Raw genomic sequence first — 133,528 nt, 5'->3', positions numbered from 1 at the left:
GACCAAACACTAGCACCACGGGTGGATCCGGGGCAGGGAGAGGGCAGGAACGGGAACATTGCTTAGAGAAAGATTCGACTAGAATCCAGTGAATTGTGCTCAGTTCTCTTTACTTCCTACAACCGAGTACATGGGTCACAGGGTGGAGGGTGCAACGGGACAAGGAACACGCCCCTCCGTGCCCCCAACACACCCCTGCACACAGGATGGTGGTGTCTGCAGCATCACAGGTCATGCAGGGCACGGGGAAGGGGAGGTTCACACACACATAGATGCCCACAGCGGTACCAGACAGAGAACACCCCTGAATATACACAGCTGTACATGGGGAACACCCACGTCCCCCCCCCCTACCCTCTCCCCTGTCTTGCCATCCCCTGGGCAGGGGAACTGTATTGCTTTGAGAGAGCCACCCTGGGGGCTGCTCTGCCAGGCACCCTCCCCTCCCACCCACCCCCGTTTTGGCACATCTGCAAGACACACGGCAGTGAGGGTGGGCACCTTCCCTCCCAGGCTTCTGCGGCTTGGAGTTGGGGGAGGGGGCAGGAGACTTCATCTTCCATCTTTCCCCTAGCCCTTCCCAAACCCAGGCCAAACCCAATCCAGCCAGGACCCACCCCCATCCCCACACACACATACAAAGCTGAGCTATCCAGGAATACAAGCAGAACAAGGAGATTGTCCGGGATGGGAGCGGAGGCAGTGGGGAAAGACTGGAAGCAGAGACCCCACCCTGGCATGGGGTAAGACTGGCACAACAGCTACTTTAGTGCAATTGGAGGGGGTGCCCAGAGTGAGGATGGAGACAGGAGGGAAGGCTCTCCCCATTTTCCCGGGATAGTCAGGCTCCCAGACTCCCCAGGGAAAGAGCCTAGCAGGAGTGAGCAAGGGCTGACCCTCTGGTCACCCGCAATCCTCTGCCCTCCCAAATGCAGTGAGTGTCCCCCTCACACCTACATGGGCAACAGCAGCCTCAGAGTCAGTACCTTCAAGTAAATCAAAGAGCAGACCCTCCCCACCCCAGCTCCCTCCCATCTCTGGGATTTGGTCGCTTCTCTAGGGGTTGGGTCAGGAGGAGGGAGTCCCCAAGTCAGACCCTTCCCTCTACCTCCCTCTTCCCAGACCACTGGGCTTGGTCCTCAAAGATTCCTTACCTCCGCCCTTGCCCATCCTGGGTCAAGACCGCGGAGGGCCGGAGCCACCACAATCAGAGGGGAAGGGACTGCTTTGCTCCTTATCCCTCCTTCTTAAAAGGTAGGGGTTCAAACTCGGAGGGACGGGGCCCCACACTGGTTGGCCCTGGGAGCAGGGTTCCTGGGCTAGGGTCTGTAAGGCTATTTTCCTTTGCGGTGGGAAGGGGAAGCGGGGGATGAACATCGGGTGTGTGGACAGAGTGAGAAATGGCTGAGAGGGAAGGAGGAAGGGGCCTCCCCACTGGAGCAGAGTTGCTGGGTTCAATTCCATGAAGAGACACTCATGTGCGTAAGATAGAGTGTGCCCACTCCCCGCCCCGCTGGCCTGGCCCCAACCCACCTCTCAGGACCCCTTCCAAGACCGCGGAGAAAGTTTAGGGGTACAGTTGTAGAACCGTTCGCTCTGGCCCCACCCATCCCACCACCAGCCTCTTCTCCCCTTCTAGGTCCAGGGAGTGAGAAGGTGCTCAGGTGGGCAGACAGCGGTGGAAACAGTATTGAGTTTTCCTTTGGTTACATATTGAAGGCAAAGGTGAGCTGGACTTACAGTCAAAACGGATAGGGGTGAGAAAGGAAGAGGGGCCATGGCTGGGGTCGGAGAGGGAGGCAGACCCTCCTCAGCCCCTCCACCCCAAGGAACACACGCCTACCGTGGGGTGGCAGTCCCTCAGTCTCATCTCTCCCACCCCCCACAGCACCAAACAAAAGAAGCCCCCTCCCCCGGGGCTGCTCCCCATCCCAACCTGGGCTGTACATTCAGTGGTTTTCAGCAGTCCTATGGCTCAGGGGGCCACGGGTGGGGGAGGCGGCCCATCAGTCTCAGCTGGACAGTGGCAGTGACCCAGGTCTGTTGGTCCATCCTGGGACCCACAGTTTGTGCCATTTGTTTCTCTGAAGGGTAGTACACAGTCCTACCAAAGCCACCGCCCAATCAGAAACACCCCCCAAAAAATCAGAAACTAAAAGCTGGCTCTTCTCATGTCACCCTCTGATTCAATGTCTGTCTCCTATGTAGCCCTCGCTCCATCTCCTTTGCTGGGACCTGGGGCTGCTCCCAGGGTCCTCACTTAAAATAGGCCTTTTCACAAAAGTGCTTATTACTTGAAGCAAGTGCTTTAGAGCTGCGGTGGGGAGAGGGAGAGGGAAGGAGGGAGGGTGGAAGGAAGGAGACACTTCCTCCCCTCCCCTACCCCCATAAGATTGGGGGGGCATTCTGCCTGTTTTACTTCTCCACACCCGTTTAAGTCAAAGAGGTTTTTTTTTAAAAAAAAAAAATCTTAACATTAAAATAAATATGCAGTGGCCATGAGAATGGTCAAAATGCTTCAAAAAACACTAGAGGCTGGGAGTCAGGGGTAGGGTGCGGGATTTCCTTTGGCATAAGGAGAGGAGGCTGCTCACCCTCCGGGCCTCCTCACTGCCGCATGAGGAGGCGCAGAGGACTCCCCGCCACCTTCCCAGCACTGCTGACCGTGTGCCGAGGGCGGCAGGGAGCACACAGCCACCAGAAATCTCATCTAGCAGAACACAACGGGGCTCCTAACGAACGCTCGGATTCTTCCTGTCATCGCTAAGCATTGATAAAGGAGAACACGACTGACACCCCAAGTCACTCCTGGATGACCTGTCTCCCTGCTCCCCGGGCCCCCCACCACCTAATTCCCAGCACCAAAATGAGAGGGAGGGGGCAGAATGGGAAGAGCTTAGGAGAGAGAACTGAAGTGACGGAGCGAGCTTTGCAGAACCAGCAGGGCGGGGGCGGGGGCGGGGGCGGCAGCCCTTAAGAGAGGTCACATTGATTGTCGTACAGGGGAGGACGGGACGGGGTATGAAGGAAGATGGGCAAGAGGGGCATTGCAAGGCCCTTTGGCTTTGAAAACAAAAATAAAAACAAAAAGCTGCACAATCCTTCTCACCAATAATGGTCATTTGGAAGCCTTGAAATGGTTCAGGATCTGAGGGTTGGGGGACTAAGACACAGAAAGATGGGTGATAAAAGGGACCGAAGATAAAATAAGGACTTGGACAGACACCCCAGGCTTCGGGGAACCAGCATGAGGTATGGTTAAGGGGACCTGTGGGGAGGGAGGGATGCCTGGGATGGCCCCTCTCCCCTCAGCCCACCCTTGGCAAAGGTGGCAAGACATTCAGGGCACACAACTGAAAAATGGGTAAGACTGAATAAAGCAAGCTTGAGTCGGGGAAGGAGGCTGAGAGGTCTCCAGGTGGAGACCTTGTACTGTGTAAACGAAGCCTGTCCAGTTCTCAGGGACAATACTGATGGCAGCCAAACTGGGCCAGGATGCACTGTGTGGGTGGAGGGGCAGGACCTCGATTCAAGTTCTGTGTCTTGGCCCCTGGCTGAGGTATTGAGTGTGAGGAAGGGACACTGGGAGTGGGTCCAACTATGCAAAGGCTCACTTGGGAGATGGATGGCCAGGGCATCTCAAGGGACCAGGGCCAGATTCAATGCTACATTTAGAGAGGAAACTGCCCCCTCCTCACTCAGACCCAGTTTGGCTTCCAGGCTGCGCCTTCTAGGAATCTTATCAGTGCAGGCCCCGGCTCAATCCCATCCCTCCCCTGCTGCAAAGGCAGGGGACCAAGCCTCAGCATCCGCCTGTAAATCCCTCCACCAGAGCTTCCTCACACAGGAGGGAGGCCTGCTTCCTGAAATCATGGCCAAGGTCCCCAGTCTGCCCCGCCCCTCCCACCATCTTTGGCTTCAGATCAGGGGTGACTAGGGCGGTGGGCACTCTTGGACATGACAGAAGGTGGAAGCAGAGAGGGTGCAGAGAGGAACTCTGGGATTAGGGGGCACAGGAGGAAGAACATAGTCCCTCCCTCCACACACATGCAAGCACATGCCTGAAACACGGAGGACATACTAGGGCTGTGGTTTTGAAATGGGCAGGAAATTAATTTGTTTCTTCTCCTAAAGGATAAAATGCTTACTTAAAAATTCATGACAAGCCTCAAAGTTCAGGGAGAAGAGGGCCAGGGAGGGAACAACCACAGGCTCTGCTCTCCCAAAAGTTAAAAGAAAGAAGCAAGGTTAAAGTGCGTGGTTAGGGGGCCAGGCCAGAAGTGGGGGGGCAGGAGGGGCAGGCTGTGGGGGCGGAACCAGCCCTTGATTTGCATATGAGGAGCCAGGGGAGAGTGCAGGATTGGGGCCCAGGTACAGTAGTTGCTGCTTCAAGTGTTTTGCATTTGAACTTTAGGGGTGATAGGGTACAGAGAGGGGAAAAAGCTCCAGGCCCCAGTGCTAAATACCCTCCCCCCTCGTCCTCTAGCTGCCCCTGAAGGGGGAGGGGACACCCCCAGAGTGCTCACACAGTACCGGAAATTAAGGCTTCTCACTGCTGCGGGGATGGAGGGGCCGGCGGAGCAGGGAGGCAGTGATGGGTATGGAAGGGGCAGGGTCTGCCTGGCAGTAGTGGCAGGGGAAGGGGACACGGAGGAGAATCAGAGGGAAGAGTGTGGGGAGCTGGCAGCAGAAAGGGGGAACTGAGAGATGAAGTCAAAGAGAGGAAGAGCCAGGCATTTAGCAATCATTTTGGGACACTTGGCAGAAGGGGTTGCCCTGGGGGTACCAGGGGCCTGGGTTACTCCCTGTCGGTCCCAGACCCCTGCCAGGCCAGGATGGTGTGGCAAAGGGGTGAGCAGCTGCTCCCCAGTGCTTCCTTCCCTCTCTGCCCCACCACCCAGTCGTGTTCTCCTTTAAAGTGCCCTAAATGTTTAGACTTTTTCTAAATAAATAGAATAAGATATCAAGCCACCGGCAGGGGAAGGGACACTGGAGGGGGCTACTCAGAGTAGCAGCCATCTAACCCAATGGCGCCGTGCCGCTCCTGGCTGTAGGGGCAGGAGGCCCCGTGGGGCAGGGCGCCACAGCCACCCACCGTCTTGGCGGCTGCGATGCCGCAGTTCTTGAGCAGGCTGAAGCTAAAAGGACTAACGGCGTCCTTGGGTGGGAAAGGCTTCATGGTGGAAAGGATCAAGGCCAGGCAGTCTGCCACGTCTTTGTTGGGGGCGCAGGCCAGTGCTGGGGTGTGACCTGCAGGGCCAAGGGGGAGAACTGAGGCACGAGGTCCAGTATCCCGGGTTCCCACCCAGCCTCATGGGCCCTGAGCTTTCTTGTCAGTAGTGGGGATCCAAGGCAGGCAAGCACCAGCATGGCCAGAACTCAAGGATGGTGAGGTTCGAGGGAGGCTGACAGGCAAACTCTGGGTGTGGGATAAAGGGTGGAGCATGGGATGTAAGGGAGGTCTCCCTGACCCTGCAGGCTGCACTTAGTTCCATCAGACTCCCCTCTGAGACTAAGTACTGGCATTGGGTCCCTGTTCTCAAGAGTTCCCATGGGAAGAAAATCTTATGTATAGCAAGGTTAAGAAGTCACCTCCTGAAGGATGTCCCTGACCCCAAACCCGGGAGAGGCGGGGGGCTCCGGACCCCACCCACCTTCTTCATCCACAGCCAGCACTGTGGCCCCACGACTCAGCAGGGCCTGCACCACAGAAGCTAGGCCATTCCGGGCAGCAATGTGGAGTGGCCTTGGAAGAAAGGAAACAAAAAAGAGGCACTCAACCTCAGCAGGAGGCCAAGCTGCCCTGCGGCCCTGTGCGGGTGGCAAGGGCGCTGCATGAATGCTGGGAGCTCCAGAGAGCCCGGGGTGTGGCTGCTTTCTGCACCCACCTGCCTCCCCCAGCCAGGAGCCCCCTTCCCTGGGCACTCACATCTGCAGCGCACTGTTGGTAGCATTGATAAGGCCAAGGTCTTGGGTTTCTGCCAGGATCATGAGGGCACATTTCTCATGGCCCTGAGGGAGAGGAAGAGATTGGAGACCGTGAGGTGGCATACAGGGTAGGGTGGCAAGCCAACAAAGAGCTGTCCCACCAGTCACATAAGCCAGACAACCCTGACTTCCACTCTAGTCCTTCCTGCAACCCTCAACCACCTTCCAGCAGCCCCCGCACTCCAGGTGGTACCTTGCTACAAGCCAGGTGGAGGGCAGTGTTCTTGTTCTCGTCCAGCACAGTCAGGTCTGCCTTCCCTCGATACAGCAGAAATTCTGCCCAAGAAACAGGACAGAGGGATTGATGATGCCCTCTGGAGCAGCCACGACCCCACACTTTACTCTCCTATCTGGGAGTGCTTCACATCCCACCCTCAGAGGGCGAGACATCCAAAGGCAGCCTCCTGCGTCCTGAAACCGAGCCCCTGCCAGCCCCAAGGGCAGGGTGGCCCCTCCTGCTGACACCCGGGAAGCCTCTCCCGCAGCCAGCCGCTACACACCCACAGCAGCGGTCTGCCCGTTCTCAGCCGCCGTCATGAGCGCAGTGCGGCCAGTGTGGTCAGTGGCGTTCACCTCGGCTTGGTGCTGCAGCAGCATCCGGAGCCCAGAGACATTGTCCGCGAAGGCAGCGGCGTGAAGGGGGGTCCTGGGGGATCAGGGTGAAGTGAAATGGGGACGGCTCTTCCACCCAGGCAGAAGGAAAAATTGGGGGGAGGCTCAGACTTCTCTCCAAGCCCCCCATTACTCACCGTCCTTTGGCGTCTCGGCTGTTCACAATCTTGGCACCCAAAGCTCCCAGCAGCATCTCTGTAGTGCTGTCCTGGTTATTAATTCTGGGGGAGAGGGAGGATGGGTCATCAGGTGGGGCAAGGGAGATGGACTTCCTGCTCTAATCCCAGGCACAGCACTCTAAAGAATGGACTTACACTGCACAGTGCAAAGGAGTGAAGGGGTTTCCCTCCAGGTATGAGAATGGGCTGTGTTCAAGTAACAACTCCAGACAATCTTCATGTCCTGGCGCAGGGAGGCAAGCATGGTGATGGGAAGAAACAGCAAGGTCTCTCCACCAGTCCTGTCCTGCCCAACCTCCTTTCCACTTCCAGGCCTCCTCCCACAACCCACCTTTGTTCTCTATGCCCACATATATCTCTAAGGCTGCCAACAGCCCCACCCATACCAGTGTAGGAGGCCCAGTGCATGGGCGAGTATCCGCTATAATCCACTCCAGCATCCAGGGGGTCTGTGGAAAGGGCAGCCTGGAGTAGGGTCCGCAGTACTGCAGTATGGCCACAGGCTGAGGCCAGGTGAATGGGTGTGCGGCCCTTAAAGTCTCGACACAGTACAAACGCATCGTGGTCCAGCAGGGCAGCCAGGCAGTCCTCACAGCCAGTCACTGCCTGCAGGGGATGTGGGGATGGGAAGGGGTGAGGAGCCACTCCCTTTTGATTAGCCTGGGGCTAGGGGGCTGGCCCAGGAGGAAGACCATTCTAGGGCTCCAATCCTTGTCTCTACAACAACTCTAGTGTTAGGAATCAATCTCTTCTGCCTTGTTTGACTCTGCCAACAGTCAGGTCAGTCAGAGTAAATCCTGGAACTCCAAAGCAAAAAATAAAGAGCAAGGAGACTGAGGAACTAATGAATCTTTTGGGAAAGTCAGGCAGGCCTGTGGTCCTACCTACTCAGGAGGCTGAGGCAGAAGGATAGCTTCAGCCTAGGAGTTCATGACTAGCCTCCAAGCCAGGCATGGTGGCACACAACTGCTATCTCAGTACTTAGGAGGCTGAGACAGGAGGATCACAGGTTCAAGAACAACCTTATCAACCTCACAAGGCTCTCTGCAACTTAGTGAGACCCTGTTTCAAAATAAAAAAATAAAATAGGGCTAGGGGTATATCTCAGAGGTAGAATGCCCCTAGGTTCAATTCCTAGCACCACAACAACAAAAAACTAGCCTCTGTAACATACGGAGACATTTTTTTTTTTTTTTTTTTTTTTGGTACTAGTGGTTGAACCCAGAGACATTCTACCTCCAAGCTATACCCTAGCCCTATTTTTTTTTTTTAAATAGAGTCTCACAGCCGGGCATGGTGGCACACGCTTGTAATCCTTGTACTTGGAAGCTAAGATAGTTAATGATCCTTATTTTGACCCTGTTTCAAAATAAGAATCAAACAGGGGTGAGTGTATATCTCAGAGGTAGAATGTTCCTGGGTTCAATGCCCAGAAACAAACACACACACACACACACACACACACACACACACACACACACACACGAAATAGTCTACGTTGCTGAGGGACCAGCTTTGAGGCTGGCCTCAAACCTGTGATCTTCCTGTTTCAGCCCTATGTACTGAGATGATAGGTTTGAGTCACCACAACTGGCTTCTATCTTAAGAAAGAGGCTGGGTGTGGTGGCTGTACTCCTGTATTTGGAAGGCTGAGACAGGAGAATTGCAGGTTTGAGGCCAGCCTCAGCAACTTAGTGAGACCCTGTTTCAAAACAAAAAATAATAAAAGGGCTGGGTATAGCTTGGAGGTATAATGGCCATGGATTCAATCCCCAGTACCACAAAAATAAATAAAATAAAATAAAAAATAGCCAGGCGTGGTGGCGCATACTTGTAATGCGAGCATTCCAGAGGCTGAGACCAGAGGATCCTGGTTTGAGGACAGTCTCAGCTACTTAGGCCCTTCGCAACTTAGCGAGACCCTGTTTCAAAATAAAGAATAAAAAATAGGGCAGGGGGTGTAGCTCAGAGATCAAATGCCCCTGGGTTCCATCCCCAGACCCGCGAAAATTAAATTAAATTAAATTAAAAAGTCTATGGGTAGCCAGGCGTGGTGGCACATGTTTGTAATCCCAGCATTTGGGAGACAGAGACCAGAGGATCGCGGTTCATGGACAGCCCTTTGCAACTTAGTGAGACCCTGTTTCAAAATAAAGAATTAAAAAAAATTGGGCAGGAGGGTGTAGCTCGGAGGTTGAATGCCTCTGGGTTCCATCCCCAGACCCACACACACAAAAAAATAAAAATAAAAAAAGTCTATGGGTAAGCCAGGTATGGTGGTGCACACTTGTAATCCCAGTACTCGAGAGCCTGAGATAGGAGGATTGCAGGTTCGCAGCCAGCATTAGCTACTTAGTGAGGCCCTCTACAACTTAGTGAGACCCTGTTTCAAAATTTTAAAAAATGGGGTTGGGGATGTAGCTTGGTGGTAGAATGTCCCTGGGTTCAATCCCCAGTACTATGGAGAGAGAAAAAAAAAAAAAAAAGGTCTGGGGTGTAGTATAGAGGTAGAATGCCCTGGGTTTAATACCCAGTACCAAAAAAAAAAAAAAAAAAGAAGAAAAGAAAGAAGAAAAAAACCCTGTAGGAGGAGGCAGCTTTGGGACAGGTGATCACAGAGGTCTGGGTGGTAGCATCACTATCAGATAGCACACGGGTATCCGGGAGGTGAGCATGGGACTGCAGGTGATAACAAAGCAGGGTAGTCAGGGAAATCAGTGGAGGATATCAGGTACTCATGCTGGAGCAAACACAGAAAGGCCAGAGAGACACCAAGCACAAAGCCCCTGGCCTGCCTGCTGGACTCTGCTGCCTGTTGTGGTGGTTCCTGTGCTCTCACGCAGAGGCCTGTCTGTGAGCCATCCACTGGGAGCCCACTCACCCCACGGTGGAGGGCAGTGCGGCCCCGGAGGTCAGCAGCATCAGCTGTGGATCCTTTCTCTAGCAGCAGATGTACACAGTCCACGTGGCCATTCATGATAGCCAGCATTAGTGGGGTTCTGCAGAGAGGACAGGAGAAAGGGTGAGGGTCCAGCAATGACAGGACAACCAGCCCCCCAACCCCGGCCACACTCACTGTCCATAGGCATCCATGACATCTGTGATGTCAGCTCGTTCCCCACTGTCAATCAGCAAGTGCAGGGAGTCAGTGTGGCCAGAGGCAGCTAGGAGAAAAGGGAGCCCGGGTCAGCACAGCGTCAGAAGGGGAGGCTACTAAGTCAGGCATGAAGGCCTCACAGGCTGAAGTTACAGGAAGGCCTGCACCAGGGAAAAATCTTTGGGGTATGAAGCTATACACTGGGCTTTATGGTTTCCATCCTGCTTGCCCTACCAGCTCCCAGCCCTCACTCCATCCACAAAGGATGTGGCATGGCTAGGGGAGGGCAGCAACCGGCAGCGGGCACTAACCAGCAGCGTGGAGGGGTGTCCACTTGCGCTTGCGCTCCTTGATGAGGGCAGAGGCACCGTGGGCTGTAAGCACCTCCACACACTCAGTGGAGCCTCGCTCGGTGGCCAGGAAGAGTGCTGTCCGGCCCTTGTGGTCCCTTACGTCCAGATTCACCAGCGTCTCAGCCAGTGTCTTCAGGGCTTCACAGTGACCGTTGTAGGCCTGGGGTGGTGTAATCAATGGGTACAGCTGGGTATATTCCTGTCCCTGCTCTGCCATCAAGGCCTCCGGGGAGGAGGTCCAGGCATTAGTCTTCCCCTCAAGCCTTTTTTTTTTTTTGGTACTGGGGATGAAACCCAGGAGCATTCTACTTCCAAGCTATACTCCCAGCCCTATTTTTTATTCTTTATTTTGAAACAGGGTCTCACTGAGTTGCAAAGGGCCTAAGTAGACTGCAAACCGTGATTCTCCTGTCTCAGCCTCCTAAATGCTGGGATTACAAGCATGTACCACCACGCCCAGCTTTCTTTCTTTTCTTTGGGAGGTGGTGGTTCTGGGGATTGAACACAGGAACATTTTACCTCTGAGCTACACCCCCATCCCTATTTTATTCTTACTTTGAAACAGATCTCACTAGGTTGACAAGAGTCTCACTACTTGCTAAGGCTGTCCTTGAACCTGCCATCGTCCTGTCTCAGCCTCCCAAGTACTCCCGGGCCCTCAGGCCTCTTTCCGGCCCATTTCCCCTCCAGACAACCACCTGCCTACAAAGCCCTACAAGAAGGCAGAAACAGAGACAGGGTCATGAGTACTACCACCCTTGTGTGTACCTGGGAGCAGGAGGGGACAAGGAAGATGAGAAAAGACAAAAAGACATGGGACTCACAGCTAAGTGCAAAGGGCTGACTGGAATGGTGCTCTCCACATCCTCCAAGCAGTTAAAGGACATTTCTAAGAGCTGCAATGGACAGGAAAGCAGGGGCTGAGATTCTGCAGCTCCCAAGAGACTTCCACCTGCCCCACACACAGCCTCTAAGCTTCTGGACCTGCAGACCACATCTGATTCAATTGCCCTTTGGTTTCAGAACCACAAACCCAAAGTCAGACGATGGCCCTGGCCTAGCCTCCCCTCCTCTCCCTCCCGAGCCTGGGCCCCACATACCAGCTCAAGGTTCTGTCTGTTGCCGTAGGCGGCTGCATAGTGCACAGCTGTGTAGCCCTGCCTGTCCCGCAGGGAGGGGTCGGCACCATTATCCAGTAAGAACTCCAGACAGCTAGAGAGCCAGGGATAGACTGTAAGGCAGGGACAGGCCCAGCCAGGAGGCTACAATTCTGGGAGGGACAGAGGAGAGGGGCAAGGGAGACGCCAACCATCTTCTGTTCTAGGTAGGCTAAGTCTCAAACCCCAGCTCCAGACCCAATCCCTTCATGAGTCAGCCCTGGACCACTAACTTCAGTGCCCTTTTTTCTGGACTCTCTCCTGAGAACTGGGCATGCTGCTCAGCCACCAGCCTGCAGCCAGTTGACATGCTAGCCAACTCAGGAGCCCTTCCCAGAAGGACAGCTCCTCCTAGTCCATCAGAAATAATCCAACTCCCTGCACACTGCCCCAGTTCTTTTCCTGTGAGTCCTTAACTCCCTGGTTAGTTGCCTCCCCCAAGGGTACTCCCTTGGTTCCCTTTTTTTTTTGTGTGTGTGGTACTGGAAAATTAACTCAGAGGCATTTCACCACTCAGCTACACTCCAAGCACTATTTTCCATTTTAAATTTTATTTATTTATTTTATTTTTGTGGTACTGGAGATGGAACCCAGGGGCATTCTACCTCCGAGCTACACCTCCAGCCCTATTTTTTAATTCTTTATTTTGAAATAGGGTCTAACTGAGTTGCAAAGGCCCTCACTAAATAGGAGATGAGGCTGTCCACAAACTGCAATCCTCCTGTCTCAACCTCCCAAATGCTGGGATTACAATATGTGCCACCACGCCCAACTTTATTTCTTATTTTGAAACTGGGTCTTACTAAGTTGAGGAAATTCTCACTAAGTAGCTGAGACTGTCCACAAACCTGCGATCCTCCAGTCTCAGCTTCTCAAGTACTGGGATTACAAATGTGCTCCACCACGCCTGGCTGGAATAAATATTTTGTGTGTGGTATGGAGAATTGAACCCAGGGCCTAGTGCTTTACCACTGAGCTATGTCCCAGAGCTGAAGTAATTCATCTTTTATCTGTAATAGTGTCTGGGGCTGTAGCTCAGTGGGGCTGTAGCTCAGTGGCAAAAACCTTGTCTAGAGCCTTGCATGGTGATGCACATCTGTAATCCCAGTACTTGGGAGGCCAAGGCAGGAAGATCACAGGTTCCTGGTCAGCCTCGGCAATTTTGTGAGACTCTATTTAAAAATAAAGAATAAGGGAGGCTGAGACAGGAGGGATCAGCTACTTAGTGAGGCCCTCTGCAACTGTTTCAAAAATAAAATAAACACTGGGTGTTGAACAGATTGTAATCCCAGCATGAGGATTGTGGTTTGCAGACAGCCTCAGCTACTTGGCAAGGCAATTCGGCAATGTGCAACTCAGTGAGACCTTGTTTCAAAAATGAAAAGCCTACCCCAGTATGGTAGCACACGCTGGTAATCCCAGCATTTGGGAAGCTGAGATGGGAGAATCATAGTTTGTGGACAGCCTCAGCTACTTCTTGAGGCTCTCTGCAACTCACTGACAACCTGTTTATTAATAAAGAATAAAAAAATAGGGCTGGGGTACAGCTTGGAGGTAGAATGCCCCAGAGTTCCACTCCCAGTACTGCAAATAAATAAATAAATAAATAAATAAATAAATAAATAAATAAATGGCCTAAAAAATAGGGCTGGGGGTGTAGCTCGGAAGTACAATGCCCCTGGGTTCCACCCAGTACTGCAAAAATAAAATAAAATAAAATAAATAAATAAATAATTTTTTTTGGTGGTACTGGGGTTCCTGGAAGCCCTTCTACGGCCGGGCTACACTCCCAGACCTATTTTATATTTTTTAATTTGGAAACAGAGTCTCTAAAGCCAGCGAGGCTGGCTCTGAACCAGCGCGATCGTCCTGTCTCAGCGTCCCAAGCGCGGGGATTACAAGCGTGTGCCACCACGCCCTGCTAAATAGTTCTCAGTGTTTCCTGTAATGTTCTCAGTGTCTCCTAAATAGCCGGGCGTGGTGGCACACGCTTGTAATCCCCGTGCCTGGGAGGCAGAGACAGGAGGATCGCGCAGGTTCGAAGCCAGCCACGCTGGCTTACGAGACCCTGTTTCAAAATATAAAAAAATAGGTCTGGGAGTGTAGCTCCGAGGTAGATGGGCTTCCAGGAACCTCAATACCACCACCAAAAAAAAAAAAAAGTAAAATAAAGAATAAAAATAGGTCTGGAGGTGTAGCTCAGAGGTAGAATGCCCCTGGGTTCAATCCCCAGAACAACAAAAAACAAAACAAAAACTAGTAAGTAAATGTTCAATTAAAGTTTGTAAGCCAGGTGTGGCAGTGCATGCTCATAATCCTAATACTTGGTAGGCTGAGACAGAAGGATCTCAAGTTCAAAATCAGCCTCAGCAATTTAATGAAACCTTTTCAAAATAAATAGCCGGGCATGATGGCACACGCTTGTAATCCCAGCATTCAGGAGGCTGAGACCAGAGGATCGCGGTTTGAGGACAGCCTCAGCTACTTAGTGAGCCCCTCTGCAACTCAGTGAGACCCAGTTTCAAAATAAAGAATAAAAAAATAGACACTGAGCATGGTGGCGCACGCTTGTAATCCCTGCGCTTGGGGGGGGGGGGACGACAGGAAGATCGCAAAGGTTCAAAGCCAGCCACGCTGGCTAAAGAGACTCTGTTTCCAAAAATAAAAAAGTATAAAATAGATCTGGGAGTGTAGCCCAGAGGTAGAAGGGCTTCAAGGAACCCCAGTACCACCCCCCCAAAAAAAGAATAAAAATAGGGCAGGGGGTGTAGTTTGGAGTTCAAATGCCCCTGGGTTCCATCTCCAGACCCGCAAATAAACAAATAAATAAGCCAAGTGTGGTTACACACACCTGTAATCCCATTGTAATCCCAGTATTTTGGAGGCTGAGAAAGGAGAATCACAGGTTCCCAGTTAGACTCAAGCAACTTAGTGAGACCTTGTTTCAAAGTAAAATATAAAAAGAACTGGAGGTGTAGCTCAGAGGTAGAATGTTCCTGAGTTCAATCTCCAGTACAGTACCAATAAATAAATAAATAAATATAAAAAAGACTGGGACTACAGCTCAGTGGTAGAATGCCCTGGGATTTATCCTCAATACCAAGAAAAAAAAACTCATAGAATAAGCAAGTGGTTTTCTGTCTTTAGTTTTTCCAATCTTCTCAAGAAGTCCCTCCATGCTTTTGGGGAGGAGCTAGTCCCACGTTTTTTTCTTCACCCATACCCAGTGTCTGATGGGAGGTGGCAGGGGCAGCCTGATGGTGGAGGATGGGAGTGGGAGGCCCAGGGTTGGCACCATGGAGGAGAGCACATCCCAGGGGTCCTCCTGCTACTCACAAGAAGGCCTCCTTTCTGCGGGACTCCTTCAGTGGCTCGTCCTCTTCAGCATCATGGCTGGAAGCAGTGTGGGGTTCCGCTCTGGGGAAGATAGAGTGAGGACGGGGGACGGCTCGGGATGTGGGGGAGTGTTGAGAAGGACCAAAGCAGGAGCCTCACCTCCGGTAAGTGTCGGAAGCAGCGGCGTAGTGGAGGGGGGAGCAGCCTTTGCAGTCAGCCTCGTTGACACCTGCCCCAGCAGTCACCAGTGTCACAGCACACTGGTAGCTGCCATTGGCAGCTGCATAGTGCAGTGGGGTCCTGGGGGACAGGTGAAGGAGGGTGGGTGAAGGAGCCAGGGACAATCCAAATGCAACCAGATGTTCAGTCCAAAGCCACTTTGCAATGTTCTCAGTGTCTCCATCCCCCACCATTTTTCTCTAATCAACATTCCCTATGTGTATACCCCTTAACTTGCCTTCCAAATTTGTCTCTCCTCCTCAGGTCAGCTCCACTGCTCAACAGCAAATTAAGACATTCAACATTCCTAAGAGGAAGATGAGGGAAAAGAGAGCCTCTAGGAGCTGCCACAGGCCCAGGGAGAGGCTCAGAGGATGGAGCCCAATAGCTCTTGCCGGAGTGATTGCTCTCACTGTGAGCGGGGCCCAGACCCTTCCCCACTCCTTTCTCAGCACCTGGGGGAAAGAGAACGCACCCTCCAGAAGCAGCAGCATGAAGACAGGTGCGGCCAAGGTTGTCAGGTGTATTGATGTCAAACCCAGCTGAAAGCACGTGCTCGTTGCTGAGTGAAGACACAATGCTGTACAGCTGACCTGGAGGGGGGCAGAACAACCGCGGATCGCATCCAAGAGCCCTGGGGATGCCGACTGCCCCAGCCCCTGGCACACCCCAGCCCTGCACACACCTGAGGAAAGAAGCTTCCGGCAACAGTCAGAGAATCCAAAGAGAACAGCTAAGTGCAGGGGGAACATGTCATGGATGCCGCGCCTGAGGAGAAATTGAAAGGCTCAGTCCTTGGGTCAAGGTGGGGCCAGTTACAGACTGTGTGTGTGTGTGTGTGTGTGTGTGTGTGTGTGTGTGTGTGTTGGGTCAAGGTGGGGCCAGTTACAGACTGTGTGTGTGTGTGTGTGTGTGTGTGTGTGTGTGTCTGCGGATGGAACCCAGGGCCTTTTGTATGCTAGGCAAGTGCTTTATCACTGAGCTATACCTCTAGCCCTTTTTATTATTTTTTTTTTCTTTTGAGACAAGGTCTCGCTAAGTTACCCAGGCTGGCCTTAAACTGCAATCCTTCTGCCTCAGCCTCCCAAGTAACTGGGGATACAGACATGTGCCACTGTGCCCAGCTCAGAGACCTCTTTTCTGTGACCACTACCATCCCAGAAGTCAGAGTAGGCCGTTCCCCAAGCTCCTTCGACAAGTAGCTTTGTGCACTCATGTCTGATAAGAGCAACACAAACAGGTATGCGGTGGGCAGGAAGTGGGGTCGGGGCCCTGACTCACCGGGCAGTGTCTGCTCCATTGGTCATGAGGGTGCTGATGAGCAGCTCGTGTCCATAGCGAGCAGCCACGTGCAGTGGAGTGTTCCCAAATTTGTCAGCACAATCAATCTCGCTACCTGAGATGGAGATGCAAACACAAACTCAGGCCGACCTCCGGCTTAAGGCCACTCGGTCCAGCTGGTCACCACTGGAGTGCTTATTGTGCCTGAGGCCAGGCTAAGTGTTGTACATGTGTTATTTAGTTTGCAAGCCTTCGAGACTGAGCAGGGCAAAATTCCAAGTACCTATCCTGACAGGAAGGGGCAGAGGAAGAAGGAAGGCAGGGGTTTCTAGAGATGATTTCCTTGTAGGAGCAAGAGAAAAAGAACACAAAGTCTCCCCGTCCGTACCATTCTGGATGAGGATCTGGGAGCGTGTGAAACGGCCGTGGATGGCAGCCATGTGCAGAGGACTTTTCCCTTCTTTGCTCTATGGAAACACACCAGGCTAATTTCAGTACAAAACACAGAGAATGACCTGTTCCCCACTGCAAATGACACACCTCTGAAGATGGAAGGGTCACCTGGGGATCTTCCCAGCCCACATTCTTCCGAGTCCCTGGCAAGGTTTCATCACCCCAGGAGACAAAGACAATTCCCCTGGAAGCTACCCAGATATGGCTGGGATCCACTAGCTTCTTCTCCCCACTGGCCTAAGCCTCATCCCTTCAGGCACCTGGTAGTTGACATCAGCTCCGTTGTTAACCAACAGCTCCAGGCAGAGGGCGCCATTGGTGGAGACTGCAGCCACATGCAGCGGCGTGAAGCCCTTGTCATTCGGCTGATTGACATTGGCTCCTGCATTCACCAGCTCAATAGCCACAGCATCCTGGCCCAGGTAGCAGGCGATGTGCAAAGCTGTGTTTCCAAAAGCGTTGGGCTCGTCAATCTGGATTTCCAGGAGTGAGGGGAAGGAATGTATCAGTTTAAACAAAGCGGAAGTGGCACACATAGCCTAGAGTCCCAGAGACCCAACTGCCTCAGCCACCTTGGGTTTCTGGCTCAGAAGAATGAGGGCACAGCCGGGAATGGTGGCGCACACTTGTGATCCCAGCATTCGGGAGGCTGAGACAGGATCGTTGTTTGAGGACAGTCTCAGCTACTACTCAGGCCCTTTGCAACTCAGTGAAGATTGTTTCAAAATAAAGAATAAAAAGTAGGACTGGGGAGACAGGAGTGGTGGCGCACGCTTGTAATCCCAGCACTTGGGAGGCTGAGAGAGGAGGATCCCACAGGTTCAAGCCAGCCTCAGCTACTTAGTAAGGCTCTCAGCAATTTAGTGAGACCCTGTTTCCAAATAAAGCATAAAAAATAGGTCTGGGAGTATAGCCCATAGGTAGAAAAGCCCCTGGGTCCCACCCCCAGTACCACAAAAAAAAAAAAAAAAAAAAAAAGTAGGACTGGAGATGTAGCTTGGAGGTGCAATGTCCCTGGGTTCCATCCCCAGTACCACCAAAAAAAAAAAAAAAAAAAAAAAAAAATGAGGGTACACGATTACATAAGTTTTACTCGAACCCTTTCACTGCATCCTCCCAGATTCCCCCAAACCACACCAACAATCCCAGCACTTTCCTTTCTCTGTAATAGACTCCAGCCTTCAAGTCCCTACCCTGAGTCCCCTGCCACGCGCTCAGCACCCTGACCTCAGCCCCCATCCGGAGCAGGTACTTCACCACTTCAATCTGGCCACTGGCTGCGGCTGTGTGGAGCAGCCCATAGCCCTTGCGGTCCTTACAGCCGAGGTCTGCTCCACGTGCCACCAACAGTTTCAGGACCTCCAGATGCCCTGGGAAAAGGGAGAACACTCTCAAGGAGGTGGAGAGTGAGCCCTAAGGCCCTGAGCTCCTCCTTCCAAAGGCTACAACCCCATATCCCTGCCCTAGGAATCCTAATGATTGAATTCCTGCTTTCCTTGTGTATTCTTTCTCACCCAGAAAAGCTGCCCAGTGTAGAGGCTGCCGCTCCTTTTTGTCACAGACATTCAGGCTGGCTCCCTTGTTGAGGAGCAGGTTCACCGTCTATATCAGGATATAAAAGACACAGAGCCAAGTTCATGCCCTCAACCTACTAAGGGCAGAGGCCTCCCATCTCCTGAAAAGGTGGAGGTAGCCTTTTTTATTTACTTATTTAGTTATTTTTTACAATGCTGGGGATGGCAGCCTAAAACCTTTATAAGGAGAACAATATCACAAATAAAGAGACACCCAAAGGTTGGGAAGTTCAAGGGAAACGTGACAGTGAGTTTGAGGGAGTCTCTTCACATGCTCTGGTGGTTCTCAAAGTCTTATGTTATCAGCCAGGCGTGGTGGCGCACATTTGTAATCCCAGTACTTGGGAGGCTGAGACAGGAGGATCGCACAGGTTTGAAGCCAGCCTCAGCTACTTAGTGAGGTTCTCGGCAACTTAGTGAGACCCTGTTTCCAAATAAAATATAAAAATAGGTCAGGGGTGTAGCCCGGAGCTAGAGGCCCCTGGGTTCCATCCCCAGGACCACACACACACACACAAAAAGTCTTATTTGTCTTTAAAAATGTGTTGAAAGACCTGGACTCCCTCTCCACAAAGAGGGACATAGGTAAACATTTTCCATGCAACTTCAAAGGACTTATCAATCTCCTGATGTCCAAGTTTAAATCTAAGGGTTGGGAGTACAGCTCAGTGGTAGAACACTTGCCTAGATGTAAAAGGGCCAGGGTTCAAGTCTCAGTACCAAAAAAATGAAAAGAAAGAAAAATGTATTTTAATTTAGTGCGACCATTCATTTGGTACTCAAGCCGAGATGTTTATATAACCATCCGGGCTGCTTTTTCCCAGGCCTGATGGCCAGAAACAGGGAAAAGTGAGTAGAGAGGTATGGAAAGGGAAGGGTAACCTATGCAGGAGTGGTCCTCACCTCGAGATGCCCACTGTGCACTGCGTGGTGCAGAGCACTGCGCCCACTCCTGTCGGCCACATTGAGACTGCTCAAAAGGGGTGCCAGAGCCTCAGCACACTTGGTGGCACGGTTGGCAGCAGCCACATGCAGTGGGGTCTGCCACAGCTTGTCCCGGGCATTCACATCTGCTGAATGTGCCAGCAGCAACCCCAGCACCTTCTGCAGAGGAGCAGGGAACAAAAGAGAAGGTAGGGGGGAGCAGAAAGTTAAACAAGAGGAAGTAGAAGGAAGACCAGGTCAGCATGGCACATATGGCCCATCCCTCAGCACAGGCGTATCTCATTTGCCTCTCCATATCTACTTCCCATCTGGATCACTTTACAGCTTAAATTTTTCTTTGCAGAGGAAAATATGGGTCCCTTCTTCTTTAGATTAAAATTCCCAACCCCTGAAAAACCTTCAGTCATACATCCCCAAGCATATCTACACACACAGATCTACAGCCCAATCCCCTGACTACTTCCAGGAAAAAGCAATGTTCTTGCAACGCCAGTGGCCCAAATGCCCACGTCACCATTCCATAAGTATCAAAATCATCCCCATACCTCAGTGAGCAAACGACACCGGTTCCTCTCCAAAACCTTAAAACCTACGCTAAAATGCCCCTCCTAGTCACACCCCTTCATTCCCATTGGTCTCTGCCCGGGTGGCCAGAGCCAGGGAAGTGATGAGGATCCAAAGGAGGGGTCTCCTTTTCCTTTCTTCAGGGTTGATGGAACTAGAGGACAGGGCCCCACCAATGAAGTATGTTCTGCAGTCAACTTTCATGCCTCTTGAGGGGCAGAAATGCAAGAGATCACTACCACTACCCCCCACCCCCATCACAAGGAAAGAAATCTCAGCGCCCAAGGGGGATCGGACTCAAGGTGGCCCCCCAGGGAGGGATGAGTCATTCAGGCCTGGCAGCAGGGCCCCCGCAGTCTGCCAGCCCAGTGTTAAGCTCTTCCTGACGTCACATCAGCTGGCAGCACTCAGCCCCCCCCCCCCCTGCAGCCAGTTCTAGGGGTAGGAGGGAGGAGCCAAGATCTGGTCTCCTCCCTACCTGGCATAAAGAGCTATAGGGCAGAGAACTGAGGTTCTCCAAACCTTAAGCTCCACCTCTGGTCAACTCATTCTTTCTGGAAGGGTGAAAGAAACGGGGAAGTCCATACCTCATTTCGGGAGGCAGCAGCACGATGAAGAGGGGTCAGCCACAGTGTGTCCTTAGCGTTGACATTAGCACCTGTGGGGATATAATTTCCTATTTTGATGGGAAGGGAAGAGGGGAAGGGAAGGAAACCAGTAATCAGGCTAGAGATCCTGGATGGAACTGGAGCCTCGCCTGGACCAAGCACCAAAGATCAATCTTTGGACATGAGAAGAGACTCCTCCCCTCTGCTCCCCTCTCTAGGTGCCACGCCTTCCGGCTCCCCACTTTCACCTGACATCAGTAGCAACTGGAGGATGGGGACATCGCCTACGTAGGCAGCAGCATGCAGTGGGGTTCGCCTCTCTTGGTCCTGGAAAGGCAGAAAAGACGAAAGCCTGTGAGGAACTACCCAGGACCTCGGCTCAAGTCTCCAGAGCTACAGGCCCTTTTCCACAGTCTCTTCCTGCAGCATCCTAAATCCCAGTACAGAGTCAAAGGCGAGCACCTTGGGAGGGCGGAGTCAGGGCTACTGCCCGAGAACACCCCCACCCTCTCTTTCCAGAAGGGGTGGGGGCGCTGCAGACCCCAGTGATTCGGAAGAGAGAACTCCGTTCCTGGGCATCCCCATCCCCACCGGTCGGTGCTCCAAGCCTGACCTGCTCTCTGACCCCAATGCAGAGCTGGCTCTCACTCCGGGTGGGAGAGCTGCGGCCTCATCCGAGCAGAAGCGACCCGGAGCCGCCCGGCCGGTGGGGAGGGGTCCAGAACACCGGAGGTCGGGTTCCGTGCTCGCCATCCTCCCTGCTCAACTCACCAGCACATTGATGTTCTCCTTCTGCGAGAGGAGGGAACGCACTTCCTCCACATCTCGGCTAAAGATGGCCTGGACCAAGGGCGGCTGCAGGGAGAACCGGCATTCAGGCAGCGGGCCGGAGCCGGAGCGGAACCGGGGGTGGGGGAGCGCGCAGGCTGGAGGGGGGCGTCGCTGAAGGGCTCGGCCCCGGGGGTCCCGGCTGCAGCGGAGGCCCGCGGAGCCTCCGCCGGTCGCCAGGCCCCCAAGGACACCGGCGCGGCGGAGGGGAGCGCGGCGTGGGGCGGGGCGGGAGCAGCGGGAGCCCCGGGCTCGGGCCCAGCCTAGGCCGCACATCCCCGGGCTCGCGTGGCGGCGGCGCCCGGCTGGAAGGAGGCAGCGGGGGAGGGCAGGAGGGCTGACCTGGTCCGTGATGCTGAGGATCCCCATGGCCCGGCCCGGGCTCCGTCCGCATCGAGCTCCGGCGGCGGCGGCGGCGGCTCCACCGGGGACACGGGGCGGCCCAGGCGGCGGCTGCGGCGGCGGCTGCGGGGAGAGCGCGGCCCCGCCTACCGGGGGGCGGGCGAGCGGGAGCCCGCAGCGCTCTCTGGCGGCGGGCGGCGGCCGGGCCGCGGGCGCTCTGCGCGGGCTGCCGGGCCCGCTCCCGCCCGGCCGCAGCCCAAGACCGAGGCGCAGACGCGGCCCCGGCGCCCGAGGGCCGCCAGCCGGGCCCCGCGGCCGGCGACCGCACCCGCCACCGAGCCGGCCGAGCCGACCCCACGGCTGCGCGCCCACACCCCGGGTCCGCACAGACTAGGGCGAGCCGGGGATGGCGGCCGCGGGGTCAAATATGGCAGTAGCCCCAGGGGGAGGGTCAGAGTGCATCTCCACTGCGGGAGACAGGGGTTTAGGTAGCAAGGAAATAATAGCAGAAGTGCGCAAACTGCAGAAAATCCCAAGAAAAATTCTGGTGCTGCAGAAGAGGCTAGAGCGCGGGCGGGGGAGGCCCGGGCCGGCGGAGGCCACGCCTCCCCGCCGCCCGCCGCCCGCCGCCCGCCGCCCGCGGCCAGGTGAAGCTCAGCCGCGACCACGTTTCAAAAGACCCAACGGTTACGCCCCAAACCCGCGGGAGGGCGCCCCCCACCGGAGGAAGAGGCAGCCAATCAGGGAGCTGCGGGCGGCGGTCCCTGCCCCGAAAGGAGGGAGGGGAGCGGAGATTGAGCCGCCGGTGCCCCTGATGAAAGATGACGCCGGCTCCTGTTCAGAGCTTAGCAACTAAACACGGCGAAGGGAACACATTTGGGAAAAAGTGTAGCATGTTGGCCCCCTGTCGAGGCATAGATATAAAAGCCTTCCCTTGCCGGACCTGGTGACGTGTAATCCCAATACTTCTGAGGCTGGGAGAGGGGATGGCCGGTTCGCGGCCAGCCTCAGCCACTTAGAGGCCGTCCAAGCAAAATAAAGAATAGAAAATAGGGAGCCGGGCGTGGTGGCTCACGCTTGTAATCCCAGCATTTGGGAGGCTGAGACAGGAGGGTTGTGCAGGTTCGAACCAGCCTCAGCTATTTAGTGAGGCCCTTTGCAACTCAGACCCTGTTTCTTTCTTTCTTTTTTTTTTTTTTTTTTTTTTGGTGGTACTAGGGGTGGAACCCAGAGGCTTTCTACCTTCGGGCTATACTCCCAGACCTTTATTTTATTTTATTTTATTTTATAACAGGGTCTCGCTAAGTTGCCGAAAGCCTCACTAAGTAGCCGAGGCTGGCTTCGAGCCTGCGCGATCCTCCTGTCTCAGCCTCCCAAGCGCAGGGATTACAAGCATGCGCCACCACGCCCGGCTCAGATCCTGTTTCAAAATAAAAAGTGAGAGCCGGGCGTGGTGGCTCACACTTGCAATCCCAGCATTCGGGAGGCTGAGACTGGAGGATGGCGGTTTCTGGACAGCCTCAGCTACTTAGTGAGGCCCTCTGCAGCTCAGTGAGACCCTGTTTCAAAATAAAGAATTAAAAAAATAGGGCAGGGGGTGTAGCTTGGAGGTAGAATGTCCCTGGGTTCCATCCCCAGTACCGCATAAAAAAAAAAAAAAAAATAGAAATAGGGCTAATAGTATAGCTCAGAGGTAGAATGTCCCTGGATTCAATTCCCATTAACACACACACACACACACACACACACACACACACACACACACACTAATAATAATAATAATAATAATAAAATAAAAATACTCCTTTGCCTTCAATATCTTGATTCCTGATAGAAAGATACTCAAAACTGGTAAAAAAAATACAGAAAATAGGTCTGGGAGTGTAGCCCAGAGGTAGAAGGGCTTCCAGGAACCCCAGTACCACCAAAAAAAATAAATAAATAAATTTAAAAAAAATTAAAAATAGGGCTGGAAGCCGAGCATGGCGGCACATGCTTGTAATCCCAGCATTTGGGAGGCTGAGACAGGAGGATTGCAGTTCGGGGACAGCCTCAGCTACTTAGTGCGGCCCTCTGTAACTTAGTGCGACCTTATTTCAAAATAAATAATAAAAAATACGGCAGGGAGCCGGGTGTGGTGGCGCACACTTGTAATCCCTGCGCTTGGAAGGCTGAGACAGGAGGATCACGCAGGTTCGAAGCCAGCCTCAGCTACTTAGTGAGGCTCTCAGCAACTTAGTGAGACCCTGTTTCTAAATAAAATATTAAAAAGGTCTGGGAGTATAGCCTGGAGGTAGAAAGCCTCTGGATTCCACCCCCAGTACCACACATACACACACACACAAAATACGGCAGGGGGGTGCAGCTCCAAGGTCGAATGCTCCTGAGTTCCATCCCCAGACCTGCAAAAAATAAAATAATATAATATAATATAATATAATATAATAAATAGGGCTGTAGATGTTGCTCAGAGGTAGAATGCCCCCGGGTTCTATCCTTAGTACCGAAAAAAAAAAAAAGATAAAAAGAATAAAAGAATAAAATAGGACTAGAGGTGTAGTTTGGGCTCAATCCCCAGTAACACACACACATACAACAAATAAATAAATAAATAAGAAAATAAAAAAGAAAGAGAAAGAAGAAAACTGAAGAGAGCTGGGGATGAGATGGACGAATATGGGTGTTGGGATATATCTACTTGGCAATTGGGTATGATGGACCTTCCAGGAAGGGCTAAGCTGGGATACTGCCCGGAGGAGGGGAGGAGGGAACTGCATGGTCTCAGCTGCTCAAAATAGCTCTTGGTAACCTGAAGAATTGGAGTCAGGGGTTGATCTGGGGTCACATGCCTGGGTCTGGCACAGGGGTGGAGGTGAACCAAAGAGACGTTGCCAGCCTGGCTCTCTGGGTAGCTGAAAGTAAAAGGGCTAGCAGCAGTATTATTGTATTATTATCATTATTATTATCATTATTTTGTGTGTGTGTGTGAGTGTGTTTTACTGAGAATGGAACCCAGAGGCATTCTACCTCCCAGCTACACCCTAGTGAGGCCCTCCACAACTCAGTGAGACCCTGTTTCAAAAATAAAGAATAGAAGCCGGCCATGGTGGCACACGCTTGTAATCCCCATGCTTGGGAGGCTGAGACAGGAGGATCGCCTCACTAAGTAGCTGAGGCTGTCCGCGAACCACGATCCTCCAGTCTCAGCCTCCTGAATGTTGGGATTACAAGCGCGCATGTGCCACCACTCCCGGTTTATTCTTTTTTTTTTTTTTTTTTTTTTTTTTGGTACTGGGGTTCCTGGAAGCCCTTCTACCTCCAGGCTACACTCCCACACTTATATATTTTTATTTGGAAACAGGTTCTCTTAAGCCAGCACGGCTGGCTTTGAACCTGCGCACTCCTCCTGTCTCAGCCTCCCAAATGCTGGGATTAAAAGCATGGGCCAACACACCCAGCTGGTCTTTTATTTTATTTATTTATTTATTTATTTATTTATTTATTTATTTATTATGCGTGTGGGGGGGTACTGGGGTGGAACCCAGGGCCTTTTCTACCTCTGGGCTATACTCCAGACCTATTTATTATTTATTTTAATTAATTTATTGTTATTATTTTTATTTTTTTATGTTTTGGTGGTACTGGGGTTCCTGGAAACCCTTCTACCTCCGGGCTACACTCCCAGACCCATTAATATTTTTTATTTGGAAACAGGGTCTCTTAAGCCAGCGAGCTGGCTTCAAACCAGCGCAATCCTCCTGTCTCCGCCTCCCAAGCAGGGGGATTACAAGCGTGCGCCACCATGCCCGCCCTATTTATTCTTTATTTTGAAACAGGGTCTCACTAAGTTGCTGAGAGCCTCACTCAGTAGCTGAGATTGGCTTCAAACTTGTGCGATCATCCTGTCTCAGCCTCCTAAGCACTGGAATTACAAGTGTGTGCCACCACTCCTGGTTTAGTCTTTTTATTTATTTTTATTTTTTATTTTATATATTTATTTGTGTGTGTGTGTGTGTGTGTGTGTGTGTGTGTGTGTGTGTGTGTTACTGGGATGAAACCCAGAGGCTTTCTACCTTTGGGCTATACACCCAGACCTATTTTATATTTTATTTGTAAACAGGGTATCACTAAATTGCTGAGAGCCTCACTAAGTAGCTGAGGCTGGCTTCAAGCCTGAGCAATCCTCCTATCTCAGCCTTCCAAGTACTGGGATTACAAGCATGTACCACCATACCCCGTGTCTTTTTATTTTGAAACAAGGTCTCACTGAGTTGAGAAGGACCTTGCTAAGTAGCTGAGGCTGTCATCAAACTGTAATCCTACGGTTTTAGCCTCCTGAATGCTGGGATTACATATGTGCATCACCATGCCTAGCGTGTCTTTCTTTCTTTCTTTCTTTCTTTCTTTCTTTCTTTCTTTCTTTCTTTCTTTCTTTCTTTCTTTATTGTACTGGGGGTGGAACCCAGGGGCAATTTTACCTTGAAGCTACATCTCTAGCCCTATATTTTATTCTTTTGTGTGTGTGTGTGGTACTGGGGATGGGTCCAGGGGCATTATACCTCTGAGCTATACCCCCAGGCCTATTTTCTACTATTTATTTATTTATTTGGGTGGTATTAGGTGGAACCCAGGGGCTTTCTACCTCTGGGCTATACCCCCAGACCTATTTTTTTATATTTTATTTGGAAACAGGGTCTCACTAAGTTTCTGAGAGCCTCACTAAGTAGCTGAGACTGGCCTCGAACCTGTGCGATCCTCCTGTCTCAACCTCCCAAGTGTGGGGATTACAAGCGTGTGCCACCACGCCCGGCTTTTTTTATTTTTGAAACCAGGTCTCACTGAGTTGCAGAGGGCCTTAATAAGTAGCTGAGGCTGTCCCTGAACCGCAATCCTCAGGTCTTAGCCCACAAAGGTTGGGATTACAAGCTTGTGCCACCACGCCTGGCCTACTATTTTCTATTTTTTATATGCTTTTATTGGTGCATTCTAGTTTCACATCATAATATAAACCATGTTGACAGTGACATACATGCACACCAGGAGGTATATTTTTGAGTCAGTACATTGATGTGGAATGGAAGAGACATGGTAGTAAATTGGTTGTTTCTAGTACAGGGAACAAACTAGGAAATATTTAAATGGCAGCAATTAGCTAATCTAATTAATAGGGAGATAGTAAGAAAATTGGTTTGGCAGGCCTATTGCACCATGGGGATTCTGTAGCAGTTGACTGGGTGAAGGCAGAGTGTTAATGAGGTCACAGTTCAGCCATGTATCCCAGTTAATTTCTGTCCTTTACACAACCAGATCCTTATTTCTTGCTCTAAGCAGTTGCGTCACACTTACCAGCCTTCAGATGGAGGAGGTGGAGCTGCACAGGAGAATGAGGGTGGAAAGAGCAAATTTGTCCTTCAAGGTCATATGCCCATCTGAGGACAGCTCCAGATGATCATCTTTGGACTGAACTATGGTAATGGTGGGGAGGAGCAGGCTCTGGAGTGCTGGGGAGAAAAGATATTAGTAAAAGAAATTAGATTGTTAAAAAAAAAAAGAAATTAGCCGGGCGTGGTGGCGCACGCTTGGAATCCCCACACTTGGGGGGGCGGAGACAGGAGGATCACGCAGGTTCGAAGCCAGTCTCACTGGCTTAAGAGACCCTGTTTCTAAATAAAAAAGTATAAAAATAGGTCTGGGAGTAAAGCCCGGAGGTAGAAGGGCTTCCAGGAACCCCAGTACCACCAAAAAAGAAGAAGGAGAAGGAGAAGGAGAAGGAGAAGGAGAAGAAGAAGAAGAAGAAGAAGAAGAAGAAGAAGAAGAAGAAGAAGAAGAAGAAGAAGGAAAAAGAAATTAGATTGTGCCTATGTAATCCCAGCAACTTGGGATATATACTAAGGCAGAAAGTTTGAAAATTTGAGGCTAGGCTGGGCAATTTAAAGAAATCCTGTCTCAAAATAAAGAGTTGGATGTGATGACGCGCCCCTATAATCCCAGTAAGTGGAAGGCTGAGACAAGAGGATCCTGGATTCAAGGACAACCTCAGCAAGTAGTGAGACTCTCATCAACCTGGCGATATACTGTTTAAAAATGGAAATAAAATAGGGCAGCCATGTGTGGTGGCACACGCTTGTAATCCCAGCATTTGGGAGGCTGAGACCGGAGGATTGTGGTTGTGGTTCATGGACAGCCTCAGCTACTTAGCGAGGCCCTTCGGAACAAAGTGAGACCCTGTTTCAAAATAAAGAATAAGCCGGGCGTGGTGGCGCACGCTTGTAATCCCAGCATTCGGGAGGCTGAGACCTGGAGGATCGCGGTTCGCGGACAACCTCAGCTACTTAGTGAGGCCCTCTGCAACTCAGTGAGACCCGGTTTCAAAATAAAGAATAAAAAATAGGGCAGGGGGTGTAGCCCGGAGGTCAAATGCCCCTGGGTTCCATCCCCAGACCCGCAAAAAAAAAAAACCAAAACAAAACAAAAAAATAAATAAAAATAAAGAATAAAAAATAGGGCCGGGTGTGGTGGCGCACACTTGTAGTTCGAAGCCAGCCTCAGCTGGCTTAAGAGACTCTGTTTCCAAATAAAATATAAAAATAGCTCTGGGAGTGTAGAAGGTCCCTGGGCTCCACCTCCAGTACCACCACCAAAAAAAAAAAAAAAAAAAAAAAAAAAAAAAAAAAAAAAAAAAAATAGGGCTGGGGGTGTAGCTCAGAGGTAGAATGCCCCTGGGTCCCATCCCCAGGACCTAAAAAAAAAAAGAAAAAGAAAAGAAAAGAAAAGAAAAGAAAAGAAAGAAAGAAAGAAAGAAAAGGAAAAAGAAAAGAAAAGAAAAGAAAAAAGAAATAAAATAATGGCTGAGGGTGTAGCTCAGAGGTAGAATACCTCTGGGTTCAGTACCCAATATCACACACACACACACACACACACACACACACACACACACACACACACACACCGTGAGGAAAGGTGGAAATACTTATTAGATCAATACTTTTTTTTATTTTTTAATGCTGGGAATTGAAGCAAGGGTTTTATACATGCTAAACAGGGGTTCTACCAATGAGCTGTAGCCCTAGTCCAAAAATTTTATGTTTTACTATCTTTGTGTGTGATACTAGGGATTGAACCCATTGTTCAATTCCTAGTTACACCTACAGCCTGATTTAATTTTATGTGGTGCTGGGGATTGAATCCAGGAAAATTCTACCTCCAAGCTACATCCCCAGCCCTATTTTTTTGTTGTTGTTGTGGTTTTTTTTTTTTTTTTTTTTTTTTTTGCGGTACTAGGGATGGAACCCAGGGGCATTCTACCTCTGAGCTACACCTCCTATTTTTATTGTTTTTGAGGGTCTGGGGATGGAACCCTGCTCTATTTTTTAATTATTAATTTAGAATCAGGGTCTCAATAAATTACAGAGCTCCTCACTAAGTATCTGAGGCTGTCCGTGAACTGTGATCCTCTGGTCTCAGCCTCCCGAATGCTGGAGTACGAGTATGTGCCACCATGCCTGGCAATTCTTTATTTTTATATTTATTTACTTACTTATTTATTTATTTATTTATTTATTTATTTATTTTGCGGGTCTGGGGATGGAACACAGGGAAATTCGACCTCTGAGCTATACCCCCCTGCCCTATTTTTTATTCTTTATTTTGAAACAGGGTCTCACTAAATTGAGGAGGGCCTCACTAAGTAGCTGAGGCTGCTCCTGTCTCAGCCTCCCAAATGCTGGTATTACAAGTGTGAGCCACCACGCCCAGCTTCTGGCTATTCTTTATTTTGAAATAGGGTCTCACTAAGTTGCAGAGGGCCTCACTAAGTAGCTAAGGCTTTCAGTGAACCACGACCCTTCCGTTTCAGCCTCTTGAATGCTGGGATTACAAGCGTGCGCCTCTACACCTGGCTGAGAATCCGAGGTTTGAGGCCAGCTTCAGCAATTATTTATCTAGATCCTGTTCTAGAAATAAAAAATAAAGCCAGGTATGGTGGCACATGCCTGGAATGCCAGTTATTGGGAAGCTGAGACAGGAGGATCTCAGGTTCAAGGCTAATCTCAAGAATTTAGGGAGATCCCTTTTCAAAATAAAAAAAATAAAAAGGGCTGGTGGTGGTGTAGCTCAGAGGTAGAATATCCCTGGGTTCAATCCCCAGTACCAAAAAATAAAATAAAAAATAGGTCTGTGTCATATTGCATGCCTGTGATCTCTGTATTGAGAGGCTGAGATAAGAGGATCAATACAGGCCTCAACAATTTAGCAAGATTCTCAGCAGCCTAACATGACTATGATTGATTGATTGATTGATGGAACTGGGGGTGGAACCCATGGGTTTTTCTACCTCCGGGCTATACTCCCAGACTTGTTTTATATTTTATTTGGAAATAGAGTCTCACTGAGTTGCTGAGAGCCTCACTAAGTAAGTAGCTGAGGCTGGCTTCGAACCTGTGCAGTCCTCCTGTCTCAGCCTCCCATGTACTGTACTGGATTTACAAGTGTGCGCCACCATATTCAGCTTGCACGACTATGTTTTAAAATAAAAACAAGGCCGGGAGTGGTGGCGCAGGTTTATAATCCCAGGCTTGGGAGGCGATGACAGGAAGATTGTGCAGGCTCGAAGCCAGCCTCTCTGGCTTAAGAGACTGTTTCCAAATAAAAAAAATATAAAAACAGGTCTGGGAGTGTAGCCCGGAGGCAGAAGGGTTCCATCCCCAGTACCACCACCAAAACAAAACAAAACAAACAAACAAACAAAAAACAAGATGGGTGTGGGCGCAAACCTGTGATTCCAGTATTTTGGAAGCTGAGACAGGAGGTTCCAGGACAGTCTCAGCAAGTAGTGAGACTCATCAACCTAGGGAGACCCTGTTTCAAAATAAAAATAAAAGCCAGGTGTAGTGGACAGGCTTGTAATACCAGTACTTGGGAGGCTGAGACATGAGGATTGCAAGTTCAAGGCCAGCCTCAGCAACTTTCTTTTATTGGAGATGGAACCCAGGGAATTTGTACCGCTGAGCTATACTCCCTTTTTTGCTGGTCTGGGGCTGGAACACAGAGGCATTTGACCTCCGGGCTACACCCCCTGCCCAATTGTTTATTCTTTATTTTGAAACAGGGTCTCACTGAGTTGCAAAGGGCCTCACTATGTAGCTGAGGCTGTCCGCGAACCGTGATCTCAGCCTCCCGAATGCTGGGATTACAAGCGTGCGCCACCACGCCCAGCTAGCATTTTAAATTTTTTTTTTTTTTTTTTTTTTTTTTTTTGCGGGTCTTGGGATGGAACCCAGGGGCATTTGACCTCCGGGCTACACCCCCTGCCCTATTTTTTTATTCTTTACTTTGAAACCTGGTCTCACTGAGTTGCAGAGGGCCTCACTAAGTAGCTGAGGCTGTCCGCGAACCGCGATCCTCCAGGTCTCAGCCTCCCAAATGCTGGGATTACAAGCGTGCGCCACCACGCCCGGCTCTCTTTTTCTTTTTTGATGGTACTGGGGTTCCTGGAAGCCCTTCTTCCTCCGGGCTACACTCCCAGACCTATTTTTTTTAAAAATATTTTTATTTGGAAACAGGGTCTCCTAAGCCAGCGCGCGCGCGATCCTCTTGTCTCCGCCGCCTCCCAAGCGTGGGGATTACAAGCGGGCTCGGTTTAGCATTTTTAATTTGTGTGTGTGTGTGTGTGTGTGTGTGTGTGTGTGTGTGTGTGGTACTGGGGGTGGAAACCAGGAGCTTTTTTACTTCCGGGCTATACTCCTATTTTATATTTTATTTGGAAACAGGGTCTCACTAAGTTGCTGAGAGCCTCACTCAGTAGCTGAGGCTGGCTTCGAGCCTGCGCGATCCTCCTGTCTCAGCCTCCCAAGCGCGGGGATTACAAGCGTGCGCCACCACGCCCGGTTTAGCATTTTTAATTTTTAAAACAGGGTCTCACTGAGTTGCTGAGGCTGGGCCGTCACCGCCTCCCAAACGGTGTGATTACAAGTGTGCGCCACCACGCCCCGCTAGCCTCAGCAACTTTGGAGACTATTTCTTTTTCTTTCTTTTTTTTCGGAATTGGAGGTAGAACCCAGGGCCATTCTACTCCCGAGCTACACCCCCAGCCCTATTTTTTCTTTTAAAACAAGGACTCACTAAGTTGCAGAGGGCCTCACAAAGTAGCTGAGGCTGGCCTCGAACCTGTGATCCTCCGGTTTAAGCCTCCCAAGTACTGAGATTACAAGTCGGCTGCGAGGCCCTATTTAGGGCTGGGGGAATAGCTCAGAGGTAGTATGGCCATGATTCAATCCCTAATTCCTAAAAACAGAAAACAACGACGTAAAAGCACAGCAGCAGGCACCGTGGAGGCCAGAAGGGCGAAGAGAGCTTCTAGCAGAAAGGCAGAATACGATAAAGGAGGTGTCGGGGCGTCGGGAGGCACCGCTGCGGACTCGCCCGGCGTCGCGAGGAGCCTGCGCGGGCGGCCGGTGCCCCCCGCGACCTCCCCAGAGCAGCTGGCGGCGCCCTCCTTCCTCGCCAGGCTGTCAAACTACAGCTCCCGGCAGGCCGCGCGCGCGGGCTCCCGCCCGGGCCTGGCCCGCGTGACGTGAGGGGACCGCCAGCCGCGAGCGCCGCCTCAGTCCTCGCCAGCCCGCGGCCCGAGCGGCAGCCAGGCGGGAGGAGCGGGCGTCCGGCGCCAGCCCGCGCTCCGAGCCCTCGCCGCGCCGCCGCCTCCTCCGCGAGGTCGCCGCCGGCCTCCAGCCCCGAGCGCCGCGGGCGCGCGCATGGCCTCGGCGGGCGCGCGCATGGCCTCGGCGGGCGCGCGGCGGCTCCCGGCAGGGGCGCGCGCGGGGGTCCAGCGCGGCTGCAGCCTCGCGCTCCGCCGGGGCGCGCGCCCGGCCCCGCCCCCAGGCCCCCCGCGACCGCCGCGGCCCAGGAGGTGAGCGAGGGGCTCCCGCGCGCCCACGTCTGCGGCGGAGGGTGGCCGGCGCTGGGCTGCGGGCGCGGCGGGGCTGTGGAGCTTGCAGAGCTCTGCAGGATGCTTTAGCCACTTAGACGCGAGGGAGACTCTCGGGGTGGGTGCCCCACTTCTCGGCCCGTGCAGTGCATGACGGGCCTGGCGGGGCCCCGTGGGCTGTGATGCCGCCTGAGATTTTGCTTTCGGCGGTAGCGAAGCTCCAAAGGCTACTGGCGCTTCGCGGGCATCCCTCATTTTCCCGACCACACCCACGGTCCTGTCCTCAGCCGCCCTCGACCTTTCGCACTCGTGACTGCTTGGCCACTGAGCCCGGCGAGCTGCAGCAGGTGCTGGGGAAAACGCTGTCTGGACGACCTTCCTCTGAGATGCGCCTCTTTCCCCCTTCACCTAGAAATGGCTGAAGCCTACAAAAAAGATCGGTGACGCTGCCTCTCCCTTTCCTTTTGGCCCTAGGTTTCTGATCTCCTGCAGCCTCTTCCTGCCCCGGGCTGCCCATGTCTTGGCGACTGAGACTGGCTTACCTCCCAGTCGTTCCTTCATGGGCTTTGCTTCCCCCTTCACCAACAAGCGAAAGGCCTATTCAGAGCGTAGAATCATGGGGTGAGCATCCTCAAGCCTACATCTCTCCAACTCCTTCCCCTCTGAACAAATAACCATGTCCGGGTATCAGTGGTGGGCAAGATTCGTCCCTGGCCATCCCCCTCCACAGCTGTATTACCTATTCTTTATCTCTCCTGCCAGCTTTCCAATCTCAGTTTCTCTCCCTAGTTGCTGTGCTTGTGCATTAATTAAAACGAGCCTAGTGTGGCACTATAGGATAGACATATATCAAGATAATGGTACTATTTCTCAGGTGACTTTTTAATGTATTCTGAGGATAAATGCTAACTTACTGAGTACTTGCTACATGCTAGCAGCTATTAGGTATTTTAAATACGTCTTCTCAATCCTCCTAACAAACTTATGAAGTATTATTACCTTCAATTTATAGTTGAGAAAATGTGGAGACACAGGTCATTTACTTAGGACCACACTATTAGAAAATTGTAGAACTGAGATCTGACCCTGTGAAAGTGACAACCTCTCATACCCAAATAGTCCCTGTTGAGATCACAGAAAGGTCCCTGTTGAGATCACACAAATTGCAAAACACAAAGTAACGTTAACATCATGGGGATTTGCATGTTTGCTTTTGGGAAGTCACTCATCCAGGCTTACTTGGAATCTCTAGTTCCTGAAAGTGGTTAGTGGGCAAAAGTACGAGTCCAAGGCCAATGGCAAGGAGAAACCTTACGCAGCTGGCAATTTCTTGGCCTGTGATTCTTCTTCCCCTAGGTACTCAATGCAGGAGATGTTTGAGGTGGTGTCCAATGTCCAGGAGTATCGAGAGTTTGTGCCCTGGTGTAAGAAGTCTCAGGTGGTATCCAGCCGCAAGGGTCACCTGAAGGCCCAGTTGGAGGTTGGCTTTCCACCTGTCATGGAACGTTATACCTCTGCAGTTTCCATGGTTAAACCTCATATGGTCAAGGTGAGGCCTATCTGGGAGAGATCGACTGGGGAATAATTTCTTCCTAATGTTCCTTAGTATTTTCACACTTTAGGACTATTTTGGCTGCTTTTTTTTTTTTTTTTTTTGATACTGGGGATTGAACCCCAGGACATTCTACCTCTGAGCTACATCCCCAGCCCTATTTTACTATTTATTTATTTATTTATTTAAATTTTGCTGGTCTGGGGATGGAACCTAGGGGCATTTGACCTCTGAGCCACACCCCCTGCCCTATTTTTATTCTTTATTTTGAAACAGGGTCTCACTGAGTTGCAAAGAGCCTCACTAAGTACCTGAGGCTGGCCGCGAACTGCAATCCTCCTGTCTCAGACTCCCAAATGCTGGGATTACAAGCGTGCATCACCACCCCAGGCTCCTTCTTATTTATTAACTAATCTATTTATTTTTTTGGTGGTACAGGGGATTAAATCAAGAGACATTCGACCTCCAAGCTACACCCTTAGTCTGTTTTTTTTGAACCTGTGATCCTCTTGTCTCAGCCTCCTAAGAACTGGGATTACAGGCCTCAGACCATCATGCTTAGCTCCTAGTAAGATTTTAAGAGATTTTTTTTTTTTTTTTTTGGTGGTACTGGGGGTGGAACCCAGAGGCTTTCTACCTCTGGGCTATACTCCCAGACCTATTTTATATTTTATTTGGAAACAGGGTCTCACTAAGTTGCTGAGAGCCTCATTAAGTAGCTGAGGCTGGCTTCAAATCTGCAATCCCGTCTCAGCCTCCCAAGCGCGGGAATTACAAGTGTGTGCCCCCACGCCCAGCTCCTGTTAAGATTTTTATTATTATTTATTTATTTATTTATTTATTTATTTATTTATTTATTTATTTATTTATTTTTGGTGGTACTGGGGTTCCCGGATGCCCTTCTACCTCCAGGCTACACTCCCAGACCTATTTTTATATATTTTTTTGGAAAACAGGGTCTCTTAAGCCAGCGTGGCTGGCTTTGAACCTGCACGATCCTCCTGTCTCCGCCTCCCAAGCAAGGGGATTACAAGTGTGCGCCACCACACCTGGCCTCCTAATAAGATTTTTAAAGGAAGAAAGTTTCTTTTTTTGGGGAGGAGGGGGAGAGCTCATAATTAAACCCAGGGGGTTCTACCTCTGAGCTACATCCCTCTAGCCCCCTTTTATTATTTATTTATTTATTTTCTTTTTTGGGTCTGGGGATGGAACCCAGGGGCATTCGACCTCTGAGCGACAGCCCCTGCCCTATTTTTTATTCTTTATTTTGAAACCGGGTCTCACTGAGTTGCAGAGGGCTTCACTAAGTAGCTGAGGCTGTCTGAGAACCGTGATCCTCCGGCCTCAGCCTCCCAAATGCTGGGATTATAAGCGTGCGCCACCACGCCCAGCTTTTATTTATTTTCAGTACTGGGGATGGAACTTAGGGGCATTCTACCTCTGAGCTGATCCTCCAGCCCTATTTGGAAATAGTCTCACTAGGTTGCCAAGAGAGCCTTGCTAAATTGGTACAGGCTGGCTTTGAACCTGTGATTCCCCTGTCTCAGCCTCCCAAATAGTAGGATTACAGGCACATGCCACCACACCCAGTCTTAATTTTGAAACAGGGTCTCACCAAGTTTTGGAGGCTTGCTGCGAACCTGCAATCCTCCTGTCTCAGTCTCCCAAGTACTGGGATTAAAATCATGTACCACCACTGCCCAGCTCTTAATTTTTTATTTTGAAACAGCGTCTAAGTTACTTACTAAGAATCTCCCTAAATTGTGGAGATTGGTCCTGAACCTGCAATTCCTTTTCTCAGCCTCCCCAAATACTGGCATTACAGGCATGTGTGCCACTATGCCTAGAAAATTTTGGCCTTCTTTATAATGATTATCTCTATATGTCAAATATTTTTATTGGTGGTGGTGGTATTGGAGATTATATCTGGGAGTGTTCTATCACTGGAATACACCCCCAACTCTTTTTTTTTTTTTTTTTGCGGTACTGGGTACAGGGCATTCTACCTTCCAAGCTACACCCTCAGTCCTATTTGTTATTCTTTGTTTAGTTATCTTTTTTTTTTTTTTTTTGTGGTACTGGGGATGGAACCTAGAGGCTTTATACCTCCAGGCTATACTCCCAGACCTATTTTATATTTTCATTTTGAAGCAGGGTCTCACTTTTTATTTTGAAACAGGGTTTCACTGATTGCAAACGGCTTAAGTAGCTGAGGCTGGCCATTAACCATGATCCTCCTGTCTCAGCCTCCCAAATGCTGGGATTACAAGCATGTGCCACCACGCCCAGAGGATCACGGTTCACGGACAGCCTCAGCTACTACTTAGTGAGGCCCTCTGCCACTCAGTGATACTGTTTCAAAATAAAGAATAAAAATTGGGCAGGGGGTATAGCTCAGAGGTCAAATGCCCCTGGGTTCCATCCCCAGACCCACAATAAATAAATAAATAAGAAATAAGTAAAATAAAATAAAAATAAAAACAGGGTGTGAGTTGCTGAAGCTGGCTGCAAACCTGTTTCTCCTTATCTCTGCCTCAGAAGTTCTGGGATTACAAGCGTGTACCCCCACGTCCAACTTTTCTTTTTTTTGCGGCACTGGTGTTTGAACTCAGGGGCAGCCTTACTTATTTGGAAATAGGGTCTCACTAAATTGCTGAGAGTCTAAGTTGCTGAGGCTGACTCTGAACCTGCAATCCTGTCTCAGTCTCCCAAGTATTGTAATTTCTTTTTGCCTCCTATATGGTGAAACGTCATTTTAACTAGCTGACTGTCCTACTCTAGGCTGTTTGTACGGATGGCAAACTCTTCAACCACTTAGAGACTATCTGGCGGTTCAGCCCCGGCCTTCCTGCCTACCCTCGAACTTGCACTGTGGACTTTTCGGTGAGTCAGTAGTCTTTGTGGCACAGATCTAGGACTAAGTGTGAGGGTATAATTTCACAAGTCAATGATAATTTCCATGGATCTTAGTTTGTATAAAACTTGAAAAAATCTAATAACTACAGGGGCTGGGGGAGGCACCAAAGGACTGTACCCTTGCATTTGTCCAGGGGCAATCCAACATGGTCTTGAAGAATTTGTCTCTTCCTATTCCCAGATTTCCTTTGAATTTCGTTCTCTGCTGCACTCCCAGCTGGCCAGCATGTTTTTTGATGAGGTTGTCAAACAGAATGTTGCTGCCTTCGAGCGCCGGGCAGCCACCAAGTTTGGTCCAGAAACAGCCATCCCTCGTGAACTGATGTTCCATGAGGTGCACCACACGTGAGGCAAGATTGTTCCCTAGCCTCTCCTCCACTCCCCGTTTATTCCCATTTCTCTTATTTATTTGATCGGGCTCTTGCTCTAGTTTGAGAGGAGTCTCTGTTCCTAACACCGTTCCCCTCAATTTCCCAGAAATTGGGCTTTTGAGAAAAGGCAGGGGAGCATGGAAATAAGGCATGCCTAGGAAAAGAAGCTTATCCTGAAGCTCTGGATGCCTGCAGTCTTTTTACACTCAACTAGAACCAGTGCCCTATCAGGGCACTTTAGATCTGACCAGGGGAAGACGACAATTTCTTGAAGACAAAATAGTTGAACTTTTCTTCTGGCATCTAAGTACTGGTTGGTAAATAACTTTTGCTTGCCTGAGACTCCTCAGGAGAAGACAATCTGTCCCCAGCATACAATCCATATTGCCTCAGTTTAAGAATATTTCTATGCTGCCTGGCGAGTAGAATGAGTTGTTGTCTCACCATCAGTGCCACAGGGCCAAGGAGAGAAAGAAAGCACTAAACAAAGTTGTCTTTGTACCTTAATTCTTCCACTTGGCCTGAGTTTTTATAAAATTTCAATAAATTGTGACAGTGTGAATTCACTTTTTGTATTTTTCCCCCCAGGGAAATAATGTAGTTATAGAAGAATAGAAAAAAAAAATTAAAAAAAAATCATTTTCCTTTCCTGTGGGAATAAAGGTATAAGGAGGCCTCTTGGACACAGTGTCCCTGCTAACTATAGTAGCACATTCTACATGCCAGGACCCACCCCCTTACCTATTTATAGCTTTCCCCCCCAGAAGGTCAGTTGCAGTGGTAGTGTCAGGACAGAGCCATCTGGTCTCAGACCTCCCATTATATCTGATGCCCTAAGGACCACTCACCACTTGTTATTTCACAGCCTCCTTAAGGAAAGCTGCAAAGAGGCGGCGGCACCGCCAACATACCGGAGTCCTCCAGCAGTGTCCTAGCACATTTGTCCTCTATTGGGTTCGTCCCTTTCACCCAGTGGGCTAGCCCACTTCTTGGATTAGTTACATAAGAACTCATGAGTTGTAAGGTCTCAGCTACAGTCTGTGAGTGTTCTCCATTACAGAAAAATGAGGAAGGATGGGGCCAAAGGTGAAGGACTTTCTAACCTTGAGGAAAGACAAATCTTTGGAAGTCTCACAGGGAGCCTTTCCTCTGAATGCATACAACTAAGGAAGGAAGTTGGCAAAAGATGCGTCAGATGTGCTTAAAGATAAAGGGATGCACAAAATCATTTATAATCTGCTAAGTCCAGGATCTTGCTAGTGATATTCCTTACCAGATAATATTCTTCTAGGCCTTATTTAATAGCAGGCTCAAACACTGTTAATAAAAACATTTATTTTTTATTTTATACAGAACAACCTGAAGTTGACTTGACAGTTACCCGGAGGTTTACAGTGTGTCCATCTCAACAGTGTGGTTCTGGGGTTTGGGGGTCCACACAAACACAGGCAGGAGTTCTGAGGGAAGAAGGGGGGCACAGCAGGAGTGTATCTCAATCCTTTCTCAAAGAAAAGGCAGTAAAGCATTCTGAGTCACTGAAAACCTGTGCAAACAGGGCTTTTAAAACAAACACTGTATTGTGAGTTCTTGGGGATAAGTCAAGAAAAAGACACTGATAAATAAAGGAACATTTTCGTGTGGCAGGGGATAAGGGGAAAGGGGAAGGCATTTTATTTCTCTCTTAAATGCCCCCGGCCCTAGGACCTGATATTTCAAAGAAGATCATTTCCAATCTTAAATAATAATTTCTGTTCTGAAAGAAATGCTGGTACCTGCAGGACCAGATCATGAAGGAACTGGTCATTCCTGAGCCCCTGTTCTAGAGGGTAGTGGCTTATGTTCTGTGGAAGTAGAAAGCTTAGTTCACATTGAGCACTGATAAAGCCAAATGACTGGGAAAGACCACAGATCAGACAGACCCTCCAAAAGAGGTCTACAGTAGAGACCAACAGGGGAAGGTCCAAAGTATCCTCAGCTTGAGGCACAGCAGGTATAGTCTGGAAGGAGGAGGTATTACAGTGGGAAACAGAACACTCCCAGACCTTAATTTAAATGGAATAATTTGAAAAAGAAATACTGGGTGCCAATCACAACAAATGCCATGCCTTTATGGTTACCTGGTTGCATAAAAAAAATTGCCAAAGCATGTCCAGCTATCCAATACTTTTTGTTGGGAGGTGTATGTGCATAGGTGAGGGGCATGGTACAGCTGACAATCCAACATGATTCCTATGGAAACAGAAGGGCAGAGTCCTGATTCTCTGCAACCTGCTTTGACCTGGGGAAAAGGAGCCAGATTTCACTCTAGAGACGGCAGGGGCCAAACCTAACCCATACTACATGCACGAGTCCTGGTTATCCTACAGCTGACGGGCAACTCATACCAGGCAGGAGAAGGGAGCTACTTATAGAAGAAGGGGTCACTTTCCATCTTTTAAAGTCTTAATTTATATTTTAACTTCAAACATTTTCAGTGCCTCAGATACAATTTAATCTTAAGCCTTTAAAGGCCCCCTGAAACAAAACAAAAATATACTTTTAAGCCTCCTCATCTTCTGGTAGTCAGTTTTCCCCCAGTCTCTAGTTTTACCCTGACTTAGAGTCCACAAACTTCATCAGACCATCTGTGCTCATGGACTTGGGTCTTTCTAGAGGGAAGCCTAAGGCTCGGCTCCAGATGAGCTGTGCCAGCACACCCAGTGCCCGAGACACCCCGAACAGGACCGTGTAGTAATTCATCTCCGTCATGCCGTAGTACTGTAAGGGAAAAGAGAAAATGGCTTTGTTAAAGGCCCAGAGGCAATAGCACATACAATTTCAAGATGATAGGAATCTGCCGGGTGTGGCAGCACACGCTTGTAATCCCAGCATTTGGGAGGCTGAGACAGGAGGATCACAGTTTGAAGACCCTCAGCTACTTAGTGAGGCCCTCTGCAACTTAGTGAAACCCTGTTGCAAAATCAAAAATGGGGCAGGGGGTGCAGTTCGGAGGTCGAATGCCCCTGAGTTACATCCCTAGAACTGCAAAAAATAAAAACAAAAACTATTTTGTTTATTTTAACAATAAAAATAATAGTTTCCCATTGAGATGTATGACTATAATGCACCAATAAAAATTTATTAAAAAAATAATAAACCAGGCATGGTGGCACATGCTTGTAATCCCCATGCTTGGGAGGTGGAGACAGGAATTGCGCAGGTTCAAAGCCAGTCTCACTGGCTTAAGAGACCCTGTTTCCAAATAAAAATATAAAAGATGACAGGCATCTTAGAAGTTAATTTCTCCCTTTTCTCCAAAGACTTAGTCCAGCCAGCTATTTATTTTTTTATTTACTTATTTTTTTGGTACTGGGGATGGAGCCTTTTCTATCTCTGGGCTATACTCCCAAACCTATTTTACACTTTATTTGGAAACAGGGTCTCACTAAGTTGCTAAGAGCCTCACTAAGTAGCTGAGGCTGGCTTTGAACCTATACAATCCTCTTGTCTTGGCCTCCCAAGCACTGGGATTATAAGCGTGTACCACCACGCCCAGCAGTCCAGTCAACTTTAAATAGAAATGACACTGGGAAAAGTATATCAACTGGCGTGGTTTTGCATGCTTGTAATCCAAGCTTTTGGTAGGCCGAGACAGAAGGATCGTTGGTTTGGAGACAGTCTCAGCTACTGTGAGGCCCTCTGCAACTTAGCAAGATCCTGTTTCAAAATAAAGAATAAAAAAATAGGGCCTTGCTGGGCGTGGTGGTGGTGGTGCACGCTTGTAATCCCTGTATTTGGGAGGCTGAAACAGGAGGATCACAGTTCCCGGCCAGTCTCAGCTACTACTTAGTGAGGGCCTCTGTAATTCAGTCAAACCATGTTTCAAAATAAAGAATAAAATACAGGACTGGAGATACAGCTTGGAGGTAGAATGCCCTGGGTTCCATTTCCAGTACAAAAAAAAAAAAAAAAAAAAAAAAAAAGGCCATGGGGTAGCTCAGAGGTAGAATGCCCTTGAGTTACATCCTCAGTAACCACACACACACAAAGTTAGGTCACTATCTGGGAGTGATGGTGCATGCTTGCAACTGGGATTCTTCTAAAGCAAGCCCAGTCTCCACCCTTTCCCTAGGCAACTTCATCAAAAAGCTTAGTGAAGAGCTGGGCATGGTGGTGTATGCTTGTAATCCCAGCATTCTGGAGGCTGAGACAGGAGGATTGTGGTTCTCGGACAGTCTCAGCTACTTAGGCCCTCCACAACTCAGTGAGACCCTGTTTCAAAACAAAGAATAAAAAACAGGGCTGGGGGGTGTAGCTCAGAGGTAGAATACCCCTGGGTTCCATCCTCAGTACCCCCCCACCAAAAAAAAGGCTCAGTGAGAGAGGAGGTATCAACTGCTCTAATCAGGGAGCTGATTTTGTACACTGAATAGGAGAATGTGGTAGAAATGAGAGGGAAGCAGGAAAGGAAGGACTCACCTGGAGTAGCACACCACTGTGAGCATCTACATTGGGCCAAGGATTCTTGGCCTTGCCTTGCTCTAAGAGGATATTGGGCACAATCTTGTACAGCTGAGCAACCAGCTTGAACATGGGGTCATTAGGCAGGTGTTTGAGAGCAAACTCTCGCTGACAGGAATATCGTGGATCAGTCTTCCTTAGTACTGCATGGCCATAGCCTGGGACAACCTGTAAAAGGTGAATAAAAAAAGACAATTGATTTTCTCAGGTAGAATTTTTTTCCCCTCTTTTTTGGCACTGGGGGTGGAACCCAGGGGCCTCCCACCTCTGGGCTATACTCTCAGATCTAGTTTATACTTTATTTGGAAGCAGAGTCTCACTAAGTTGCTGAGAGCCTCACTAAGTAGCTGAGGCTGGTTTCGAACCTGTGCGATCCTCCTGTCTCAGCCTCCCAAGCGCAGGGATTACAAGTATGCGCCACCATGCCCGGCCTCCAGCCCTATATCTTTAATTCTTACTATTATTATTATTTTTTTTTGGCAGGACTGAGGATGGAACCCAGGGGCATTCGACCTCCGAGCTACACCCCCTGCCCTATTTTTTATTCTTTAATTTGAAACAGGATCTCACTAAGTTGCGAAGGGCTTAAGTAGCTGAGGTTCATGGACAGCCTCAGCCCTAGTGAGGCCCTCTGCAACTCAGTGAGACCCTGTCTCAAAATATAGAATAAAAAATAGGGCAGGGGGTGTAGCTCGGAGGTCGAATGCCCCTGGTTTCCATCTCCAGACCCCCCCACCAAAAACGTTGAGTAGCCAGGTGTGGTGATGCACGCTTGTCACCCAGCATTTGAGAGGCTGAGACTGGAGGATTGTGGTTCGTGGACAGCCTCAGCTACTTAGTGAGGCCCTCCACAATTTAGTGAGACTCTGTTTCAAAATAAAGAATAAAATAGGGCAGGGGGTGTAGCTTGCAAGTTGAATGCCCTTGGGTTCCATCCCCAGACCTGCAAAAACAACAACAAAAAAACCCCCTAGGAATCGGTCTCATTTTTTTACTCTTTGTAGTTTTTGAAACAGGGTCTCACTGAGCTGCAAAGGACCTCACTAAGTAGCTGAGGTTGTCCACAAACTGTGATCCTTCAGTCTCTGCCTCACAAATGCTAGGATTACAAACATGCACTATCATGCCTGGCCTCTAACTCTTAATTCTCCCCAATTGCAGTATTTAGAACTTGGCAACTTACCCGTCCTGAATTGAGCGTGTTCCAGATGTAGTCTCGTAACTTTTCATCTGACACATCTTTGCCAACTTCCTTCTGTAGTTGTGTTAGCCAGACAAGCACTTCCTGTGGGTAAGGTTTGGAGGAAAAAAATGAATGTCAATACATATTTGAGGAGAAAATGCTAAGATCAGAAACAAAGCATAGGTAGGTATAAGAAAAACATCAAGCGAAACTAGAAGTCTTACCTGATTCGCCAGTCCATGCAGAGGCCCTGCCAGCCCATTCATGGCTGCTGCAAAGGACAGGTAAGGGTCCGAAAGAGCACTTCCTACCAAGTGGCTAGTATGGGCACTTACGTTGCCACCCTCATGGTCACTGTAAGTTAGAGAAAGACAAAGGGAGAAATAAAGGACAGATTATAGAAACAGACCTTGTTATTTTACTTGTCACATCCTAGCTTAGTTATGGCCTTATATCAGCCTATAGCCAGCCAGTTATACCTAAGCTATTGTAAAAAAGACACTCAAATCTCATTATCAGCTTTGATCACTAAGCCACAGAGCTGAAGCTGTTACTGGCTGATCACGCCTGTGTGCCCAGCGCCTCCAGAACTAGGGGTGGAACCCAGGGTCCTACCTATGCTAGGTAAATACTCTACCACTGAACTATCCCCAGTCCCCTCCTCTGACCTTTAATGACAATGGCCAGAAGAGGGAGCTCCTGGAAAGGTGAAGAACCACCTAATGATTGCAGCTAATTCCTTTTCCCAGCTAGAAGCACCATCTAGTTCCTAGCATGTTAAAATAATTTTGTCATGCCTTTTCACCTTCTTGGCCGAGCCCTTTCCTTGTCTTGTACCATGCCTTACATTATTTTCCATCTCCTTCATGTAGCTCTTGTTCACAGAAGATAAGAAAATTAAAGAGCTTTTGAAAAAACTTCCTACCAGTCCAGGAACCTGAAGGCCATGGTTGTTGGCTCTAGCTCACCTGTGGATGGTGAGGTATAAGCGCATGAGCTCAGTGAACTGAGCGTCGGTATAGCCTAACATGTTGGTGAAATTGTGGGACCAGTCCAGCTTAGAGTCAATGGCTCCAATACTGCTGCCTTCCCGGTAAAGATTCCGGTAGATCTTTGCTGCAACACAAGGTAGCTTTGCAATCAGATCCATGCAGTCTTCATAAACCAACTGATGAGAGAAGAGGAAGATGGAGGGGGGAGAAAAAAAATTACTAGTAATAAAGAAGAATTAAAAAAAGATGTTATCTGTTCTCCATAGGCTGAGCTATTTAGGTTACTGATTATATGCTGAGTGATTATATACTGAATATATTTCAAAGTATGGAATAATAACTTACTGAATAAGTTATTCTGACTTAGGCACTTTATAATATTATCTTATATGCACTAAAACGTTATTCCCAATTTTTTTTTTTTTTGTGTGTGTGGTACTGGGAATGGAACCCAGGGACATTCTACCTTTGAGCTATACCCCCAGCTCTATTTTTTATTCTTTTGAAACAAGGTCTCATTGTTTCAGCCACCCAAATGCTGCGATTACAAACGTGCACCACCATGCCTGGCTGTATTATTCCCAATTCTTACCATCCTACTAAATATAAAATCACTGTCATTTCAGATGATGAAACTGAGGCCTATTCAGTTAAACACCAAAGTCAGGACTGAACCCAGAAGTGCTTGTGAACTTTATTACTACACCATGATAAACATTTACTAAGACACAAGATTTGGTGGGGGCAGTGACACACCTGTAATCCTAGTACTTGGTAGGCTAAGACAGGAGGGATTGCAGGTATGAAGCCAACCTCGGCAACTTCATAAGACTGTTTCCTAATAAAAAACAGCATTAGGGGTGTAGACTGGAGGTAGGAAGATGCTGGGCTCCATCCACATACCACAAAAATAAATAAATAAACAAGACACAAGATTTGTTATGTATGTGTATAGTACTTGGGATTGAACTCGGGGCTTTGCACATGGTAATAAATAAAGTACTCTCCTGCTGAACCATTTCCTCAGGCATTTTCTTTTGTGCATGATATTTGAGATTGAAGCCAGGGGTATTATACCTCTGAGCTAAGTCCCCAGAACTATTTCTTATTTTTTGAAATAAGGTCATGCTGTGTTGCTGAGGGTCTGGCTAAATTGCCAAGGCTGGTCTTGAACCTATGATCCTCCTGTCTCAGCCTTGCAAGTACCTGGATTGTAGGTGTCCCCACCTTTAACAACACTCAGCCCTATTTTTTTGGGGGGACAGTGTATGGTGATGAAACCCAGGGGCATTCTACCTCTGAGCCACACCCCTATTTATTTATTTATTTATTTATTTATTTATTTATTTAGCGAGTCTGGGGATGGAACCCAGGGGCATTCGACCTCTGAGCTACACCCCCTGCCCTATTCTTTATTTTGAAATAGGGTCTCACCAAGTTGCAAAGGGCCTAAGTAGCTGAGGCTGTCTGCAAACCTGGATCCTCCTGTCTCAGCCTCCCAAATGCTGGGATTACAAATGTGCACCACCATTTCTGGCTTTATTCTTTTATTTTGAAACAGGTCTCACTGAGTTGGAAGGGCCTAAGCAAGGTGAGGCTGTCCATAAACCTCAATCCTCCTATGTCAGCCTCCCTAATGCTGGGGTTACAAGCATGTACCACTCACTGCACCTGGCTCTCCTATTTATTTTATTATTTTTATTTTTTGGTGGTACTGGGGTTCCTGGAAACCCTTCTACCTCTGGGCTATACTCCGAGACCTATTTTATATTTTTATTTTTTTTTTGTGGTACTAGGGGTGGAACCCAGAGGCTTTCTACCTCCGGGCTATACTCCCAGACCTTTTTTAATATTTTATTTGGAAACAGGGTCTCACTAAGTTGCTGAGAGCCTCACTAAGTAGTTGAGGCTGGCTTTGAACCTGCATGATCCTCCTGTTTCCACCTCCCCAAGTGCGGGGATTACAAGCGTGTGCGTGCGCCACCATGCCTGGTGTTCTATTTTTTTAAATCCTTTATTTTGAGATAGGGTCTCAATAAGTTGTGGAAGGCTTCACTAAATAGCTGAGGATGGCCTCCAATCTGTGATCCTCCTTTCTCACCCTCCCAAGTACAGAGATTACAAATCATTCTACTTCTGAACTACAACTCAGCCTCCTCCCCACTTTTTGTGGTACTGTGGTAGGAATCCAGGGGTATTCTACCTGAGCTACAACCCAGCCCTATTTTTTTTTGGGGGGGGGCGGGTTTGGGGATGGAACACAGGGGCATTTGACCTCCGAGATACACCCCCTGTCCTATTTTTTTTTCCTTTATTTTGAAACTAGGTCTCACTGAGTTGCAAAGGGTCTCACTAGATAGATAGATGCCAAGCACGGTGGTGCATGCTTGTAATCCCAGCATTCAGAAGGCTGAGACCAGAGGATCGCGGTTTGCAGCCAGCCTCAGCTACTTTGTGAGACCATTTGCAACTTAGTGGAACCCTGTTTCAAAATAAAGAATAAGCCACCATGCCCGGCTTTTTAAATCTCACTGAGTTGTAAAGGGCCTCATAAAGTAGGTGAGGCTGTCTGCGAACCATGATCCCCCTGTCTTAGCCTCCCAAATGCTGGGATTACAAGCATGCACCACCATGCTTGGCATCCATCTATCCATCATCCAATCATCCATCTATCATATCTATCTATCTATCTATCTATCTATCTATCTATCTATCTATCATCTATGCAGTACTGAGGATGGAACCCAGGGGCATTCTACCTCTGGGCTATACTCCCAGACCTATTTTATATTTTATTTGGAAACAGGGTCTCTTAAACCAGCTGAGACTGGCTTTGAACCTGCACGATCCTCCTGTCTCAGCTTCCCAAGCACAGGGATTACAAGCGTGCGCCATCAGGCCCAGCAGCCCTATTTTTTTATTCTTTGTTTTGAAACAGGGTCCCACTGAGTTGCAAAGGGCCTCACTAAGTAGCTGAGGCTGTCCATGAAGCATGATCCTGTCTCACCCTCCCAAATGCTGGGATTACAATTGTGTGCCACCACACCCAGCTTCCTATTTTATTTTGAAACAGCCATCTCACAAAGTTGTGGAGGGCCTTTGCTGAGGCTACCCAAGAACCTGCAATCCTATTCCAGCCTCCCTAGTACTGATATTATGCTGTACCACCAAACCTGGCTAGCAATTTTTTTTCTTTTTTGTGGTTTAGGGATAGAAATCATCATCGTCGTCGTTGTCATCATCACAGTACTGGGGACTGAACTCAGGGGCATTCTACTTTTGAGCTACACCCCCAACCCTATTTTTTATTCTTTTCTTTTTTTTTTTTTTTTTTTTTTTTGGCGGGTCTGGGATGGAACCCAGGGGCATTCGACCTCCAAGCTACACTCCTGCCCTATTTTTTATTTTGAAACTGGGTCTCACTGAGTTGCAGAGGGCCTCACTAGGTAGCTGAGGCTGGCCTTGAACTTTCAATCCTCCTGTCTCAGCCTCCCAAGTTCTGGGATTATAAGCTTGCCACCACCCTGGGCCATTTTTTGTTTAGAAACAAAGGTCTTAATAGGTTGAATCTTACTACATGCTAAGGCTGTCTTTGAACTTGTTATCCTCCCATTTTAGCCTCCAAAGTACAGTGATTAAAGGTGTGTACCACTATACAGGGCCTTAACAAACTTCATTTTAATATGAAAATCTATGTAAAGTCTCTCTGGGTCTTTAGAGTGTGGTATGGTGGTGCATGCCTATAATCTAAGTACTTGGAAGTCCAAGGCAGGAGAAGCATAGGCTCAAGACCAGCCTCAGCAACTAGAGAGACTCTGTTTCAAGATAACAAAACAGACCAAGCTTAGCCAGGCATGGTGGCGCACGCTAGTAATCCCCGCGCTTGGGAGGCTGAGACAGGAGGATCCCACAGGTTCGAAGCCAGCCTCAGCTACTTATTGAGACTGTTTCCAAATAAAATATAAAATAGGTCTGGGAGTATATCCCAGATAGAAAGCCTCTAGGTACCACCACCACCACAACAACAAAAAAAACCCAAAAACAAATAAAAAACAGGCCAAGCTTTATGGCCCATGCTTGTAATCTTGGTACTTGGGAGGCTGCAGGAGGATCATAGTTTGTGGACAGCCTCAGCTAGAGAGGCCCTTTGCAACTCAGTGAGGCATGTTTCAAAATAAAGAATGAAAGGAGCTGGGCCTGGTGACGCAGGCTTGTAATCCTAGCAGCTGGGAGGAGGGAACCTGAGGATTCAAGGATAGCCTCAGCTACTTAGTGAGGCCCTGTTTCAAAATAAAGAATAAAAAATAGGACTGGGGGTGTGGATCGGAGGTAGAACGCCCCGGGGTTCTAGTACTAGTATTACAAATGTGCGCCACCAGGTCTGGCCTGCCTTGAACTTTCAATCATTCTGCCTCAGCCTCCTGTAGCTGGAATTATAGTACATGACCTTGCCCAGCTTTGAAATACATGTATATTTCAATACAGTTATCCTTGGACAAATATCACAAAGAAATGCTGAAGGGACAGTCAAGCAATGGCTGTATACTGAAATGTAGGCAATAGCAGGTAGAAAGTACAGGACTGACAGTAGTAGCTGGGTGTGATGGTGTATGCCTGTAATCAGTGTTTGGGAGGCTGAGATAGAATTGCAGGTTCAAGGACAAGCGCAGCAATTTAGTAAAGCTCTCAGCAACTTAGTGAGACCCTGTTTCACAAAAAGAATAAAAATAGGACTGGGACGTACGCAGAATGCCTCTGGGTCAATCCCCAGTACCACAAATAAAATAAATAAATAAATAAATAAATAAATAAAAATAAAAAGTTTGAGGCCAGATTTAACAACTTGATGAGACTCTGTTTCAAACCAAACAAGCTGGGCACTACTTGGGAGTCTGAGACAGGAGGAACACAAGTTGGAGGCCAGCCTCAACTACTTTGTGTGAAACTCTGTTTCACACTAAAAGAATAAAATTAGAAGCTGGGCATGGTGGTGCACACTTGTACTTATAATCCCAGCATTTGGGAGGCTGAGACCGGAGGATCACGGTTCGGGGATAGCCTCAGCTACTTTGTGAGGTCCTCTGCAACTCAGCGAGACCCTTGTTTCAAAATAAAGAATAAGCTGGGCGTGGTGGTGCACGCTTGTAATCCCCGCGCTTGGGAGGCTGAGACAGGAGGATCACACAGGTTCGAAGCCAGCCTCAGCAACTTAGTGAGGCTCTCAGCAACTTAGTGAGACCCTGTTTCCAAATAAAATATAAAATGGGTCTGGGAGTATAACCCGGAGGTAGAAAGCCTCTGGGTTCCACCCCTAGTACCACCAAAAAAAAAAAAAAAAAAAAAAAAAGAATAAGCCGGGCGTTGTGCAACACGCTTATAATCCCCGCGCTTGGGAGGCTGAGACAGGAGGATCTTGTAGGTTTGAAGCCAGCTGTGTTGGCTTAAGAGACCCTGTTTCCAAATTAAAAGAAAAAAGTATAAAATAGGTCTGGGAGTGTAGCCTGGAGGTAGAAGGGTTTCCAGGAACCCCAGTACCACCCAGAAAAAAAAAAAAAAAAAAAAAAAAAGGGCAGGGGGTGTAGCTTGGAGGTCAAATGCCTTTGGGTTCCACCCCCAGACCCGCAAAAAAAATTAAATAAATTGCCAGGCATTGTGGCGCAAGCTTGTAATCCCCACGCTTGGGAGGCTGAGACAGGAGGATCGCATGGGTTCGAAACCAGCCTCAGCTACTTAGTGAGGCTCTCAGCAACTTAGTGAGACCCTATTTCCAAATAAAATATAAAAAAGGTCTGGGAGTATAGCCCGGAGGTACAAAGCTTCTGGGTTCCACCCTGAGTACCACCCCCCAAAGAAAATTTAAATAAATTTAAAAAATAAAATAAAAAAAAAGAATAAAAATAGGACTGGGAAATAGAATGCCCCTGGGTCCAATCCTGAGTACTGGAAAATAAAAAAAATTAGAGGCCAGCCTCAGCTACTTAGTGAGATCTTCTGTCACTTAATGAGATGGTTTCAAAATAAAGAATAAAAAAATAGGGGTGGAAGCTGGGTGTGGTTGCACATACATGTAATCCCAGTACATGGGAGGCTGAGACATAAAGATCTGACAGGTTCAAAGCCAGCCTTAGCATTCGGGAGGCTGAGACCAGAGGATTGCAGTTCACGGACAGCTTCAGCTACTACTTAGGCCCTCTGCAACTTAGTGAGACCATGTTTCAAAATAAAAAATAAAACATGGCAGGGGGTGTAGCTCAGAGGCTGAATGCTCCTGGGGTTCCATCCCCAGACCCCCCCCACAAATATATATATATATAAAATAAGAAAAATAAAGTAAAAAAGAAAACAAATAGCACATTTTATATGGTCTACTGTACCTGATGATGTGTGGTTTTATAAATGCTTTAAATGTTTATGAATATTTACCATTTTTGTTGTTCTTATCCCATCCCCAAAATCCATCCAGATTAATATCAATTTCAAACCTTCCTTCTTGACAACAAGAGCAAACAAAATTCTCAATTATTACCATCATTACTATTACTACTTTATTTTTTGTTGTACTGGGAATTGAAACCAGAGGTGTTCTACTTCCAAGCTACACTTCTAGCCCTTTTTAAATTTTTGTTTGAAAACAGTGTCTCCCTAGGTTGCTGAGAGTTTCTAAGGGTCTCGAACCTGTAATCATCCTGTCTCAGCCTCCCAAGTACTTGGATAATATGCTTGTGCTACCACAACTGGCATTATTTTTTTGAGACTGAGTACCACTATGTTGTCTAGACTTGTTTCAAACACCTAGACTCAAATTGTCTTCCTAACTCTCTACTAAATAACTAGGACTATAAGCATGCACTACAATGCAAGTTTTGTAAAATTCTCTAAACTGACCTGGCAAATACTGACTAATCAAACAAAGCACAATTTGCCAGACTCCAAAGAATTTCATCAGACCAATGTATCATGCTATTTTGTGTCTTGCATCATAATGAACTCTTTGAGGCTTTCCTGGTACTTGAAATCTCAGGTTAAAAATCAATTAATAATGGCCGGGCGTGGTGGCGCATGCTTGTAATCCCTGTGCTTGGGAGGCTGAGACAGGAGGATCGCATGGGTTCGAAGCCAGCCTCAGCTACTTAGTGAGACCCTGTTTCCAAATAAAATATAAAAAAGGTCTGGGAGTATAGCCCGGAGGTAGAAAGCCTCTGGGTTCCACCCCTAGTACCACTAAAAAAAAAAAAAAAAAAAAAAAAAAAAAAAAAAAAAAAAAAAAAATTAATGGCCAGGAGTGGTGGTGCATGCTTGTAATCTAAGTACTTGGGAGGCTAAAGCAGAGGGATGGAAGGTTCCAGACAAGCCTAGTGAAACTCTAAGAAAATCTGCAAGACCATTTCAAAAAATAAAGCAGAGCCGGGCGTGGTGGCGCACACTTGTAATCCCAGCATTTGGGAAGCTGAGATTGGAGGATCACAGTTCACAGACAGCCTCAGCTACTTAAGTGAGGCTCTGCAACTCAGTGAGACCTGGTTTTAAAATAAAGAATAAAAAACAGGGCTGGGGGTGTAGCTCGGAGGTAGAATGCTCCAGGACTCCATCCCCAGTATTGCATTAAAGAAAGAAAGAAAGAAAGAAAGAAAGAAAGAAAGAAAGAAAGAAAGAAAGAAAGAAAGAAAGAAAGAAAAGGGGCTTTGGGTGTATCTCAGAGATAGAATGCCCCTTGGTTCAATTCCCGGTACCAAAGGTGGAGAAAGAGGAGGAGGAGGAAAAAGAAGAGGAGGGGAGAGAGGAAGAGGAAGAAGAAAGAAGAGGAGGAAGGTCTCTGAAGCTAAGGTGAGATTGCAACCCTTAAGTCACATTCTTTTCAATGTCCCGGTAGTCCTGTATACATACCTCTACTGCAATTTATCTTTAAAACACACACACACACACACACACACACACACACACACACACACACACAATCAAGTCCATAATCTTGGTAACAGAAATCATGCTTTCTTGGTGATCATTTGTTTTTATTTTATTACTTTGATTTGGTACTAGGATTGAACCCAGAGACACTCTACCTCTAAGATACATACCCAGTCCTATTTTATTTTTTAAATTTTGAAACAGGGTCTTGCTAGGTTGATGAGAATTTTACTACCTGCTGTCCTCAAACCTGCAATACTGTCTCAGCCTCCCAAGTACAGAGATTACAAGTGCACACCACCACATCTGGCTTACTTTTTTATTTTCAAACAGGGTCAGCCAGGTGTGGTGGCACACGCTTGTAATCCCAGCATTTGGGATGCTGAGATGGGAATATCACGGTTTAAGGACAGCCTCAGCTACTACTTAATGAGGCCCTCTGCAACTCAGTGAGACCCTGTTTCAAAATAAAGAATAAAAAATACAGCTGGAAGGCCGGACGTGGTGGTGCATGCTTGTAATCCCCGCGCTTGGGAGGCTGAGACAGGAGGATCACACAGGTTCGAAGCCAGCCTTAGCTATATAGTGAGGTTCTCAGCAACTTAGTGAGATCCTGTTTAATAAAATATAAGATATAATAAAATATAAAAAATTAGGTCTGGGAGTATAGCCCGGAGGTAGAAAGCCTCTAGGCCCCACCCCCAGTACCACCACCACCACCACCACCACCACCACCACCACACACACACACACACACACACACACACACACACACACACACACACACAAATGCTGGGGATGTAGCTCAGAGGTAGAATGCCCCTGGGTTCCATTGCCAGTACCGAAGGAAACAAAACAAAACTACCAGGGTTTCACTAAATTGCTGAGGCTGGCCTCCAACCTGTGATCGTCCTAGCTCAGCCTCCCAAGTACTGGGATTACATGTGTGCTCAGCCATGTCAGGTTTATGTTTGTAATATTAATGACAGATGATAGACACAAAGCTTACAATGAAATCTTTTTTCCCCCCATTTTCCCACTCCCCTTTGTTTCTTTCCTTTTACAGTACTGGGGATTAAGCCCCCCACCCCAAACAGGGTCTAAATTGTTGAGGCTGGTCTCGAACCTGCAATCCCAGTACTTGTGAGGTTGAGACAGGAGGATCGCAGGTTCTAGGACAGCATCAGCAAGTAGTGAGACTCTCATCAACCTAGTGAGACCCTATTTCAGGGTGTAGCTCAAAGGTAGAATGCCTCTGGGTTCAATCCCCAGTAAACACAGATACACACTCACATACACCCTCCCAAACTGGGCTTGGAGGTACACACTTGTAATCCCAGTACTTGGGAGAGCCTGTTTCCAATAAAATATAAAAACAGGTCTGGGAAGCCGAGTGTGGTGGAGCATGCTTGTAATCCCAGCATTTGGGAGGCTGAGACTGGAGGATCTTGGACAGCCTCAGAACTTAGTGAGACCCTGTCTCAAAATAATGAATAAAAAATAGGGCAGGGGGTGTAGCTCATAGGTAGAATGCCCCTGGGTTCCACCCCCAGACCAAAAAAAAAAAAAAAAAAAAAAAAAAAAAAAAGGGAGTATAGCCCAGAGGTAGAAACTCCTGGGTTCTATCCCTAGTATCACACACACACACACACACACACACACACACACACACGCCTCCCAAATACTGGGATTATAGACATGGGTTATAAAGTGGCATTACAGGTATATGCAACGGCTCTCAGCTGTTTTCCTTTTCTTTGATGCTGGGGACTGAATCCATGGCCTTGAGCATGTTAAGTACATATATATATATTTTTTTTTTTGCGGGTTTGGGGATGGAACCCAGGGGCATCTGACCTCCGAGCCACACCCCCAATCCTAATTTAGTACATATATTCTTTTTTTTTTTTTTTTGCGGGTTTGGGGATGGAACCCAGGGGCATTTGACCTCCGAGCTACACCCAACCCTAATTTTTATTCTTTTTTGTTTTTTTGGTGGTACTGGGGTTCCTGGATGTTGGGAGCCATTAAGGCCTTCCCTTAGATTGGTGTCTCTGACTCAGCTGACTGTCCTTCACCCAGAGTCAACAAGGTTTGGGTTTATGGAAAGTTCAAAGATGTCTGTGACATGAGGGTATTGATAGGCCCATCTGTAATGTGTGTGTTTTGTATTAGTCTTTTATTTGTGTGTGTGTGGTACTGGGGGTGGAACCCAGGGGCTTTCTACCTCCGGGCTATACTCCCAGACCTATTTTCTATTTTATTTGGAAACAGGGTCTCATTAAGTTGCTGAGAGCCTCACTAAGTAGCTAAGGCTGGCTTCGAACCTGTGCGATCCTCCTGTCTCAGCCTCCCAAGCGCGGGGATTACAAGTGTGCGCCACCACGCCCGGCCATGTATTAGTCTTTATTGTATTCTGGTGGTGGTAGCACGAGAATGTTGATTGACCTGTAGCTGTGTATAAATACCTCTGGAAAAACAAGGCCGGCATTGGCAAAATAAAGATGAGATTGACCCAGATGTTGCACTGGCCAGGAGTGTCAGTGCAATAGAGAATACTGACCCAGGCATAGTCATCGATCCGTAAGAAATATTGACCCACGAACAGTGGTCGACCAGTAGAGATAGCAGGCTGGAGGCTCCCCCACGTTAGAATTTAAAATTCTCCATCCTCACGGTTCACTTCAGAACCCGTACTCTTGCTGGCTGGCACGGGCACCTGGAAGCCTTTCTACCTCCGGGCTACACTCCCAGACCTTTTTTTTTTTTTTTTAAATATTTTTTAAAATTCTGAAACAGGGTCTCTTAAGCCAGCGCAGCTGGCTTCAAACCTGCATGATCCTCCTGTCTCCGCCTCCCAAGTGCGGGAATTACAAGTGTGAGCCACCACGCCCGGCTTATTTAATTTTTTTTTTTTTTTTGCAGGTCTGGGGGTGGAACCCAGAGGCATCTGACCTCCGAGCTACATCCCCTGCCCAATTTTTTATTCTTTTTTTTTTTTTTTTGGTGGTACTGGGGTTCCTTGAAGCCCTTCTACCTCCGGGCTACACTCCCAGACCTATTTTTACATTTTTATTTGGAAACAGGGTCTCCTAAGCCAGCGCGCGCGGCTGGCTTCGAACCTGCATGATCCTCCTGGCTCTGCCTTCCAAGCGCGGGGATTACAAGCGTACGTCACCATGCCCGGCTTATTCTTTATTTTGAAACAGGGTCTCACTGAGTTGCAGAGAGCCTCACTAAGTAGCTGAGGCTGTCTGTGAACCGCAATCCTCTGGTCTCAGCCTCCCAAATGCTGGGATTACAAGCATGTGCCACCACGCCCAGCTTCGGCTTATTCTTTTATTTTGGAACAGGATCTCACTAAGTTGCAGAGGGCCTCACTAAGTAGCTGAGGCTGTCTGTGAACTGCGATCCTCCAGTCTCAGCCTCCCAAATGCTGGATTACAAGTGTGCACCACCATGCCCGGCTAAGTACATATATTCTAATAATGAACTATACCCTCCTCCCAGACCCCCAAAATTTGTTAGTCAGATTCTTGTGTAAGCCAGGGAAGTATTCTTTTTAGAAATCCTACAATCTCTGTTCTCCCTTCACACTCAACTCCTCTGAATCCTATCACACACCAATCACCAACCCAAATTTCTTACCTCCCAGTACTTAGTTCGATTAACACCCTCTGCATATGCCCGGGCAAAGTTGCTTTCACTGTTGAGCGCTGTAATGGCTGCACTGAGTTGAGACATAGGGTGCAGATTGGTGGGAAAATTGTCTAGCATGGTGACAACGTGAGAAGGCAGAGCTGCCCTCTTTGCCCACTCTTTTGAGAGCCAAGATACCTGTGGAAAATGAGATAATGTTCATACACCAGCAAGAAAAAGTAAGAAGAAAAGTTTAGAAGACAGTCATACCTAAGCTAAAAAAGAATCAAAGAATATTCAATTCATTCCATTTATACTTTGCTGAATCCTTCCCCTCACAGTACATCTCTATAAACTAGTACCCACATGTAGATCAGGACTAAGGGTCTAAGACACAGAAAGACAGAGAAGGGGACTAGGAGAGCTAATTCCTTCAGCTTTACCTGTTCCTCTGTGGGGATCTGTCCAGTTACCAGCAGCCAAAATAAGCCCTCAGGCAGGGGTTCTTCCCCACCCTTAGCCTTAGGCAACAGTTTCTGGCATTCAGGGATACTATGGCCTCGGAATCGGATGCCCTTGAGGGAGAAGAGTGAGAATTACAAGTCAAGTTTATCAGTCTATAAGTCATATAACTGAACGGTCCTACATCTCATTATCGGTCCTACATCTCATTATCGGTCCTACAACTCATATAAGACTTTTTTCCCCCTTTTTTGCGGGTCTGGAAATGGAAATGCGCGTGCGTGTATGTGTCTGGTGCTAGGGATTTGAACTGAGAGGCATTTATCTCTGACCTAAACCCCCAGCCCTATTTATTTATTATTCTGAAACAAGATCTTGCTAAGTTGCTCAGATCCTTGTTAAACTGCTGCTGGCTTCAAACCTGCTTTCCTCCTGTCTCAGTCGCTCAAATACTGGGACCACAGGTGTATGCCATGATGCCCAGCTTAGAACTCTTAAAGCTTCAATCTTTACATACTTAATGATGCCCCCCCCCCTTTTTGTGGCACTGGGGATTGAACCCAGGGACATTCTACCTTCGAGCTATAGCCCAGCCTTATTTTTATTCTTTATTTTTTGAAACAGAGAGAGTCTCACTGAGCTGCAAGAGGCCTAAGTAACTGAGGCTGTCCGTGAACCTCCTGTTTCAGCCTCCCAAATGCTGGGATTATAAATATGCACCACCATGCCCTGCTCCTTACTGCTCTTTTGTGCTTTTATTCTGCACTTTGATATATTAAAAGAAAAACTTATTCTTCAGTTTTCCATAAATAACTATTTTCTACATTCCAAAATATGAAATAGGGATTGTACCTTGGTGACTGACAGTCTTACCTCATCAGGATCCAGAACTGATGTTTCATAAACCAATCCCTTCATGCCTCTCATGCCACCGTACATCTAAAGAAAAAGAAGAAAAAGAAAAGTGACCAGAAGTCACAATTCTTCAGGCTGGAGCCTGTCACAAACTTCATGGAACCTCAGAGAGGAAATGTATTCTCTGACTTCCAAGACTTCACTTGAGGAAACAAGATTTCTAGGCAATTAACTTACTAAAGAAATTTTGTAGAGTGCTAGTGCTAGAAGTAAGTTTTCTAAGTTGAGAAATTTTCTTTAACGTTTCTGTCTCTGTTTTCTTCCTTCTTTTATTGTATTTTATTTTTTCTTCCCTTTACTCTTACTCTCACCCAGATGCCCAGAATGGTATTACAGGGGAAGAGGAAGAAGACTGATAACCAAAAACTACTGTTGAATTATCATCCAAGTTGTTTAAATTCCCAAAGCTGTGGAAAAAAGCCATTCTAAAGCTGTTCTAGAGGGCCTACTTGGGTATGGTTTAACTGGATGGTCAAGATAGCATCAAACTGAAGACAGAGAATGCTGGTCCCAGAGGCTGAGTGGTTAGAAACAGATCAGAAGCTATACTCAGTTTAGGCTCAAGTATTATAACTGTAGAAAAGAACAATCTAATCCCTAATGAACACCATATGCTTCATCATTTTCTTATATGGAATAAAATGCATTTGAATAATCAGTGAAGAGTACTTTTATTGAAGCATGTAAGATTACTTTCCCAGTCAATATCTTACCATGTCCACAGTGATCTGGCCAACCACCGTCTTGCCATGTTGCTGCCTGAAGGCCTTAATTCTGGCCTGTTCCTTAGGGATCAGGTTGGCCAAGACATCTTTCAAATTCTACAAACAAAAGAAGGGTTAAGTGATAGTCAAGTTTATGAGATTTCCATCAAGGTAAGTATGTGAAGACTGACTTTTTTTTTTGCAATAAAGGGATTGAACCCAGGGACATTCTATCTCCGAGCTAAATCCCTAGCCTGATTTTATTTCTTTATTTAAAAACAAGCTCTCACTAAGTTGTGAAGGTCCTCCATTCGCTGCCGAGGCTGGCTTTGAACCTGTGATGCTCTTGTCTCAGCCTCTCAAGTACTGGGATTAAAAGCATACGCCATGCTGGGCATGGTGGCACAGGCTTGTAATCCCTGTGCTTGGGAGGCGGAAACAGGAGGATCACCCAGGTTCTGGCTTAAGAGACCCTGTTTCCAAATAAAGAAAAGTATAGCCCGGAGGTAGAAGGATTTCCAGGAACCCTAGTACCAAAAAAAAAAAAAAAAAAAAAAAAAAACCAAAAAAAAAAAAAAAAAAACCAAAAAAAAAAAAAAACCAAAAAAAAAAAAAAAAAAAAAGCGTCACCACACCTGGATTCCAGCCCTATTTCTTATTCTTTTTTTGAAACAGGGCCTTACTAAGTAGCTGAGGCTTGGCCACAAACCTGCAATCCTCATGTTTCAGCCTCCCAAGTACTGGGATTATAGGCATGCACCATCATACCTGGTTAAGACTGATTATTAATATTTGCCTTTTTTTCTTCTTTTTTTGTAGTACTGGGGATGGAACCCAGGGGCATTCTGCCTCCGAGCTACACCCCCAGCCCTATTTTTTAGTCTTTATTTTTTTTATTATTATTATTTTTGGTGGTACTGGGGATGGAACCCAGGGGCCTTCTACCTCTGGGCTACATTCCCAGACCTATTTTATATTTTATTTTGGAAACAGGGTCTCTTAAACCAGCTGAGGCTGGCTTCCAACCTGTGCGATCCTCCTGTCTCAGCCTCCCAAAAGTTAGTCTTTATTTTGAAACCCTGTTTCATTGAGTTGCAAAGAGCTTCAATAAATAGCTGAAGCTGTCTTTGAGCCGGGCGTGGTGGCGCATGCTTGTAATCCCAGCATTCGGGAGGCTAAGACCTGGAGGATCGCGGTTCGCGGACAGCCTCAGCTACTTAGTGAGGCCCTCTGCAACTCAGTGAGACCCGGTTTCAAAATAATGAATAAAAAATAAGGCAGGGGGTGTAGCTCAGAGGTCAAATGCCCCTGGGTTCCATCCCCAGACCCGCAAAAAAAAAAAAAAAAAAAGCTAAAGCTGTCTTTGAACAGTGATCCTCCAGTCTCAGCCTCCCAAATGCAGGAATTATAAGCAATGCGCCACCACGCCCAGCTCTGGCTTTTTCTATTTGATAGGGAAGTCTGGTCAACCATTTTGTGTAAATGAGGGTAAACAATTAGGTATGGGGAAGAGAATGGAAGTTATTTAATGGGTAGAGTTTCATTTTGGGGAGATGAAAAAGTTCTGGAGATGGATGGTATGTTGCACAATGATGTGAATGTATTTGTCACCATTGAGCTACACGTTTAAAAATGATTAAAAGCCGGGCGTGGTGACGCATGCTTGTAATCCCAGCATTCAGGAGGCTAAGACCAGAGGATCGCGGCAGATAGCCTCATCTACTTAGGCCCTCTGCAACTTAGTGAGACCCTGTTCCAAAGTAAAGAATAAAAATTAGGGCAGGGGTGTAGCTTAGAGGTCGAATGCCCCTGGGTTCCATCCCCCCCCACACACACACACAAAAAGGCATGGTGGCACACGCTTGTAATCCCAGCATTTGGGAGGCTGAGACTGGAGGATCGCGGTTCGTGGGCAGCCTAAGCTACTTAGTGAGGACCTCCGCAATTTAGTCAGGCCCTGTTTCAAAATAAAGAATAAAAAATAGGGCAGGTGTAGCTCAGAGGCTAATGCCCCTGTGTTCCATCCCCAGACCCGCAAAAAAAGAAAAAGAAAAAAAAAAAAACCAAAAAAAAACAAAAAAAAACCCCCCCAAAAACTAGGTAAAAATATTTGCTATTCTCTTTCCTTATACCACTGAACAAATTACTTCTTAAAATAGCATTAGAAATAATAATAGCAAGCCGGGCGTGGTGGCGCATGCTTGTAATCCCAGCATTTGGGAGGCTGAGACTGGAGGATCACGGTTCGCGGACAGCCTCAGCTACTTAGTGAGGCCCTCTGCAACTCAGTGAGACCTGGTTTCAAAATAAAGAATAAAAAAATAGGGCAGGGGGTGTAGCTTGGAGGTTGAATGCCCCTGGGTTCCATCCCCAGACCCGCAAAAAAAAAAAAAAAAAAAAAAAAAAAAAAAAAAAAAAAAAAAAAAGAAATAATAATAGCAATGGTATTAATAATAGATACTTTGAGAAGACTCAGGATAATAAGAAGCCAAGTGGTTGCCATACACCTGATCTAAGGGGTCAGGGTCAATGTTCTTTTTCAAACCTTACCGTGGAAGAAGCACTGGCATGCCGGGCAGCAAGAACCAGACAGGATGCATTCTGCAAAGAAAAAAATTTTCTCAATGTAACACCTCTCTCTCCTTTGTATTAACAAGGAATTACAGTGACTAGACTTCTTATCTTAGCCTCTTAGGACAGTAGGACATAAGAAAGCTGTAAAAGACCACAAACAGCTCAGAAAGAATCAACAGTCTAGCAATGGAAGCAGGTTTAACTCTTCTTGTATAGTTTCACTAGCATTCTTTTTTTTTTTGGTAGTGGGGCTTGAACCCAGGTGAATTCTCCCTCCATGCTACATCCCCATTACTATTTTTTTATTATTTATTTATTTATTCATTTATTTTTGTGGTACTGGCTTTTAAATTTTTACAGTACTTAACTGTACATGGAACCCAGGGGCATTCTACTTCTTTTTTTTTTTTTTGCGGGTCTGGGGATGGAACCCAGGGGCACTTGACCTCCGGGCTACACCCCCTGCCCTATTTTTTTATTCTTTATTTTGAAACCGGGTCTCACTGAGTTGCAGAGGGCTTCACTAAGTAGCGAGGCTGTCCGCGAACCGCGATCCTCTGATCTCAGCCTCCCGAATGCTGGGATTACAAGCGTGCGCCACCACGCCCGGCTGGCATTCTACTTCTGAGCTATACCCTCAGCCCTATTTTTTATTTTGAAACAGGGTCTCACTGAGTTGCAAAGAGCCTCCTGTCTCAGCCTCCCAAATACTGGGATTACAAGCATGCGCCACGTCTGGCTGGTACTGGAGATTGAACCCAGAGGTATTCTACCTTCAAGCTACACCTCCAGCCCTATTTTTTATTCTTTATTTTGAAACAAGATCTCATTAAGTTGCAGAGGACCTCACTAAGTAGCTGAGGCTGGCCTTGAACATGTGATTCTGTCTCAGATTCTCAAGTACTGAGGTTACCAAATGTGTGCCACCACCCCCAGCTTCACTAGCATTTACTAAAGAGCTCTTCTCATCATTTGGGATTAGGGAAGGGCTATTACTAAAGTATGCAGTCCATCCAATCTGTCAATACTTCTGAAGTAACCCACAGAAATCTGTAACCAATTATTTAATGCTGCTGGTAAGATCTCTTTAGCATTTAGTCTTCTGGCAACACTAAACCTCTCCAGTCTACCAGAGCCCACAGGCAGAGGGCAGTCTTTCACAATAGTACTGCTAACCCTTCTGGAAAAAGGATAAAAGACAGAACATCTACAAAGAAGCAAAGGACAGAAAACTACTTAAGAACATCCTTGTAAACTAAAAAACTAGAAAATGTTCTAAAATAGTACCAAGAGAAAATTAGGGTTAAAACAGGGTTTGCAGCTGGGTATGGAGGCACACACTTGTAATCCCAATACTTGGGAGTCTAAGACAGGAGGATCCAGGTTCACAGCCAGCCTCAGCAACTTGGGAGACCCTGTTTCAAGATAAAAATTTAAAAAAGCCTGCCGTGGTGGCACACACTTGTAATCCTAACATTCAAGAAGCTGAGACAGGAGGATCACTGTTGGCAGAGAGCCTCAGCTACTTAGGCCCCTTGCAACTCACAAATAAACAATGGGAGTGTAACTCCAAGGTAGAATGCCCTGTTCTATCCCTGATACCCCCCCAAAAAAAGTGTGTTTCTTAAAGAATTAATCCAGAGATACGAATGTGGATTCCCTTGTATGTGCCAGGCTGAATTTTATAATCAGCATCAACAGCGCTCTCTTTCAGACAAACACACACACACACACACACACACACACACACACACCTAATCTAAAGGTAAAATGAGAAAGCAAATGGCAACCTAATAAATACACCTATAATACTAAAGATGAAACATCTTTTTTTCTCCTTTAACTTGCACAATCCTCTTGTTTCAGCCTCCCAAGAGCTGGGATTACAAACATGTGCTACCACGCCTGGCAGAAACAAACTTTTTAACTGTGGCAGGTTCTCTGACATGGCAGTTTTCTTTTGTTTTTACAGAGGCTACAAAGAACAGATCATCTAAGAAAAAAGAAGTTGAAGCCAGGTATGGTGGCACACACCTATAACGCTAGCAACTGGAAGGATGAGATAGGAGGATTACAACGTTGAGGCTAGCCTGAGCAACTCAGTGAGATCCTGTCTAAAAACTAAAAAACAAAAACAAAAAACAAGAGCTAGGATATGACTCAGTGCTGGATTACTTGCCTAGCATATGTATGGAACTTTGGTTTAATTCCCAGTACTGTCTCCACAAAAAAATTAAATCTCTTTCTGTAATGATAATCTTTTTTTTTTTTGTGTGTGTGTGGTATTGGGGATGGAACCCAGGGGTATTCTACCTCCAAAAAATATATATATATTTTTTGTGTGTGGGTCTAGGGATGGAATCCCTAGATTCTTTATTTTGAAACAGGGTCTCACTGAGTTGCAGAGGGCCTAAGGAGCTGAGGCTGTCTGCGAACTGCGATCCTCTAGTCTCAGCCTCCCAAATGCTGGGATTACAAACGTGCGCCACCACACCCGGCACCAGCCCTATTTTTTATTCTTTTTTTTATTTATTTTTGAAACAGGGTCTCACTGGGTTGCAAAGGGCTTCACTAAGTAGCAGAGGCTGTCCCCAAACTGAGATCCTCCTGTCTCAATTTACTAAATGCTGGGATTACAAGTGGTGGCTCAGGCTTGTAATCCCTGCACTTGGGAGGTGGAGACAGGAGGATCGTGCAGGTTTGAAGCCAGCGCAGCTGGCTTTAAGTGACTATTAAAAAAAAAAAAAAAAAAAAAGCTATGGGAGTGTAGCCCTGAGATAGAAGGGCTTCCAAGAATCCCAGTACCACACACAAAAAAAGACACAGTCTCACTAAATTGCAGAGAACCTCATTAAAGAAGCTGAGCCTTATAATCCCTGTGCTGTGCTTGGGAGGCAGAGACAGGAGGATCCCCGCAGGTTTGAAGCCAGCCTTGCTGGCTTAAGAGACCGTTTCCAAATTAAAAAAAAAAAAAAAAAAAAGTATAAAATAGGTCTGGGAGTGTAGCCCGGAGGTAGAAGGGTTTTCCAGGAACCCCGGTATCCCCCCCCACACACACACAAAAGAAGCTGAGGCTTGACACACATCAAATACCATATATGTATATATACACTATATATGAAATGAGATACTATGAGGTGGGTGTAGTGATGCATGCCTATAATCCCAGTTCTTGGGAGGCTAAGACAGGAGGATTTCAGGTTTGAGACCAGCCTCAGCAACTTGCAAGTAACCTTGTAAGACCATTAAAAAAAAAAAAAAAGCCAGATATGGTGGCAAAAGTTTGTAATCTGAAGTAGGCTAAGACAGGAGGATCACAATTTGTAGACAGCCTCAGGTACTTAATGAGGCCCACTACAACTCAGTGAGACTGTTTCAAAATAAAGAATAAGCCAGGTATGGTGGTGTATGCTTGTAATCCCATATTTGAGTTCCCGGCCAGCCTCAGCTACTTAGTGAGGCCCTCTGGAACTTAAGAGAGACCCTTTTCAAGTTAAAAAAAAAAAAAAAAAAAAAAAGCCACTGTGTTCCATCCTCAGCACTGCAATAAATAAATAAGCAAATAAATAAATAATGGTCTAGGGGGCAAAACTCAGAAGTAGAATGCCCCAGCGGGGCATGGTGCCACATGTTTATAATCCTAGTACTTAGGAGGCTGATACAGGAGGATTGCACGGGTTTGAAGCCAGCCTCAGCTACTCAGGCTCTCAGCAACTTAGTGAGACCCTGTTTCCAAATAAAAATATAAACAGGGCTGGGAATGTAGCCTGGAGGTAGAAGGCCCCTGGGTTCCATTCCCAGTACCACAAAAAATAATAAAAAAAAAGTAAAATGCCCCTGGGTTCGATCTCTAATACAAAAAACAAAACAAAACAACAACAAAAAAAAACACAAACCCACAAACAAATGCATTCACGATGTATTCAAATCTTTACTTATTTATTAGTACCAGGGGTTGGACCCAGGGGCATTTTATCTCCCAGCTACACCCTATTTTTTGTGTGTGGGTTGGAGATGAAACCTAGGGGCATTCGACCTCTGAGCTACACCCCTTGCCCTGTATTTTTTTTAATTCTTTATTTTGTAATAGGGTCTCACTAAGTTACGGAGGGCCTCACTAAGTAGCTGAGGCTGTCCGCAAACCGCAATCCTCTGGTCTCAGCCTCCGGAATGCTGGGATGAGTACAAGTGTGGGTAACCACACCCCGCTTTTTATTTTTATTTTTTTGTGATACTGAGGGTGGAACCCAAAGGGTTCCTCTCCGGGCTATACTCTCAGACCTATTTTCTATTTTATTTGGAAACAGGGTCTTAACTAAGTTGCTGAGAGCCTGAGTAGCTGAGGCTGGCTTTGAACCTGTGTGATCCTCCTGTCTCAGCCTCCCAAGTGCGGGGATTACAAGTGTGCACCACCACGCCCGGCTAGTACAACCCCAATTTTTTTATTCTTTATTTTGAAACAAGGCCTCACTAAGTTGCAGAGGGCCTCACTAAGTAGATGAGGGTGATCACGAACCTCTGATCCTCATGTCTCCCAAGTACTGGGATTACAAGCATGCACCATCACTCCCAGCTAACTTGCAGAGGACCTAAGTAGCTGTCTGTGAACCCTGATCCTTCTGCTTCAGCCTCCCAAATGCTGGGATTACAAGCGTGCGCCACCATAGCCGGCCCAGCTCTTATTTTAAATTTTGAAACAGGGTCTTGCTAGGTTACTCAGTCTCTCTATAGTACTGAAGCTGTCCTCAAACCTGCAATCCTTCTATCTCAGCTTTGCAAAAACTGGAATTCCATATGCACAATATGGAACTCTCAGGCCCAACTTCTTTTTTTGAGGACTTCTAGACCAGTAGGAGAGAAGTCCCTGGTAAAAGAAACATTGAACCCAGGGCATTCTATCTCTAAGCTATAACCCTAGTACAGCCCTTTTTATTCTTTTTATTTTTTTGGTGGCACTGGGTGTGGTACCCAGGGGCTTTTATATGTCCAGGCTATACTCCCAGACCTATTTTATACTTTATTTGGAAACAGGGTCTCACTAAGTTGCTGAGGCTGGCTTAGAACCTGCTGGGATCACAAGCATACACCACCATGCCTGGCTTTATTTATTTATTTATTTATTTATTTATTTATTTATTTTGGTGGTACTGGAGGTGGAACCCAGAAGCTTTATACCTCGGAGCTACACTCACAGACCTATTTTATATTTTATTTGGAAACAGGGTCTCACTAAGTTGCTGAGAGCCTCACTAAGGCTGAGGCTCTCAGCTGAGGCTGGCTTTGAACCTGTGCGATCCTCCTGTCTCAGCCTCCGAAGCGCGGGGATTACAAGTGTGTGCCACCACGCCCAGCTTTTTTTTTTTTTTTAATCTTGAAATAGGGTTTCCTCCTATTTACTAGGATTATGGGGTGTGCCATACCGGGCTAGAGGAAACTTTTTTGTTGTTGTATTGGGGATAGAACCCAAGGACATTCTACCTCTGAACTAAACCTCAGACTTATTTATTTTGGTGGTACTGGGGTTCCTGGATGCCCTTCTACCTCTGGGCTACACTCCCAGACCTATTTTGTACTTTTTTAAAATTTGGAAACAGGGTCTCTTAAGCCAGCGCGGCTGGCTTTGAACCTGCAGGATCCTCCTGTCTCTACCTCCCAAGCACGGGATTACAAGAGTGCGCCACCAGGCCCAGCTTACTTTTTATTTTGAAACAGGGTCTCAACTAAATTGCAGAGGGCCTTGCCGGGCGTGATGGCACAGGCTTGTAATCCCCGGGCTTGGGAGGCAGAGACAGGAGGATCGCACAGGTTCGAAGCCAGCCGCGCGTGCTGGCTTAGGAGACCCTGTTTCCAAATAAAAATGTAAAAATAGGTCTGGGAGTGTAGCCCGGAGGTAGAAGGGCTTCCAGGAACCCCAGTACCACCAAAATAAATAAATAAATAAATAAGTAAATAAATAAATAAATAAATATATAAATAAATAAATAGCAGAGAGCCTCATTAAGTTCTTAAGGCTGATAGCAAATCTGTGATCTTCCTGTCTTAGCCCCCCAAGTACTGGGATCACAGGTGTGGGACACCATGCTCAGCTTAGAGGAAACAATTTTTTTTTTTTTTTTGGCGGTACTGGGGATGGAACCAAGGACCATTCTACCTCCAAGCTACACACCCAGCCCTACTTTTTATTCTTTACTTTGAAACAGGGTCTCACTGAGTTGCAAAGGGCCTCACTAAGTAGCTGAGGCTGTCTGTGAACTACAATCCTCCTGTCTCTGCCTCCCAAATGCTGGGAATATAAGCGTGCACCACCACGCCCAGCTAGAGAAAACAAATTTAACTAACCCTAATCTATCTCTCTTTTGTAGCACTGGGGACTAAACCCAGGGGCATTTTTATCTCCAAGCTACACTCCCAGCCCTCTTTCATTTATTTTGAATCAGGACTTCACTAGGCATCCTTGACCTTGTGGTCCTCTAGTTTCATCCTCCCAAGTACTAGGTGAACAGACCTGGGCCTCCACACTAAGCTAACTCACCCTAATCTCCAAGAGCAGAGCAACAACTCTAGCAGGGAGGAGTTAAGAGAACGTCACACCCAGGCTACCCACCTTATCTTGTCTATTGGCTGCTAAGAAAAGCTGTTGAATGAGGGCAGGGGATGCAGCTCAGTGACAGAGCACTTGCCTAGCATGTGTGAGGACCTGGGATCAATCCCTGCACCATAGGGGGAAAAAAAGAAAAAGGTGCTGAACGGCTTTGTACAGTACATTCAGGTTAATTCACTGATGGGCAGTCAGATAATAAATCTGAGTCATCCTTGAACTTCCACCCATAGCTCCTCCCCCTAAGCTGGACGAGTCACAGCTGGGTATTGGCTTCTGGCTGCATGCCTTAAACAGCATGACCTTACTGGAAAGGCAGCTGTCAGGTGAACCAGACAGTCATCTCACTCAATAGGCCAGTTCCTTTATGGGGAGAGATGGAGAGAGAGAGCAATTTCCAACGACAAGGGCCAAGCTCATAATGGCTGACAGCCAGGATTCTCTACATGGTGTGAGTGGGAGTATCACAATCATCAAGAGGCTTTTTTCCCCTCCCCCAAACCTCATGTAAGATTGCTTCTAGTGAGTTTGCTATTACTGATTGAATAGGCAAGGCTCTCAAATGTTCTGGGATGGAAAATACAAAAATTAAGAGAATGGGGCCAAGAGAAAAACAAAAAACTAGTTATATAGAAGAAATTCTGCCAAAGGCTCGAAAAGAATATTTGAGTATTCCTGGAGCTGGGTGTGATGGCGCACACCTGTAATCAAGGAACCTGGGAGGCCAAGACAGAGGAATCACAGGTTCAGGGTCAGCCTCAACAATTTAGGGAGACCTTCAGCAATTTAAGGAGATTGTTTCAAAATAAACAAAAGCCGGGCTTGGTGGGCTTGGTGGCGCATGCTTGTAATCCCCACCCTTGGGAGGCTAAAACAGGAGGTTTGCACAGGTTCAAAGCCAGCCTCAGCTACTTAGTGAGGCTCTCAGCAATTTAGTGAGAAAAAAAAAAAAAAAAATCTTAGCCGGGCGTGGTGGTGTAGGATTCAGGAGGCTGAGACCGGAGGATTTGGTTAGCAACAACCTCAGCTACTTAGTGAGGCCCTCTGCAACTCAGTGAGACCCGGTTTCAAAATAAAGAATAAAAAATAGGGCAGGGGAATGTGGCTCAGAGGTTAAATGCCCCTGGGTTCTATCCCCAGACCCGCCAAAAAAAAAAAAAAAAAAAAAAAAAAGAGAGAGAGAGAAACCAAGGCAAGAAGGAGTTTGTACCATAGTACCATTAACAAAGACTATGGGGGAAATGTAAAATAATCTTTCTTCCTTTTTTTGGTGGGCCTGGGGATGGAACCCAGAGGCATCTGACCTCCAAGCTACACCTCCTGCCCAATTTTGTATATTTATTTTGAAATAGGGTGTCACTAAGTTGCAGAGGGCCTCACTAAGTAGCTGAGGCTATCCATGAACAGTGATCCTCCAGTCTTAGCCTCCTGAATGCTGAGATTACAAGTGTGTGCCACCACACCCAGCTCTAATTTTTATTCTTTATTTTGAAACAGGGTCTCACTAAGTTGTGGAAGGCCTCACAAATTGCTGAGGCTGGCCACAAACTGCGATTCTCCTGTCTCAGCCTCCCAAGTACTAGGAATACAAGAGTGCACCACAACATCCAGCTCACCTTTTCAATGAGATTTCCCTCTTAATCTTAGCTTGCTATCATCACTGGGTCACATCTAGGGTCCTTACTCTACAGGGGAGAAGACAAATTTTCTTTGACTTTTCCATCCTAGGTAATATCCAGACCACGATCTACTACATATTCATGAGCTCCAACAATTAAACCTTGAGAGAGATGATCCAGATTGTGTGTGTGTGTGTGTGTGTGTGTGTGTGTGTGTGTGTGTGTTACTGGGGTTCCTGGAAGCCCTTCTACCTCCGGGCTTCACTCTCAGACCTATTTTATATATTTTTTTATTTGGAAACAGGGTCTCTTAAGCCAGAGAGGCTGGCTCCGAACCAATGCGACCCTCCTGTCTCCGCCTCCCAAGTGCAGGAATTACAAGCATACGCCACTACGCCTGGCGATCCTGATTTTTTTAAATTTTGAAACAGGGTCTCAAGCAGGGTGTGTTGACTGCATGCTTGCGCAATCCCCACGCTTAAGAGGTTGAGATAGGAGGATCGCACAGGTTCGAAGCCAACCTCAGCTACTTAGTGAGGCTCTCAGCAACTTAGTGAGACCCTGTTTCCAAATAAAATATAAAAATAGGTCTGGGAGTATAGCCCGGAGGTAGAAAGCCTCTGGGTTCTACCCCCAGTACCACAAAAAACCCCCAAAAAACAAGCAAAAAAACCAGGGTTAGCTGGGGGTGGTGGCGCACGCTTGTAATCCCAGCATTTGGGAGGCTGAGACCTGAGGACTCGGTTCGCGGACAGCCTCAGCTACTTAGGCCCTCCGCAACTCAGTGAGACCTGGTTTCAAAATAAAGAATAAAAAATTGGGCAGGGGGTGTAGCTCGGAGGTCAAATGTCCCTGGGTTCCATCCCCAGACCTGCAAAAACAAACAAACAAACAAACAAACAAACAAAAACAAAACCAGGGTTTCACTAAGTTGCTGAGGGTATCCTTGAACCTGTGATCCTTTTGTCTCAGTCTCTCAAGTGCTAGGATCAGAGGTGTGTACCAACACACAAAGCTAATCCTGATTCTAACAGGATCCCTGTCCTTCTCAACTAAAGAGGAGTTAAGCTGGGCCTGGTGGCACAAGTAGCAAGATTTTCAACCTAGGGAGACCCCATTTCAAAACAAAAATAAATAGGACTGGGAGTGCAGCTCAGAGGTAGAATGCCCCTGGTCTCAATGCCCAGTACTGTAAATACACAAAAAAAGAGTTTGGTAAACTGGGTGTGGTGGCGCACGCTTGTAATCCCAGCATTCGGGAGGCTGAGACCTGAGGATCACAGTTCACAGACAGCCTCAGCTACTTAGTGAGGCCCTCTGCAACTCAGTGAGACCTGGTTTCAAAATAAAGAATAAAAAATAGGGCAGGGGGTGTAGCTCGGAGGTCAAATGCCCTTGGGTTCCACCCCCAGACCCGCCAAAAAAAAAAAAAAAAAAAGGAGTTTGGCACATCAGGATCGGCTTAGGAAATAGGGCAAACCAGGCGTAGTGGCACAGGCTAGTAATCCCACTATTTGGGAGCCTAACACAGGAGAACCACAGATTCAAGGCCAGCCTCAGCAATTCAGTGAGGCCCTGTTTCAAAATAAAATAAGGCTGGGGATGTAGTTCAGAGGTAGAACACCCCTGGGCTCAACCCCTAGAACCACACAAAACAAAACAAAACAAACCTGTTAAAAAAAAAAAAATCTTGTGCTACAGAAGCTTTCAATGTAAAAACAACAACTTGCATTAAGAAAAAAGAAACTCGCCTAGTACAAAGGCTCCTCTCTCCCCAGAACCAGGTCAGAGAACTAAAGCCTTTTACTGCCTGTATCTCACAATGGTGATACTAGAAGTAGGACTGCAATGTTTGGTCAGGCTACTTAATAACCCAAGCAGAGAAGTCTTCAGATTTCACGCTTTAACCCACTTCATATTAATGAGTTTCTTAATAATTGTCATTTTTCAACATTTTCTTAAATAAAAGTCCACTGATCATTCAGAAAGGAAGATCAAGCCGGGCATGATGGTGCATGCTTGTAATCCCAGCATTTGGGAGGCCGAGACAGGAGGATTGCAGTTCGAGGACAACCTCAGCTATTACTTAGTGAGGCCCTTTGCAATTCAGTGAGATCCTGTTTCAAAAAGTAAAGAATAAAAAATTAACTCTGGGGGTGTAGCTTGGAGGTAGAATGCCCCCGGGTTTTATCCCCAGTACCACAAAAATGAATAAATACATAAAAGGAAGATTGCTTGTAATCCCATCCCAACATTCGGGAGGCTAAGAAAGGAGGATCATGGTTCACAGACAGCTTTGACTACTACTTAGTGAGGCCCTTTGCAACTCAGCGAAACCCTGTTTCAAAATAAAGAATAAAAAATAGGGTTGGGTGGTATAGCTCAGAGGTAGAATGCCCCTAACTCCAATCCCCAGCACCACAAAATAAATAAATAAATAAATAAAGATGAAAAGGCCGGGCGTGGTGGCGCACGCTTGTAATCCCCGCGCTTGGGAGCCAGAGACAGGAGGATCGCGCAGGTTCGAAGCCAGCAACGCGCGCTGGCTTAGGAGACCCTGTTTCCAAATAAAAATGTAAAAACAGGTCTGGGAGTGTAGCCCGGAGGTAGAAGGGCTTCCAGGAACCCCAGTACCACCAAAAAAAAAAAAAAAGAAAGAAAAAAGATTAAATAAATAAATAAGCAAAAAATAAAAAAGTAAAAAAAGAAAGGAAGACCAGCTGAGTGTGGTAAAGCATGCTTGTAATGTAATCCCAGTACCTGGGAGGCTGAGGCAGGAAGATCACAGGTTTGCAGCCAGTCCCAACTGCTTATTGAGACCCTCTGTAACTTAGTGAGACCCTGTTTCAATATAAAGAATAAAAAAATAGGGCAGGGGGTGTAGGTTGGAGGTTGAATGCCCCTGGGTTTCATCCCCAGACCTGCAAATAAATAAATAAATAAATAAATAAATAATAAACAAATAAATAATAGGGCTGGGGGTGCAGCTCGAAAATAAGACTGCCCCTGGGTTCAATCTCCAGTACTGCAAAACAAAGTCCAAAAAAGATTACTACTAAACAGGTGTGGTGGTACAAGCTTAATACTTGGGTTGCAACAGAAGGATCACAGGTTCAAGGACAGCCTCAGCCTCAGCAAGTAGTGGGACTCATCAACCTAGAGAGACTGTCTCTAAATAAAGTAAGGCTGGGGATGTAGCTAGAATAGAATGCCCCTGGGTTGAATCCCCAGCACGAGAGAGAGAGAGAGAGAGAGAGAGAGAGAGAGAGAGACAGAGACAGAGACACAGACAGACAGACAGACAGAGATAGACAGACAGACAGAGACAGAGAGAAAGGGCTGGGGATACATGCAGCTCAGATACAGAAAGTAGAATGCCCCTGGGTTCAATCCCTAGTACCATACATAGACAAAAATAATACCCCAAGAGTCAAAGTTTCCAAATATATTCATACAATTGCAAACAAATATCCTGCATGTGGCTTCACTAGCCTAATAATGTGGTCCACATGTCATCAGTCAACTGAGGTGCTTGAAAAAATACAGGTTACAGATCCCATCCCACCTCTTCTGAATAGCATGAAGGTAGGATCAAGGAATCTGCAGTAAGAACAAGCATCTCAAGTGATGACGTCCACTGATGACATCCATTTACAGACACCAAAATTTGGGCAGTTGAAGAACTGAAAGTCAAATTCTAAGAAAGATCTATTGCTAAAGTTGCCTCCCTACTCTTTCAAATTTTACATCCTATTCAACTCTTTCTGTATATGTGGTACAGGGGATTGAACTCAGGGGTCCACTACCACTGAGCTACATTCCCATTCCTTTTTACTTTGAAACAAGGTCTTACTAAATTGCCCAGCCTGGCTTTGAACTGATGATTTTCCTATCTCAGCTTCCCAACTAGAATTTTAGGGTTATGTCACCATGCCCAACTTACTCAACTCTTACCATGTGATGCATTGATATGCCAGACGTGGTGGTGCAAGCCTGTAATCCCAGGATTTGGGAGGCTGAGGTAGGAGGATCACAAGTCTGAGGACAGCCTCACTAAGTAGTGAGACTCATCAATCTAGTAATGGGGTGCAGCTCAGAGGTAGAATGCCCCTGGGTTCAATCTCAAGTACCAAAAAAGAAAAAGAGCCGGGCCAGGTGTGGTAGCTCATGCTTGTAATCCCAGCATTTGGGAGGCTGAGACCAGAGGATTGAGGTTCAGACAGCCTCAGCTACTTGGTGAGGCGCTCTGCAACTTAGTGAGACCCTGTTTCAAGATAAAGAATACAAAATGGGGCAGAGGATATAGCTTAGAGGTCGAATGCCCCTGGGTTCCATCCCTAGACCCACCAAAAAAAAAAAAAAGGGCTGGGGGGGGGGGTGTAGCTTGGAGGTAGAAAGCCCCTGGGTTCCATCCCCAGAACTGCAAAAAAAAAAAAAAAAAAGTAATAACAATAATGCATTATTGATACAAGGCAGAAGGAATTACTATGTAGTTTTAGCGAGATGTACCAAGTCTGGTTTCCTGTTAGCTACACACTTGGATTCTAAGAACTAGAAATACCAGCCCTTCCGTCTCTGCCAACCATGCTGTCCTGTTTCACTATGCCCATGCTTTCATTCACCTGCTACTAATCTAAATTAGGAGAGGCAAATGCACTCATCCCACCACTAGCACCCAACAAGGATTCCCCACTCCATCATCTTTGGCTTACCTACAGAGTGTCAAGGAATCACCTCACTTGGAGGCTGATGGTCAAAGTGAATGTGGAGTTCTGAGCCCTTGTTATTAAAAGTTTTGGATTTTGGCTGGGTGTGGTGGCGCATGCCTGTAATATCAGTACTTGGGAGATTAAGACAAGGGATTGCAGGTGAGACACCAGTGTGCAATAATTTAGCAAGATCCTGTTTCAAAATAATAATAATAAAAAAAGGGCTGTGGATGTAACTTGGAGATAGAGTGGCCCTGGGTTCAATCCTCAGTATAAAAAAACAAAATAAAATAGGGTTGGGGGTATCCCTAGTAGAGGGGAGTGGCGTTTAGGCTTTAAACGTATTTACTTCACAGGACAAAATCGACTCCATTTTGCTGAATCTAATTTCAGATTTAGGTCTATGTAGATGTGCAAAGGTCAAAGTGTTGTAAAGAACCACCAGTATTCATTTAAGTGTCTTGAAAAAGGCCAGAAATAATTTAGAAACATCTTTGAAATGATTTGCTAAAGTTCCAAATATCTTTGTTTGGTGAAGCAATTTTCTTCTCTCCCCTCTCCCCTCTCCCCCCTCTCCTCTCCTCTCCTCTCTTCTCTCTCTCTCTGCAGTACTGGGAATGAAACCCAGGGGCATTCTACCTCCACGCTACACCCTCAACCCTATTTTTATTCTTTATTTTGAAATAGGGTCTAAGTAGCAGCTGAGGTTGTCCTCGAACTGGGATCCTTCTGTCTCAGTCTACCAAATGCTGGGATTACAAGCATGCGACACCACGCTTGGCTGGTGAAGCAATTTTCAGTGGTACAAAAATAACTCTCTTTAACTAGGGTTGATTAAGCACGTTGACTTCAAGAATCCTGAAGTGCACTGATGGCCCTATTCCAATTCCCAAATCCAAACCCAGATCATCTGTGAAAAGGTGTGTGTGTGTGTTGCTAGGGATGGAATCCAGGACCTCTAGCATGCTAGGAAAGTACTCTCCCACTGAACTATACCTCAGCCAAGACATTGTTTTAAGTCAAAAGTTGAGTAATTCAACTTTTATAATATTAGGGCCATTAATTTGTATAAACAAGTCAAATAATCAAGACTCTAGTCTTTTCTCCAATTTGGGTGCCCATTTAAATAACCTGACAGTGAAAAGGATGGAACAACAGAACAGTGACTAGCATTTTTGCCTCCTCCTAAGGTTAAAAAAAAACAACACAAAACTCTTCTCAGAAAAGTGAAACTATATTTGACCTTGAGAATAAAAGTGGTAGGGATCAGTCTTTCCAGGTTCGAAGACTATTTTGATAACTAGGCTTAGTGGTGCAGGCATGTAATCTCAGTACTTGGGAGGCTGAGATAGGAGGATCACCAGTTCACAGCCAGCCTCAGATACTTAGTAAGGCCCTATTTTAAAATAAAGGATAAAAAATTGGGCTGAGGGTGTAGCTTGGAAGTAGAATGCCCATGGGTTATAGCCCCCCCCCAAAAGACTATTTTGCTTTTCTACCTACCTTAATATCAGAAGTAAAATCTATCACCAATGACAACAACTGACCAAGCTGCAGGCAAATCTAGAAAGCTCAAGTGAAACCAAAGCTGACAACCTGAAAGGATTCTTGGAATTCTGGTATTACTGGTTAGTTCTCAGGAGACTCCACACTTGAGTTTGAAGGGCTTTGCTTGTTTATTTATTTTTCAAGACACTGTCTCACTATGTCTCACTAAGTTGCCCAGCCTAGCCTCCTACCTTAACCTCCCTAGTCCCTGGGATTACAGGCTTGCACCTCTAGGTACAGTAGGCTTTGCTAGGTGTGTGTGTGTTACTGAGGGTGGAACCCAGGGGCTTTTCTACCTCCAGGCTATACTCCCAGACCTTTTTTTTAATATATTTTATTTGGAAACAGGGTCTCACTAAGTTGCTGAGAACCTCACTAAGTAGCTAAGACTGGCTTCGAACCTGTGCGATCCTCCTGTCTCAGCCTCCCAAGCATGGGGATTAGAAGCGTGCGCCACTACACCTGGCTGGGCTTTGCTAGTCTTAAGGGTTAAAAGTCAGCTGCGCATGGTGGCACAAGCTTGTAATCCCAGCATTGGGAGGCTGAGACCCGAGGATCGCGGTTCACGGTTCGTGGATAAACTCAGCTAATTAGTGAGGCCCTCCGCAACTTAGTGAGACCCTGTCTCAAAGTAAAGAATAAAAAAACAAAAAACAAACAAACAAAAAAAACCCATAGGGCAGGGGGTGTAGCTTGGAGGTCAAATGCCTCTGGGTTCCGTCCCCAGACCCGCAAAAAAAAAAAAAAAAAAAAAAAAAAAAAAAAAAGTTAAAAGCCTTCTAATGGTCTCTAATTTATATGATTCTCGGGTTCAACTCTAACATAAAAGCAAAGAAGATAATGACGCCACAATAATATAGCTCTGCCATCCCAAAAGTATTCTGAGCTTCCCTAGGGGCTTATAAGATAAATTCAAAAGGTAAATTCAAGCCTGGCATGGTGGCACATGCTTGTAATCCCAGCATTTGGGAGGCTGAGACAGGAGGATCATAGTTGGAAGACAGCCTCAGCTACTTATCGAGGCCCTTTACAACTCAGTGTGACCCTGTTTCAAAATAAAGATAAAAAATAGGGCTGGAGGTATAACTTGGAGGCAGAATGCCCCTGGGTTCCAGCCCCAGTACCTCAAAACAAACACACAAAAAAAGGTAAATTCAAAAGCTTCTTCACATTTACTGTAGGGGTAGACTATCTGGTCTAGGTTAGCAGCTCTGCAATGAGCTAATTATAGTATACCCTTATTTTGCCAAAACACCATCTAGAACTTGCTTCATTTCTCAAGAGGTTCCTTACCCTGTTCCCTGGCAGCAGGAGTTGCAACAGCCAAGTAAGACAAATATTTCCCAAATGATCAGTCTACTTTGCTGTTGGGTTCCTGGAAGAACCTCAAGATAAATCCTACAGGTGTCACTTTACCTCTGCCTACCATGAAGTAAAATACAAGCATACCAAAATCATTCCTATGCCTCCTCTTTCTCTCAGGTGCTGACAGCTTCAATTTCTTTTTCTTTTCTTGGTGGTCCTGGGGGTTGAACCCAAAGGCTTTCTAACTCCGGGCTATACTCCCAAACTTATTTTATATTTTATTTGGAAACAGGGTTTCACTAAGTTGCTGAGAGGCTCACTAAGTAGCTGAGGCTGGCTTCAAATCTGCACAATCCTCCTGTCTCAGCCTCCCAAGTGCGGGGATTACAAGTGTGCACCACCACACCTGGCTTCTATTTTTCTCTTTTTTGCAGGTCTGGGGATGGAACCCAGGGGCATTCGACCTCCGAGCTACATCCCCTGCCCTATTCTTTATTTTGAAACAGGGTCTTTTTAAGTTGTGGAGGGCCTCTCTAAGCAGCTGAGGCTGTCCTCGAACTGGGATCCTCCAGTCTCAGCCTCCCAAATGCTGGGATTACAAGCGTGCACCACCACACCTGGCTCAATTTCTTTACAGAAAAGTTCTTTGCAAAAGTCAAGGTCACTTGAGTGACTGTCCCTGCTTGTTTTAGAGGACTGGGACTCCCTCAGCGCAGCAATTTCTCTGTTTAAAGGGCCAAGTTGTCCAGAGCCAAAAATACTGGCAATTGAAATTGAGAGCAGCATTTCTGGAGCAGTATTCTAGGATTCATAAGACAACAAATGTCAAGGAAAAAGGCTCCAAAGAATAAAAAGAAATTCTGGGTAAAATCTGAGCTAGAAAGTAGTAAAATTGATCACGTGACCTTGGCATTACTACCTCTTGCAGAGTACCTTCACTTACTGGCTTGCAGTGTGAGGGAACCACCTTTCTGGTTCTTTCACCAATCAAACGAGTTACTCAAGCAGAAGGTTTTACTGAATTGCTCCACCCCACACAAGCTCCTCCTATATAAAGAGTTAAGTGCAACAGTCCCAAGGACAAAGAGGAGCTGGGTCCTACTCCTCGAGCACGAACTGCTACGATGTAGTCACTAAAGGCTTCAATAATTGTGGCAGAGAAATGGAAACAGGCAGTGCAAGGACTGACACGGCCCGCCCTACAAAGCACAGCTCAAATAAGCCACGACTCCAGCTCTGGCCCAGGGAGAGTGAGCACAACTAATCCTCCCTCACCCCCTTCTCCAAACAATTCTTTCCGTAACTCCTGTGTAACGCCGGCTCCTTCTTTCCGGGGCCACACATTCCCCTCTTCCACCTTAGACATGTGGTTACCAGAAGGGCCAGGCCTCCCCACCCGCCCTGAGCTGCAGGCCGGCGCCGGCAGCGTTCACCTCGCCCCCGGGAGCCGGAAGGACAGCGAAGCACATGGCCCCGGGAGCCCGGGCCGGGCTGGCGGCCCGCCAAGCGCACGGCTCCTTTAAGGCGCGCAGGGGTGCGCTCGGCGAGGGAGGGAGACCCCGGCGCTCGAGGGCCTGCGGGCGCCTCCGCCCCACCCGGGACGGCGCGCTCGCTCCCCAAGGCTCACCTTGGCTCCCAAGAGCCGGGCGGCTGCAGTGAGGAGGGCCATGGCGGGAGGCTCCGGGCCTGGTGGGGAGGGACGGAGGGGTGAGAGCTGCGGCAGGAACGGGAGCCGCCGCCGCTGCACCGGAGGCCGCGCCAACGGGTGGACAAGGTTGAAAGGAGGCGGCTGAGGAAAGGGTAGACGAACCGGCGGCGGCGCCCAGCCCGGGGTCCTCGGCGAGGCCCCGCCCCCTGCCGGAACCCGCTCCGCCCCTCTCGGGGGATCGCCCCCGGCACGCCTATTGGTCCGGCGCGGCGGAGGGGCGGGACCTGAGCCAATGACAGCGGTAAAGGCGGGGAGGATTGGCCCGCGCGGATTAGGCTAATTAAGGGTGGACTGCGGGAGGGGCTGTAGGTGGCTAAGCTGGTGCCTGAGAACTCAGTTAACTTCCTTTGGCTTTTCCCCTTGCCCTTAACATACTTGGGGGTAGATCTGCGAAAAATACTGAAGGTAAAGCTCCAGGACTCGACCTTTGTAGGTCTTCGGGAGCTAACTCCTTAATATACTGTAGTAACTGATCTTGCCAGCTCCTCCTACCCCTCTGGAATGCTTTCTTGAAGAATGTCTTTGGTGAATGACTCCAGAGCCATGGAGGTGACATTAAGGGGAAAACAGCCTGATACCAGTTAGCTGCTTGGTGAACATCATTTGAGGTCAGCAGAAGTCTGTGGTATTACAGATGCTAATAGACCCCAATATATGAAGAAGAGCAGATGCTAAATAGACCCCAATATATGAAGAGCAAAAATAGGACCCTGAATAGGTAATGCTCCTTTTGAGTTGTCATGTCTGCATCTGATGCCAGGAAATCCAAGTCTTCAAAACACCCCTTAGTATGAAGATTTCCAGAGCCTGTCGCCCCGGACATTAGTGTCATTGACACTCGTCACACTTACACTGTATTGCCACCCCACCCCACATTTAGCCGTATAATTAGGAGCTGCGGACCAATCCTCCGTCCAAGATCAGGCATAAGGCACCATCCCTTTTTGTCACACCACTCCCATTATCCCCATAGGGCTTCTGTGGCCACTTCTCCTACTTGGCTACCTTCTAGAGTCTCTTATTCTGTGATCCCCAGAGACCCATGGCACTAAATGACCAATGGTGAAGTGACCTTCCACATCACTCTGGGTAGAGCAAAACCTTAGGACTTTTGTACCTCCTTTAAGTCTGTCATTGTCATTAACCCAAGGGCACAGAGAAGCTGACCCAAGGATCAGGACACCTTATCTACAAACTCCAAGTCCAGAGTTAACAGTCCTTTTATCCCCACATAGCAGTAACAAGGGTCAGAGGTCTTAGTGTCCATCTAAGCCAGGTTTAGATAGAACTCATTTGTAAAGAATTTAGTGATATTAGGACCTAGCTTATAACTTGAACTTGTAAAAAGAGAATGAAAATCCTTTTCTCTTCCCACGTTTTGTCATAGGCATCTTCACACCAACAATCAATGCTCCTCTGGCTAAGGGATTAGACAGCTAGTTCTTAGGAAAAAAAAAAAAAAAACTTCATAGCCAGGCGTGGTGGCGCACTCTTGTAATCTCAGCATTTGGGAGGCTGAGACAGGAGGATCACCGTTGGAGGACAGCTTCAACTATTTAGTGAGGCCCTCGCAACTTAGTGAGACCCTTTTTCTAAATAAAGAAATAAAATAGAGCTGGAGGTGTAGCTCAGAGGTAGAATTCCCCTGAGTTCAATCTCCAGTATCACCCCCAAAAAGAAATAAGAAATAAAAGGGATAAGGGTGTAGCTTAGAGGTAGAATGCCTCTGGGTTTAATCCCCAGTACTGAGGGAGAGGGAGAGAAAGAGGGAGGGGGAGGAGGGGAAAGAGGGGAGGGAGGGAGAGAAGAGATACTGAGATCATCCATAGAGCCACCCAACACCCCAGAGGAATACTGACCTCAGCTACCTCCTCGGTAACTTCAAAGCTCCACTGATCAATATTTGCTCCCAATTTAGCATCTCACAGAGGATTTCCTCCTAACCCTAGAATAGTCTGACCTGGTTCCTTCCCTCTGGTTAATTATCCACAGAGACTAGCCAGCTGATCATGAGGACTGAATTCCAGTGCCTGAAGAGACAGTAGCCATTCTTGGGGTGAGACTACAAAAGGGTCAGTAATTGGGTGGCCATAGGGTAACTTATTTCAATATGGTGGTGTTGTTTTTATTGTTGTTGTTGTTTGTTTTTTTGGTGCTGGGGGTTGAACCCAGGAGTATTCTACCTCTGAGCTATACCCCCAGCCGTATTTTATTTTATTAATTGTGGTACTGGGATTGACTCAGGGACATTCTACCTCCAAGCTATACCCCCAGCCCTATTTTTTATTCTTTATTTTGAAACAAGGTCTCTCCAAGTTGCAGAGGGCCTCGCTAAATAGCTGAGGCTGACTGCGAACCTTGATCTTTCTGTCTCAGCCAAATAAAATATAAAATAGGCCTGGAGGTGTAGCTTGGAGGTAAAGGCTCCTAGGTTCCACCCCCAGTATCACAAAAAAATAAAAAGAAAGAAAAATAAAAAGAAGAGGACTTTTTTTTTTTTTTGCAGTACTGGAGATGGAACCCAGGGGTATGCTACCTCTGAGATACATACATATATATATATGTGTGTGTGTGTGTGTGTGTGTGTGTGTGTATGTATATGTATGTATGTATGTATATATATGTATATATGTGTGTGTGTGTATATATATATATATATATATTTTTTTTTTTTTTTTTTTTTTTTTTTTTTGCAGGTCTGGGGATGGAACCCAGGGGCATTCAACCTCTGAGCTACACATTCTGCCCTATTTTTTAGTCTTTATTTTGAATACCGGGTCTCACTGAGTTGCAGAGGGCCTCACTAAGTAGCTGAGGCTGTCCGCGAACCGCAATCCTCCAGTCTCAGCCTCCCAAATGCTGGGATTACAAGCATGCGCCATCACGCCCGGCAGCCCTATCTATTTTTTTATTCTTTATTTTGAAAGAGTCTCACTAATTGCAAAGGGCCTCACTAAGTAGTAGCTGAGGCTGTCTGCTAACCACAATCCTCCTGTCTCAGCCTTCCAAATGCTGGGATTACAAGCATGCACCACCACGCCTGGCAAAAAGAGGACTTTATAGACTTGTTTTGTGTGTGTGTGTTAGTTATTGGAGATTTAACCCAGAGGCATTCTACCTGTAAGCTATACCCACAACCCTATTATATTTTGAAACGGTCTCACTACGTTGATGAGTCTCACTACTTGCTGAGACTGTCCTCAAACCTGTGCTCCTCCTGTCTCAACTGCTCAAGTACCAGAATTACAGGTGTTTACCTGTATGGCCAGCTATAGACTTGTTTTGAAGTTGTCCAACACTGACATCCTCTGCTGTAATGCCAGTGGGAAAGCCCCAGGAATCAAAGGGGCTAAATAAGATCTAGAAGGTGGCATTGAGTCAGTCAGTCTCTTTTTCAGTGCTAGGGGATTGAACCCAGAGCCTCCTACATGTGTACCTCCTGCAAAGTGTACCTCAAGCCACATCCTCAGCACTAGTCATTGTGAACATACATAGGACCTGGGGAGGTAGAAAGTTAGAAGATTGGTATGAATAGAGGAGCCAAGTGAGCTCTAGCTCTAAATATAATTAAGTGCCAGGGAACTAGAGGGAGTATAGGGAAGGCTGAGCATTAAGATTACTATGACCTTGGGAGGACTTCTTTAAAATAGGGGCAATGGTGCCCCCTGGTGGCCAAGAACAAGTGGACGAATGTAACCTACATATAACCCTTTTCAATTTCTACCAAGGATAAACTAAACTTTTTTTTTCTTTAACAGTACCAGAGATTGAACCCAGGGGCATTCTATCTCCGAGCTACACCCCAGTACTATTTTTTTATTCTTTATTTTGAAAGGCCTAAGTAGCTGAGGCTGGCTGCAAACCTGTGATCCTTCTATCTCAGCCTCAAAAATACTGGGATTACAAGTATGCACCACCACACCTGGCCTAAACCAAACTTCTGTAATAGATAATAGCCAAAATGTATCTAGTACTTACTATTTTAAGTTACTATCTAGATATGGTACAAGCCCACTACTTGGGAGGCCAAGGCAGGTAGATCATAAGTTAGAGGCCACCCTGAGTAATTTAGCAGGACCCTGTCTCAAAATAAAGATTGCTGGGGATGTAGGTCAGTGGTAGAACGCCCTGGTTTCAATCCCCAGTACAGTAAATAAGTAAGTGAGTAAATAAAGTGCATTGTCATAATCTTTACATCAACTCTAAAATACGTAGGTAACATTATCTGTAAAGAAGAAACCCAGGCTTTATGTAAGTATTCTGCCCAGGGTCACAGAGTCATAGCTAGAATTCAGACCCAGGTCAGCCTCATTCGTGTACATAAATCTTAACTACCAAACTTACTGTTTATATGATTGTGAATTATCAGCTGCAACTTAATTTTCTTTTTTCCAGTGCTGGTAATTGAACCCAGGGTCTCAGGTATTCTAGACAAAGTCAGAGCCATGATCACCAGCCCCAAGGGGATTTCTGAGTCATTGTCAACTGTGTCCAGGAGAAGTCAGCATAGGTGTTGCTATCAAGATATTAACAAAGATAAGGAACTCTGTAGTCTTACTCATCTGTGAAACCTTTGTACTTCCATAACTGAAATAAATTATAAATGATCCCCCTCACCCCCAGAATACATAAAGATAGGCTAGATGGTTGTGCACACCTGTAATCCCCACAACTCAGAGACTGAGGCAGGAGGATCCCCAGAGTCTAGGTATTTGAAGTCAGCCTGGGCAATTTATTTTTATTTACTTTTTTATTTTGTGTGTGTGTGGTACTGGGGGTGGAACCCAGAGGCTTTCTACCTCTGGGCTATACTCCCAGCCCTATTTATATTTTATTTGAAAACAGGGTCTTACTTGCTTGAGAGCCTCACTAAGTAGCTGAGGCTGGCTTTGAACCTGTGTGATCCTCCTGTTTCAGCCTCCTAAGCGCAGGGATTACAAGCGTGTGCCACCACGCCAGGCAAGCCTGGGCAATTTAATGAGACTCAAAATTAAATAAAAAAGACTGAGGAAACCCGGCGTGGTGGCATACCCTTGTAATCCCAGTACTTGGGAGTCTAGACAGGAGGATTACGGGTGTGTGTGTGTGTGTGTGTGTGTTTTGCGGTACTAAAGATGGAACCCAGGGGCATTGTACCTCTGAACTACAACACCAGCCCTATTTTTTATTCTTTATTTTGAAACAGGGTCTCACTGAACTGCAAAGGGCCTAAGTAGTAGTACTTGGGAGGCTGAGACAGGAGGAACGCAGGTTCAAAGCCAGCCTCAGCAATTTAGTGAGGTTCTCAGCAACCTAGTGAGACCCTGTTTGTAATAAGAAGTAAAATCGGGCTAGCAGTGTAGCTTGGAAGTAGAATACCTCTGGGTTCCATCCCCAGTACCTAAATAAATAAATAGGTTGTAGGTATAGCCCAGTGTCAGAGTACCACCCCAGTTTAATCCGCAGTAACACACACACACACACACACACACACACACACACACACACACACACACACACAGAGTGCTACTGTACACAGCTATTAGAGACTACATGGAACGAAACTCCATTCCCTCTCCTGAGGTACAACAGAAAGACTACTGGCCTAGAGTTGAAATGATCACATGCTAAAGTCCTGATTCCCACTGACTAGAAAGACACTTAACCTCTGAGCTTAGTTTCACCATCTATAAAATAGGAACAAGATCTATTTCTTAAAGTTGTAAAGATTAAATGACAATGTGTATATGCATGTTGTATGAGTATTGAGTATTTAATGTATATTAGTACTCTGTCCCTTGTTATTCATCCTTGCCCCATAATTTATTTTGCATATATATTTGTGTGTGTGTGTGTGTGTGTATATATATATATGTATATATATATATATATGTAAATAATTTAATAATTTGTTGGGTTATTTTTGTGGGGGTGGGTGTAGCACTAAGGATTGAATCCAGGGGCAATCTACCTTTGAGCTACACCCTCAGCCCTATTTTTTTTCGCAGTACTGGGGATGGAACCCAGGGGATGGAACCTCTGAGTGACACTCCCAGCCCTATTTATTTTTATTTTTTATTTTGAAACAGGGTCTCACTGAGTTGCAAAGGGCCTCAGTAAGTAGTAACTGAGGCTGTCTTTGAACCACAATTCTCCTGTCTCAGCCTCCTAAATGCTGGGATTACAAGCATGCGCCACCACACCTGGCTCCCCTATTTTTTATTCTAAATTTTGAAATAGGGTCTCACCAAGTTGCAGAAGGCCTAAGTAGCTGAGGCTGGCTGTGAACCTGGGATCCTCCTATGTCAGCCTCCTAAGTACTAAGATTACAAGCATGTGCAACCACACTCGGCTGATGAGTCTTTTTTTTTTTTTTGTACTGAGGATGGAACCCAGGGGCATTCTACCTCTGAGCTAAACTACCAGCCTTTTTTCTTTTTTTTTCTTTTTTGGTACTGGGAATGGAACCCACGGGCATTCAACCTCTGAGCTATACCCCTAGCCCTATTTTTTACTTCTTATTTTTTGAAACAGGGTCTCACTGAGTTGCAAAGGGCCTCAGTAAGTAGTAACTGAGGCTGTCTTTGAACCACAATTCTCCTGTCTCAGCCTCCTAAATGCTGGGATTACAAGCATGCGCCACCACGCCTGGCTCCCCTATTTTTTATTCTAAATTTTGAAACAGGGTCTCACTAAGTTGCAGAAGGCCTAAGTAGCTGAGGCTGGCTGTGGACCTGCAATCTTCCTATCTCAGCCTCCCAAGCTTCTGGTGAGTGACTTTTCCTTTTTTCCTGGTACTGGGAATGGAACCCAGGAGCATTTTTACCTCTGAGCTATACTCCTATCCCTATTTTTTATTCTTTATTTTGAAACAGGGTCTCACTGAGTTGCAAAGGGTCTCACTAAGTCACTTAGGCTGCCCTTAAAACACCATCCTTCGGTCTCAGCCTCTCAAATGCTGGGATTACAAGTGTTCGTCATCACACCCAGCTCTGGTAAATCTACTTTTTTTGCGGGGGGCGGTCTGGAGATGGAATCCAGGGGCATTCAACCTCCAAGCTCTCTCCGGAATGTTGGGATTACAAGCATGTGCCACCACACCCTGCTGTGGTAATCTTTTTTTTTGGGGGGGGGGTCTGGGGATGGAACCCTGGAGCATTCGACCTCTGAGCTATACTCCCTGCCCTATTTTTTCTTTATTTTGAAACCGGGTCTCACTGGGTTGCAGAGAGCCTCACTATGTAGCTGAGGCTGTCTGTGAACCACAATCCTCTGGTCCCAGCCTCCCGAATGCTAGGATTACAAGTGTGCACCACCATGCCTGGCTGATAAATCATTTTTAACAGAAAAAAAAATCCTCTAATAGTTATTTGTTGGCACTAGGCATTGAACCTGGGCATATAACCTATGAGCTACACCCTCAGCCCTTCTTTTTTTTTTCCCCTTCCACTTCCAGGGTTATTCAACCTTTGAGCTACACCCCCACCTTGATTTTACTTTTTTTTTTTTTTTGTGGGTCTAGGGATGGAACCCAGGGGCATTTGACCTCCGAGCTACACCCCCTGCCCTATTTTTTATTCTTTATTTTGAAAGCGGGTCTCACTGAGTTGCAGAGGGCCTCACTTAGTAGCTGAGGCTGTCCGCGAACTGCGATCCTCCAGGTCTCAGCCTCCCGAATGCTGGGATTACAAGCGTGCGCCACCACGCCCGACTCCTGATTTTACTTTTTAACAGGAAACAGGGTCTCACTAGGTTGCTGTGACTGATTTCAAACTTGATCTTCTTGTCTCAGCCTCCCAAGTACTTGGATTACAGAGTGCACCACCACATCTGGCTGCCCTATTTTATTTTGAAACAGGTCTAAGCTACAGAGGGCTAAGTTGCCAAGGCTAGCCTCAAACCTGAGATCCTATTGTCTCAGCCTCTCAAACTCTGGGATTACAAGTGGGATTACAAGTGGGCTCTGGCCTGGCACCTAAAGGTTTCTTTGTTCTTTCTTTCTTTTTGGTGGTACTGGGGATGGAACCTTTCTTCCTCTGGGCTAAGACCTATTTTATACTTTTTTATTTTGAAACAGGGTCTCACTGAGTTGCAAAGGGCCTCACTAAGTAGCTGAGGCTGTGTGCGAACCCAGGTCCTACTTTTTCAGCCTCCCAAGTGCTGGGATTACCAGTGTCACCACCATGCCTGGCTCTCTGATTTTATTTTTATTTATGTATTTATGTATTTATTTATTTATTTGCAGGTCTGGGGTTGGAACCCAGGGGCATTCGACTTCCGAGCTATACCCCCTGCCCTATTTTTATTCTTTTTTTTTTTTTTTTTTTTGGTGGTACTGGGGTTCCTGGAAGCCCTTCTACCTCCGGGCTACACTCCTAGACCTATTTTTTTTTGGAAACAGGGTCCCTATTAAGCTAGCATGGCTGGCTTTGAACCTGCATGATCCTCCTGTCTCTGCCTCCCAAGAGCAGGGATTACAAACATGCGCCACCACGCCCGGCTTTATTCTATTTTGAAACAGGGTCTCACTGAGTTGCAGAGTCTCACTAAGTAGCTGTCCTCGAACCGAGATCCTCTGGTCTCAGCCTCCCGAATGCTGGGATTACAAGCGAGGACCACCACACCCGGCCTCTGATTTTTTTTATTTGGTGGTACTGGGATTCCTGGAAGCCCTTCTACCTCCGGGCTACATTCCCAGACCTATATTTATATTTTTATTTGGAAACAGGGTCTCCTAAGCCAGTGCGCGCAGGTGCTGAGTCACAGAGATGAGTGAATGCTCAAGGTCATGCTTCCCATTACTAAAGGCATTAGGCCTAGACCTTGGTCTTCTGACTTTTACTCCTGTCTCTGCCTCTCAAGCGCGGGGATTACAAGCATGCGCCACCACGCCCGGCTCCGATTTTATTTTTATTATTATTATTTTTTTTGGTGGCACTGGGGGTGGAACCCAGAGGCTTTCTACCTCCGGGCTATACTCCCAGACCTATTTTTTTTTTTAATATTTTATTTGGAAACAGGGTCTCACTTAGTTGCTGATAGCCTCACTAAGTAGCTGAGGCTAGTTTCAAACCCGTGTGATCCTCCTGTCTCAGCCTCCCAAGCACGGGGATTACAAGCATGCGCCACCACACCCAGCTCCGATTTTATTTTATTTTATTTTTTATTTTTTATTTTTGGTGGTACTGGGGTTTCTGGAAGCCCTTCTACCTCCGGGCTACACTCCCAGACCTATTTTTACATTTTTATTTGGAAACAGGGTCTCCTAAATCAGCAGCGCAGCTGGCTTCGAACCTGCGCGATCCTCCTGTCTCTGCTTCCCAAGCGCCGGGATTACAAGCGTGCGCCACCACGCCCGGCTCCGATTTTATTTTTAAACAGGGTCTCACTAGGTTGATAAATCTCACCCCAGCTGGGTGTAGTGATGCATGCTTATAATCTCAGTATTTAGGAGACTGAGACAGGAAGATGGTAGGTTCATAGCCAGTTTGGGCAATTTAGTGAGACTCTCAGGAACCTAATGAGACCCTGATTCCAAATAAGAAATAAAATTCGGCTAGGGAGTCGGGTGTGGTGGCTCAGGCTTGTAATCCCAGCGCTTGGGAGGCTGAGACAATAGGATCACACAGGTTCGAAGCCAGCCTCAGCTATTTAGGGAGGCTCTCACCAATTTAGTGAGACCCTTTCCAAATAAAATATAAAATAGGTCTGGGAGCATAGCCCCGGGGTAGAAAGCCTCTGGGTTCCACCCCCAGTACCACCAAAAAAAAAAAAAAAAAAAATTTGGCTGGGGTGCGGAAGTAACTTGAAGGTAGAATGCCTTTAGGTTCAATCTCTAAGCACCAAAAAAGAAAAAGTCTCATTACTAGCTGAGGATCCTCTTGTCTCAGTCTCCCAAGTACTGGAGTACTGGGATTACAAGCATGCGCCACCACACCAGACTATTTTTTTTTTTGTAATGGAATTGGGGATTGAACCCTGGCCAAGGGCATTCTACCTCTGAGCCTTGTTTTTTATTCTTTTATTCTTTTTTTTTTTTTTTTTTTTTTTTTTTTTTTTTTTTTTTTTTTGTGGGACTGGGGATGGAACCCAAGGGCATTCAACCTCCAAGCTACACCCACTGCCCCATTTTTTAATTCTTTATATTCTTTACTTATTTGTAGTACTGGGGGTGGAATCCAGAGGCTTTCTACCTCCGGGCTATACTCCCAGACCTATTTTATACTTTATTTGGAAACAGGGTCTCACTAAGTTGCTGAGAGCCTCACTAAGTAGCTCAGGCTGGCTTCGAACCTGTGCGATCCTCCTGTCTCAGCCTCCCAAGCGCGGGGATTACAAGTGTGCGCCACAACGCTCGGCTCAGTTGGCTGTTTTTAAAGGAATACATTTTTGTTGTTGTTTGGGATAGAGTTTCACTGTGTTGCTCAGACTGGTCTCCAAACATGGTTTCAAAAGATTCTCTACCTCAGCAGTAGCTGGGACTACCAGTATATACAACTGCATCCAGCTAAAGGACTACATTTTCACATAATAAATTTCCTAGTTAAGCCGGGTGTTCAAGGCCAGTCTCAGCTACTTAGTGAGGCTCTTTGCAACTCAGTGAGACCGTTTCAAAATAAAGAATAAAAAATAGGTCTGGGAGTGTATCCCGGAGGTAGAAGGGTTTCCAAGAACCCCAGTACCACCAAAAAAAAAAAAAAAAATCCTGGTTACACTAGGACTACCCCCCCCAGGGCATTTGACCTTCAAGCTACACCCCCTGCCCTATTTTTTATTCTTTAGTTTGAAACAGGGTCTCACTAAGTTGCAGAGGGCCTCACTAAGTAGCTAAGGCTGGCCGCGAACCATGATCCTCCGGTCTCAGCCTCCTGAATTCTGGGGTTACAAGCATGCGTCACCACGCCCGGCTTACACTAGGATATTTAATCATGTCTTTGGAAATGCTTATTTAAGTTCTAACATTTGTGTATGTGTGGTACTGGGGATTGAACCCCGGGACATTCTACCTCTGAAGTACATCCCCAGACCTATTTTTTTTTTCTTGTGGTATTGGGGTTCCTGGAAACCTTTCTACCTCCGGGCTACACTCCCAGACCTACTTTTTTATATTTTTATTTGGAAACAGGGTCTCTTAAAGCAGCGAAGCTGGCTTCGAACCAGCGCGATTCTCCTGTCTCCGCCTCCCAGATTACAAGCGTGCACCACCACTCCCTGCCTATTTTTTTTAATATATATTATTTTAAATTTATTTATTTATTTATTGCGATACTGGGGATAGAACCCAGGGGCATTCTACCTGTGAGCTACACCCCCAGCCCTATTTTTTATTCTTTATTTTTGAAACAGTGTCTCATTAAGTTGTGGAGGGGAGCCGGGCATGGTGGCGCACGCTTGTAATCCCAGCATTTGGGAGGCTGAGACCTGGAGGATCGCGGTTCGCGGACAGCCTCAGCTACTTAGTGAGGCCCTCTGCAACTCAGTGAGACCCGGTTTCAAAATAAAAGAATAAAAAATAGGGCAGGGGGTGTAGCCCGGAGGTCAAATGCCCCTGGGTTCCATCCCCAGACCCGCAAAAAAAAAAAAGTTGTGGAGGGCCTCACTAAATAGCCGAGGCTGTCCATGAACCACAATCCTCCGGTCTCAGCCTCCCGAATGCTGGGATTACAAGCATGCATCACCACGCCCGGCAGACCTATTTTTTTAAATTTTTTTTTAAACAGGGTCATGCTAGGTTGATTAGAGTCTCACTACTTGCTGAGGCTGTCTTCAAACCCACGATCCTCCTGTCTCAGCCTCCCAAGTACTAGGATTACAGGCCTGTGCCATTATGCCCAGCCTGTATTCTAATATTTTACTGATAAAACTAAATTCTAGAAGGCATCTAAAGCTTAAAGTGCAATTAGATTTACAAGATTAAAAATTATGGACTCTAGCAAATATGAAACTAGAACAATTTGTTGTAGTGAGCTTTCAGAAAGGTTCAGATTAATTAATGGATCCTTTTTTGGTACCAGTGCTTGAACCTAGGGACATTCTACCTCTGAGGTATACTCCCAGCCCTTATTATTTTTTATGCTGCAATAGGGTCTCACTAAATTGCCAAGACTGGCACTGAACCTTCTCAGCCTCCCAAGTAGTGGAATTATAGGTGTGGAACACTAGGCCCAGCTCATGGATCCCTTGTGGTATGAATTAAAAGATGTGCAAAGTAGAACCTGGCATGGTGGCACATGCCTGTATACTCAGTATTTGGGAGACCGAAACAAGAGGATCCCGGTTCAAGGATAGCCTCAGTGCGTAGTAAAACTTTCATCAACACAGCAAGATCCTGTGTCAAAATAAAATAGAGGTAGGGGTGTAGCTTGGAGGTAGAATGCTCCTGTGTTCAATCCGTAGTCACACACACACACACACACACACACACACACACACACACACACACTGCAAAGTATCTCCTCCTAACACTGTTAGCATAGAAGCAAGAAAATAACTTCCATCCCTTCCTGTGTAGGATGCATCCCTGTATAGCCATGGCAGATTCTGAGGCTGAAAAGTTCTTGAGGTGTGCCTTTACAAACCAGTGATGTGTGTCATAAGTAATTTGTTGATCCTGAATAATGCTAAATTTATTTTATTAAAACTTGTGAATAAGCCGGGCATGGTGGTGCATGTTTGTAATCCCAGCATTTGGGAGGTTGAGACAGGAGGATCTGGGTTCATGGACAGCCTCAGCTTAGTGAGGCCCTTTGCAACCAGTGAGACCCTGTTTCAAAAGTAAAGACTAAAAAATAGGGCTGAGCATGTAGCCTGGAGGTAAAATGCCACTGGGTCCCATCCCCAGTACCACAAAAACAAAAAAAACTTGTGAATGATTTTATTTATTTATTTATTCATTCATTCATTTAGTGGTACTGGGGATTGAACCTAGGAACAATTTATCTCCAATTTACACCTCAATTTACCCTATCCCCCCCCCCCCCCGTGGCACTGGGGATTGAACCCAGAGGCATTCTACCTCTGAGCTAAACCCCCAGCCTGATTTTATTTCTTATTTGGAAACAGGATCTAAGTTGCAAAGGGCCTCACTAAGCTGTGGAGGCTGGCTTCAAACCTGCAGCCAAGTACTGGGATTACAAATGTGCACCACCACAGGGTCTCACTAAATTGCAGAGGGCCTCACTAAGCAACTGAGGCTGGTGGGTGAACCTGTGATCCTGTTTCAGCCTCCCAAATACTGGGAGTACAAGCATGTGCCATCACACCTGGTTGAATAATTTATTTTGTAAATTAAAAGTTTCAAGTTTCATACAAGAGTACTTTCACTTATGCCTTTACTCTTTTGGTACTGGGGGGTCAAACTAAGGGGAATTCTAGCTCTAAGATTCACCTCTGCTTCTATATTTTTTTAGTTTTATTAGAAAACAGGATCTTGCTAGGTTGATGAGAGTCTCACTACTTGCTGAGGCTGTCCTCAAACCTATGATTCTCCTGTCTCAGCCTCCCAAGCACTGGGATTACAGGCATGTGCCACCAAACCTGGCTTACTTATACTCTTTATATTTCTTTTTTTTTTGTGTGTGTGTGGGTCTGGAACCCAGAGGCATTTTACCTCCAAGCTATACCCTCTGCCCTGCTTTTTTATTCTTTATTTTGAGACAGGGTCTCACTAAGTTGCAAAGGGCCTCACTAAGTAGTTGAGGCTGTCCGCAAACTGCAATCCTATGGTCTCAGCCTCCCGAATGCTGGGATTACAAGCCTGCACCACCACGCCCGGCTTTACTCTTTATATTTCTGATGAGGTGTGTGTGTGTGTGTGTGTGTGTGTGTGTGTGTGTGTGTGTGTGTGTTGCTGGGAATTGAACCCTGGGGCATTCTACCTCCGAGCTACACCCCCAGTCCTATTTTTCATTATTTTGAAACAGGGTCTCACTGAATTGCAAAGAACCTCATTAAGTAACTGAGGCTGGCTTTGAACCTATGCAATACTCCTGTCTCAGCCTCCCAAATGCTGGGATTACAAGAGTGTGCCAACACACCCATCTTGAAATATTTATTGAATTGTTTTCTCCTTAAGACATTCCTGGGACAGAAAAGTTCCATTCTAAACTAAGATATCTTAGGATGCGGGTGTTTAAGAAATTCCTTTCTTTTTGATGGTACTGAGGATTGAACCACTACCTTCAAGCTATATCCCCAGCCCAATTTTATTTCTTATTTAGAAACAGGGTCTCACCAGGTTGATGAGAGTCTCACTACTTGCTGAGGCTGTCCTCGAACTTGCAATCTTTCTGTCTCAGCCTCCCAGATACTGGGATGACAAGTGTGGGCCACCAAGCCCAGCTAAGAAATTCCTTTGTCTTCATCTTTTGTGATGCTGGGGATCAAACTCAGGTTCTCCTGCACATTAGGCAAGGTTTCTAGCCCTGAGCTAAATCCCCCTGGCCTGTTTAAGAAGTTTTTAAAAAGGAAGCTACCATTTATTTATTTATTTATCTATTTATTTATTTATTTGCGGGTCTGGGGCTGGAACCCAGGGGCATTTGACCTCTGAGCTACACACCCAGCTCTATTTTTTTTTTTTTTATTCTTTTATTTTGAAACCGGGCCTCACTGAGTTGCAGAGGGCCTCACTAAGTAGCTGAGGTTGTCCACAAACCACTATCTTCCGTTCTCACCCTCCTGAATGCTGGGATTACAAATTTGTGCCACCAAACCTGGTTCCCAGTCCTAATTTTATTCTTTTTTAAAATTTCTATTTATTTATTAATTTTATTTTCTTGCGGGTCTGGGGATAGAACATAGGGGCATTCGACCTCTGAGCTACACCCCCTGACATATTTTTTATTCTTTATTTTGAAACCGGGTCTCACTGAGTTGCAGAGGGCCTCACTAAGTAGCTGAGGCTGGTCTGAACCGCGACCTCTGGTCTCAGCCTCCTAAATGCTGGGATTACAATCCTGTGCCACATGCCTGGCTTTTATTTTTGAAACAGGGCCTCACTAAGTAACTAAGGCTCTCTGGGAACCACAATCCTCCTGTCTCAGCCTCCCAATGCTGGAATTACAAGTGTGTGCTACCATGCCCGGAAACTAGTAAGACCCTTTTTCAAAATAAAAAATAAAATAGGGCTGTGAGTATGGGCTGGAATTAGAATGCCCTTGGATTTAATCCCCAGTATGGAAACAAACAAAAGCGAACACTCCTTACCTGAGCTGTCCCTATCCGATAAACCCTTGCTTTTCAGCTGAATTGATGATATCCACTTTTCCCCTTCCTGTCACTGCTCTTGCTGGTCCCTCCATCTGGAAGGGCAGGGAGGGAAGAATAATGCATGTCCATTATTTCCATTAGACTTAACCCTGTCTATGTTGTTTTTTGTTGTTGTTGTTTTTGGTATTAGATATGGAACCCTGGGGGCTTTCTACCTCCAGGATATACTCCCAGACCTATTTTATATTTTATTTGGTAACAGGGTCTTACTAAGTTGCTGAGAGCCTCACTAAATAGCTGAGGCTGGCTTTGAATCTGTGCAATCCTCCTGTCTCAGCCTCCCAAATACTGGGATTACAAGTGTGTGCCACCACACCTGGCTAACCCTATCTTTATGGGGTATTTTTTTGTTTTCGTTTTGTTTTTGTGGTACTGGGGGTGGAACCCAGAGGCTTTCTACCTTCGGGCTATACTCCTAGACCTTTTTAATATTTTTTATTTGGAAACAGGGTCTCACTAAATTGCTGAGAGCCTCGCTAAGCAGCTGAGGCTGACTTCGAACCCATGTGATCCTCCTGTCTCAGTCTCCCAAGCGCGGGGATTACAAGCATGCGCCACCACGCCCGGCTGTTTTTTTTTTGGGGGGGTGGTGTCTGGGGATGGAACTCAGGGGCATTCGACCACCGAGCTACACTCCCTGCCCTATTTTTTATTTTTATTTTCTTGAAACTGGGTCTCACTGAGTTGCAAAGGGCCTCACTAAGTAGCCGAGGCTGTCCGCAAACCACGATCCTCCGGTCTCAGCCTCCCAAATGCTGGGATTACAAGCGTGCACCACCACGCCTGGCTGTCTTTATGTTTTATTAGCACGAATATAAGGAATTTCTAGAATCCTATACAACTACTTTTTGAAATAGGGTCTGAGTGAGGCAAAGGCCTCACTAAGTAGCCGAGGCTGGCCAGGAACCGAGATCCTCCTGTCTCAGCCTCCCAAATGCTGGTAATACAAACGTGCACCACCACACCCAGCTACTACTATACTGTTACTTATGTTCCCCGATAACTCACAGAGTTCCTCTTTTCTCCTTAATTAGGCTCTAAGCACATTGTATTGCATGCACACTGAATAAAAGCTTATTTAGTGCATAAGTGGAACAGAATCTCAGAAGGTAAAGGAATGAAAGGTTAAAGTCCCTCCTCACTTTGTGCCGTACCAACCCAAACTCTTCCTTCCTCTGCATTATTTCTGTCTGCAATCCCCTCAACAAGCCTAATGTAAGGGCCAATTCTGGACATGAAAAGACAACACAGTTTTACTTTTGGTTTCATATTTTTTCAGTTCATTTCCATAAAAACATAATATAAAAGGCAGTGCCACCATCTTCCCCTTCCAAGGTGAGTCATCAAGCGGGTCTGGGCTGCTCCAGTGGTTCATAGCTCATCATGAGATATGTGCAGAGGATGGTCACATAGATCTGCAAATAGCATATAACAATTAAAAGAAAATGCCACTGGTATCCTGATGTACACAACACTCAAGAAAATACTCAAAACCAAACCGGCATACATACCAACCACCACTATTCAAAAACACATGCTTATAAATAACATCTTCCCTGCCCCCTCACCTGTAGCTCAGATCAGGGAACCACCATTTGGGGGGGGGGGTGCTGGGGATAAAACCCAGGGCTTTATGTATGGTAGGCAAGCACTTTATCACTGAGCCACATCTTTAGCCTCCTGGAACCACCAATTTTGAGAGCTGATGGAGAATGGAGAGAAACAACCCCAGTCCCTAAGCCAAGGGAAATGGAAGCCAACTCTGGATGTAATAGCAGAGGCTTGGGGGATGGGGAGATGGAAATGTGCCAGGTTCCACAAGGCTGTGAGAACAGGAGATAGACTGGGGGTAGCTTACCTGTTCGCTTACTGCAAAGTTTGTCTTTAACATTGTCAGCCTCTCGGGAAAAGAATTCAATAAGCTCATCCTCATATTCCTCCACAATGCTCTCACACTGCCAACACGAGGGAGAAACGAGTGACACAGGGCAGCAAGTAAAGGCCTCTTGCTCCCACCTCCAGAGAGGGACAAGGATACTGACCCAACTTCCCACTTGGGTTCTCCAACAACCCCCCTAATTTCCAAGGCCATGGCTCACCGCAAACTTGAGGGTGCCACTGATATCTGAGTCAATTCGGATGCCCTGTAGGTCAAGTTCACTGGATTCTCCATTCCGGCCCACAACACGTACGTAGTTTTTGCGATGGGTGGAAGGGTCAATCTGTTCCCCATACTCCTTCATTCGGTCACATACCTCCTCTAGCAGCTCGGTGAGGTGGGCCTCTGAGCGGGCATACGGTACCTAGAAATGTCCTCAGCCTTGGGTCACTCTCTTCTACCTTGAACATTAGTAATTTATATCCTTCTAAATCTTGCTCAACCAACCAATTCTAAAACATCTTTAATTAAAAACAGTATGCCAGGCATGGTGGCACATGCCTATAGGTCCAATACTTGGGAGGCTGAGACAGGTTGATCACAGGTTCATAATGAGACTCAGCAACCTATTGAGACCCTGTTAAACTAAAAAATAAAACAGAGCTGGCTCAGAGGTAGAATTCCCCAGGGTTCAATCCCTAGTACCAAAAAACTAAAAACAGTATAATTTGTTTCAAGATACTTTCAAAATATCTTATTTTGCTTGATTATATAATCCTAAATGGTAAGACAAATACGTATAGCTCCAATAACAGATAAATGAACTCTTTGACAAACTCTAATAAGCCTTTTTCTTTTTCCTTTTTTTGTGAGTGTGGTACTGGGGATTGAACCCAGAGGCGCATTCTACCTCTGAGTTATACCCCCATCCCTTTTTACTTTTTATTTCTTTGCTACTACGGACTGAACCCAGGAGCATTCTACCTCCGAGCTACACCCCCAGCCCTATTGTGTGTGTGTGTGTGGGGGGGTACTGGGGATGGAACACAGAAGCATTCTACCTCCGAGCTACACCCCCAGCCCTATTTTTTAGTCCTTTTTATGTTTGAAGCAGGGTCCACTGAGTTACGAAGGGCCTAAGTAGTAGCAAAGGCTGTCCATGAACTGTAATCCTCCCATCGCAGCCTCCTGAAAGCTGGGATTACAAGCATGCGCCACTATGCCCGGGCCCCAGCCCTATTTGTTTTTTACTTTGAAACAGTCTTGCTAGGTTGCTGAGAGTCTCACTACTTCTTGAGGCTCTCCTGGAATCTGGGATTCCCTTGTCTCAGCCTCCCAAGTACTGAGGTTACAAGCACGCATGGTTTATTTTTTATTTTGAAACAGGTTTTCACTAAGTTGCTGAGGCTGGTCTCAAAACTGTGACCCTCCTATTGCTGCCTCCCAAGTACTGGGATTACAGACATGCACCACCACATCCAGCTTTATTTTTTTTATTTTGAAACAAGTTCTCACTAAGTTGTTGAGGCTGGCCACAAACCTGTGATCCTCCTGTCTCAGCCTCCCAAATACTTGTATTATAGGTGTGCAATACCGTATTGGGCTTTGTTCTTTACCTTTCAATTCCCAAATTCTTGCGGATGTAGGTAATATATTTATTGGTATTAAAATGAGATGAATTCCTACCCTCAGTAAGACAGCATGAGAGAAGTAATGTAGGCGCTGAGGATAACAGTTCTGAAAGCACTTCACAGGTATCATAACCTTGTGTCTGTATATTTTGCTCACTAGGTATAGCTATGTGTGTGTGTGTGTGTGTGTGTGTAAATATATATGTATAAAATATGTTATGAGTCAACTAAAATAATTTCCTAATTACATGGATAAGACCGTTTATTCTTTTTAAAATGAATGTATGAATATCACAGTGCTATAGTAAAGGGGAAATCATATGGGTTAGAGGTGGAGAAGGGTCCTGTTCAGATTCCTTGTCTGCTAATAAGTTCTAGGGCAGATACAAAAGCATTAAGATTTGGAGCCAGGAAGCAAGTACATAGGGCTTAACTCTCCAGCCTCTTCCAAATGAGACAGAGCCCAATCTTTTAGATACTTCTCAGGTTTGTTTTTCTTCACTTAAACCCAGGTCCTTCCTTGAGTTCTCATTCCTAGCCAGAGCAAGCTACTTTATTTGGGAGAACAGTAACAGTTACCTCCACCACTGACTGGCTGCCATCTGGATTGATCCGGAAAGATCCCATCTGAATGGTCTTCTTGGGATCCACTTGGGCAATTTCCCACTCTAGTTCATCCACCAGAGCCCTGCAAGCTGGTGTAAGGAGAGAGAATGGCAGGGGTCGAGGGAGGAGAATGCGATCAATCCGGGGATTCGAGTTCATCTCTCCTGCCTTGGGTCTCTGTGCCTCCCGAGGCTCTGCTTCCTCCCACTCCTCTGCGTTTACCTCCACAGTGTAGATCCTGGCTCCTTCGGGCCCAAGCAGTTCCCAGCAGGGCCCCCAGAAGCAGTGCCTGCCAACCCCAGCCTCTCATCTTTAACGTAACGGGGTCGCTCCACCTAGGTTTATGTGGAAATAAAATACAGGAGTGAGCAGCGGACTCCATCCCCCTCCCGGCCCCCCTCCCCGCTCTTTAAAGGCCCCGGTGTCTCTACTTTCCAGGAAATGGCCGGCACACAAAAGGGCTCCTCTGTGCAAGCGCTGGAGGGCCCCATTCCCGGGCGGTGGACGGGAGCGAGCTCTGGACTTGGGACTCCCGGGAGCGGAGGCCCTGGGTGTTTTCGCACTGGCCGCCCGGGGTTCACAGGGCTGTGGCGGCTACCGAATGGAGGCCGATAATTCTAAGAGGACCGCAGGCTCGGGCAGGTGGGGGCGCCGGCAGGGAGCCCGGAGTCCGGCCGGGAGAGCGGGGGAGACTCAGTAAGCAGGGCCGGCGCGGGCCCAGCACCGAGGTACCTGGTCCTCACCTCCGGCCTGCAGGCGGCTGCCCGAGCAGACGGCCCAGTCCGGGACCCACCACGGCCTTCCGCCGTCCCGCCCCTGCTCCCGGCCGCGCCGAGGGCGGCGCTGGAGGCCGCCGACTCTCTCGGGCCTGGGCGCCCGCCCCGGCCCGCCGCGGGGAGGAGCTGTGCACCGCGGCGCCTGCAGCGGCCGCCCGCCCGCGCCGCCCGCCAACTCTCGCGCGAGCTCGGGGCGGGGCGGGGTCCCGCTGCGCGCGTCGGCCCGGCCGCCCGGACCCCGAGAGCTGCGCGGCGGAGGCGCGAGAGGCCCGGGAGGACGGGAAACTACATCTCCCAGGCAGCCCCGCGGCGCGGCCACGTCTTCTGTCCCGACCTACGGTTCTCAAAAGAAACCGGGGCTTATCAGCGTGTGCGCCTAACTGGTAAGCAAACCGTGTAAGTCTTCAAACCACCGGAGGGACTAGACAGCTACAATAAAGACAACATTGGCCTGGCGTGGTAATCACAGGAGGCTTGGGCGGCTGAGACAAGGAGGGTCGCGGGTTCGAGGACAGCCTCCGCAAGTAGTAAGACCCATTTGTGTGCAGCAAGACCTTATTTCAAAATAAAAATAAAATAGGGCTGAAGGTCAAGCTCTGAGGTAGAATACCTCTGGTTGAATCCCCAGTGCCACAAAACGAACAAAAAAGACCTTGTCCAGGAAACATTTATATCCATAATTTTGGACTACAGAACTTTACCTTTGCTGTGTGTGTGTGTGTGTGTGTGTGTGTGTGTGTTACTAGGGATGGAACCCAGGGGCATTCTACCTCTGAACTACACCCCAGCCCTATTTTTTATTCTTTATTTTGAAACAGGGTCTCACTGAGTTGCAAAGGGCCTCACTAAGTAGCCAAGGCCTTCTGTGAACCGCGATCCTCCGGTCTCAACCTCCCAAATGCTGGGATTACAAGCATACTTTACTTTTTATTTAGAAACAGGGTCTTGCTGATTTGCAGAGGATGGTTTGGAACTTGCGATCCTCCTGTCAGAGCCTCCCAAAAACTGGGATTACAGGTGTTATCACCCCACCCCACCCCACCTTTACCTTCATTTCCAGGTAAGGATCTGAACACAACTTTAGTTTTTCCATTGTTGTGTGAAGTGGAAATAAGGAAGAAATGGGATAAAGTCAGAGAACCACACACAAGCAATTCTCTAATGAGAAGATAGACCATTTTTTAATTTTATTTTATAAAACATGCGGTTTAAAACAAAGTTTAAAAAAATAAAACAAAACTCAAAACATTAGAGTGGATGGAAGACCGGTGCTTCATAGCTTATCAGCAAGAATGAAGCCAGCAGCCAAGCTTTCTCCAGGCACCAAAGTCCCTTTTGGCAATGGTGTTGGCAACACAGTTTGCTTGGGCTACCAAGACTGCATGCTGGCCCCTCCAGGCATCCCTCAAGCAGTTGGAGACTTGACTTCTGTCCCTAGCCAGCTAGGAACTGAGAATTGTGGTTCCAGGAGCATCTCCACCTGAATATTAATCACCCAGCACATTTAGTAATAATAGTAATTACTTTCCGTCTGAGTCAATTCTAGACTGTTCCTGACTCACTGTTTTGCAATGGATGAAGAAGGAATCTGGCTCCTAGAATCTTTGCAACAATTTTGTTGCATTCCAGTTCTGTAAATAGCACCATCGGTAGACCCTGAGCAGGTCCAATTCAGGAAGTGGACAGGGTAAAGCCAACTTTGGAAGCCATCTCCCAGTTCTAGGGTCACAAAACACTGAGGGAGAGGCCAGGTCAGAGCGCCAGCACTGAAGGGAAGACAGCTGCATCTGTCAGAGACAAAACCAAGGGCATAATACTTAGAGAAAGTGGAGAACCACCTGGGATATCTTTTTATTTTTATTTGGTACTGGGGTTTGAACTCAGGGACAGTTTATCTCTGAGCTGAGCTACTCCCCCAGCCCTTTTGTTTTGAAACAATGTCTCAATAGGTTGCTGAGAGCCTCCTACTTTTTTTTTTTTGGCAGTACTGGGGATGGAACCCAGGGACATTCTACCTCCGGGCTACACCCCCATCCCTATTTTTTATTCTTTATTTTGAATCAGGATCTCACTGAGTTACAAAGGGCCTCACTAAGTAGTAGCTGAGGCTGTCTACTATGACTAACCGTGATCCTCCTGTTTTAGCCTCCCAAATGCTAGGATTACAAGCATACCACCACGCCCAGCTTTATTTTGTATATTGTAACAGCTAAATTGCTGAGAGCTTCATTAAATTGCTGAAGCTGGCCTTGAACCTGCAATCCTCCTGCCTCAGCCTCACAACTATCAGGATTACAGGCATGCACCACAGTACCCATTTTGGGATACTTTTTGTGTGTGTGGTACTGGGGATTGAATCTAAGGGAACTGTACCACTAAGCTACACCCTCCATCTGTCTGTCTTGTGGAACTGAGGATTGAGCTCAGAGGCATTCTACCTCTGAACTAAACCCCAAGCCGTTTTATTTTTTATTTTGAAACAGTCTCCCTAAATTGCTGAGGCTGGCCTTGAACCTGCTATCCTGCTCTCTCAGTCTTCCAAATACTGGAATTAGAGGTGCGTGCCACCATGCCCAGCTCTTTCTTTTTTTTTTTTTTTTTTTTTTTTGGTGGTACTGGGGAATGAGCCCAGAGACATTCTACATCGGAGCTATAACTGCAGTTCAATTTTAATTTTTATTTTGAAATAGGATCTTACTACTTGCTGAGTCTGTCCTCAAACCTAAGATCCTCCTATCTCAGCATCCTAAATACCAGGTTTGCAGGAGTGCACCACCATGCCTGGTGCTAGCTTCTTTTTTTTTAAATTTTTGACAGGGCCTTGCTGAGTCACGAAGGCTAGCCTTGACTTGTGATGTTCTTTTTTTTTTTGGCGGGTCTGGGGATGGAACCCAGAGGCATTTGACCTCTGAGCTACACCCCCTGCCCAGTTTTTTATTCTTTATTTTGAAACAGGGTCTCACTGAATTGTGTGGAGGGCCTCACTAAGTAGCTGAGGCTGTCCGCTAACCTCAGGTCTTGGCTTCTGAAATGCTGGGATTATAAGTGTGCGCCACCAGGCCCGGCTGACTTGTGATGTTCTTGCCTCAGCCTCCTAAGTACTGGGATTACAGGCATGTGCCACTGTGTGGCTGGGACACTTTTTTTTTTTTGGCACTGGAGGCTAAACCCAGAGGCATTCTACCTCCAAGCCCCAGCCCCAGCCCTATTTTATTTTGAAACAGGGTCTTGCTAAATTGTAACAGGGTCTTGCTAAATCTCAAACCTGTGATTCTCCTATCCTCAGCCTCCTTAACCTGGGATTACAGGTGTATGCCTCTGTACCAGTTTGGGATACTTCTTAATAAGTAGAAGTGCAAGAGAAGAGAAGAGAAGGCATGGATCTTCCCCAAATATTTCAGAGTTGGACAAGAGGAAATTCTGGACCAATAGATTGTTTCAATAATAAAAGTCTATTTCACTAATTGTTAGAGGATTAAGTGCTTTGTAAACCGTTAAGTGCTCCACAAATATGTTATAACATAGGGTAGTATTATCATCATTACTACTGTTATTGGAGTATCCATAGTCTCTATGCAGTCAAAACCTGCCCAGTCCAGTCTCCCCTGCCCCATCCCCGGCCTTACTCTCGGGACTCGTCTGGCTCTCAGGCTCAGGCACTTTCCAGTCCATCTTTCGGCCCTTCTCATAAAGACCTTTGAGCACCTTGTGGAAGGACTCAGGCTCAGTGCCATTCTTGCTTAGCTCCAGATACTTTCGGTAGAGCTGAAGGGCTGTGCGGGCGTCCTCAATACTGTCATGGGTCTCTCCTTGAATCTTCAAGTCTGGGGTAAGTAGAGGTGGAAGAGTTTGGGACCTAGCAAAAGGAGGTAGGAACATGTGCCCCTACTCTCACTCTGACTCGGAAACAACAATAAATACGTGCCTACCCTTAAGGAAAAGAGTCAAACATCTTCCCTAGTGCATAGAATGGAAACTGAAGCAATTTATATCCATTAGTAAGTCTCACCACTACTCCCGTTGATCCTTCAACTTTTTTTTTTTTTTTTGAGTAAGGGTCTTGCCAGGATAGTCTCAAACTTACAATCTTCTTGCCTCACAGTCTAGGGATTACAGGCATGTAGCATCATACCCAGCTTACATTTCCTAACTCTTAACCCCACAGGGGCCTACAAGGCAGAGAAACTCACCCAGAAAGTACCAAGCAAGGAATCGCAGGGAAATCATTCGTTTTCTGGGCATGTGGAACAGGTAGACAGTATCAAGGACTTGGTCCTTGGGTACCTGGCAGGGATAAGAGTGGGAGACTTAAGGTAGGGGATCCATAGTTTCCCATTCTCCACAAGTATAATGTATACCCTGAGGGGCCCACCCTCAAAAGTGACTTTTAAAAGAGCTCTGTCCGAACCATGAGATTGATAACCCGGAAGTCCTTCTGCAGGCCATGGCCCACAAACTTGACTCCAATGTCAATGAGAAAACGAAGCTTTAGGTAGGTAGACTTGAGAGTTGTAAGGTGCTTGGAGGAAATTTTGGCATCAAGGTCTCCTGGCTTTATCCCCGAGTACTGAGTCAAGTAATCTACTACCTACAAATACAGAAAAGGACAAACCACTCAGGACATGAGATGCAGTCTCTTCCTACCATGCTTCCCTGGGTCTTTAGGCACTCTAAGCACAGGAGCTGCCTTACTGGTACCTCTAAATCCTATACCTGCTCCTGGGTAGAGATGTAGTCATCGATAAAGGGGATACCCTCATTGGGCCCCTGGCCCCGAACACAGGTGATTCTTGCTACTGACATCTGGCTTGGTTTAATGGTAGACTTGGTACCATCACTACGTAACTCTGCTTCTTCCTATGTAACAAGAACAAATAAGGGCATCAGAGGAATGCTTATAACTCTTAATATCTTCAGAGTTCTGTTCCAGTCCCATCCTTTTGGTCTTGGTTACCTCATTAAGGGTGACAAACTCAGCATCAAGGCCCACCAGATCCCCAACCTGTGGCATCTCATTCAGCATCAGTGGAATAAAGGTAGTATGTGTTTTCCGCTGTTTCCGTGCCAGTGAGGCTTCAGCCATGAGCACACTGGCCTCAATAGGGTTCTTGACTGGAAGGGAGAATGCAGAGGACAGAGGGCTGGGGACAGGGAAGTGACTAGGGGAGAGAAGCCCAGGACAGCTGATCAGACTCTGGTCTATACTGTGATCTTTCAATAAAGCATATGAGTTAAAAGATCATTATCTGATGAACAGAGCAGGTGAACAGAGCAGATCAAATCAGAAAATTATCAAGAAATAGGAGCCAGGCGTGGTGGCGCACGCTTGTTATCCCAGCATTCGGGAGGCTGAGACCAGAGGATCACGGTTCGTGGACAGCCTCAGCTACTTAGTGAGGCCCTTTGCAACTTAGTGAGACCCTGTTTCAAAATAAAGAATAAAAATAGGGCAGAGGGTGTAGCTCGGAACTCAAATGCCCCCGGGTTCCATTCCCAAACCCGCATTAAAAAATTATCATAAATATGCCAAGAAAAGGGACACGATATAGCTCTGAGGCAGAGTGCTTGCTTAATATGTGCAAGACCTTGGATTCACTCCCCCATACCAGCCAAAAAACAAAAACAAAAATGGAAGAAAGAAATATGCCAAGAAGTCAGGTGTGGTGGCATACTCCTGTAATCCTCCTGGGAGGGTGAGACAGGAGAATCACAGGTTCACAGCCAGTCTCAGAAATTTAGGCCCTCCACAATTTAGTGAGACACTGTTTCAAAAAAAAAATTAGGACTGGGGGTGTAGCTCAGAGGCAGAATGCCCCTGGGTTCCATCCCCATGATCAGAAACACAAAAAGAAAAATGAATAAACAAACAAACAAACAAACATATATATATATATATATATATATATATATATATATATATATATATGTGTGTGTATGTAGTTGTTTATATATGCAAGGGAAAAAAACTAGAGACAACAAAAAGGAAAAACTAAGATCTTTACTTTGGACCTTAACTTAGAAAATTAAAAGTTACAGAGAAACTATAGTTTAAAGGTACCCAATACAGACTTAATAGGAAGCTCATCTCTTTTTGGTTGTTTTACTGGGGATTGAATCCAAGAACATTCTACCTCCAAGCTACACCCCTAACCCTATTATTTATTTATTTATTTATTTATTTATTTATTTATTTATGCAGTACTGGGGATGGTACCCAGGGGCATTGTACATTGGAGCTACACCCCCAGCCCTAGTTTTTAGTCTTTTTATTTTAGAAACAGGGTCTCACTGAGTTGCAAAGTGCCTCGCTAAGTAGCTGAGGCTGTCTGTGAACCACAATCCTCTGGTCTCAGCCTCCTGAATGCTGGGATTAGGAGTGTGAGCCACCACGCCCGACTCTACTTTTTATTTTTGTTTATTTATTTTTTTGTGGGTGTGGTACTGGGGATTGAACTCGGAGGCATTCTACCTTCAAGCTACACCCCCAGCCCGATTTTTTATTTCTTATTTGGAAACAGGGTCTCACTAGGTTGATGAGTCTTGCTATTTGCTGAGGGTGTCCTCAAACCTGTGATCCTCCTGTCTCAGCCTCACAAGTACTGGGATTACAAGCCTGTGCCACTATGCCCAGCTTCTAAGTTGCAGAGGGCCTCACTAAGTAGCTGAGGCTGGCCTTGAACCTATGATCCTCCTGTCTCAGCCTCACAAGTATTGGATTACAAGTGTGCACCCATGCCCGGCTCATTTTTATTTTGATATAGGGTCTCGAAAGGTTGATGAGAATCTCACTATTTGCTGAAGCTGTCCTCAAATCTGTAATCTTCCTATCTTGGCCTTCCAAATGCTCAGCTACTTAATGAGGCCCTTTGCAACTCAGTGAGACCCTGTTTCAAAATAAAGAATAAAAAATAGAGCTGGGGGTATCACCTGGAGGTAGAATGCCCCTGGGTTCCATCCTCAGTACCGCAAAAACAAACAAACAAACAAAAAACATTTTAATCAAACTTTCACTTTCATCCATTCCTCATTCCACCTTCAGGATTTCCAGCTTCTAAATTCACAGTCTCTTTAGTATTCCTGGAAATAGCACTAGTTACCAGTTCTGAATACTAACAAGCCATTTCCCAGATGTCTTCCTGAAGCCAAATTTAAGCTGCCCACACCCTTGGGTCTGCTCTGTACCACTTACTGTTCAGGTTGTATCTGGAGTTGAGATTCCTTTTGACATAATAAAGGATAGCAGGTACTTTCCAATTCATATCAAACTGCACAGCTTCATGCTAGAGAAGAGAAAAAGCAAGGGTTGGGGGTATAGAATGTTTGCCTAGCATACACAAGGCCCTGTGTTTGATCCCCAGTACTAGGAAAGGAGGGAAGGAGAGGGGAGGGAGGAGTAGAAGGGAGAGTCCTTATTTTTTTGTTTTGAAATAGGGTCTCATAGACTTGTGGCTAACCTCAGAAATTTAGTGAGACTGTGTTTGCAAAATAAAAAATAAAATAGGCATGGGGATGTAGCTCAAAGGTAGAATGCCCATGGGTTTTATCCCCAGTACCAAAAACAAAAATAGGGTCTCACTATGTTGCTAAGTCTCCCTACATTGCCGAGGCTGTCCTTGAGCCTGTGATCCTCCTATCTCAGTCTCTCAAGTGCTGTGATTACAGGTGTGTGCTACTATGCCAGCTTCAGGTGCAGTTTTTAAATTCTGCTAATGCCTTTTATTCCTGAGGCTCGCTCCCTCTCTCCTGAATATGACTAGAATTCTGTAGGACTGAGGATGAGGGTGCTAGCCAAGGGGAGATGAAAGGTGGAATGGAACAGGCTGCAACTCACCTTATCAATAGGTTCAATAAGGAAGTCATTGAAGAGATACCACTGCTGATGAGTAACGCCCTGTGGAGGTACAGAAAGGCTGATACCAAAGTGACGGCTGGACTGCTATCAGGGATTGAGGGACAGGCCTGGACCCAACTGTGCCATCCCCAGGAGCGTCCCTGCACTGTGCCACCTCACTCACCTCCTTACGCTGGTGGTAGGTCTCTCCAACTTTGATGTGAGCCACCAGGCTGCCCCCTGTGCGTGAGTCCAGGATGTGTACCACAGTAGCCATCAAGTCATACACATAGACACCATGCTCCTCCTCTGCCCTGGCTGGGCCCCACTGTGAGGGGGGTACCCAGGCTGCTAAGCTAAGTTTAAGGTTGGGGAAGGTAGGGGAGTGGGGATGGAGGGCAGGGAGTGTGGGGGGTTGGGGGGCTAGGGCGGGTTATCTCCATCCTAGCCCATCTATGATTCCCAGCACTGAACTGAGGAGAATCCCACAGGTGGTAAATACTAGGCCTTATCCCCTTCCTTTTCCCTCTACTAAGTTCCACCTTTCCCCTGCCCCACTTTACCTTCTACTACCCCCTTTTCTCCCTATTCCCTCTCTTCTTCCCAGTTTTTCAACAACCTGCACCTCATCCCCATCAATCCAATTGCAAACGTCCAGCCCTTTGTTCTTGGTCATCTTCATGCGAATGGAAAAGGGAAGCCAGATGTCCTTCAACTCTTCAATGGAGGGACACAACAGCACACCCTCTGGACTTCCTAGTTCTTTCCTACTGGGACAAAAAAATAACTGGAGATGTTTTTTTTTTTGTGTGTGTGTGTGTGCAGGTCTGGGGATGGAACCCAGAGGCATTTGATCTCCGAGCTTGGAGATGTATTTTGAAGAGACATAGCAGTGGCAAAAGAAACCACTGGGTAGTTCAATATTTTTCTTTTTTGGCACTAAGGATTGAAACGGTCTCATAAATCCTAGGCAAATGCTCTATCACTGAGATACATCTCCAGCCCCCCCCCCCTTTTATTTTTTGCAGACCCGGGGATTGAACCCAGGGGCATTCTACTTCCGAGCTACACCCCCAGCCCTATTTTAGTCTTTATTTTTTTGTGTGTGGTACTGGGGATGGAACCCAGGGGCATTCTACCTTCAAGCTACACCCCTAGCCCTTTTCTTCTCTCTCTTCTTTCTTTCTTTCTTTCTTTCTTTCTTTCTTTCTTTCTTTCTTTCTGGCATTCTACCTTCAAGCTACACCCCTAGCCCTTTCTTTCTTTCTTTCTTTCTTTCTTTCTTTCTTTCTTTCTTTCTTTCTTTCTTTCTTTCTTTTGATGGAACCCAGGGGCATTCTACCTTCAAGCTACACCCCTAGCCCTATTTTCTTTTCTTTCTTTCTTTCTTTCTTTCTTTCTTTCTTTCTTTCTTTCCTTCTTTCTTTCTTTCTTTTTCTTTCTTTCTCTCTTTCCTCTTTCTTTTCTTTTCTTTTACTTTTCTTTCGTGGTACTGAGGTTCCTGGAAGCTCTTCTACCTCTGGGCTACACTCCCAGACTTTTTTTTATACTTTTTTATTTTTGGAAACAGGGTCTCTTAAGCCAGTGGGGCTGGCTTCGAACCAGCGCGATCCTCCTGTCTCCACCTCCCAAGCGCAGGGATTATGTGTGCCACCACACCCGGCTATATTCTTTATTTTGAAACAAGGTCTCACTAAGTTGGAGTGGGCCTCACTAAGTAGCTGAGGCTGGCTGTGAACCTGGGATCCTCCTGTCTCAGCCTCCCGAACACTGGGATTACAAGTGTGTGTCACTACACTCGACTTTCCAGCCCTCTTGTACCAAATATTTGAGGGGATTGTGTTTTCACTCTAGAAGAGTTCTTCACAGAGACTTAAAATCTCAAAATCTACTGATTGATGATAAAGGAACAATTAAACTCACTATTTTGACCTTGCCCAAGCTTTTGGAATACCTACTAGGGTATATACACATGAGGCAGTAATACTCTGGTATAGAACTCAAGTATTGTTGGGCTCAACTGGATACTATACTCCAGTTGAAATTTGAAGTATAGGCACCATATTTGCAGATTTGGCAACTAGGAAACCACTTTTCATCCAGGCACACACTTTTAATCCCAACATTTGGGAGGCTAAGACTGGAGGATCATGGTTTACAGTCTCAGCTACTTAGCGAGGCTCTCTGCAACTCAGTGGAGACCCTGTTTCAAAATAAAGAAGAAAAAGTAGGGCTGGGCCAGGCGTGGTGGTGCATGCTTGTAATCCCCATGCTTGGGAGACGGACACAGGAGGATCGTGCAGGCTTAAAAACCCTGTTTCCTTTGCTGGGCATGGTGGTGCACGTTTGTAATCCCTGTGCTTGGGAGGTGGAGACAGGAGGATCGCACTGGTTTGAAGCCAGCCTCTCTGGCTTAAGAGACACTGTTTTGAAATAAAAAAATAGCCAGGCGTGGTGGCGCACGCTTGTAATCCCCACGCTTGGGAGGCTGAGACAGGAGGATCACACGGGTTCGAAGCCAGCCTCAGCTACTTAGTAAGGCTTTCAGCAACTTAGTGAGACCCTGTTTCCAAATAAAATATAAAAAAAGTCTGGGAGTATAGCCCAGAGGTAGAAAGCCCCTGGGTTCCACCCCCAGTACCACCAAAAAAAAAACCAAAAAAACCCCATTTTATATATATATATATGTATGTATGTTTGTGAGTGTAGCCTGAAAGTAGAAGGGTTTCCAGGAACCCCAGTATCACCAAAAAAAAAAAAAAAAAAAAAAAGGGAGAGAGACCCCATCTCCAAATAAAATATAGAAAATAGGTCTGGGAGTGGAGTGTAGCCCGGAGGTTGAAGGGTTCCATCCCCAGTACCACCAAAAAAAAAAAGGAGGGCTGGGGTTGTAGCTCAAAGATAGAATATCCCTGGGTTACATCCCCAGTACTGCGGGGGGGGGGGGGGAGACCACTTTTCCGTAAGGATTAAGAAATTGATCAATTCCTCAGGCTTTTCAGAGCACTGAACACTCCCATGCTTTATGCCCATGTAAAAAAGTAGTATTTTTCTGGATGTGGTGGCACAGGGTTGTAATCCCAGAACTTGGGAGGCTGAGACAGAAGAATCACAGTTTGTGGACAGCCTCAGCTACTTAGTGAGGCCCTTTGCAACTCAGTGAGACCCTGTTTCAAATATAAAGAATAGAGCCGGGCATGGTGGCACACGCTTGTAATCCCCGCACTTGGAGGCTGAGACAGGAGGATCGCACGGGTTCGAAGCCAGCCTCAGCTACTTAGTGAGGCTCTCAGCAACTTAGTGAGACCCTGTTTCCAAATAAAATATTAAAAAGGTCTGGGAGTATAGCCCAGAGGTAGAAAGCCTCTGGGTTCCACCCCCAGTACCACCAAAAAAAAAAAAAAGAATAATAATAATAATAAAAAATAAAATAAAGAATAAAAAGAGCTGGGTGTGGTGGCACATGCTGAGACTGGAGAATCATGGTTCACAGGACAGTCTCAGCTACTTAGTGAGGCCCTTTGCAATTCATTGAGACTCTGTTTCAAAATAAGGAAAAAAAAAATAGGGCTAGAGATATAGCTACAAGGTAGAATGCCCCTGGTTTTCATCTCCAGTACCACATACACACATACAAATAATAAATAAACAAATAATTTTAAAATTATAGGGTGAAGTTGTAGCTCATAGGTAAAATGTCCCTGGGTTTGGTCCCCAGTACCAAAAAACAAAGGAAAAAAAAAAAAAAAAAAAAAAACAAGAAGTAGAATCTTTATAGTACTAAAAGAATACATTTCCCAAGTGGAAACTAGGAAGCCTGGAATTTCATTACAAAAATTTGCATGAAAATGGCTTAGATTTTCTCTAGAAAATTTTAGTCTTTGATCTCGCCAAATGAATTTCTGGCAAAATGGCACTAAACCATCCAAATTTTGAAGATTAGAACAATCAGAGTAAGAAGATGTAGTTGTGTCAGGCATGGTGGCACACATTTATAATCCTAGTACTTGGGAGGCTGGGACAGGAAGACACAAGTTCACAGCCAGACTCAGCTACTTAGTGAGGCCCTCCACAACTTAGTGAGACCTTGTTTCAAAATAAAGGATAAAGCAGGGCTGTGGAGATAGCTTAGATGTAAATGTAAAATGTCCCTGAGTTTAATCCTTAGTATCATAAAAAAAAATGTAGTTTTCTGACAAAAAGTTTCCACATTATACCAAAAATGATAGTTATATTTTTACTGTTGACTGTTTTTTGTACATAAAGTTTTCTCTCATTGTTGTAAAACTTCAGATGTACTTTATCTTCTACTTTCAAAAGTATAACTCAAAATATAATGTTCTATATAAATTTAAATATATTATTCTGTTTACGTAAAAATAAAAATAAAAGTTTTTATTTTAGCTGAGCGTGGCAGCACATGCCTATAATCCCAGTACTTATGAGGCTGAAACAGGAGGATCGCAGGTTTGCAGTCAGCCTCAGCAAGTAGTGGGACGCTCATCAACCTAGTGAGACCCTGTCTCAAAATAAAAAATAAAAAATAGGGCTGGGGGTGTAGCTCAGAGGCAGAATGCCCCTGGGTTTTACCCCTAGTACCACAAAAATAAATAAGTAAATAAAAAGGGCTGGGGGTTTAGCTCAGAGGTAGAATGTACCTTGGTTCAACACATACACACACACAGACACAAAATAAAAAGTAAATTTTTTTATGTGTGTAGGTTTGGGTCTGGGGATGGAACCCAGGGGCATTCAACCTCTGAGCTATACCCCCTGCCTTATATTTTATTCTTTTATTTTTTTAATTTTTTTTATTTTTTGCGGGTCTGGGGATGGAACCCAGAGGCATTTGACGTCTGAACTACATCCCCTGCCCAAGTTTTTATTCTTTATTTTGAAACAGGGTCTCACTGAGTTGCGAAGGGCCTCATTAAGTAGCTGAGGCTGTCCAAGAACCACGATCCTCCGGTCTCAGCCTCCCAAATGCTGGGATTAAAAGTGTGCGCCACCACGCCCGGCTTATTTTTTATTCTTTATTTTGAAACAGGGTCTAAGTTGCAGAGGGCCTCACTAAGTAGCTGAGGCTGTCCACAAACTTCGAACCTCCGAACCTCAGCTCCAAATGCTGGGATTACAAGCGAATGCTGGGATTACAAGCGTGCACCACCACACCTAGCTAAATTTTTGTTTTTATTTTGAGATAAGGTCTCACTAAGTTGCCCAGGCTGGTCTTGAATTTGCAATCCTCTTGCCTCAGCTTCCCAAGGAGCTAGGATTACAGGCATGCACCACTATGCACATTTTATTTAATCCTTTGACTACTCCCAAGATAGTACCTACCGATCAGCCAAAGCAAATTCCCTGTTCTTCGTTATTTCCCCACCATACTTCTTTACTGACATCTTGAAGGCCACCTAAACACAAAGGAAAACACATTTGATTACTCAAGAACATAATCACATATGGAAGCCAGCGAAAAATAAAAATTACTTTTTTTTTATGGTGGCGATGCTGGGGATTGAACCCAGGGACATTCTACCTCTGAGCTTCACCCCCAGCTCTATTTTTTTTATTTGGAAAAGGGTCTCATTAAGTTGCAGAGGCCTTCACTAAGCTGCTGAGGCTAGCTGTGAACTGCGATCCTTCTGTCTCAACCTTCCAAGTACTGGGATTACAAGTGTGTACCACTATGCCTGCTAAAAGCCATTTCTAGCCCTGGCCCTTACCTCAGCCTGCATTCTCCAGAAGTCAGCCTCTTTTGAACTGTTTACCTCACAATTAATGACAAGAATATCAGGCAGATGGCAGATATTGCGAGTCTGAATCTGAGAGGACAAAACAAACAAGAAATGACAGGGAGTCTACAGGTAAAGAAACCGGGTCTACAGCTTCAAAGTGGGTTTCCTCCCACTCCCCAGAGACCCCTGGGTGGCAGTGCTGACAAAGGCAGGCCCATGTGAGACCATGGCCAAATCCCCAAGATGGCAGGACTCTAGTCCAGTGCAACACCTACTCACCGTGGGCTGGTACTTCTCACAGTTGTCACACCAGGCCTGTGTATTCTGTTCCAGGCAGATGCTTCGCTTTAACACTTGAGCAAAGTCATAGTTCTTCCCAGTTTTATCTGAAGGGAAACTGGATACTTCACTCCAGGTTCTCCCCTCAGCCCACAGTAGTCCCCTCAAGCCCCTCACTAATGTTACAGGACATCTGGGGGCGCCTCCCCACCCAGCTGCAGGGTATACCACAGTTGCTACCCTCAGGGTAGGAGAGTGTGAAGAGCAGCGTGGATGAGGCTCGCACGGTCTCGCTGCCGCAGCGGCAGAGGCTGCAGTTCTCCATCTCACAGCTAAACAGCTGCCCGATGACAGAGTCCCCCGAGGAACAGAAGCTGCTGAGAGTGTGGAAGCCAAACTTATGCACCCTGAGGGGTGCGGAGACCCTGGAAGTCCCAGAGGGGCCTGTCATGGTGGTTTTAATCATTCCTGTCCAAGTCCTTACCTGCCTCCCGCACCTCGGTAAGCCTGGGGTACTTCCAGCTCCTGCATATCCTGATGCAGTTGTGTAAGAATAAAGCGATTCCACCGCTGAATGAGCCTGGCCAGATTGCCCTTGCCTGAAGCCTCATCGGAGTCGGCCAGAATCAGACCAAGGGCCGAGGCCTCAGGAATGGTGCGGAATGCCCGAAGAAAATTGCTGCCCTGGGAAGGAGTATGTTGAAAGGGGTTATTTTCTCTTTTGTGGCCATGTGCATAGGGATGTCCCTGTCTACACTATCCACCTCCCTTCTCCTTTTAAGTGGCCCAGGTCTCCAAGCACTGACCTGGCAAGGGTCACCACGGGAGAGGTCCAACATATGGAAGAGGAAGCCCAGCTCACATGCCAGGCAAAACTCCTTCTGGCAAAGGTGGTTCTGGATTAGACAGCGAACAGGCTCCAGGAAATAGAGCACCTGAAGAGAAGAGCAGAAATGATGCAGGAGGCTGGGGCCGGGGGAAAGACGGGGAGGTTCAGTGAGCCACTGCAGAACACAAAGCAGGACTCCACCAAGCAGTGGGGCTCAGAGATGTGAAGGTGAGCGGGCACGAAAGAACGTAGATGTAGATGAGGCCAAGGTTCAGTAGGCTTGGTTAAGGACACCTGAAAAGAGTAAAGTAGAGACTGAGGGGCAACGAGGAAGAAGAAGGGCAGCAGACAGGGTTTTTGTTATTTTTGGTACTGGGGATTAAACACAGGGGCATTCTACCTCTGAGTTACACCCTCAGCCCTTCTGATTTTTTTTTTTTTTTTTAATTTTGGTATTGGGGATTGAACCCAGGGATATTCTACGTCTAAGCTATACCTTCAGCCCTTCTGTGTATGTGTGTGTATGTGGTGCTGGGGACTGAACCTAGGAACATTCTACCTTCAAGATATATCCCCAGCCCTATTTTATTCCTTGTTTGGAAACAGGGTCTCACTAAGTTGCTGAAGGCCTCACTAAGATGCTGAGGCTAGCTCTGGACCTGTGATCCTCCTGTCTCAGCCTCCCACGCACTGGGGTTACAGGCATGTGTTACCCGCCAGGCTTATTTGCTTATTTTGCAACAGGATCTCATTGAGTGGTTGAGACTGGCCTTGAACCTGTGATCTTTCTGTATTAGCCTCCCAAATATTGGGATTACAGACATGTGCTACCATGCCTGGTGGCAACAGGCATGTTCAAGTCATAGTCTGCCCAGCCTTACCTGGATCATGCAGTTACAGTAGGCATTGGGGATGTGAGGCTCTAATCCAGCAAACAGGGTCTTGTTGTAGTGTTTAAAGTCAAAGTCCTCCAACCCTAGCTTGGAATATTTGATGGTTACCTAAAATAGAAACAGTCTGAGCAGGACAAGGATATCCTTAGAGACCCCCAAATCTTTCCAGTAGCATGGCCTTTCCTAAGACCTCCCTCCTAGGTCCAGAGTGTAAATGAAGGCTTCTTGACTGAATCCTTCGGCCCTTTCTCATGTGACAGCCATCCCAGGGCACCTTCCCCCACACTCCACAAGGGCCCCTGCCTTGGTGTCCCCAGCACCTTGCGGTATTTCTTGGAAACCATGTGAAGATGTGGCTCCTCTTCCCGCCCTATTGGTGACTCAGTGACCTGGCTGAAGCTGTCAAATTCACTGTCCGACTCCTTTAGTCGGTAAGGAATCTAGGGTATTAAAAAAAGGTGTAACTCTGTTTTATGTCCTAATCACCTCTGGTTTCCACCTCTCTTTATCCCAAGTCCTGAGCCTTCTATTTTCACAGTCTTCTCTGCATCCACTGCCCCCTCTTTATTTCAACGCCATCTCTCTACTCCTCAGCTGGGTAACAGTGATGGCTCCCACACTGCTCTCCCCATATGCACTCTCCCCATATGCACCAAGCTAAGCCTCCCAGAAGGTGCTTCCGTGATGATGTCACCGCTGCACACTACACAGCCTGATCCTTTCTAACCCTGACCTCTTGCTATTTCCCTCTTGCTAACTGCTGCTCCAGCCAGACAGGTGTGCTTAGATCCCCCAACAAGATTTTACATTTATTCCTCCTGAGATTCTCAACAATACTCTCTCATCGCGAATATCCTCTATTACCTTCTACTTACCCATATCTCACCCATATCTCCAGCTTACTATCCACTTCTTTCATTATGCCACCTTGACCACTCTAGTCCAGAATACCATTTCCCCTCTGAAGAGGTCTGGCACTGAATGCTTGTAACATTCCTTTCCTTTAGTAGTTAATATTAGGACATAATTTCTGTGTTGTTGTTGGTTGTGGTGGTGCTGGAAATCGAACCCAGAGGCATTCTACCTCTAAGCTATACTCCCAGCCCTATTTTATTCCTTACTTGGAAATGGGGTCTGACTGGGTTGCTGAGAGCCTTGCTAAGTTGCTGAGGCTAGCTTTGAATCTGTGATCCTCCTGTCTCAGTCTCCTACTGGGATTACAAGCATGTGCCACTACACTAGCAAAGACATAATTTCTAATGTGACAATGTCTTATCCTCAACCAAATACTAAACTTCCTAAGGTCAAGGACTCTATCTTTGATGTTTCTGAATCCTCTCTAACATCAAGCACAATTCAGAAAGCCCCCCAAAGCCCTGACAACTCTTGAGAACAACAGAAAGACCAAGAAGGAAATCAGTAAGAGGAACACCAGCAGCCTGGGTTGGAGGCTCTCTCCCCTTGGAACACACCTGATTGCGCAGCCTGGTACGGGGGTTGGGCGCATAGCCAATGAAGCCCACTTTTTTCATGGTGCGCAGAATCTCTGCATCCACAGGTGGTGCTCGCCTATAATTCAGTACAACTCTAGGGCTTGAAGGGTCATGGTATCTGCCCATCCACTTCCCAACCCCCAAGGGTCCAGAAAAAACAAATACTGAAAGTAAACAAAAATCAAGAAAGTGGTACAATAACAACAAGGCTAATAGAAACTTCAGGTATCTTGGCCTCTCCCCACCCCCTTGGCCCAGAGGTGAGGTACAACCTGGGAGCTGGAGCTGAGTTGGCAGCAGGCCAATCAGAGAGAAGTGTGTCAGTGGTGAGTGGAACAGGGATGAGGGAAAGAGGCAGCAGGTCCTGGCTCCAGTCCAGGGGAGGCAGTGAGTCCACCAGACAGGGCAAAGCAAATTCAGTCTCACGGGAGTAGGGGTTGAAGGAAGGCTCAGGGGAATCAGTCCAGAGGTGCACGCAGCCCTCAGAATCCCCAAAGGCCAGGGCCTGCTTGCTGGCTGACACATCAAACGTCATTAGCAGAGGTCCTACAGGATTTACATGAAAGATGTCTGCTGGGTTGGCCAGGCCTGTGGGCTCACAAAACTGGCACTGCCCTAGGAGGGAGGAAAAAACTTAGTCAGGCCTGAGAAATGAAAGGGAGATTTCCTTTTATACCTTTTGATACTAGGGATCAAATCCGGGCACATTCAAGCTCTAAGCTATACTCACAGCCCTTTTTCTATTTTTTTTTAATTTCGAAACAGCGTCTCACTAAATGGCTGAGGCTGGCCTTAAATCTGTGATCCTCCTGTTTCAGCCTTCCAAGAACTGGGATTACAGGTATATGCAACCGCACCCAGCTCCTTTTATGCCCATTTCTAACCTCTTCTCCTGACATGAAGGCAAGATGGACCCTCAAATCCAGGCCAAGAGAAAGAACTCCATCTGATGCTTCCCACAGACCACAGGATGGACTGCTAGCCACAAAGGGCAATTCTCAAGTTATTCTACTTGGTTCATCTTTATCATTTTCCTTGTTCCTCATACCCAAGGAGAAAATAAAAACTGTCACCTCTGCTGGGCGTGGTGGCGCACGCTTGTAATCCCCGCGCTTGGGAGGCTGAGACAGGAGGATCGCGCTGGTTCGGAGCCAGCCTCGCTGGCTTAAGAGACCCTGTTTCCACATAAAGTTAAAAAATAGGTCTGGGAGTGTAGCCCGTGGGAGTGTAGCCCGGAGGTAGAAGGGCTTCCAGGAACCCCAGTACCACAAAAAAAAAAAAAAAAACTGTCACCTCTAACCAAGCCTAAGTAAAACCCTACAACCCCAATGAAATGTTACCTGTCCCCTATATAAAGAGGTACCTGGGAGAGAATCCCCTATGGTTTCTTTTTCTTTCTTTCTTTCTTTTTTTTTTTTTTTTTGCGGGTCTGGGGATGGGACCCAGGGGCATTCGACCTCCGAGCTACACCCCCTGCCCTATTTTTTATTCATTATTTTGAAACCGGGTCTCACTAAGTTGTAGAGGGCCTCACTAAGTAGCTGAGGCTGGCCAAGAACCTGCAATCCTCCTGTCTCAGCCTTCCAAGTACTGAGATTACAAGCCTGCGCCACCACGCCTGGTTTATTTTTTGTTTTGAAACAGAGTCTTACTGGGTTAATTAGGCTGGTCTGGAACCTGTGTTTCTCCTGTCTCAGCCTGGTATTATAGGTGTGGGCCACCACATTTGGCTCTAGCCAATCTTACATCCATTCGTACCTGACTGGGAGATGATAGCAAGACGAGAAGTGTACGTAGGGATGAAACGCAAGAAGGCAGGATCCACATGAACTTGAAGTGGCGTGATGGCACGCATCATGCGCAAATCATACACTTTGAGGAAACGGTCACAGGCCAGGCCAGTGAGACGGCTGGAGAAGCCACAGGCAGCCAGCAGGTTGCCATGCACATCAAAATCTGACAGACTCCCAGAGAAGGCATCAAATTCATGCTCTGCCTTAAAACTGCGGAGGTCTCTCAGGGAAACCTAAAGAAGAGATTAACTGTTATCTGCCAACTCTATTAACAGGAAGAGTCCCTGCCACCTACCTAACCCTGTGGGGTCCGCACCAAAGGAACTAAAGCTCCAGCTTATGGACAATTGAGCAAATAAAAGACAAAAAGAGAAGCCAAGATCTTGAACAGACCCCAGAAAGAACTGTTTACCCCTTTGCCTCCAAGGTACCTAGTTACAGAAAAAATAAGGATGCAGGATACTCTCATAGTATAACACAACTGAGAAGTGAATTAATTCCTCTCATCCCTCATCATCAACCCAACCAGGGCCTGTGGCACAAAGAGATATGGAACTTGGCCACCTTGCCAGATGTGTGACCACAGAAGAAGAAGCGATTTGTCTGTCTCATGATGGTGACTCCGGGTATCTCAACTGCATACTGGAGAGGGAAGGAAGGAGAAACTGATGAGTAGAATAATTTTTCCCAAAGAACAAAGATCACACCCACATCTCAAGCACATGTCCCGCCCAAACAGCCCAGCCTCATGACCTCAGGCCCTGCACGTGCCTTCTAGGGTCCAACCCAGGCTTGTACCTTTTGAGTCTCTTGTACAGTGTTCAGATCGATCTCCAATATGTGGTTCTGAAGCCCACCAATGAGGAGAGTGCTGCTGTCGGTCAGCAGGAGACTATGCATATCCTCGCTCTCCTCCAGCCTGTGTGAGAGAGGAAAAGCTAACATAGCTGCCAAGCCCTTAACTTTCCTGTGCTGTGTGAGTTTCCCTTCCAAGCCACTTACAAGTAATCAAATATAATGAGGCCCCCACGGGCCATATACTTGAGGTTGTTCTTGGTGAGAAAAAGGATACCATTCTCCAGGCTCTGGATCTGCCGAATGTCATCACTGCCATTGACCTGAAAAGATGAGTATCGCTCCAAGGCTGGGCCAAAAAATGAAGTGGCATGACCCTACAGAAATAAAGACAAGAGATACCCTAAGGGGAGAGGTAAGGCCATCCCAGACACAGGGTAGTGACTGAACACTGGGGAGCTTTTCTCCTTTCTTGCTTATCCTTTCTGGGTAGGAGCAAATGAGGCATAAAGCTGGGGATCAGTCCATTTTAGTGATAAAAACAATGATACGTAACCTAGTGGCACCCTGTTTCATCATAAATAAAAAGGGCTGCAGGTGTAGTTTGGAATAGAATGCCCCTGGGTTCAATCCTCAGTCCAAAGAAATAATAATAATAGTTTCTTAATGAAATGCATTACAAAACACTCTTGTTGCTGGGCGTGATGGTGCATGCTTGTAATCCCAGTACTTAGGAAGCTGAAACAGGAGGATTATGGTTTGTAGCCAGCCTCAGCTACTTAGTGAGGCCCTCCACAACTTAATGAAATCCTGTTTCAAAATAAAGAATAAAGCCAGGCCTGGTGGCGCATACCTGTAATCCCAGCATTCGGGAATCTGAGACCGGAGGATCGGGGTTCACGGCCAGCCTCAGCTACTTAGTGAGGCCCTCTGCAACTCAGTGAGACCCGGTTTCAAAACAAAGAATAAAAAATAGGGCAGGGGCTGTAGCTCAGAGGTCAAATGCCCCTGGGTTCCATCCCCAGACCCGCAAAAAAAAAAAAAAAAAAGTAGGGCTGGCAAAGAAAAAAAAGTTTTATCCTCCTAATGACTTTTTTTTTTGCAGGTCTGAGAATGGAACCCAGAGGCATTTGACCTCCAAGTTACATCCCTGCCCTATTTTTTTTTTTTTTTGGGGGGTAGTACTGGGGGTGGAACCCAGAGGCTTTCAGCCTCTCGAATGCTGAGATTACAAGCATGCATGCTGAGATTACAAGCATGCTGTCACCACGTCCAGCTCCTCCTAATGACTTTTGTAAATAGATAATGGCTCAGTTAGAGATATATTCAGAAGGCCAGCGGCATGATCTTCCACTGGCCATCTGGTTTTCTTGAGTTCCAATCAAGTCTTAATCTCTACCAGTGATCTGGAAAATATGTACTGGGGTCCAGAGCTAGAATAAAAAGAATGTGACTCATTCCTCCCTCCCTTGCTCTTCTGGTTCCTTTCCTGACCTTTCTGCTCTCAAGGATTTAACCATCTATCCCAGATTCCCAAACCTACAGAGCATGCTGCCACTATCCCCACCCCATCCCCACCCCGCCCGATACTGGGGATGAACCCAGGGGCATTCTACCTCCGAGCTACACCTCCAGCCCTATTTTTTATTCTTTATTTTGAAACAAGGTCTGAGTTGCAAAGGGCCTCACTATGTAGCTGAGGCTATTCTCAAACTGATATCCTCCTAGCTCAGCCTCCCAAATGCTGGGGTTATATGCATGCCCCACCACACCCAGCTTCCCCAGCCCTATTTTTTATTTATTTTCTCTTTTTTATTTTCTTTCTTCTTTTCTTCCTTCCTCTTTCTTTCTTTCTTTCTTTCTTTCTTTCTTTCTTTCTTTCTTTCCTTCCTTCCTTCCTTCCTTCTCTTTCTTTCTTTCTTTCTCTTGTGGTCCTGGGGATGGAACCCTGGGGCTTCTACTTCCAGGCTATGCCCCCAGCCTATTTTTTATATTTTATTTTATTTTTTTGGTGGTACCAGGGGCTTTTCTACCTCCGGGCTATCCTCCCAGACCTATTTTATACTTTATTTGGAAATAGGATCTCACTAAGTTACCAAGAGACTCACTAAATAACAGGCTGGCTTTGAACCTGTGGGATCCTCCTGTCTCAGCCTCCCAAGTACTGGGATTACAAGTGTGTGCCACCATGCCTGGCTTATTCTTTATTTTGAAAGAAGGTCTCACTAGGTTGATGAGATTCTCACTACTTGCTGAGACTGTCCTCAAACCTGTGATCCTCCTCTCTCAGTCTCCCAAGTAATGGGATTACAAGTGTGCACCACCATGCCTGGCTGCTACTTTATTTTTTATTTTATTTTACTTTTTTTTTTTTGGTACTGGGGTTCCTGGAAGCCCTTCTACCTCTGGGCTACACTCCCAGACCTATTTTTATATTTTTATTTGGAAACAGGGTCTCCTAAGTCAGCGCGCGGCTGGCTTCGAACCTGCGCGATCCTCCTGTCTCTGCCTCCCAAGCGCGGGGATTACAAGCGTGCGCCACCACGCCCGGCTTATTTTACTTTTTTTTAGGGCTGGAGAGCAAACCTGAGGATTTGTACATGCTAGGTAATAATTCTACCACTGAGCTATACCTCCAGTACCTAGTCATGCAATAAATTTTGTTTCTATCCTATTAAGAAAAAAATCAAGCTGGGCGTGGTGGCGCACGCTTGTAATTCCAGCATTCAGGAGGCTGAGACCGGAGGATCACGGTTCGCAGACAGCCTCAGCTACTTAGTGAGACCTCTGCAACTCAGTGAGACCCGGTTTCAAAACAAAGAATAAAAAATAGGGCACGGGGTGTAGCTTGGAGGTCAAATGCCCCTGGGTTCCATCCCCAGACCCGCAAAAAAAAAAAAAAAAAAAAAATCAAAGGTGGGTATGGTGGTGCACACTTGTAATTCCAGTATTTGAAAAACTGAGACAGGAGGTTGCAGGTTGGAAGCCAGCCTTAGCAACTTAATGAGCCTTTGAGCAACTCAGTGAGACCCCATTTCCAAATTAAAAAAAGAAAATAGGTCTAAGGGTGTAGTCTGGAGGTAGAAGACCCTAAGTTCTAAGCCCAGTACCACCACCACCACCACCACCACCAAAAACAAACAGCCAGGCTTGGTGGCGCACGCTTGTAATCCCTGTGCTTGGGAGGCGGAGAAAGGAGGACCGCGCAGGTTCGAAGCCAGCCTCGCTGGCTTAAGAGACCCTGTTTCCAAATAAAATATAAAATAGGTCTGGGAGTTTAGCCCAGAGGTAGAAGGGTTCCATCCCCAGTACCACCAAAAACAAACAAACAAAACAAAATGATGAGCTGGGCATGGTGGTACATGCTTGTAATCCCAGCATTTGGAAGGCTGAGACAGGAGGACTGCAGTTCAAGGACAGCCTCAGCTACTTAGTGAGGGCCTTTGCAGCTCAGACCCTGTTTCAAAGTAAAGAATAAAAAGTAGGACTGGGGGTGTAACTGAAAGGTAGAATGCCCGAGTTCCATCCCCAGTACCGCAAAAAATAAATAAATAAAAAATTAATAAAATAAAATATAAAATAGGTCTGGGAGTGTAGCCTGGAGGCAGAAGACCCTTGAGTCCATCCCCAGTACCACACACACACACACACAAAAGCAAAAATATCCATTAAATATTCTACAATTATACAAACTGAAAACAGAAGAGAGGCATTAAGTTGAATTTGAGCCAGGTATAGTGGTGCACACTTATAATCCCAATACTTGGGATGCTGAGACAGGAGGGTAATCCTAATACTTGGGAGGCTGAGACAGGAGGATCCCAGGTTAGCAATTTAGTGAGGCCCTCTGCAACTTAGTGAATCCTTGTTTCAAAACAAAGAATAAAGCCAGTAGTGGTGGTCCATGTTTGTAATCCCAGCATTTGGGAGGCTAAAAAGGAGGACCATGGTTTGAGGCCAGCCGCAGCTACTTAGTGAGGTCCTTTGCAACTCAGTGAGATCTTGTTTCAAAATAAAGAATAATAAGCCAAGTGTGGTGGCACATGCTTGTAATCCCAGCATCTGGGAGGCTGAGACTAGAGGATTGCAGTTTGGGGACAACCTCAGCTACTTAGTGAGGCCCTTTGCAACTCAGTGAGACCCTGTTTAAAAAAAAAAAAAAAAAAAAAAAAAAAGACTAAAAATTAGGGCTGGGGTGTAGCTTGGAGGTAGAATGCCCCTTGGAGGTAGAATGCTCCTAGATTCCCCAGTACCACAAAATAAATTAGTTAATAAATAAAATAAAAGACTAGCTGAGGGTAGACAGCCTCAGCTACTTAGTGAGGCCCTTTGCAACTCAGTGAGACCCTATTTGAAAAATAAATAATAAGCTGGGCATAGTGGTGCATGCTTGTAATCTCAGCATTTTGGAGGCTGAGACAGGAAGATCGTGGTTTGCGGACAGCCTCAGCTACTTAGTGAGGTCCTTTGCAACTCAATGAGACCCTGTTTCAAAATAAAGAACAAAAAAATGGGGCTGGGGATGTAGCTCAGAAGTTGAATGTCCCTGAGTTCCATCCTCAGTACCGCAAAAAGAAAGAAAAGAAAAGAAGAGAAAAGAAGAGAATAGAATAGAAGAGAAAAGAAAGAAAAGAAAGAAAGAAACAAACAAACAAACATTGGGCTGGGTGTGTCGCTTGGAGGTAGAATGTCCCTGTGTTCCATCCCCAGTCCCGCAAAAATAAATAAATATAAATAAATATATAAATAGACTTAAAAACAGGGCTGGGGGGTGTAGCTTAGAGGTACAATACCCCCAAATTCCATCCCCAGTACTGAAAACAAAACAATAATAAAATAGTGCTGGGCATGGTAGCACACACTTGTAACCCCAGCATTCGGAAGGCTGAGACAGGATAGGTCCTCTACAACTCAGTGAGACCCTGTTTCCAAAAAAATTAGGGCTGGGAGTGTACCTTGGAGGTAGAATGCCCCTGGGTTCCATCCCTAGTACCACAAAAAAAAAAGGTGGGGGAGAGGATTGGAGTATAGCTCCAAGGTAGAAAGTCACTGGATTCAACCACCAGTACTGCTTAACAAAAGAAAAGACTGAATTTGAATGATTACAGACTAAGTAATGGCTATATTAATCAAAACAAGGGATGAAGCCGAGCTTGGTGGTGCACGCTGGTAATCCCAGCATTCGGGAGGCAGAGACCGGAGGATCACAGTTTGTAGACAGCCTTAGCTACTTAGTGAGGCCATTTGCAACTCAGCGAGACCCTGTTTCAAAAATAAAAAGTCAGCCGGGCGTGGTGATGCACGCTTGTAATCCCCGCACTTGGGAGGCAGAGACAGGAGGATCCCACAGGTTTAAGAGACCCTGTTTCCAAATAAAAATATAAACTAGGTCTGGGAGTGTAGCCCAGAGGTAGAAGGGCTTCCAGGAACCCCAGTACCCAAAAAAAAAAAAAAAAAAAAGTCTATGCCGGGCGTGGTGGCACACGCTTGTAATCCCCACGGCTTGGGAGGCCGAGACATGAGGATCACTCAGGTTCGAAGCCAGCCGCACTGGCTTAAGAGACCCTGTTTTCAAATTTAAAAAGTATAAAAATAGGTCTGGGAGCATGGCCCGGAGGTAGAAGGGCTTCCAGGAACCCCAGCACCACCAAAAATAAAAAAATAATAATAAAATAAAATAAAAAGTCTGTGCAAAATAGGACTAGGGTGTAGCTCCGAGGTAGAATGCCCCGTGGTTCCATCCCCAGTCCCACAAACAAAACAAAACAAAACAAAAACAACAAACAAACAAAATGGATGAACAAACTGGCAAAAGTGGATGCCTTTTTTTTTTTTTTTTTTTTTTGAGGGAATGGGGATGAAACCCAGGGGCATTCGTCCTCCAAGCTACACCCCCTACCCTATTTTTTATTCTTTATTTTGAAACAAGGCCTCACTTGCAGAGGGCTTCACTAAGTAGCTTCACTAAGTAGCTGAGGCTGTCCAGAAACCGTGATCCTCCTGTCTCAGGCTTCGGAATGCTGGGATTAAAAGCGTGCGCCACCATGCCCGGCAAAAGTGGATGCCTTTTAAGAATGCCTATACAACTCATCCCTAAATCTTAAAACTCCCCTGTTCTTTCTCCACCCACCTCCTCTCAGTTTGACTTAAGCTAACTCTCATCATTTCAGCTCAGTTCTGGCTCCTGCAAAGGAGCTGTCTTTGGGCAAATACCAAGGGAAAAAGCTCCAATAAGTCCATTTGGCTCTCATAAAGGGGCACGGTTCTTACCCCATGGCTCCCCACCCACAGCATCTCTTCGTGCAAGTCAAAGTGGGAGACGGACACAGGCACGCCCACGTCAGCCACCACGCTGTGCAATTCAGAGTAGACACCCTCCATTATGTGCACTGATTCCTGGACGGGAAGAGCCTCCAAGGCCACTCCCTCTGGGTCCAGCTCCACATTCTGCAGCAGACTTGGGTTCAGGTGAGCATCCAAGACAGGATCCAGGGCAGAATGCATAGTCGGGGCATACTCTGCCAGCCCAGGGTCCAGGCCCTCAAAGTTCATGATGATGATGACAGCTGAGTAGACCTGTGTCACACTCTCCCTTGCCACAGCCCCTGTAAACGCCTGGTCCAACCTTCATTCAGCAGGACAGCACCAGTGGGCCTAGAATGGAAATCCTGGCCTGCAAGGGGAAAGAGAGAGTTGAGTCCAGGTACCGGTATTTATGGTGTTCTAGGTGATGCAGACAGGAAAGTGATGAGGCAGGCAGGAGGGACGGCAACGCCAGGCAGAGGATGAAGCAGGCAGGTGGGAGAGGGGCAGCAGGGTGGAGACTGGAGAACCGTTGTCCCTACTACCCTCTTCTAGACCTTCTCTACTCCCTGCTGCCCCTCTATCTAACCTCACCCTTGACTTCCCTTTCTCCTCCCTTCAGACCCGCTCCCTTGTGTGGTTCAACCGTGAAACAGGAGACGAAGGGAGCAGGTACTGCGGCGGGGGGAGGAGGTTTAGAGTGCAAGGTCTAAAGCGCTTGTTTCCTAGAATTGGGGATTGGGGCGGGGGTGTTGGGCAGTGAGAAGAACAAGTGAAGTCCGTTTTCCAGACTCCTATGCAATAGCTACCCGGGATTCTCGGGGAAAAGGGTGGGTAAGAATGGCCAGTTACCCACATTTGGGGCGGGGGTAAGGGAAAGGTAATGAAAAACTAGAGTTACCCAGAATTCTCTGGGGGGGGGAACCAGAGAAACTGGTTACCCAGAATTCTCCCCAAGCGGCGGGGAAGGGTTAGGGCAAGGGTCAGATGTGTTCCTGGGATGCTCACGGGGAATGGGTCATTACCAAGATTTCTCCATGGCGGATATTTTGGAGCGCGTGGAATTAAAACGAGTAAGGGGTGAGCAAGCGCCGTCAGCTCCGCGGGAAATTCCAGTTTCCCTAGTTCTCCCCCGCGCCTCCAGCTCAACCTAACCAAGGGCGGGAGGGACGCCGGACGCCGCACGCCGCGTCCAATCAGGAAAGGATCGGGGCGCGTCTTAGCCAATCAGAGGAGCCAGGCACCGGCGGTTCCGGGAGGAGGCGTGTGACGCAGAGCTGCGCAAGAAAAAGAAAAGAAAAAAATTGTTACGGGGCGCCGATGAGGACAAAATAAAACCAGACAAGGATCGGTGTTGTGCTGTTATAAAATAACTTCTCTTTTAAGCCGATTTCAATAACATTAGCCCTAGACGTAGAAACTGAGCTTTTAGACTCTGTAATTTTAGAAACTAGACCAAGGACTGGGAATGGCCTGCTGGGTATTCCCAGGGTGGCCTAGCCTCCCCCCACCCCTGTGAGCCACTCCACCACCTCTGACCCTGTACCCCCGAAACTCTCTGGCATTTCCTATGATTTCTAGACTTGAGAGAGAAAAGGAAGCGGGAGTCTGGCTCCTGACTTGGCCCAAGTGGCCACATTTGCTACTATTCTAAAAGCATCCATCTGAAATTCCCGTCCGTAATTGTTCTCTCCCCAGAGGCCCTGGTAATATTCCCAGAGAACAAGGCTCCCCTCCCTCCTCGTTCCCCGCTAAGAAATTCCCCGAATTTGTGGAGCTAGACTTTATCCCTCAGAGGGGGATGAGTGCACCAAGTTAAGCAAATTGGGACATTGCCCTTCCCAAAATTCATACTGATTTGCTTATTGTGAGGGATGGTTGGGATCCAACTGTGAACTTGAATTGTTTTGTAATGGGTCCAAGTTGTGAGATGTCTGCACTTACGCTCCGTTGTCATTACTATTTATTTATTGGTTGATTCATTTATTGTGTCACTGGGGATTGAACCAAGGGACGCTCTATAACTGAGCTGTACCTCCAACCCTCTTTATTTAGAGATAGTGTCTCACTAAATTGCTGAGGCCTGGAACCTGCAAGCCTTCTGTCTCAACCTTCCTAAATACTGGAATTACAGGCATGTGGCACATTGTTTTCATTACTGTTTCCTTTGTGTTTGTTTGTTTGTTTGTTTGTTTGCAGTACTGGGAATGGAACCCAGGGGCATTCTACCTCCATGCTATACCCCCAGCCCTATTTTTTATTCTTTATTTTGAAACAGTGTCTCACTGAGTTCCAAAGGGCCTCACTAAGTATCTGAGGCTGGCCGAGAACCATGATCCTCCTGTCTCAGCCTCCCAAATGCTGGGATTACAAGCGTGAGCCACCACACTCGGCTCTTTCATTACAGTTTCTAAAGGCTACATAGATGGACTTCTGTGAAGAAAATTACTCATGGAGGATTTAAATTCAGTCTTTTCTATTTTCCTCCCTTCCTTTCTTTTTCTTTTTCTTTCTTTCTTTTTTCTTTTTTCTTTTTGGTGGTACTGGAGGTGGAACCCAGAAGCTTTCTACCTCCGAGCTGTACTCCCAGACCTATTTTCTATTTTATTTGGAAACAGGATCTCACTAAGTTGCTGAGAGCCTCACTAAATAGCTGAGGCTGGCTTCGAACCTGTGCGATCTTCCTGTCTCAGCCTCCCAAGTGCAGGGCTTACAAGCGTGGGCCACCACGCCCGGCTAGCTTTTATTCTTTATTTTGAAACAGGGTCTCACTGAGTGCAAAGGGCCTAAATATCCGGGCTCTCCATGAACCGTGATCCTCCTGCCTCAGCCTCCCAAATGCTGGGATTACGAGTCTGTGCCACCACTCCCAGCTTTAATTTTTTAATTTTTGAAACAGAGTCTCAGCTGGGTGTGATATTGCATGCCTATAATACTTGGGAGCCTGAGACAGGAGAATCACAGGTTCGAAGACAGCCTCAGCAAGTAGTCAGATCATCAACAATCTAGTGAGACCAAGTTGTATGTATGTATATATTTGTTGTAGTACTGGGGATTGAACCCAAGGGCATTCTAACTCTGAGCTACACACATCCCCTGCCCTATTTTATTCTTTATTTTGAAACAGGGGCTTATTAAGTTTCAGAGGGCCTCACTAAATTGCTGAGGCTGGCTGTGAACCTGTGATCCTCCTTTCTCAGCCTTCCAAGTACTGGCATTACAAGCATGTGCCACCACTTCCAACTCAGACCATGTTTTTAAAACAAAAAATAAGCCGGGCATGGTGGCGGATGCTTGTAATCCCAGCATTCTGGATGCTTAGAACTGAGGATCTCAGTTCACAGACAGCCTCAGCTACTTAGTGAGGCCTTCCACAACTTAGTGAGACCCTGTTTCAAAAAAAGAATAAAAATTAGGGCAGGGGGTGTAGTCGGAGGTCGAATGCCCCTGGGTTCCATCCCCAGACCTGCAAAAAATAAATAAGTATATAAATAAATAAATAAATAAGACCTGCAAAAAAAAAAAGTAAATAAATAAATAAAGCCCCAGGTGTACTGGTATGCTTGTAATTCCAGTACTTGGGAGGCTAGGACAGGAGGATAGCAGGTTTGAAGACAACCTCAGCAAATAGTAAGACTCTCATTAATCTAGCAAGACCTTATTTCAATAGTAAAAATAAGCCAGGCGTAGAAAAATAAGCCAGGCATTAAAAAAAAAGTAAAAATGAAATAAGGCTTGGGGTGTGGCTCAGAGGTAGAACATCCCTCGATTCAATTCCAGTAATAATAATAATAATAACAACAACAACAACAACAACAACAACAACAACAATAAATACGTGAAAGATTGAGACAGGAGAATCACAGGCTTGTAGCCAGCCTCATCTATTTAGTGAGGCCCTCCACGACTTAGTGAGATTGCTTCAAAATAAAAAATAAAAGCCAGGCATGGTGGCACATGCTTGTAATCCCAGTACTTAGGAGGATGAGACAGGAGGATCACAGGTTCGCAGCCTACCTTAACTACTTAGTAAGAGCCTCAGCTACTTAGTAAGGCTCTCTGCAACTTAGTGAGTCCCTGTTTTAAAATAAAAAAAAAAAATAGGGGTGGGTATGTAGTTTAGAGGTAGAATGTCCCTTGGTCCTATCCCCAGTACCACAAAAAAAGTAAATTAATTAATTGATTAATTAAAATAGGAATGGGAATATAGCTTACAAGTAGAATGCCCCTGAGTTCAATCCCCAGTACCACAAAAATAAACAAACAAGCAAATAAATAAATAAATAAATAATAGGACTGGGTATATAATTCAGAGGTAGAATGCCCCTGGGTTTAATCCCCAGTACTACAAAAAATAAATACATATATACATACATACATTACATACATATATGCATACATACATACATATAGCTGGGGGTATAGTTTGGAGGTAGAATGTTTCTAGGTTCAATCTCTAGTACCAAAATAAATAAAAAGTTAAAGCCGGGCGTGGTGGCGTATGCTTGTAATCCCAGTACTTGGGAGGCTGAGACAGGAGGATTGCTCAGGTTTGAAGCCAGCCTCAGCTACTTAGGTTCAGCAACTTAGAGAGACCCTGTTTCCAAATAAAATATAAAATAGGTCTGGGAGTATAGACTGGAAGTAAAGGCCTCTGAGTTCTGTCCCCAGTACCACTATTAAAAAAAAAGAAAAGTAAAGAAAAAGTTAAAAACAGTCTTACAGCTGGGTGTGGTGACACAAGCTTGTAATCTTAGTACTTAGGAAGCTGAGACACGAGGATCACAGGTTCGTGGCCAGCCTCAGCTACTTAGTGAGGCTCTCGCTGCAATTAAGTGAGACCCTGTTTCAAAATAAAGAATAAAGCTGGGTGTGGTGGCACACCCTTGTAACCCCAGCATTCAGGAGGCTGAGACTGGAGGTTCCTGGTTCACGGACAGCCTCAGCTACTTAGTGAGGCCCTCTTCAACTCAGACCGGTTTCAAAAATAAAGAATAAACAATTGGGCAGGGGTTGTAGCTCAGAGGTCAGATGCCTCTGGATTCCAGCCCCAGACCCGCCAAAAAAAAAAAAAAAAAAAAAAAAAAGAATAAAAAATAAGTCTGGAGGTGGAGGTTGGAGGCAGAATGCCCCTGGGTTCAATCCCCAGTTCTAAAAAAGAAAAAACAAAACAAAACAAAACAAAAAAAACCAAAAAACCAGCGTCTCACTAAGTTGCCGACAAACTTACTAACGTGCAGTCCTCCTGTCTCAGCCTCCCAAGTACTGAGATCGCAGGCGTGTGCCATCTCACGTCCTACCTGCTTGGATTTATAATCCCACAAAATGGTGGGTTCTGAGAGACCTAGAAAGTTCCACACTTTGAGAAATCTCCAAATTGTGGACTCAAATTGAAAAACCTTTCAAGACCCATGACAATTACAGAGCCTAAGCAACCTGAGCTAAATAATATACTTCAATAAGCTGGGAGTGGTGGTGCACCCTTGTAATCCCAGCATTCAGGAGGCTGAGACCAGAGGATCGCAGTTCACCGTCAGCCTCAGCTACTTAGCGAGGCCCTTTGCAACTCAGTGAGACCTTGTTTCAAAAATAAAAAAGGACTGCCGGGCCTGGTGGCACACGTTTATAATCCCAGTGCTTGAGAGGCTGAGACAGGAGGATCACACAGGTTCAAAGCCAGCCTCAGCTACTGAGCAAGGCTCTCAGCAACTTAGTGAGACCCTGTTTCCAAATAAAGTATAAAATAGGTCTGGGAGTGTAGCCCAGAGATAGAAAAGCCCCTGGGTTCCACCTTCAGTCCCACAAAAATAAATAAATAAATAAATAAATAAATAAATAAGCCAGGTGTGGTGGCGCACACTTGAGATCCCAGTAGTAGGGAAGCTGAGATAGGAGGATCGCACAGTTTCGAAGCCAGCCTCAGCTACTTATTGAGGCTCTCAGCAACTTAGTGAGACCCTGTTTCCAAATAAAATATAAAAGAGGTCTGGAAGTATAGCCCAGAGGTAGAAGGCCCCTGGATTTTATCCCTAGTACCACACACATATAAATAAATAAATAAATAAATAAATAAATAAATAAGACTAAAAAGTATGGGTGTAGCTTGGAGGTAAAGTGCCCCTGGGTTACATCCGCAGTACCAAAAAAAAAAAAAAAAAAAAAAAGTGTACCCTTACAAGATTTGGTGATTTAACTTAGTGGCAGAGTGCTTACCTAACACTCCAAAAAGACTCTAGGGTCCATTCCTAGCACAGGAAAAAAGCCAAAATAACAAAACAACAACAAAAAATGAGGAGCCAGGCTCAGCACAAGCCTGTAATCCTAGTACTTGGGAGGCTGAGACAGGAGAATCGCAGGTTTGAGGTCAGCCTTAACAACTTAGACTCTGTTTCAAGATAAAAAATAAAATAGGGCTAGGAGTGTTGCTCAAAGGTAGAATGCCTTGGGGGTTCAACATTCAGTATCAAAATAAATAAATAAAATAAAAGGCTGGATATGTAGCTTGGAGGTAGAATATGCCTGGGTTCAACCCCCAGTACCACAAAAAAAAAAAAAAAAAAAAAAAAAAAAAACAAGCAGAAACAATGCAGGATTTAAAGCCAGATTGCCTGCACCGCAACTCTACCCACTTTGCAGCTCTGTGATCTATACTATGGGAATAATAATATACCTAACTTACAGGGCTGTGGAAAGAATTAAATGGGTTAATATAATGTGCTTATACCAAATACTTGTCATAAAGTGAGAGTCAGATGTATATTAGCCATTGTTACTACCCAAGGGGAACCTCCACTGGGTTTGGAGTCAGAGCATCCAACTTGAAAGGCCTGTCTAGGAGTGTCTGGTGAATATGATTTGCATAACGGTTGAGTCCAAATGACGTCTAGTGCTTCTTGGAGCTCCAGTTTAGATGCAGCCTTGGAAGTAGTTCCTGCTACACAACAGTCCCACAATCGCCCCATCAACCCTGCTTCCTACCAAAATGCTGCTGGCACCAGGAAGTGAAACAAAGAGACAGAGTCCAGTGTCTCCAACTCAGCCTTGCCCCTCACTCATCCCATTCCCCAGCTCCACATCCTTCTCTTCCTTTTGACCTTTCATCTCCTAACTTTTAGGGCTCCTGGAATGGGGACCAAAATGGGAAAAATCATGGGAGATACCATACCAAGTAAGATGAGCTCCCTTCGCTCCTCCCAATTTTTATTTTAAAGATTTAAAGTTTATTAAAAAGATAGTGCCGGGCGTGGTGGCGCACGCTTGTAATCCCCGTGCTTGGGAGGCGGAGACAGGAGGATCACGCAGGTTCGAAGCCAGTCGCCCTGGCTTAAGAGACCCTGTTTCAAAAAAATATATATAAAATAGGTCTGGGAGTGAAGCCCGGAGGTGGAAGGGCTTCCAGGAACCCCAGTACCACCAAAAATAAATAAATAAATAAATAAATAAATAAATAAATAAATAAATAAATAAATAGATAGAAATACAGAAGATAGTTACAGCCATTCAAGAATGGCATGGGGTGGGGGTGGGGGGTTCGAGTGAATGCCCCACCAAAGATCCTTATAACTTTGTATAGGACTTTTAAAAGAGTGTCCCATCTGCCGGGCGTAGTGGTGCACGTTTGTAATCCCCGCGCTTGGGAGGCTGAGACAGGAGGATCGCACAGGTTCGAAGCCAGCCTCAGCTACTTAGTAAGGCTCTCAGCAACTTAGTGAGACCCTGTTTCCAAATAAAATATAAAATAGGTCTGGGAATATAGCCCGGAGATAGAAAGCCTCTGGGTTCCACCCCCAGTACCACTCACACACACAAAAAAAAAGAGTGTCCCTTCTGTGGTGTGGGCAGAATGGACGGGCACTCATTGGGCCTATCATGCCTGTGCTATTTAATGGGGAATTTTCCCCTCCCCTGGAGATTCTGCCATAGCTAGTCCATGGCAGGGGGGGTCTCCACTATTCCAGAAAGCCCGTTGGCGCTGGCAATCCAGTCATCTGCCAAGATCTGGTTCCATTTTGGGGAGGGTTACTGACCTTCAAGATGTAGTGGCTTTCGGGCCACCGTTAGCTGGAGTCGCCATTGACTTGAAAAATAGCCTCGCATGGGCGCCAAATATCTTATGGGTTTTTTTTTTTTTTTTTTTGTGTGTGTGTGTGTGTGTGTGTGTGGTACTAGGGGTGGACCCCAGAGGCTTTCTACCTCCGGGCTATACTCCCAGACCTATTTTATATTTTATTTGGAAACAGTGTCTCACTAAGTAGCCAAGGCTGGCTTCGAACTTGTGTGATCCTCTTGTCTCAGCCTCCCAAGCGCAGGGATTACAAGCGTGCGCCACCACACCTGGCTTTGTTTTACAGTTTTGAGAATATGTTATGGTTTGGGGAAACTGTCCCCGAGGACCCCTGTTAGGGTCCCGGACACAATTTCCCTCAAACCACAAAAAGAGAAAAACAGAAAAACCGCGGGTTCTTGTCCTGAGCTAAGGATAAATACACATTAGCCCAAACTCTTGCTGAAGATTTAAAGAAGTTTATTAAAAAGATAGAAATACAGAAGATAATTACAGCCTCATGCCATTCTTGAATGGTGGTTCGAGTGAATGACGCACCCTCCTCCCAATTTTCTTATTCCGTTTATGTCCATCCTGTGTAGGCAAAAACCATTTCTCCCTCAAACTGAGATAATTCTCTGATGCTAGAAATGTTTCATCTGAAGAGTAGATTTACCATAGAGTCATAATATTTGAACCAGAAATTTCACTGGGCAATTTCAAATAGTTCTAAGGGAAAGGAGACCTTCACTGAGGGCAAATTTTTCAGAGGAAAAGAGTCCATTTGTTGGGGAGGCCTTGAGAGTCAGCTGTGTGGTCAGCCATCGCCTAATCCTGACGTCCAAATTGTTCTGGGACCCTCCACTGGGGTTGGGGCAGCCCCAGCTTCAGACCACCCTCCTTTCCCATGCCTGGCCTCATGCTCTCAGCTGCTTCGCTGCGTGTTACATCAGGGAGGGTGATGAAATCAGCGTCGGTGGATTTTACCCAGGGATGCAACAGGCTGAAGGACCGGCCAGGGTCAGCGGCAGCGCGCACCTTCACCCACCCAGGACTCCTGGGCTTCCCAGCTGTGGGGTAAGAGCTGGGGGCTGGAATGTCTAAGTGGATTACCAGTCCTTGCTTATATTGTTATCCTACCAAAATTCATCCTTGAATCCCACAGAGCCCATGAAAGCTCGAGTGGGTTGGAAAATCAGGTGGTTCTTAGCCAACGACTTCTTCCCCAAAGTACACAGTGAAGCCTGACGTGGGGGAACAGTCATTCCTTATACTGCACTCATGTGGCTCCCCAGTTCACAAAGTACCGTCATGTCCATTTCATTCTCCCCTATGAAACCAGGACCACCCAGTGGGGGGGGGGGCAACAAAAAAGGAAACAAAAACGTTATTTCCAATGGAGAAAAAGAAGCCCCTTCTTAGATAGCGGGTGACAGGTAGGAAGCAAATTCATTCCAAACTAAGCTCGCCATCCTATTGTGAGATGAGAGAATACTGTTCTGGTTTTGGTTTTTCCTTAGGCAAGAGGAAGTGAGGAAATGAGGTTTGGGGTGGGGTAGGGGTATAGCTTTGAGAGGCAAAAAGATCAGAGACTGTTTAAACAGGAAGGAACTTGAGACCAGATTAATTTAAATGTTCTTTACTTCCCCGCCCCTTCTACAGCCACCTCGATTCCTGGAGAGCATTACACATGTGTCCCACTCTAGGCCTCTCACCGCAGCAACCTCACTAC

The 133,528-nt window shown here is 46.6% G+C and overlaps 5 protein-coding genes across 14 annotated transcripts; 1 reads left to right on the top strand and 4 right to left on the bottom strand.

The window, feature by feature from the left end:
• Nucleotides 1–4,999: 4,999 nt before the first annotated feature.
• Nucleotides 5,000–21,563, bottom strand: ANKRD52 (ankyrin repeat domain 52; the record flags this gene model as incomplete). Its single annotated transcript, XM_080705655.1, has 28 exons — nt 5,000–5,250; nt 5,655–5,746; nt 5,930–6,012; nt 6,182–6,264; nt 6,489–6,634; nt 6,738–6,821; nt 6,915–7,002; nt 7,166–7,385; nt 9,661–9,778; nt 9,856–9,943; nt 10,188–10,389; nt 11,054–11,125; nt 11,330–11,441; nt 14,723–14,803; nt 14,882–15,022; nt 15,168–15,248; nt 15,417–15,534; nt 15,627–15,709; nt 16,223–16,337; nt 16,611–16,689; nt 16,936–17,148; nt 17,903–18,045; nt 18,190–18,277; nt 19,153–19,353; nt 20,346–20,416; nt 20,615–20,693; nt 21,138–21,221; nt 21,537–21,563. The coding sequence occupies 28 exons, from the start codon at nt 21,561–21,563 to the stop codon at nt 5,000–5,002; spliced, it is 3,243 nt and encodes a 1,080-aa protein (XP_080561781.1).
• A 10,742-nt stretch (nt 21,564–32,305) lies between these two features.
• Nucleotides 32,306–37,274, top strand: COQ10A (coenzyme Q10A; the record flags this gene model as incomplete). The annotated part of the gene is made up of 5 exons (XM_080706468.1): nt 32,306–32,439; nt 32,932–33,078; nt 33,814–34,006; nt 36,791–36,892; nt 37,107–37,274. The coding sequence occupies 5 exons, from the start codon at nt 32,306–32,308 to the stop codon at nt 37,272–37,274; spliced, it is 744 nt and encodes a 247-aa protein (XP_080562594.1).
• A 2,608-nt stretch (nt 37,275–39,882) lies between these two features.
• CS (citrate synthase) lies at nt 39,883–77,633 on the bottom strand (the record flags this gene model as incomplete). Its single annotated transcript, XM_080706277.1, has 11 exons — nt 77,577–77,633; nt 60,147–60,197; nt 57,606–57,713; nt 56,851–56,916; nt 55,959–56,090; nt 55,525–55,713; nt 43,948–44,147; nt 43,204–43,333; nt 42,980–43,081; nt 41,755–41,964; nt 39,883–40,053 (listed from the first exon to the last, which is right to left on the bottom strand). The coding sequence occupies exons 1-11, from the start codon at nt 77,616–77,618 to the stop codon at nt 39,883–39,885; spliced, it is 1,401 nt and encodes a 466-aa protein (XP_080562403.1). The 5' UTR covers nt 77,619–77,633.
• A 16,585-nt stretch (nt 77,634–94,218) lies between these two features.
• CNPY2 (canopy FGF signaling regulator 2) lies at nt 94,219–97,773 on the bottom strand. Its single transcript, XM_080706278.1, has 6 exons — nt 97,766–97,773; nt 97,245–97,357; nt 96,996–97,111; nt 95,006–95,209; nt 94,765–94,861; nt 94,219–94,321 (listed from the first exon to the last, which is right to left on the bottom strand). The coding sequence occupies exons 2-6, from the start codon at nt 97,330–97,332 to the stop codon at nt 94,278–94,280; spliced, it is 549 nt and encodes a 182-aa protein (XP_080562404.1). The 5' UTR covers nt 97,333–97,357; nt 97,766–97,773; the 3' UTR covers nt 94,219–94,277.
• A 1,777-nt stretch (nt 97,774–99,550) lies between these two features.
• On the bottom strand, nt 99,551–124,001 carry PAN2 (poly(A) specific ribonuclease subunit PAN2; the record flags this gene model as incomplete). Of its 10 annotated transcripts, none has more annotated exons than XM_080705929.1 (25): nt 99,551–99,585; nt 101,425–101,622; nt 101,989–102,082; nt 102,207–102,386; nt 102,512–102,655; nt 102,753–102,910; nt 104,988–105,078; nt 105,630–105,689; nt 105,814–105,957; nt 106,249–106,396; nt 110,970–111,043; nt 111,356–111,454; nt 111,647–111,753; nt 111,875–112,023; nt 112,131–112,330; nt 112,453–112,581; nt 113,357–113,476; nt 113,689–113,808; nt 114,841–114,937; nt 115,134–115,476; nt 116,620–116,887; nt 117,219–117,296; nt 117,453–117,573; nt 117,657–117,826; nt 123,720–124,001. In XM_080705929.1, 25 exons carry the CDS (start codon nt 123,999–124,001, stop codon nt 99,551–99,553), a joined length of 3,609 nt encoding a protein of 1,202 aa, XP_080562055.1. The 10 variants fall into 10 exon arrangements, with proteins under 10 accessions (XP_080562055.1, XP_080562058.1, XP_080562057.1 ...); XM_080705932.1 differs by having other exon boundaries at nt 111,887–112,023; XM_080705931.1 differs by having other exon boundaries at nt 111,875–112,020.
• Nucleotides 124,002–133,528: the final 9,527 nt, after the last annotated feature.

Source organism: Muscardinus avellanarius, assembly GCF_963383645.1.
Source record: "Muscardinus avellanarius genome assembly, chromosome: 11".
In the NCBI taxonomy this organism is placed as follows: domain Eukaryota; kingdom Metazoa; phylum Chordata; class Mammalia; order Rodentia; family Gliridae; genus Muscardinus; species Muscardinus avellanarius.
This window is presented reverse-complemented; position numbering and strand designations above follow the sequence as displayed.

Excerpts from the sequence above, each read along its gene's own strand:
- CNPY2 (XM_080706278.1), bottom strand. The coding sequence starts at position 97,332 with ATGAGAGGCTGGGGTTGGCAGGCACTGCTTCTGGGGGCCCTGCTGGGA. Across the intron at positions 95,210-96,995 it reads GCAGCCAGTCAGTGGTGGAG|GTACCGTATGCCCGCTCAGA; the intron begins GTAACTGTTACT and ends GGACATTTCTAG. Across the intron at positions 94,322-94,764 it reads ACTTTGCAGTAAGCGAACAG|ATCTATGTGACCATCCTCTG; the intron begins GTAAGCTACCCC and ends TGCTATTTGCAG.